This window comes from Pinus tabuliformis, chromosome 3_2 (genome assembly GCF_031772625.1).
Source record: "Pinus tabuliformis cultivar Carrire ecotype Pingquan chromosome 3_2, CPIR1, whole genome shotgun sequence".
Classification (NCBI taxonomy): Eukaryota; Viridiplantae; Streptophyta; class Pinopsida; order Pinales; family Pinaceae; genus Pinus; species Pinus tabuliformis.
This window is the reverse complement of record NC_142302.1, coordinates 801,642,340-801,786,518: the sequence shown is the minus strand read 5'-3', so window position 1 is coordinate 801,786,518 and position 144,179 is coordinate 801,642,340. Positions and strand designations below refer to the sequence as shown.

Here is a 144,179-nt window from a genome sequence, read left to right as displayed (position 1 = left end):
GCAGAAGAAAGGTCAGTCTAGTGAGTAGAGGCCTCCTCACCCTCTTGAAACGAATAATCTTGTGGAGGAGACGCCACCTTATTGTAGAGCCTATGATGAGCTTCATGAAGAAGTCACTTGTCCTACTATCAAGAGAATCATGCATCATCAGATGCTTGGGACAGAAAACCAAATAAATGTGGTTGGTAAAGAATATCGCTTTTCGTAGGAAAATTGGGAAGAGGTCAAGGGAAATAGTCAATCCATTAGACCTTTTACAGCTTCACATAGTATCAATAATTTTGGTCAGGAAATTGACATCTTAGTTAAGCTCTTTGGTGAGAAACCTCCACTTGGGTGAGTCCTTGAAATCGCTAAGGACAAGGGGTTAACTTATCAAAGGAGAAATCAAAATGATAATCTGGTTAATTCTCGAAGTCTTAATTTTGGATCAGCTTCTGGAATGAATATTGATTTAGGAGGTTGGTTTAATAACTCTAAAGTTTTGGTCCCTATCACCGAAATAGTAAAGATCCCCTCCCAAAGGACTAAGTTATTGAATGTTATTAGTAGCACCCAAGTAAATGCTACTTAAGAGGAACCTCCTGAGGCTTTCTATTAGGATGCTCCCACATACTTGCAGATTGTGGATTCTGATAATAAAGAACACTCTTCGTTCTTCATTACTTTTCTTGTGAACAATTATCGCCTATATGATTGCATGCTTGACTCTAGTGCTTCCGCTTGTGTGATGACTAAGAGAGTCATGGAACAACTTAACTTAAGGATATCTAGGTCGTATTATAACATATGTGCCATGGATTCGAAGAAAATTGAAGTTCATGGTTGATTAAGGACCTACAAATCCATCTATCTGTCTACCCTAATATCATGATTGTTATGGGCATTGTTGTGGTCGATGTGCCTGATGCTTGGGGTATGTTGTTGTCTAGGAAATGGGGCTCTGATTTAGGATGAATAATACAAATAAGTTGGTCATATGCTATGATTCCTTCCCCTAATGTTCAAAGATATATTAAGTTAAACAGAGAGCCTAAAAGGAGATTCCATGTGGAAGATCCTAAAAGTCCCCACAATGAAATCATAAGTGAACAACCTAGCCTAGGGAATCATGTTATCCTATCTAATTCTATCATTCCCTTGGAGGCCAAGGTTGAAGAAAAAGTGGGTAATTTAATAGATAAGGTTTGGTATTTATACTTTGATGGTGCAGCATCTAGGCATGGTAAAGGTGCGAGGATTGTCTTAAAATCTCCCCTTGGTCATATCTTCAAATTTTCCTATCGGTTAGAATTTCAAGCGACCAACAATGTGGCTGAATATGAAGCCTTGTTTTTGGGTATTGAATTGGAAAAATAAAAATAAAAGTTAAATTGATAAGTATCAAGGGTGATTCAGATTCGGTTATCATGAAAATTAAAAATAAATTCACATGTAAAAATCAGAGATTAAAAAATTATAGGAATGTTATGTGGGATACCATGGAGTATTTTGATGCCATTAACCTTGAGGCTATCCTAAGGGAGCAAAATAGTTTGGCTAATGAGTTAGTTGTTGTTGCTTCCACCATGCAATTATATGATAATTTAATTGAAGATAAAATTAAAATGGAAATTGTTTTTAGACCTTTTGTCCCAGATAATTATGAACATTGGCAAGTCTTTGATGATGAAAGATAGATTATTCGCTTCTTAGACAATTTGGATGAGTTTCAGAGTTTTCAAGTAAATTATAAGGAGGATGGACCTGATATCGATGAAAATATTTTAAATCCTACTCCTTGGAATGTTGCTTCTCTTGAGAAACACTTTGATCAAAATGATGTTGTTAAGAAGAAAGAAAAAAATAAAATTGATCTTGGAGAGTTTGTTGAAGTAAACATTAGTATGTCTAAAGATCCTATAACTATTAAAATTGGTAAGGGTACTAATGAAGATGAAATAAAGAAATTAATAAACTTACTTCACGAGTATAGGGATGTTTTAGCTTTTTCTTACAATGAATTAAAATGTTATAGGGAAAATGTTATGGAACATACCATTCCCTTAAAGCATGAAAATTCTAAGCCATTTCGTCAAAAACTTAGACAAATAAATCCTAAATTGACCCCCCGTCCAAAAGGATCTCAAAACGATGTTAGTTGTTGGCATTATTGCTCAAGCTAGGCATTCTACATGGTGCTCAAATTTGGTGATCGTTAGGAAAATAACAGTACAATCATATTGTGTGTCGATTTTAGAAACCTTAATTTCGCTTGTAAAAAGGATAATTACCCTTTGCCTAATATGCAGACCATGTTACAAAGAGTAGCAGGATCCAGGATGATGTCATTGTTAGATGGTTTTTCCGGATGTAATCAGGTTTGGGTAAAAAGGGAGGATCGACATAAAACGAATTTCACCACACCATGGGGAACATTTGAAAACATAAGAATGCCTTTCGGTTTAACGAATGTTGGGGCTACTTTCCAAAGGGCCGTGGACTATGCTTTTAAAGGTTTAATTGGAAAATTAATTGAAAAATATCAAGATGACTGTATTGTTTTTTCTAAGAATTGTATTGATCATATAAGTCATCTTAGGCAAGTTTTTGACAAATGTAGGGAATTTGGTATTTCTTTAAATCTTGCTAAATCTATCTTTGGGGTAACTGAAGGGAAGTTACTTGGTCACATAAATTCAAAGGATGGGATCAAGATTGATCTTGAAAGGGTTGAGGAAATTCAAAAGATTCCTCTGCCCCATAATCTAAAATCCCTCCAGTCCTTCCTAGGAAAAATAAATTTCCTTAGAAGATTTATTCTGAATTACGCAGAATTAGCAAAACCTATTCAAAGTATTTTGAAAAAATATGCAAATTTTATGTGGAAAGAAGACAGTAGAAAGGATTTTCAATAAATAAAGAATGCTATATCCAAAGCTCATGTTTTAATCAGTCCTCATTATTCCAAGGATTTCATGATTTTCTCTTTTGCTTCTGAGGATACCATTGTTAGTGTCTTACTTCAGAAAAATAAGGATGGGCAAGAATAGCCTATTTCTTTCATGAGTAGAGCACTTCAGAATTATGAGTTCAATTACACTACCATGGAAAAGCAATCTTATGCCTTAGTTAAGTCTCTTAAGCATTTTAAGACATATGTGGGATATTCCAAAGTCATAGCTTACGTCCCACATTCTGTTGTCAAAGATATATTAACTCAAATTGATTGCTTAGGAACCCATGCTAGTTGGGTAATGAAAATTCAAGAATACGATTTGGAAATTAAACCCACGAAGTTGGTCAAGGGTCAAGGTTTATCTGACATGTTAATTGAAAATAACGAGAAAGCTCTTGGTTTGATTTGTCTTAACGATTCATCTTCACCTAAGCTGCAAAGGTTAGGAGAGCATGAATGGTACAAGGATATTGAATCTTACATGTCCTAGCCATTTAGTGATCCTAAGAGAAAATGGCATCAACCCATGGCATTCATCCACCCATGGAATTTACCCATGGTATTGTAAGTGACATCCACCCATGGTATTCATTCACCCATGGTATTTGCCGATGGTATTATGACATCCGCCCATGGAATTCATTCACCCATGGTATTTGCCGATGGTATTATGACATCCGCCCATGGAATTCATTCACCCATGGAATTGACTTGTGGTATTATGACATCCACCCATGGTATTCATTCACCCATGGAATTGACCCGTGGTATTGTAACTGAAAAAGATAAGTAACAAGTCACATTTTGTAAAAGGACAGATTGTCTGTCACAATGTAGCCTTTATAGTTATTATCGGTTTTAATAAAAAGTTTCTTTGTGGTTTTATTTATTGTGTGTTTGGTCATTTTCTTTCTAGCATTGCAATTCTTCAGATCTTGGGGGTCTCCCCACAAAATCCATTTCAAACTTTTAGATCTTGGGTGCCTCCCCCTAAGATCTGGATTAGTGGTATCAGAGCAGGTTATGATTCCATGGGAATGAGGTTTTGATTCATATTTTAGTTTCAAATTTTGCATCAATATTCAACAAACTTCAGGCGTGTGTTACATCCTCCACAGAACATTTTCGTGGGCCAAGCGGGAAGAATTTTTCTTTTTTCATTTTTTTGCAGGAATGTTTTTGGGTGGAGAGTTTGTAGATCAGATCTGAAATTTTTGGTACAAAATTTACAAAAACAAATCACATATCTTGATTCCTTGCGAAAAAATACCCAAATTGAAAAAAACAAATCGACCGAATCAGAGTTCGAATGAGGGAGATATCGTTGATTTAAAATCAGCTATGTTGCAGAAATGTTTCTGACAGAAATTCATGGATGGCAGATCTCTTATCTTTTTTTTGAAATTTTGGTGTATAATTTCATAAATCTGATTATATATCTGAGATCCTCTCGAAAATTTGCTCCATTTCAAAAAAAAATGGGTCGAATCGAAGTTCAGATTGTGGGAGATATCGCTGATTTAAAATCAACTATTTTTTCATAACTTTTGTGATGGCGGAAAAGTTGCAGCATGAATATGAGGTTATAGAGTGTCCAAATAAGGATTTCCAACACATGAGAAGATGCAAAATAGTCCTTATGTTTCCAAAAACATGTTATAATAAATATTCTGAGTTATATTGATTGAGTTATGTCCATTTTAATTCTAGAGCAGCATTTGGAGCGGATTCCCTTTGGAGACGTGCCCTCTCACCCTACTTTAGTAGGCACTTGTTTCGTATTCATCAGTTTCATCATAGCAGCATTCATCTTGAGTTCTTTGGAGACGTTCAATCCCACCCCAGGCTATGTAGGCACCTGCTACTTCATCAACAACCAACATCACGGTTATGGGTCAACCACACAAAATCCTTGTCATCGAATTCCATTTGCTAGGCCGCACACTATTAGCATCACAATTGGTCACAATCATTACATGGTATCTCTATCCTTGGATCTTCATTTGTCATGGTTATGGGTCATCCACAAACCCACACTTCATCGAAGTCCATTTTCTAGGCTGCACACTGTCAGTATCATAATTGGTCGCAAGCATTACAAGGTATCTCTATCCTCGGATCTTCGTTCGTCATGGTTATGAGTCGTCCACAAACCCACACTTCATGATCGAAGTCCATTTGCTAGGCCGCACATTATCAGTATCACAATTGATCACAAGCATTACAAGGTATCTTTATCCTCGGATCTTCGTTCATCATGGTTATGGCTTAACCACATAAAACCCTTCTCTTTGGTGGCTCTTCATATTCAACAAAGCCCTTGCAAGAGGGAACTTCATGCAATGGGGACCATTGCTTCTTAAGGAGGGAGGAATGATCCGAATAGAAAATGGCATCAACCCATGGTATTCATCCACCAATGGAATTTACCCATGGTATTTTAAGTGACATCCACCCATGGTATTCATTCACCCATGGTATTTTCCCATGGTATTGTGACATCCACCCATGGTATTCATTCACCCATGGAATTGACCTATGGTATTATGACATCCACCCATGGAATTGACCCATGGTATTGTACTGAAAAATACTATAAGTAACAAGTCACATTTTGTAAAATGGCAGATTGTCCGCCACAATGTAGCATTTATAGTTATTATCGGTTTTAACAAAAAGTTTCTTTGTGGTTTTATTTACTGTGTGTTTTGTCATTTTATTTCTAGCATTGCATTTCTTTAGATCTTGGGGGCTTCCCCCACAAGATCCATTTCAATATTTTATATCTTGGGGGCCTACCCCCAAGATCCAGATCATTTAGTTTCTCATAAAAGAAGGGCTCTTAGATTAAAGGCTTCTAAGTATTGCCTCATGAAGGATGGCCTTGGGTGGAGAAATCCAAAGGGAATTATACTTAGATGGGTTGATGAAGTTGAGTCTAAAAAGTTGATTTCTGAGTTTCACTCTGGATTTTGTGGAGGGAATTATGCTGCTAGAACTAACGCCCACAAAATCCTTAGAGCTAGATATTACTGACCTTCAATTTTTACTGACGTGCACAAATTTTTTAGATGTTGCCAATCCTGTCAACTATTCACTGGGAAATAGAAGCTAGTTGCCTTGCCCCTTCAACCTATGGTTGTTGAGGCTCCTTTTTAGCATTGGGGTCTGGATTTCATGGGGAAATTTCATGAAAATTCTAGCAACGGCTACTAATGGATTTTGACCGCCACTGATTATTTTACAAAATGGGTAGAATCCATTCCAGCCAAGAATGCCACTGAAAAGGTTATTATGGACTTTCTTGAGAATCAAATAATTACTAAATTTGGTGTCCCTGCCAAGATCACTACTAACAATGCTAAGGCTTTGAGTTCTATAGAAATTTCGTCATTTTGTTTCAAGTACGACATTGTATTTTTTTCCCAGAAAAGAAAAATTGCAATTTCCATTATATCAAAAAATTAAATATTGTAAATGCACATGGCATATGCAGTAAGGTGACCGAGGTCAGCATATAAAAGTTGTAAAACCTATTTGAAATTTTACAAAATAAGTGCACCTTTTCAGGTGTGCTGCTAGTAGCTCAAAATTAATATTTACAAACCATGTATTTGTGCAATTTTAACAAAATAGTGTTGGTCATATTAACAAAATTGCAGTGACTAGAGCTCGTCTGCCCTTTGCAAAATTTGATATATATTGGCATGTGGTAGTACTGATAGACCTGTGCCTATATGTGTTCTCTGATCAACCATTCACCTCGAGGTTGATTCGTTGCCTCTTTCGATAGCTTGTCCGTAGCTACATTGCGTTCCCTATATATATATATGCGAGCAAGAAACAAAATCAAATTGAGATTTTAAAAATATTGCATCATCCAGTATTATTCTGAGTGAGATATCATGGCATGTAGTTGTGCAATTGAACTAGTTTATGACTATATTAGAGTCACCAAAGATCTGTAGGTGGCCACAATTTTTGGATTTTGCAAAATATAGCAAGTGACGGAGTGTCATGAGCTCCACGAAGTTGTTTGTACCATTTCCCAAACCCAGACTGATATGGAAAAAATGATCTACAGATAAATGTAAGATGACCCCCCCCCACACCCCATGTCTTGTGCAGCTCCATTGAAAAAAGCCCAGGGTGTGTATTTATCGATTATTTCAGGGATGATGTGTCTTGTCCTGGTATTTTGCAGATCCTCCAGGATCTCAAGGAAACTTGAACATATCTTTGGGATAATTAGTGCCCTATTCATTTGCTTGCCTTGAAATATATTGTTGTTCCTACTGATCCAGATGTACCAGGAGACGATGAGAGGCAGGTTCCTCACTTTCAGGTTGGTTGTATTATTCCACCAATTATTCCAGGCCGATTTCAAATCCTCCCCTTCCCAGAAATATGATATATTTAGGAGTTGAAGGACTTGTGCCCAGACTGTCTGTGTTTCCGGGCAAGCAAGGAAGAGGTGGTTGGTTGATTCCTCCTCCTATTTACAGAGGACACACCATGTAGGTCCGAGGAAAACCCATTTCCTAAGTTTGGTGCCATTCGGGACTTTATCCTCAAAAATGTTCCACATTAGTAGGCGGAAGCGAGGAGGTCCCCAAAGTTTCCAGATATTCCTCCACAAGTTTTGGCATATTTCAGGTTTGTATCTGGAATGAATTACTAAGTACCCCTCCTTGGGGGAGTATTTTCCATTCTATGCTAGTCTCCATAGCAATTCATCCGACTCTTCCCTTAGTCTAACATGTGATTCTGTTAGGGCTCTTATGTATCTATCCCACTCCCAATGCCATATGTCCAGGATATCTAAGGTGATCCCTGATAGCCAGGCTTGCTGAAAAACATTAGTGTTTTGAGGATCACCAATATGAGCAAGTGAGAAAATGTCTTTTTGATTCAGTATTTCTATCAGAGGTTGTGGGAGGAGGTGAGTGTTCCCACAGCTAATCCATGGGTCTAATCCAATACGGGCTTCCTCTCCATTGCAAATCCACTAGGTTAAACCCTTTCTAATAGTATGGAGAGTATTTAACACAGCCCTCCAAATCACCGAGATATTCTTTCTGTTCCAGGTAGGTAATCTGATCCAGTCTAATAGTGGGATTGGCCAGATGTATTTGTAAGTAATCACTTTAGTCCATTGACTTCTTTGTTTGAGGAGTAGCCACTCCAATTTGCAGTGAGGGCCTGGGCAAAAGTAGCTAAAATTTTTAGCCCCCATCCTCCCCATTTTTTGGGGATGGCTATACTAGTCCATTTGACCCAAGCATCTGGTTTCCCCTCTTTGTTTCCTTTCCATAAGAAATTGCAGCAAATTATTTGTACGACATTGTATTATCTCATTCATCTAACTATTATCCTCAGGGTAATGGCCTGGCTGAATCAAGTAATAAAAATATTATAACCATTATCAAGAAAATAGTGGGAGATAACAAGTGATCTTGGGATAGTAAAATCAAGTATGCTTTGTGGGCAGATAGGATAACAAAAAAGAAAGCTACTGGTAAAATTCTCTTTGAATTAGTTTATGGTCTAGATGCAATTTTGCCAGTGCACCTTAAATTGCCAGCTTATCAACTCCTTCAGCACTTTACTAACGATAAAATTGTTGTCCAGAATAGAATTGATCAGCTTGTAAAGTTGGATGAAACTCGTAGGAAGGATTTTGATCATATGTATAAGAATCAATCTAACATCAAGAAAAGATTTCACAAAAAATCTTGTCCTAGATCTTTGCAGGTTGGAGATATGGTCTTATTGTGGGATTGAAAGAATGAAAAGCTAGGAAAACATAACAAAATTGACAATTTGTGGCTGGGACCATACATCATTCGAGGCATTGTTGGACCCAACTCATTCCATTTAAGCACATTAGAAGGCGAACCACTGGATTTACCTGCAAATGGCCAAATGCTCAAATTGTACTTCAGAGAGGACATTTGATGCCACTGGGCATCCTTTGTATTGTATTCCTAACCCTGCACCCTTTCATTTCAGTATTTCATTTTGTAGTTATGTCAGAGTCATGTTTTTCATGTTATTAGGATAGTTAATAAATGAAGAGCTTATATACTTCATGTGCTTAATGTTATATGATGATTTTTGGATGGACGCTACTTATGTTATCTTTTGTGTTACATGGCTGCAGATTCTAGATTCTCACATTCCTCCAGTGCAGCAACGTGTCCCCAAGTAGAGCTAGGTGTTGGACACTACGTGTCAATGACCCATAGCAGTACACCCTCTTTTTTTCACAAAAGGGATAGTGTCTGATTGATGTGTCTGTGTCGTTTAGCTATCATCATTAGCCTGATCATCATGTTACAATGTAAATCCATTCTGCATATATATGATGTAAATAATCTCAGCAGAATCATGTCATGTATGTAAAGGCCTAGGTAAACCTACTTTTCTAGTGATGATCTATATTCTGGGAGGTTTTTTGTCTCATCAATCCATTCTTGAATGGTCAATAGAGTTTTCCTTCAGTCTCACCCCAAATCCGGAACGTATTTTGTCACTGGGATCTTAGGTGAGTCCTAGTGTTATAGATCGAGTCTATGTAAAAGTGATTTGGGAATAATCCTAACTATTTGGTTAGGTTATTTTATTACAAATTTTTTGGTCTGCTGGAATATATTTGTGTCGCAGAAATGGGTAGTCTGTAAGGGTCTATTACAGATGGGTTTTCCCCCTTATGATATAAAAAATATGAAAATTATAATGTAAAGTGTCTTGAGGGTTAGAAAAATAATTTATACCCTCATAGGTTAATTACTTAATTTTTCTGGCCAAAAATAATTAAAACCCTAAGCCATAAATTTAATTAATTCTAGGTCCTAGGAAAATTTAAATTCTCCAAAGGAAAAATTCGTCAGTCCTTAAAAATCAAATTTTAAAAGGTCTCTAGACTAAGGTAAACTAATTATTTTTCTAAATTTTAAGTCTTTGGCCCCTGGGAGTTAAGTCAAAGTCAATTTTTTGTGGAAATTAACTCAAAAATTTTATTTTTGAATTAATTAAAATGCATTTAATTGAAAAAATCGAATTTCCTCAAAGAATTTAATATTTTGGCAGATGAGATTAAAAGAAATTTTAATCCTCATCAATGGTCGAGATTGTTTTGACAAAGATCACTCGAACTAGCCGTTGGAGGATTTAACTTTATAAAGGAATTCATTCTTCAGTTGATCCATATGATCTTTGATTTGTGTGCTAAGCAAAAATCTCTTGTGTAATCTTTTCTGAATAATAAAGAAAGACTTTGGGGTTAATTTTTGTCGGTGTTACTTTTCATGGAAATACCGTAAGATGTATTGTTTTGATGCGTAAAATTTTTAGCCATTGATGATAGCTTCTGAAAAAGTATTTGAGTATAGGTATCTTGCTCAGTCACTGGGGTTTAAATGATAATTTAAATTTTGAATGTAATAGTAGGTATCTCTATTTATCTGAATTTTATTGTTATTTTCTTGCTCTATTTTGATGGTTGAATCGAGTTTTGAAGGAAAGTCTTAATTTTTAGATCCTCGGGCATTAGGGGAAGTTTTCAGTTGGATCAGCCAACTGCCAATCTGTGTTTTCTGAAGAGCCCAACTAAATTTAATCTCGGTCTTTTCATAAGATTTTTATTGGTGATGCATGAAGGGTTTCAAGTTAAGCATTTCCTTTAAAATTTAAAATTTTCATTTTTGTGTGGAAAATTGATATATCTAGTTGTTGACAGCCTTATATTATCAAATCTGGGAGCGGAGTTGGACTCATACTCCTCAAATCTGATAGATCTACCATTCTTGTGCATAGATCTGTAAAACAAAATTGGTTTTCTGAATTGGGTTTCTTGGGTTTTATTTATTTTTTGTATATCTGGGTTCTTGGTGTTTTTGTTTTCAAATACAGGTTGCAGATCTGAAGGAAAAGTTTGATTTGAAGTCAGATCTAGACCCTCGATGGTAAGATCTGGCCTCAAAACCAATTTTGCAAGGGCATTATTTTTGTAGTCAAAGGGTTTGAATTTTCTTTTTAAATCTGGAGAATTTTTTATAAAGGTTTCACTGATAAATCTTAAGCAGAAGTATAACATTTTAATCTGGGAATTTTTCTTTGGTTCTTTGGCTATCTATTTGTTCCCTGTGGTTTTTACTTTCTTTGGTGCAAAGAAATTTTGAATTTTTTTGGCAAATCTGTGTAATCCCTTACTATTGTCATCATGCTTCTTTTTTCTTGCGATTTTCTCCTCCCTCTCTCACCTTCAACCTTCAACTCTCCGCTCATCCTAGCTCGATCCTCCCCTGCTTGCTTCCCCCATCGACCTATAGCATACTGCCTCCCTATTGTGCCTTTCATTATCCACACGGCTCCCTCCTCTATCGACCTGCTACCCTTGCTACCATCTCCCTTCTTCGTTGAAAGCTCTTGCTTCATTCTGAACCCTCCATACCCATGGTGTCCTTTTCTGCTGCCATCCGCAAGCTCTCGCTGCAAATCGTGACCTCTTCTCTCCATACGTAGCTTCGTCTCTTTGCTTGCAGCCATCGTCAAACTTCCTGCAAGCTCCTTTGAACTTCGTCTCCTTCATCCTTACGCCGCCGTCAAACCATTTCAAACCTACAAACACAAACGAAAAACGTGATTTCCCTTTTATGCTTTAGGTTTAGACTTTTATTTTATTTGTCTTTCTATGTTAGCTTAAGTTTGGGTTTTGTAAATTTTAAATTTTAGTTAGATTCATTTCTTTTTGCTTTTATTTTTAATATTTTATTTTATTTTATTTCATTTTTTTATTTATAAATTTGATCTTGATTTTTTTTATTTACATTCAAAAAATACAAAAAAATTCTAAAACTAGAAAATCGTAAAATTTTCAAAAATTAAAAAATTTTAAAAATTAAAAATCTAAAAATTAAAAATTAAATAAATTAAATGGATTTGCCCTTTCACATTAAAATTTTAATGTTGCCTATGACCCATTAAAATTTTAATTTATTAACCGTTTAATTCATTTTACTTCTGTCACATCAAAAGATTTTGATTTCTTCATTTACCGTTAAAGCAATTTCCTAAGTAATAATTAAAATGCTAATTTAAATTTCCTTGGTTTTTTTGTGTTAAGCGCAAAATCTTAATTTTTTGTGATTTCTCTATTGTCAATGTGCGATAAATGTTTAAAAATTCATATTGGCTGTTGGAGAAAGATTATTTTGCTAGATTATCGTGTATGCTAAAGTTTTGGGCATTTTACAATTGATTGTTCATGATCGTCGCTTTGCCACATTATAAATTGCTCTAGGTGACTTGTTATTATTTAGTCTTTGGTTAATTAAAGGCACTGGTCTATAGTCATTTTCATCTTGTCATTGTGTTTTATTTTAATCTATCTATCTCAATTGATCGAGACTCGCTTTAAATTCATCAAGTTGTTCATCTTTAAAATCTCCTAGAGCCTGTGTTCCACAGGTTATCCTCATCCGTTCACCTTAGGGACTACCCCCTTGACTTGTCTAAGAGAAATTCTAAACGGAGTGAGTAAGGATTAGAGTGACAGCCCTTACTTTGAGCATTGTTGCAGTGCCTAGATACTTTGTGTGACAACAAAACTCTTTCTAAGATGATTTCAAGGAATAGTATTACACTATAGGAGATATGAGTACAAGTACATAAAATGGACCACACTATGGCATCAAAGGGACCAAGATGTGCATGAGCTCACAAATATTTTTCATACTCTGTGCACAAAGTTGGGTATCAAAGACTCTAAGTGACATCTAGTTCTCAAGTACCGCGGAAGTCTGCAAAAATACATTCAGGAGGAAATGGAGTTCCTAGAAATCCCCTCGCTAAGTGCAGCATACCAATATGTTGTCACAATTGAACAAAAATTTAAACAAAAGAAGCGCAATTTTGAATCTATGAATCAAAAGTAGGGCAAGAGTGCCCCTAAACCAAAAAACAAAGGACATAGTCAAGGTGTAGCCACCTAGGAAAACCCATCGAAGCCACAAGCAAATAATGGCACCACGAAGATGAAGAAGGAAATAGGAAAGTGGTGTGAGTTCCACAAGAGCCTTAGTCACAACACAAATGAGTGTCGTGTCAAGCAGTCATTGGTGGCTGAGATGAAAGCTTCAAAGTATGATGCATGTTTTGATTCTAAGCCAGAACCTGACAAGGGGAATGAAAAGGGGAATTAAATCATTAACATAGAACCCAGTGCCACCATAGCCACCACCAACATCCAGAATATTGAGCCTGAAGATCCATAGGAGGGGGAGCGCCTCTTCCACTTACAAATGTGGATGAAGGGTTCTCTTTTGTAGTTCATTGTCGATAGCAGGAGCCAGAAGAACTTCATTTTAGTAGAGGTCATGAAGCAGTTGGGCCTACCATCCACACCACACGCATAACCATACACCATCAGGTGACCTCACCAAGGACGGGATCTCTATGTCAGCTAGCATTATCACTTTCCCTACAGCATCAAGCCTTTCATGGATGAGATATTGTGTGATGTTTCTCCTCTTAAAGTTTGTGATGTTTTATTAGTTCAACCATACTTATGGAAGCATCATGTTTTGTATGAGTCCAGGACTCGCACTGTTATTATTAATTTGGGAATTAAGTTATACAGGATACTGAAAGTAGCCCTGCCCATTACCATCTCTTTGATCTTTACTAAGCAATGTAGTAAGATCATCTCTGGGGTGTTGCCGTTTTTTATCAGAGGCTCGTGTTGGGATTCTCTCATATCACTTGGCCTCTGAGTTAGATTACCAAGGCAGAGAAAAAAAAAATCTGGTCTAAGTCCCAATAGAAGGCATTCGTCGAGCTAAAGAACCACCTATGTTATGCACTCGTACCCACAATTCCAGGCCTACAACAACCATTTGAAATTGAGACAGACACCTCCGACTACGTTATTGATGTAGTTCTCACCCAACAGGGACACCCGGTGGCCTATCATAATGAGACACTTTTTGACACATTTTGGAAATACCCCACCTATGATAAAGATATGTATTCCATCGTGTAAGCATGTCAATAATGGAAGCATTAAATTATGGGGAAGGAGACGGTCATCCACATAGACTACTGACCTCTTTATTTTATCTAGACACAAGGGAAGCTGCAGAATGACTGACATCAGAAATGGTCAACATATCTGCAAAAATTCCACTTGAATGATTAAATAAAAGAGGGTCATGTTGCAGATTTCCTCAGTCAGCCCCTTGTTGCAGAATTGACTATTGTTCTAAACTCTTGTGGCCACGAGACCTCTAGATGCCCACAATTGTACAAAAATGATCCAAAGTTTACCACCACATACCAAATGCTAGTGGATGGCAAGAAAGTTCCATATTTCCACCTCCAAGACACATTATTATGCTACCTGGGCCACCTTTTTGTTCCTTCAAGCGAGTGTTAAAATATGATTTGGGAGGCACACTATAGTAGGGTCGTAAGACACTTCGATGTGGATAAAATTGTGGTTGTACTAGAATTATTTTTATTGGCCAAAACTTTGACAGGACATTGGAAAATATATAAGATCTTGCACTGTCTTTGTCATCGCCAAGCCAATGATCAAGAAACAAGGCATTTACACTCCTCTTCCTACTCCCAGCCAGCCCTGGGAATCCATCTCCATGGACTATCTGTCGGGCCTCCCTTCTACTAAACATGGTAATGACTTATATTTGTGTTGGTGGATAGATTTTATAATATGGATATATTAGCGACTTGCAAGAAGCGTATCACAACAGAGGGCACTGCCAAACTCTTCTTTGAATGAGTATGGGTACATTTTGGAATCTCGCAAACCATTATATCAAATCGGGATAGAAGGTTCCTAAGCGCATAATCTTCGAGCCTCTGGACATTATTGGACACTAATATCACCAATTCGAATGTATTCCATCCTCAGACTAATGGTCAAACAAAGGTCGTCAACAGGATGATAGTTCACATACTACACATGTACAACTCCAAGCATCTATAAACTTAGGATGAGATTCTTCCTTATGTGCATCACAGTTATAACAGAGCTCTCCATAGCTCAACTAACAGCAATCCTTTTAAAGTGGGTCTAGGTTTTCAACCATTATGCCTGATTGATGTTTTCATGCCTCATGTGACTACACAGACAGAATCCACACATGTACATTCTGAGGTTGATAAAGAAACACGGTTTATTGAATGCATCCAACACATCTATCAGTAGGTGCATGACATCTTGGATAAGTCCAATGCCAAGTACAAGCAGCAACATTATCAACATTGGGTGCCACACAAATTTCAGGTGGGTGAAAAAGTTTGGTTGCATTTGTAGAAAAAAATGCCTAACCATAGCCCATCAGAAGCTCAGAACTCTCTGATATGGGCCTTACACCATCACCAAGGTTTTGGGATATAATTATTTTGAACTTAACATTTCCACATCATTGGATTGCACCCAATGTTTAATGTGGATGGCCTTTGCCCATCCTTTCCACCATTACTGGACACATCAGACATTGCAAAATAGATCACACTAACAGAGTTAAACCCAGAATGCATGGAACATACCACAATTGATCAGATCATGGACACATGGATCAAGAAAACTCACCAACAGAATATATAATTGTATTGGTTTGTCAAAGTTGGTCAACTCTTGCACCAAGGCAAGTGGCTCACCATGGACCAAGTTCAGCATAAGTTTACCCATCTCATGTAGGCACTCAACGCAATGGGAACCATTTATTCCTAAGGGGGGAGGACTAATCCAAGTGGATATTGGTCGCCACCCACCTATTATGTTTCAACCCCCACCATTTTTTTTTTTCAGTTTCCTTAATTATAGCATAGTTTACTATTTTTGGCAGTTTTTTAAGCCCTGAACTTCCAGAGCCATTTTGAGCCCCTAAACAATGTTTTTTTTTTTTTGTTAATGACAAACCAAAAGCGTGTGGAAAGGGTTTTTAGTTGAAGTTTTTAATCCTCAGATAGATATTTCTAATGAGATATCATATGCATCAAACAGAGATCGTATGCCAAAGTTACAACCATAGGAAGTTGATGTACTAATTTACCCCAATGGGGGCCCATGGACTTTTGGCACTTCATCTCCTAGAGTTAGATTTTTGGATATTTAGGGTTTTCCATTGTTTCTCACTAAGGAAAAGACCTTTAAGCATCATTGTAACACAATTTAGAAGGCATGTAGCCACCACATCTCTTCTCATATATAAGCTACCATCATTTGAGCCTGTTTATTTCCATTTTGCATATAAATAGTTTTCAGTGCTTTGTTATTGATGAATTGAAGTTATGTTTTCATTGTATATCTATGTTTTTGTTTAAGTTTGAATTTATTTTTGTTCCTTCATAAGTTTGGATCATTCTTTCCCTTGGATTTCTTCCCTTTTCTAGCAAAAGCAAAGTTCGCTTTATCATTTATCCTAGTTGAGACTCCATCCCTTATGCTCCTCCTTATCTCTTCCTACACAAGATCTGACCATAGTCTATCCCAATTAGGGAGCTTATATTTTCCATTCATGGCATCCTGGAAACTCTACCAAGATTTGGGAAGGCCAAGAAGAGAAAGGCTCATGTGATCTGTTGGTGGAACTATCTCTCCAACACCTCTAAGTTCATGCCTCACTTGAGAACACTTTGATAGATATGTAACAATTGGCTCATTCTTTCCCATTCGAATGTTCCTCAATTTGTCCTTCAAAGCAAGTTTTCTGGCATCACTACTACTTTCAAACAGATCAGTAAGGGCCTTCCACATCTGGAATGGTGTCTCCTTCCCATGCAAATTTGGAACAATATGGTCTTAAACTCCTTCTAGGATCATCCTCCTAGCTTTGGCAATGTCCTTCTTCCATTAAGTCAGCTATTATGCATCTGATGCAGGGAGTTTAGGAATATCAGTCTTGATGTATTCCAAAACCCCATTATCATCTAATATGGCCTCCATTATGTCCTTTCATGCATAGAAGTTCGAGGTCCCTTCTAGGGCATGCTCTGTCATCAAACCATAGACTGACATGATTCTTGTGCTTGTAGAATTTTTTCACTAATTGACCTCATCTTCAATACGTTTTGAATTTGATCAAGGAACTCGGACTCTATCTTGTTTTCAGATTTGATATGATGTAAAAAATCCTTGAAACCTTGCAACTACTAATGAGAGTAATTTGATCATGAAAGACACAAGATTTCTCTACCAAAAATCTGTAGATAGAAAATAATGAATAAAAACACAATCACAAATAGAACAAAAAAATTATCTAGGGAACCCAACTGGGAAAAACCCCTTTGATTGTATTAAATCAACTGAGCAATCTAATCTATTACACAGAATTTTCTTCAAGCCTTAAGCTCACTGTAATATTGATCAACTCTCCACAAGAATTTCCCAACACTTAGGAAAATAAGGCTTGCTAAGAAGCTCATATTTCCTAGCGAAATCTACCCCTAAAAAATAAAAAATTCTTCTATTTCCTTACATAATTCCCAAGAAAATTAGCTCAACTTGATCCACAAGCCTGTACACAAAACTTATTTTACAATAATGATTACAATAGTTCCTTCATTCAATCTCAATAGGAAATTGTAATTGCATGACCTACTAGGGCTAAATTTAGTAGTTGCTACTATTAACTGAGAGTAGGTTGAGTTAACACAAACCCAACTACTCAACTAAACTCATGTCTATCTCTATTCTAGAACTAGAGATCAGTTAGCTAACAAACACTACAGTAACTCCACTAGATAGCTAAGTTTTAGCCATCAACTAGTCCACAACTCACTGCATGCCATCAAACTCAATTTAACTAACTATAACTCAGTGATTGGCCACATCACACATGTAACTGAAAGCTAACTCAAGCAACTATGAGACTGAATTTGAATTGGCATCTTTGATTAAGGCTCAAGTCAAAGAAGTCATTCCTTGCTACATTTTCAGCAAAATGGGTAGTGTTTATGTTGTATTAGGGGCTCAATTGTTACAATTACTGGGAAAATTGGCCCTTAATTTACAAGATCTTTTCATAATATTTTTCTTAGAAGGAAAGGAAAATGAACTTAAAGGTATCCAAGGGAAACCAAGAAAAATGATAAGCTCTAATAGCATGACAAAATTGTTAAAAGAGGGACACCAATTCAAGAATCTATATCCTTCACTCTAATGGATCTTCAAAAAGTTATCAATAATCAAGCTAAGGTATTTGGAGAAATTCCTAAGGGTCTTCCACCTATCCAAAATCATTACCATGCTATTCATTTGCAACCTCGAAGTGTACCACCTAACATTAGTCCTTACAAATATCTACATGCACAAAAGAATGAGATTGAGTGTATGGTTCAATGAATGTTAGAGGTGGACATCATTCAACCTAGCCAGAGTGCTTTCTCTTAAGCAGTCGTGATGGTTATCAAAAAGAATGGTTCATGGTGTATGTTACCAAACTACAAACACCTCAACAAAATGACAATAAAAGATAAGTTTCCTATTCTTGTCATTGATCAATTGTTAGATGAAATGCATGGAGAAATTTTCTTTACTAAGTTGAATCTTTGTTCTAGATATCCTCAAATTAGAATGGGGAAAGAAAACATTCCCAAAACGAACTTTAGAACACGTGAAGGTCATTATGATTTTTTTGTTATGTCATTTAGACTTACAAATGCACCTTCAACATTTCAAAACTTGATGAGTTATATTACCAAACCCTTCTTTAGAAAATTTGTGCTAGTCTTTTTTTATGACATACTAATTTATAGAAGATCTTGGGAAGAGCATGTACAACATGTTGAAAGGAAATTGACACTATTGGAAGAGAAACAACTATATGTAAATCTTTCGAAGTACACCTTTGGGATTCAAGAAGTGGAATATTTGGGTCATATTGTACCATGGGATGGGGTAAAGGTGGATCCTAACAAAACCAAAGCTATGAGGGCATGGCCAATCCCAAAGACCTTGAAAAACTCGGAGGATTCTTAGGATTGACTGGAAATTACCACAAATTTGTCAAGAATCATGGTCAAATAGCAGCACCTATAACAAAATTATTGGAGGAATAATTTTCTTGGACTAAAGAAGCAATCAAAGCATTTAAAGAACTTAAATAGGCTATGTGTACAACTATCATCTTGGCGACACCTGACTTCAAAAAAATATTCGTTGTGGAGTGTGATGCCTCGAGCCATGGCATTGGTGCAATTTTTATGCAAAAAGGAATGCCCCTTTCCTTTGAAAGTAGTGAACTCAAAGGAAAGAACTTACTCAAATCCATATATCAAAAACAATTGTTGTCCATACTACATGTAGTTAAAAAATTGTGTACATATCTAATAAGAAGACATTTCAAAGTAAAATCAAATCATGATAGTCTGAATTACTTCTTAGAGAAAAGACTATCTTTAGAAGAGAAACAAAAATGGGTCACAATGATGTAGGGTTATGACTTTGAAATTATCTACAAAAAGGGGAAAGAAAATATTGTGGTAGATGCAATCTCAAGGAAAGAGGAAAACACAAATGATTTATTGTGTTATTTCCATTCCACAATTTGACTAAGTGGAAGAAGTAAGGATAGAATGGCGGCAAGACAAGATATGCAAGATCATTCAATAGCTACAAGAGGACCCTAATGCAATAGAAAAATTTACATGGAAAAATGATTTGTTATGGTATCAATATCGCTTATAATTTGTAAGAATTCTCAACTCAAACAGAAGGTCATATTGGAATTACATACTTCTCCTATAGGGGGGCATTCAAGGTTCTTGAAGACATACCACAAGATCAAGAAAGATTTTTTTTTTAAGTTCTTAAAGCAGGTGTGCAAAAATTTGTGGTGGAATGTGTGGTATGCCAAAAAAAATAAAGTAGAGACTATCAAGACCCCAAGGCCCTTTTAGCCATTCACCATACCAAGCTAGCATTGGGAAGAAGCTTCAACAAAATTTATTACAAACTTACCCAAATCTTAAGGAAAGAGTGTCATTATGGTGGTTGCAAATCGAATGAAAAAATATGCCCACTTTTTCTCCCTTTCTAATCCTCTTAAAACAAGTATTATGGAAAAAGCATTCATGGAAACAATCTAAAAGCTACATGGAATACCAATGATTATTGTAAAGTGATAGAGATTCAATTTTCACTATAAATTTTTGGACTGGATTATTTTGTTGTTTGGGTACTCAATTGGCTCACAACTCATGTTACAATCCTCAATCTAATGGCCAAACTAAGATTATGAATAAATGTTTAGAAGGATATTTACATCAAATGGTTTCCCTTGGCAGAATGGTGGTACAACACATCCTCCCATACTTAATCAAAAATGTCACCATTTATGGAACTTTATGGATATCATCCTCCATCCATCTCATCACCCTTGAAAGGGACTATAAAGGCTCAAGTGATAGACCACATCCAACACCAACAAGAGGTTCTCGAACTATTGAAGGGAAATTTGGTTATGGCACAAAATAGGATGAAACAACAAGCAGATCAACATTGCAGTGAAAGGGAATTTGAAGTGGGGGATTATATATATGTGAAACTTCAACCATATAAACAAACGTCTCTCAAGAAACAAAAGTACAAGAAATTAACTCTGAGGTATTATGGCCCCTATAAGGTGTTACAAATGATTGGAAGTATGGCCTATGAATTAGAGTTGCCTCCATCTTCACTTGTACATCTAGTGTTCCATGTTTCTTACTTAAAAAAGGTCATTGATGATAAGATCCCAGTCCAAACTATTCTATCAAAGATTAATGAAGTAGGGAAAATAGTACTTGAACCAAAAACAATTTTGGAAACAAGGACTACGCAGATGGGAGATTGAGCAATTGCAGAGTACCTCATCAAATGGAAGAACCTACCAGTGGAAGAAGTGGCATGGGAAGACGAGTGTTTCATGCAAAAACACCCACAAATAGTCAAGTGTTGAGGAAAACACTTCTTGAAGAGAAGGGGCACGTTAAGCCCTATATAAACCCAAAAACTCCTTATTAAGCCCTAGATATTGAGTGAGTACATTTCTATTGTTATATTGTTATGTAGGCTAGAAACCCTCATGGTCTCATTTTATTAATGGTGTATCTTGTCTCATATATATATATCTTCTCTCATATATATATACATACATATATATATATACACTAAGGAGACCTAATCTTAAGATCATCAAATATTGTCTTGTTCATTGTATTTATTGTGGAAAGAGGTTTCCCCCTTGAAGTGGACTATAACTATTGGTTTGTTATCATTTTTAAATCATAACGATCATAACAAATAACATTTGATTTCCCTATCATTGGTTCATTAACCTATCGAGAATTTGTGATGTCGGGATATTGGAAGATCAATCCACTACATTATCGGGATTATTAGAGCATCAAGACATTGATACATTGGGATGTTGGGATAGCAATGCATTGGGACATTGATATGTTGGAATGTTCTAATGCACTTCGTTATTTTCTTATCGATCTATCAACCTATCAAGTTATCATTTTCTTAGGTTTTCATTTTTTATAAAGTACTTATGCCATATAATATTACTCAATAATTGAGCCATCAAACCATCAGCCCAATAGGCTCTTAGAACATTAGAATATCAGGGTGTCTGGATATCTAAACATTGCTTTATCAACTTACTCATTGTTTAAATTGTTTCCCAATATTGATGGAATTTGATAACTTCATGAACTAATGAACATTATCACTTTTTCATGCTATAAAATCTTTCTATTACTAAGACTTAGGGACATTACAACTTTGAAATATTGAGACTTTAGGAGATAAGTGCTTGTGAGATCGAGAGTTCTCATATTTTTAGGGTTAAAAAAAGGCAGTTTTTTGTATTAATTTATTTGAAATTAAAAATATATAAATTCAAAACATAAACAATTAAATTAAATTAAAAATTCGAAAAAATAAACAATAATTTATTAGAAATCAAATAATAAAAGTTTGAAAAATAAATACCTATCAACAAATAAATTAAGAAACTTGTAAAAGGAAAATTTATATCAAACGCCATTATATTATTGAAGAAAAAGTGATAATGGGGTTGTTTTACAAGCCGCGACACCACCTTAATCACATAGGAACTTCGGCCTCATAACATATTTAACCATAGGCACACAAGCCCAAAAACAACTATCTACACATGGGATATTAAGTCAATATAAGCACCTGTTAGCCTTAAAAACCCTTATTAAGCTCTAAATATAGAGTGACTACATTTCTATTTTTATATTTTTATGTAGGTTAGAACCCTTCATGGAACCATTTCTATTGTTGTATCATTTGTCTCCTATACATATACTAAGGAAACCTACTCTTAGGATCATCAAATATTATATTAATACACATTGTATTCATTGTAAAATGGGGTTTTACCCTCAAAGAGGACTGTAGTTATTGTTTTATTATCATTTCTAAGGTGCACAGTTCATAATATTTGCTATTAGAGCTCATGATCCTAGGGTATTGTTGCTTCAAACATGTCATCGTGGTATTTTGCTATAACTTTTTTTCTAAGAGGTTTTAGTTGGTGAAAGTTGAAAAATGTTCAAGATAGATCTCAAGTAGCATCTTTTTCAAATTTTAGATATTGGTTCACTACATTTTTTGAGATATTCTCTAAGGAAGTTAAGCTTCCTAAATGCTACTGAAATCGGTTTTAAACATATTAGTTCATAATTTTTGCTATAACTTCTTTTCTAGGAGGTTTTAGAAAGTGAAACTTGGAAGATATTGAGGATAAATCTTGTCATCTGATTGAATTTTCAAATCTTCATTTTTTATAATTTTGGATATATGCTCAAAGGAATTTAAGGTTCCTGAATGCTCCTAAACTTTAAATTCAATTTCAAACAAGTTTGTTTGGAATTTTCACATTAGTTTTTTTGGGTCGGTTAGACAGTAAAACTTCAATGATATTAAGGAAAAATCACAGGGAACATTTGGTTCAAATTTTAGAATTTGGTTTGCTATACTTTCAAAGTTTTACCCTATGGAAGTTAGGGTTTCTGAATAATCTTTAAATAAATGATAAACATGTTAGCTTTGTATTTTTTATATCTTCTTTTTCGGACATTTCATACTATAAAATATTCAAGGATTTTAGGAGACATACAAAAGTACCTCAAGTGCAAATTTCATAACCATATTTGAAGAATTGGATATGTGATAGGCTATACAAATTTGTTCATGAGAAAAGGCCAAAAATCAAAAAGTTTTTGGAAAGTTACCATAACTTTCACTTGGCACATTAAATTCTAGCCACACCTATGGAATTGAAGAAAAGACATATTAGAGTATTACAAACCAAAGTTTCAAATTCACAAGGACTCAAATCTCAAAGATATATCAAGAAAATTTTCAGCCATTAATATATTCTCCAAATTAAGATTTTAAAGGTATGTAACTTACAAGTGACTTAATTGTTTATTACAACATCCCATTTTGCTTTGGTGATTGGAAGTTATGATAAAGAGGGTTACTATTATTATTTTCCAACACGCCTCCGCAAAAAGTTACTACACCAATTAAAACTATTGAAGGCATTAAAACTTTTGAAGGCTATCATTGACTCGTGAAGAAAGAGAAGACTTAGAATTTAGGTTATCTCAATTAGACAAGAAACTTAATCAAATAGATGGTAGTAAGTTGAGAAAAGTGGATTTATTAAGTTTAGAAGAAAGAGAAATGGAAAAGAAGAAGAGAGAAAATAAGGAAGAAATACATAATGTCATCAAGGAAGAAATTAAAGAATTGCAAAACATTCTATTAAAAGATCTCCCTAAAAGGTGTGGAGATCCAAGAAAATCATGAACATAAGGAGAAGCCTAGTGTTGAAAATCAATCTCTTATGAGTATGTTATCACAATTAAAGCACAAAAATTAAATCGCAGAACCATAATCATGGATTTTCAATCTAAGATTCACATCATCAACACTTCAAGTTAGCATCAAGGAATTACTACATTATAAAGTCCAATATGAGGAAGTTTGATGTTAGTGATCTTCTAACATGGATATTTCAGAGGGAGAAATTCTTTGATCTACACCAAGTGGTATCCTTACAAAAGTTAAATTTTGCATACATGTGTTTATGACAAAACCAAAATGCTTGGTATCGATGGCTTTGTGAAAGGAAAAAATATTATATTATATTTTGGTCCATTTTTACAAAGAAATTGATAACACAATATGGGGATATTAAGAGCAATACATTTTTTAGTCAATTGATAAATCTCTGACAAAAAAGTCTTGTTACATAGGACATTTAACAATTCCAAAAGTTGAGTCAGGTAAAAAATATTTCATAGGATAATTTATTACCTTTTTATGGTAACTTTAAAGGAAAGCATCCAACCCCAGGTGTATCTCTTTGAACCTAAATCTCTAGAGCATGCTTTCAATCTGACAACGAAACTTGAAAGTAAAAATATGGCCACTAGAAAATTGGTCACTAATAACTATAGAGAAAATCATGCTCTCTCCCTAAACCAACAAGGTTGAGTCCTCAACAAATAGATGAAAAAAAAAACAAAGGGACTATGTCTCAACTGTGACAAGTTAGTAAGAAGCATAAATGTAGTGAGAAGAAATTATTCTACATAGACTATGAAGATGAAGAAGATCAAGCAGTGGAAACTTCATAAGACCTGGAGCTAGTAGAGAGAACAATTTCTTGTCATGCATTGGCCGACACCAGTGTTATACAACCCCTCAAAATAGAAAGATATAACAAAAGACAAAAGGTAACAGTTTTAATTGATTTAGGTAGTACCCATAACTTCATCGATTACAAATTGGAAAAACTTCTTAATTGCTTTGTATATCTAACACTAGAATTTCCAATAATGATTGTAGATGGAGGTACCATAAATTGTTCAGGGAAGTGTCATAACATGAAGTTGAATATGCGGGATTATTTGTTCGTTAGTCCCATAATTGCAATCCAAATGGGTGATGTTGATGTTGTATTAGGGGTCCAATGTTAAAATTATTTGGAATAGTGACTTTTAATTTTCAAGATCTTTTCATAAGATTTTTCTTAGAAGAAAATTGAGCTTAGAGGTATCCAAGGGAAACTCGGTGAAGTGATAAGCTCTAATAGCATGATAATTGCTAAAAAGAGACACTAAAGTGTAATTGTACAATTTTATTCATGTTAGTTTTTCTAACCCCAACAAATCAATTTAAAGTGCCAATAAATTTTATACCCATAATTTAATTTTAACAAAACCAAATCTGAAATTCATGCACAAGAAATATTGTTGAGCTTTTGACAAATTTTACACAACAGAAACAAAAATAAGCACATAAATGTTTACACAGTGATTTTACCCTTAAAACCCAACTCAAGAAAACCTATCCTAACACCTAGCAAATTGTGCCAAACATATTTATCTCAATATGTATGCCAAGCAATAGTTTTATGCTTAAATCTACATGCCAACAGTTGCCTCGATTTTTATGCCTACAAATTTCTATGCAGTCTTCTCACACATGTGACCTGCCTCGATTTGTATGTTGCTCCTTTTTCCTCGCTCGCTGCTCCTTAGCATGTGTGCCAACTTCTCTTGAAGCGTTTATTGCCATCTCTCCACGCAGTTACTTTTATCACTTTTCATCAACCTCATAATTCATGACGAGATCTGTGGATGAAATCAAATCTCATCATCCCCTTAGATCTTAAGATCATGATTTAAACATAAGGTCACTTACAGGTACTTTATAACAAATCATTACTTTAGCCAGCATTAATTAATGTTCCTTTACCTAGGAAAAAATAAAAGTCACTTTGTTAGAAAAAATTGTTGAACATATTACGCATGCTCGACACTAAGTCTATGCAAAATCACTTGTCCAAGTTACCAAAATTCAACACCCCCTCTTAGCAAAGAAAGTGTTCTACACTACCCCCAATTTATCTCAAAAGAAGACAAATTTGCCTTTCATCAAGGCCTTCGTGAAAATCTCTACCACCTGCTTATTTGTAGGTACATACTATACCTTCATTGTCCCCTTCTACAAACAGTGTCGAATGAAGTGATACCTGACCTTTATGTATTTCAACTTGTCGTGAAACAGTGGATTTTCTGAGAGCCTGATGTAGCGTTGATTGTCACAATGTATCATAAACGGCTCTAATTCCTAATCAAACAGCCCCAAGAGTAACTTCCAAAAGCCAAATGGCCTCACATGATGCCAAGTTGGTTTTCATATACTCAACCTCAGTAGAATTCAATGCAACTAAATTATATTTTTCTACTAAACCAAGAAACAAATCCAAACCCCAAGTTGAAATAACCTGAAGTACTTTTCCTATCAACTATGTTGTCTGCCTAGTTAGCGTCCAAATAAACCATTAACTTCACTCCACCTCCCTAGATATAACTCAATTCATACTTCATTGTTCCACACAAATATCTTAGAACAGTTTCGCTACCACATATTGCACTCACTTTGGCTCAACCATAAACTGACTAAGCGTATTAACAACAAAACATATGTAATCTAGTATTGACCAGATGCATCTAAGAGTCAATCAATTGCAAGTATAAAGTAGGGGGGTCCACTACCTCTAACTTGGAAGTAACAATTTTCTTTCAATTGCTAATGATTCACTTTGAATCTTTTCAAGATCTCCACAAAGTACTTCCCTTGTCAAACAATATTTTACCGTCTCTCTACCACACTTCCAACCCTAGAAATTTTTTTAGGAAGTTAACACATTAGCCAACAAAAATAAAAGCATTTTTTTTATTAAAAAAAATTACACTATATAATCAAAATAAAGCAACTATAGAAATTAAAAGACCAAGCATCAAAACAATTCCCTCTTTATACATCTCAATTGCAAAAATTAAAAACAATTACAAAAATTAACTAAATTATAACTTTATTTTAGTTATTATTATTAATATTCATTATACAAAGAATTGATATATGAGTTAAACATGTATACATATGAAAAAACATGTAACATTCTTTACTCTGAAGACTTTGTCTTACTCTACCATCGAGATTTTTAACCTATAATTAGACTTTGTTACAATATTATGGGCCAATACCATGGCATATACCACATGCCCAAAAGATCATAATTCATGTTCATATAGCATTTTTTAACTAATTAACAGGGTATAAAGAGCATTACTACTTTAAAAATAGATCTCAACCTTCGATTTGTGACACTATAAAAAAACATTCTAAAATATTTTGGAAAAGATCTCTCAACCTTCGATTTATGACACTATAAAAAAACATTCTAAAATATTTTGGAAAAGATCTCTCAACCTTCGATTTGTGACACTATAAAAAAACATTCTAAAATATTTTGGAAAAGATCTCTACAATCCATATAATAATTATTGATAATTAAATTAATATTTTAAAAACCTTGTTCAAAAATATTTATCCCTGTAAACCTATGATAAATTTACATTAATATTTAAAAAGAAAAAAAAAAAATTTTCATAAATTCAAAACAAGCTTCATAAATGTAATCATATAAATGGGAGAGAGCACTCCATATGATATATAATGTGAAATTTTCACACTTGATTTATTCTACATAAATATTTAAAAAAATAAAAATTCAAAAGAAACCTAACATGACAATACACAAAGAGGTATGAACAACGTAAAGAGGGGAGTTTTGATTGGAACTTGTGGGAGAGGGGAGGCTCTGAAGAACAGCTCGCGCCCTACAGCATGGTTGATCTCAGCTCTGCCCTGCATACTAGTTCTGTAGCTAGTGTTGAGGACCGTGTTGGTTTGGTCAATGCTTTGAAGGATAAGTTACAACATCTTGTTGGACAAGAGTCTGGTTTTCTTGATTCTCTTTCACCCGCTGTAAAAAACAGTGTCAGCTTTGCAAGAGATTCAATTCAACAGAGAAAACTGAAGAAATTGATGGCTTCATCTCGATTTCCCTACGTGCGACAAACTTTAGGTGGTTCCACAAACCTAAACCCTATTTTTGCATGGCTTTTGATGACCTCCATGATCCATGTAGATGTTGGCCACCCGCTTATCCCACTTGGACCCGCACAACTCTCTTTCAATTTTTCAGTTTCCTTAATTATAGCACAGTTTACTATTTTTAGCGTTTTTCGGGTCCTAAACTTCTGAAGCCGTTTTGAGGCCCTAAACGACGTTTTTTTGGCAATTTACTACCAACGATTTTTAAATAATATCATCTTTTCCGCCGTAGTCCTCAAAGAGATATTTCCAACGGGTATCATGCGCGACAAACGGAGATAATATGACCAAGTCACGACCCCGTGAAGTTGGCTGTCCAACTAACCCCAACAGGGCCCATAAACTCTTGGTGTTACATCTCCTCGGGTTAGGGTTTTGGTTGTTTAGGGTTTGCTTTTATTGTTCAATAATAAAAAGGCCCTTGAACCTCATTGTAACGAAGTTCAAAGGCATTTAGTCATCACATCTCTTCTCAGGGATAAGCTCACATTGCCCTAGCTAGTTTATTTCCATTTCTGTTTGTAAGCATATTTTCAGTATTTGATTAATAAACTGGACTATTATTTCTGCTGCATCTTTGTATTTATGGTTATCTCTGTAATTTGTTGCGTTCCTGTTTAAATTCGGATCACTTCGCTACGCAATCGAGAGTGGGGGTTCCTTTTTCTTTGTCAGATTTGGGGTTTTTAAAAAGATTGGATCTGGAAACCCAGTCAACTCTGCTGCATGCAGTGGTTCCTCAGTCGGATTTATTCACCGAAAAATCTTCGATCGGATTAAATGGGTCAACTCTGCCATTGAGAAGCTGGCGAATCAATCCCTCGACCCTTTGCTTTGCGGCAACAGCGGATGGAGACAAAAAAGCTATCCCTTCGGCATTAGAGAAGTTGTCACAAAGTTTTGCAAACAAATATTCTGCTTTGATCAGCGATTTTTTATTTTTTATGTGGTATCTATTGAAGTTTATTTTCAATATTTTGAACAAAACAATAAAAAACAAGGGACAAAAGTCCAATGGGGTAGGAGAGGGGCAAACCCAGATCTAGAGGATTTGTATCAAATATTTATCAAAACTATCTCTGGGAAATCGATAACGTTATGGTTCTAGAGTACAGATCAAGTGACAAATTTGAAGCAAAATGCGCAAAAAATCACAGGTATTTCTGCTTCATTGCAAACTTTAATTTTTTCTAGAGAAGTGTTACAAAAGAGATCCCTTTGAAAGACTATGGTATTCAAAGGAACTCTATCATTATCCAGAATCTACGGCTAAAAGGAGGAGCCCCAAAAGCAAGCACTTATGCCATATCAGTACCGATAGACAAGGGTCAAGCCTCTTTTAAAGATGTATTAAGAGGGAAAGTTGGTACTCAGGACAAACAAACCCCAAATCTGATAATTCCAGGTCTGTACATAGTAGAAAAGATGGATCAAGCTCCAGATTTGTCCATAGAATTCTCAGAAGTAAGTGGTCTCTTTGATAATTTACAAGCAAAAGCTATCATTTGTCGTTTTAATGGTTTCTGGCCCAAATATGAAGATCTAAGTGAGTGGATCTATCTCAACTGGACCAGAGACTACAATATTTATATGTGTGCAAAAGGTTTTTTTGTGGTTTAGTTTGATAGTAAAAAATATTACAATCATGTCATAAATGACAGACCATGGTTCTGGGGAAGGGCGGGGCTCTTCATAACCCCATGGTTCCCTGGTTTTGATGCAAACTCAATGGTGGTCTCAAAAATGTTGGTGTGGGTAAGGCTTCACAACCTCCCACTACCTTTTTGGCACCATCTGGTCTTAGAAGGCATCGGAAACTCTTTGGGAAGGTTTCTAAAGCTGGATCGAGAAAGAATGGAAAAAGGGATCTTCACATTTGCTCGTATTTGTGTGGAGATGGACTTAAGCAAAGGCTTTCCAGATTGTGTTCATCTGACACACAAAGATTTCAAGTGGACTCATTGGTTAGATTTTGAAAACACTGCATTCAGAAGCAAGGTTTTCTACCAAACATGGCACTTGCAAATCACATGCAAACAAGCCAAGAAAAAACAAAAAAAAAAAAATCTGCAAAAACCAAAAGGATGGCAATTTCCAAAACCCTCATCGTCAGATGAAAATGATGAAACTCAGCAACAGTGAGAGACAAAAAAACAACAAGGCTCTCAAGAGGAGGGAAAAGGAAAGGAGGAAGACCAGAACCAAGCAGAGAATCCAAATAGATCTACCGTTGATAACCCTTGGAAACCCATTAAGTGAAAAAACAATAATCAAGGCACAGGGGTAGTTAAGCGAACTCATGTATCCCAAAGTTCTGATTCAGATAACAAAGTTCCAAACATATCCAGAAATAATGAACTAGCAATTGTCTCTACTACTCCATCACATGGGGTCTCTAGGAAAACAAATTCAAAAAAAAAGAGAAAAAAGAATTTTATTTTTTATTTTTTAGTAGCTCTTGCTACTATATTTGTGTCTTGTTTACACCCAAAGACAATGTGTGTCTTGTTTACACCCAGAGACACACGAGTCCCTTTGGACAAATTCTAAATGCTTTATGCATATACACAATGTAACTTTTCATTTTTTCTAAACGCTTTATGCATATACACAATGTAACTTTTATTTTTTTCATTTTTATTAATAGAAAGTCACTAATCTTTTCTTGGAAAAAAAAAAAAGACCATATGCAAAACCATGTAAATTTATGAAATCATACTCTATATTCTCAAAGAGACGATGGAGAAGTATGCAAATTAAGAAAGGCATATAAATCTTAAACTTGTACAGCGACAACAAACTTAACTAAACACAATTTCTTGAATACAAAATGCTGGAAATCGGTGTAAAACCTGAAAGAAATTGGAAACCTGTGTACAACCTTCAGAGCATACATGTTTAAAGCCCGGCAACAAAAACTACCGGCAGAAGCTTTTAGCGACAAAACTGTCCTGACAATATTCAAATAACATACATGAAAATTCCTTCAATAAGCCGTTCTTCAGCGGGCATAACTTGACGTGATGTTGGGCCGGGGATCCGACGAATTGGGGTTGCAGACGCGAAGATCAGGGATTTCCACAGGTTTTCTGCTCTACTTACTTTCACCGGATTAGGGGCGAAACCTCCCATTCTTTGTATCTGTGGTCTTACTGTACCGCTTCCCTGTCACATTTCATAGGCCCCACTTCTTCCTCCTGCAATCGCACCACCTCAATCTGTACTTCTTCCATCTCTGCAACTACTTTGATGCTTTGATTCCGACCGCTTTGCCGAACCCTAAACCCTAATTTCTGATCTTCTCTGTCGCTCGGATTTTTACAGCATTGCCCAACAATTATCGCAAATAACTGCGGATTTTCTCTGTTGTTGGGATTCCGACCGCTTTGCCGAGCCCTAAACCCTAATTTCTGATCTTCTCTGTTGTTGGGATTTCGACAGCATTGCCCAACAATTATCGCAAATAACTTCTGATTTTTTCTGTTGTTGAGATTCCGACCGCTTCGCCCAGCTCTCATTCCTAGAAAAATCTGATCTCCACTGTTGTCGGGATTCCAACAGCTTCGCCCAGCTCTCATTCCCAGCACCTTCTGGGCCTCTCTTAATCTTCCCATTGCCAATAAGTTCGTAGCCTCCCTCGGCCTTTCACCCTGATCTCTTGGTCCACCTCTTATCTTTGATGACTTACCCCTTGATCCAGTTCTCATTCCTAATAAATTACGATCTTCTATGTTGCGCCGATTTGAAACCCCGCAGAGACGTTTCGGCCCCGACATTCTTGTTTGAGTTCGGACCTTCTTCACTGTTTGACCAGCGAGCGAGTGTGGAGTCGGTATGGCAGTCACCTGAACAATTGCTCAGACCTTGCTCAGACCTCTTATCCCGATTTTATATGTGCCGCTATCTCAGTATAGCTTTATTATTTTAAATTATTATTTCTAATAGTTAAATTTAATGCCACTTCCTATCTCATTATAACTTTATTTTAAATTATTGTATAAAATAAAATAAATTTACTTCTATATTTAAAATAGATTTAATTCTATTTTTGAAATTTAAATAATAATAATAATAAATATTTAAATTTATTAAATTATAATTTTATTTTTAAATTATTGTTATTATTAAAAAATTTAAAATTATTATATAAATTAAATATAAACCATATATTAAAAAAAAAAAAAAAAAAAAACATATAATAAATTCTTAATCATAAAATATCATCTTATAATTTTTTATTTTGAAGCTCAAGTCTCGGAGAAATGGTTTGAAGTTACCTTGGTTACTAACTATTTGAATAATAACTCCATGAAATTTCTTAAATTGTTGCCACAGCCTTAGTAACTTTGGTTCACTTGCTGATCTCCAAATGCATTTACCAGGTGCTAAAGGTTTTGTTCGTGAAGTTTGATCCAGACTCATCCTTGTTTTCTTACCTTCAACTCACTTAAAAAGGTTGGCAATTATTTATAGTCAAAACAGAGCTAAGGTTACTTTAGTAGTTTTGTAGTATTTGCAATTTCAAATAACTATTTTTTCAAATTCTTAAACCTGTGTGTCAAACTTGTCTTGGAGTAATTGTCATTTATTTTTTTGTTCGACTTTGGACCTGCATCGTGGCCTCTTCTTCATTGCTGTTAGTACAATGATCTCAAAGCATGCCTGCAAAATCTCGTATTTTGTTTTGTATACTTAAAAACATGTCTTTCACTCTGAACTAAAAGAAATCTGTTTCTATAGATGTAGTATTTTACTGCATCTTGTAGTTTTAGAAATATTGTTTACAGCATTATGTTTAAGATTTATATAATCTATGGTTGGATGAGTAGGTTTTTTTAACCTTTTTTAAACTCAATCTGAAAAGGGTCTGTAACAGATGAAATGGAGTCATTTCAGTTTGTCTGAAGCATCTATTGGCACTTTAATTATCACATCATTTGATACCTTTTATGATTGATGTTCAGCTTATAACAATAGTTTAATCTGAAAAGGGTCTGTAACAGATGAAATGTAGTCATTTCAGTTTGTCTGAAGCATCTATTGGCACTTTAATTATCACATGATTTGCTACCTTTTATGATTGATGTTCGGCTTATAACAATAACAAAGTAAATATGAACAAAGTAAGACTCAACCAACAATTTGAAATAGTACTTCTTTTGTACTGGTCCTCTCTAAACCATACTGCAAGAGTGCTCCATAGGGAACAGACAAACATTTATTGGCACTTTAATTATCACATGATTTGCTACATTTTATGATTGATTTTCGGCTTATAACAATAACAAAGTAAATATGAACAAAATAAGACTCCACCAACAATTTGAAATAGTATTTCTTTTGAACTGATCCTCTATAGACCACACTGCAAGAGTGCTCCATAGGGAAGTGCCTCTAGCAGTGATTGAATTCACCCTAAACAATGTCACATGGTTCAGGTTCGAGTTTGGCTATGATTAGGTTTGGTCTGAGTTCGAAATTTTTGATGAGGTTCAGATGAGGTTCGCCATTAGGTTCTGCTATATATATATAGTAAGAAATCAATATCAGTAAACATCAAAAATGCTATCACGGACATGAAAACTGCAAGGATAATTAAAAGCTGGAGTTGTGACATGAAGTTATTGGACTTGGTCAATGGCTATGAGGTTCAATGAGGTTCGCGCAACCTAAAAAAAAAATTTAAGGTTTGCCAAAATTCAAACCGCAAGATTAAAATTCAATAAACCCTGTAACATAGACCCTAAAGAATAGGAAGACAGATCAAAGTGATGGTAGTTTGTCTTCCCAGTTGCCCTTGATTTGCCTAAAAAGGGCCTTGCATATCCAGCAAGACAAATCGAGTGGTAAAATGTCCTATGACTATGATAACATTACTTTTGAGTTTAGCAACAAGAATCTATATCAAATTATGTAAAAGTACATGTCTTTCGCTCTTGTTTTCAAGACATTACAAGGTATAGCTAGGAAGTTAATCAAGTTCAAATTCACCAGAGAATTTTATAACAAATCATATATTTTCGTAGCGTTCTTTTACGAAGTCATGTTGGAAGTGTGTCCATGACAAATTTAGTTTTTCAGAATCACCCTTCTTGGAGATAGCAAGGCATTAATCTTGACCAAATCCATTGATCTCTAATAATGTATCAGTGCCAAACCATTATAATTTGTGATGTACTCGTTGTAAATGTGTATTTGAAAATGAGATTGGTTCCCTTGATTCATTTCAAAACATTACTTTTGATTATTTGTTTAAATAAATTAGAACCTATAAATTTGCTTCCAAAAAGAAATAAATGATTATTTGTTTAAATAAATTAGGACAGATACATTTGCTCCCAAAAAAAATAATTAAGGAATAGTTTGGAAAAATGTGATTGAGTGATATTTAGCTTCGGTTGTTTATAATAATCTGAGATATATTTTCAAAAATGCAAAAGAAATGGACGACGGAATCAATGATAATCAATAAAAAGCAGTCCCCTTGTGGAATCCAAAAAGGTAGCAGGCAAGCTCTATTGTCATGTTGAAGTTAAAAGAATTCAAGTATGATGTGACATTGAGTGACATTTATCTTCGGTTGTTTATAATAATCTGAGATGTATTTTCAAAAATGCAAAAGAAATGGACGACGGAATCAATAATAATCAATAAAAAGCAGTCCCCTTGTGCAATCCAAAGAAGTAGCAAGCAAGCTCTATTGTTATGTTGAGGTTAAAAGAATTTAAGTATGATGTGACGAGGCAAAAGAAGAAAAAAAATTATATGAAACATGTTCTCTTTGCAAGGGAAAACCGAAGCACAAAGGAGGAAAATAAAAAGCACGGAACATCAGTGAACATGTGTGAAGAATGAGAAAAACTCGGGCTAACTTTTTCTGGGACTCATATCCAATCCCCAAGCAGGACATGTCTAAGTTATTGCCGAGCTATGTTGCGGGGGAGCGCTCCCCGCCCCCCTCGATCCCACTCCCAATCCGCGCTCCAGGCGGGAGCGGGTTGGGACCGCGCTCCCCACCTTTTCGGGAGCAATTTCGGGAGCGTTTTGTCTTTTTTGCAATTTTTTTGTAGTAATGTTTGAAATGCAATTTTTTTTTAAAGAAACAAATAATTTTTGAAGGGGGCAGCTTAATGATTAAGTCTAGGCCCCAGTATTGATATGCTATTCATGGTAATGTTAAATTCTTAAAGTAAAAGTGACATTCTCCTTAATATTCATTTTCATCATTTTACTTAAATTTTTAACATTACCATTAAATGACTCTGGATGTTTGAGAGTGGTTCCGTTCTCAATGGATTTCATATGGAGAAAGTAGAATTTTAGATTTCATTCAAAATCCAGCAGACTTATCAGTTTTTCAAGATTTCAAGATTGGGGGATTGCAATGTTTCCATTGACTTTTGTCATGTATTACGGTATGGAACTCGTATTTAATCAAGAACACCAATCCCTCTATGTACCTTGATATTAGTGACATTGTTTGTCGAACTCCTCTCTCATGACCCTCCTAAAAATGCACGCATCACTCAAACAAAATCTTGACTTGACATGCTATGCTTGTTCTATCTTATGTTAATGCTTAGAGGGTGATATTAATGACAAAGATCCCTACAAATACAGAGGTAATGACAAAGATACCTCTAGATATTAATGCTTAGAGGGTGATATTAATGACAAAGATCTTGATTTTCCAACAAGACTAAAAAATTAGACATTTCTCGTGGTGGCAAGAGGCCCAAGCATAAGAAATAGACAATAGATTTACTTCTCTTTTCTAGTTTCTAGTAGTTTTTATAACTATTGACTCTTTCATATTTATTATGATATTTTTTTAAACAATATATGACAATTTAAGTTTGAAGTTGGCAATTATAAATCATTAGTAATGAATTATGAATATGATGCTTCATGAAAGTTGAAAGTTGTTTCATTTCATTTCATTTTATAACATTTCATTTCATATTAGATATTATTTGTTGTAATAGTTACACTTAGCTTACAAGTACAACTTTGGTGATCAATGATGATAAATGTTATATATTGAATTTTGAAAGCTTGAAACTTTAAGATTGATGAATCATGAGACTCAATATGTTGTATGTTACTATGTTACTAACTTGTGGACGTGGTTGATCAAGATTATAACTTCTAAATGATTGTTGTTGTATGGTTCAATCTACGTTTTTTTATGTTTTTTATATCTAATTCATTATTCTACATGTTTTTGTTCACATATATGTATCAAAATATATATATATATATATATATATATATATATATATATATATAACGCTCCGGGATTCGCTCCCAAACCGGGAGCTTCTGAAAATGTCGCTCCCGCTCCCAAGTAACATTGTTGCCGAGAAAATGTTGTAAGTTCGTGTTAGAAGTGGCATGGGTTCATATCTCACAGAAATACAAAATAATTTATTCTCCATAAAGGTAATTATAACCAAACTTCAAAATGGAACTTCAAAAATGTATCACAACTTCCAAATATCTAAATATTTCATTGACGCCTACAAATGTAGAAATGGGTAAACATAGCATTTTGACTTGAAAAGTCGCATGATTTGGTTAGGCTTACAATGCTATCAGAACTACTGTGTAAACTTACCTATAAATAAATTATCTCTAAATTAAAAAGGGAAGGTGATCTGGCTTGTATTAACTAGAAAAACATCGAGGGGATATGGATTAGGCCAGGTCCTAGGTGATTTTAATTTACTTTTCATAGCACAGCAGCTTATTCAAAAAGATTCCATTTCTCAAAATAAGGGATGGGTGAGGCTACCTAGCCACTCCATTGTATAAATTACTTTTAAGTCCAAGGAGTTAGCTCAACCAGTGTTATCAATGTTGTTGGGCATTTCACTGGAATGCTAGCAAATCCGTTGTATAAATTACTTTGAGTCAAAGGAGTTAGCTCAACCAGTGTTATCAGTGTTGTTGGGCATTTCACAAATTCCATGTCGCCAGATGCAAAGTTCAAATACCCCTGGGTAAGGAGTACTAGTCTACGACAAAGGATTTACTAGAGATGCTATAGATATATGTGAAAATACACTAGAGTTTCTCAACAAGGTTTTCATTTGGAAAAAGGAATCAATCCAAAACCATATTGCAACTGAATACTACCTAGCATGTGAGTTGATGAATTTTATCTGGGCCAAAAAAAATGTTAACAAAGTACAGGAGTAATCTGCCTGCCAACCCTCACTACGAGCAAAATCAAAATAAGCATAACACAGACACTGGAAATTTTCAAAGATACTTTCTCACAACATCATCTTATTGTAGGAGAAAATCAAGAAAAGATTAACCAGATTAATAATCTGTTAACACCCCAGAGGGGCATTCTCATTCTTAGATACAAGCAAAATGATGCTGAACATGCGTTCAGATTAATTCGGTAGTGTAAAATGTGTAATCTAAATCACCATGGTGATCAGAAGTGGACTAGAAAAATCTTGACAAAGCTGTTTTTGGACGATTATTTTAAGCTCGGGTTGGGATGAACAAAGTTCACCTCGGTAAATTATCTCCAACACATTTTTCAAACACATATATTACATTCATCATATTGGATCCTAACTATGCCTTGATAAAAGGCTAAGAAAACAACATGAAATTGGATGTGCTCACCAAATATAACAAAATAGCAAAGTGGTGATAAAGCTGTTTTTGGACAATTATTTTCAGCTCGAGTTAGCATGAACGAAGTTCATCTCGGTAAAATGGTCTCCAAGGCATTTTCAAACACGTAGCACATTCATCATATTGGATCCTAACTATATCTTGACAAAAGGTTAAGAAAACAACATGAAATTGGATGCCCACCAAATATAAGAAAATTAAGTTAAACTCAACGCATCCTTTGCTCGTTAGACAGATCTATTATTTTCAGGAACAATAAGAACCATCAAAAGATAGAACTAGCGGTAAAGGAACCACTTCAACAAATTTGGGCACAAAGTTTCAGTGTGGATGACTACTAATTTCACAGTTTCATGGTTCAAAAACCATATTCTCAGCTTCCAACTTGATTGATTGGAAAAGTACAGAAGAAAGATACCGCTCTCCAAAGCTTGGGAGTATCACCTGCAAATAAGAGACAGATCCATTCAAACATCATGGGAGATCCACAAATTTTTTGTTTACATTGAGAAGACCAAACACTGACCAACTGAACCAACTTGATAGAATACACAACAATGAATGTCCCTCAGAGATTCTCTGCAAAAGAGATACTCACAACAATCAACTTCCCAGCATTTTCAGGCCTCTTTGCAACTCTAATTGCCGCTGCAGTCGCGGCACCTGATGATATACCCACCTGTTGCCATCATAACCACCCAGTTTAGAGTCAATAGATACTGGAGATCTCAAGCTAGAAGCTGAAATGAACATTCCTCAAATACAGAATGGGAAATCCACAAGTGATGAGAACCAGTTTACCAAATTCTCGTGTAACTTTTAACTGCTATTAGGCCAATAATATGTCATATAGAGAACCATCTATCTTGTAAAAATAAACATATATAGCAAACTAAACAGAATTACTACATAAATAATGCACTGCTTGAACATGAGCATGTCCATTGCACTACTGCACGACACAAAACAAGATCGATAAATGATTATAAATGAATGGCATAACACAAATACTCATTGAATTGAATGAGAACTAAAACAAAATATGAAATATGAAACCAGGAAAACTTGTAAGAATACATAGACAGGAAATGTATTCCTACTCAAAATTGATAACTTCCTGAACACTGGTCATTTCCCAATCTGGTCATCATTAATTAGAAACAGACACCATTTTCTGAAAACTAACACACATATACGATATGACAGCAGAAACAATAGCCAAAAGGGTTAGCACCATCAATTCAATCCATTCCACTAAGGCATAACATTCCCACTGAGTCTTGCATGGTTACCAACCACTATTGTTGCTGGCAGTCGATGCCACTGTCAATTGGGAAACCCAAGAAGAGGGGAGAAATTCATGGAATGGAACTTCCAAGGTACCAGCTTCCTCATTCTTTGATTGTAGGAGGGTGAAGGAATTATTTCTCCAAAGAAATAAAATGATATGACAGCAATAAGAAAAGTGTTTGATTGATTAGAACTGTTTATCCTTCAGGTCTAAGTTAGTGTTAAAGGTCTCATCCCACTGACAAACTCTGTTATAAAAACCAACCATTGAAATAAGAAGCCAAGAGGCTAGATCATGCTAAACATGTCAAAAGGTTTATTTCTTGTCACTCGCTATTTCATGAGACTTGTTTGCATTCTTAAAGAATATATTCAAGATACAAGCAGATTCAGCTTGCCTATACCAGTACATCCAACAGTAGACAGAGTCCCCACCACACTGGAGATAGTATCCAACATACTATCATCCAGAATTCGAGCAGGTTGAAATCATTATACAGGATTTATACCTTCCTTGAGTACACAGCAGCCCTAGGCTATACTTTCATAGTTTGCATAATGTGAACAAGAGTGAATCATTTAATGTGCATATTAGAGGTTGGCAAATAATACATCCACTGGGAAAAGAGCACATATGGTCATTAGTTCAAAACATTAATTCCACAATCCAGGATAAATGAAACGGACTTCCGTGCCCTACATTAAATGGTCGAGGTTTAGGTTAAAAGTCAAGTCATATTGGTGGCTCCTTGTTGAGCACCAGGAAATGCAAGTTCCGTCATCCTTGGACACATCATCTGTAGGCTATCTTCTATTTTTGTTTTGGCATCTTTCAAAATCTTCCATTATGGTTAACAATAGAAGTCATGCTCTCCTTGCACAGGAAGCGTAAACTGTGTTCCATGGGAACAAAGAACTGGTATGACCCTTCATAAGCTATAATAATATTCTCAGCCAAACTTTTCAAGTGATTAAAAAACAATCCAATAGAAGATGAAAAAGTTGCTGGTGCTAAAGGCACCAAAGCCCTTTATGCTCACAGGAACACCACCATAGAAGTTGAACAAAGTTGTATAATCTATTCGTTGCTTATCTCAGACCTGGATCATTAAACTACAACACCCTGACATTTGCCAGCATCTCAAAAGATTGTAACAAGTTATCAGTTTTGAATCTTTAAAGATCCTTTAAAGACTGTTTAACCTGTCAAAGAAGGGTTGAAAATCTTTTACCCTCAAAGAACAATGCATGTTAAATTTTACTTGCCTAGAGTATTTTCTGAGAAGAGAAGCATGTTAATTTTTCTTATGCTAGCAAGCCAGCAATCAGTTCCAATCAGCTAGTGTATTAACAAAATAAATTCAACGGAAAGCAAATTTACCAATCTCAATCACAAAAATGGCACAGGAGATTCTGCCCAATCACAGTTCATCATTAAGTTATGAACTTACTTGGGCTCTCTTCCTAGGAAAATAGCCCAAGTGAGGAATTACATACAACATTGGATCTGATCCAGCTGATCAAGCCCTCCTTGGCTGATCTAAATTCCCTGGCTTCCCCCTTCCTCAAACCAAATGCACTTAGAATATCACACACCTCACTGAGATGCCTCTCACAGTCTTGTGTTGCTGCATGGTGTCTTCTCCTTCTCCATAGCCTTTGTTTTATAACTCTACATTGTAAATTCCTACCCCTAATCTCCAAAGTGATTGATGGCCAAGATTGTATCTCGCCTCACTTGAGATCAAGGGTTGAGATTAAAACATATTCACTAAAGTAATTTACTTTACTTTTCCCAGTTTACTTTAGTTCAATAAGTCAACATAGACTTAGGAAAAGCTCCTCAGTCTAACTTAGGTTAAGTTACATTAACAGCTTGCTCACACTAGAGAAAGTTTCCAAGGAGCCCGTGGGCAACTTCTACATGCCTAGACACTAGGCCTTTGCAAAAGTACCTACCCTAGCTACAAACATCAACACTCCCTCTTAACGAGGGAGGTACTTTTGCCACTTGGAACTGACTTCAGCTCAGGAACTGAATCTGTTGCCTTGGTTGCTCACTCTGAACTAGAAGCCTTTCCTTGCCATCTAGTCTAGAAACATTCTTGAAATATAATTGTCCTTGGCTTCATTCTTAAAAGCCTCCTGCTCCTAAATATCTTGTAAGGTCATCTCGTACCAAGAGAACCTCTTAACAAATTTGAAGGAATCTGTTCACTGCTCCTTCCCTCCTATATCTGAAGGTTGACTCCCTCTGAGCCATTCAACCTTTAGAGCTTGCTACTCCTTGTTCGTTGTCACTACTCTACTTTGTGCATTTGCTCAAATAAGTTGTCCTTTAGCCTCTACATGTTTCTCTCCCTAATTCCTATGACATGTCCCTCATCAAAGCTAGATCTGCTAGGTCTGATCAATGCCTTCCCATCCTCGAAAGCAACATGAAAGTCGACAGAACCCCTTCTTCTCCATCATTGAGATTGAGAGAAAACTCCACTTGAGTTCCAGCACCCAAAACACATCCTTCACTTCCATCCTACCCCCTAACTCGAGTTGGTATATCATTGTTCCAACTCTCATAATTGCATCTGTGGCATCATCACCAAACTCCAAATGCTTTTGAGTACACCCTATGGTTGCTCAACGCTCCAAGAAGTACCCCAAGCCCCCCGGAGCTCCCAGAGCTCAATGTCCATCTCATACAGGACCCTCATAAGAGGGTCTCTCCACGACTCCAAGTCGTTCTCGGAAGGCCAAGAACTTGACCTTCCCCAGGGGCTTTGTCAAAATATCGACGCCCTGCTCATCAGTCCCAATGTGATGGAGCCTTATTGCTCCTCATTATACCATGTCCGGATAAAGTGGTATTTGATATCTATATGCTTGGAGTGATCATGAAACACGGGATTCTTTGATAATCGGATCCCACTCTGGTTGTTGCAGAGGATCACGGTCGTATCCAACACATGACCAAACACTGAAGAGCTTCCTCAACCAGACAGCTTCACAGGAGGCCATACTAGCAGCTATGTATTCAGCCTTAGCGGTGCTCAAGGCCACCGATTTCTACTTCCTGCTCATCCAGGATATCGAAGCAAAACCCAAAGAAAAACAGCATCCAGAAGTGCTCTTGCGATCCACTACATTGCCAACCCAATCAGCATCAGAATAACCATGCAACCTCACATCTCCGACAGTGTATCTCAGTCCATGAGTGATTATGCCCCAAAGATATCTCAAAAGATTCTTAGCACCAATCCAATGTATATGATGAGGCTCAACCATATATTCGCTCAACGTGTTAACTGCAAAACATATGTCCGGACGGGAATTCACCAAGAACATCAGTGCTCCTATGAGTTGATGATACTCAGAATCATTTACCAATTCAGGTCCAGCAGCACTACCACATAACTTCTTAAAGTTAACTTCCATCAGATTAGTCACAAGCTTGCAGTCCACCATCCCAAATCTTTCCAATATCTTCACAACATATTTTCCTTGGGAGAGGAAAATTTCACCTGGCTTCTGCCAAACCTCCAACCCTAGGAAATAATGCATTGGTCCTAAGTCCTTCATCTCAAATTCAGAAGCCAACTCCCTCTTACATTTGTGAATGAGAGGGTCTGCACCTGTCAGAAAGAGGTCGTCCACATAAAGTACCAAAATGAGAGGTTTATCATTTTCAACCTTAAAGTAAAGGTTTGGATCGGCTTCACTTCTAGTGAATCCCAGCTTCATCAAATAGTTATCGATCCTCTCATACCAAGCCTGGGGTGCTTGCTTCAATCCATAGAGAGCTTTCTTCAACCTGCATACATGAGATTCTTGATCATGTACTTCAAACCCCTCGGGTTGTTCCACATAGACTTCCTCTTTGATTGAACCATGCAAGAAGGGGGTCTTGATATCCATCTAATGTAGATTCCATCCTTGCGAGGTCGCAAGCGCTATGATCGAGTGGATGGTGGTGTATCGGGAAACAAGTGCAAATATCTCATTGTAATCTACACTTTCCTTTTGAGAGAAGCCTCTAGCAACAAAGCGAGCCTTGAACTTTTCTGCACTTCCGTCAACTCCATGCTTGATTTTGTAGAGCCACTTAGAGGTGACAACTGATTTGTCCTAGGGTCTAGGGACCACATCCCAGACATCATTCTTTTTCATAATTGACTCGTATTCTTCATTCATAACATCCTTCCATATTTGATGTTTCACAGCTTCTTCGAATGATGAAGGCTCATTTCGAATGATAGTGCTCATGATGGTCAAGTATCTTTGATACATGTTCCGCTTATTGCTTTCATGGAAAGTCCCCCTTGGTGCAATATGTCTCTCGGCATCTTCGAGAGTCTCCCTAAGCCATGAGGGTCTCCTCTTGGAGGAGGAGGGCTTATGAGGAAGAGGATCAATAGGATCCATAGGTTCATCAACATCAGGCATTGTTTCGTCCTCTTTTTCACCCTGATTTCCAGTGTTAGCTTCTTTGTCCTTCCTTAGGATAGGAAGGTCGTTGATCTTCCTGAGGGCCATATCTTCGTCGAAGGTGACATCATGACTTATCTCAACTTCCTTTTGACCAACCAAATAAATTCTATATCCCTTAGAATGTTCGTTGTAGCCCACAAAGATTCCTTTCTTCCCAGATGCACCCAATTTGCTTCTTTTCTCTTGTGGCACATGAAAATATACGGGGCTTCCAAAAATTCTAAAATGAGAGACATTGGGTTTCTTATCAGTGAACATTTCTTCGAGAGCCTTGGAGTCTAATGCTTGATGAGGGCATCGGTTTTGAACATACACAGCGATATTTGCAGCTTCAGCCCATAGAAACTTCGGAAGGCCTTGATCATGAAGCATGGCACGAACAACTTCTACAATAGAGTGATTCTTCCTTTCAACCACACCATTCTGCTCGGAAGTGTATGGCGTTGTAGTCTCCCTCTTAATGCCAGCTTCTCTGCAATAATCTTGGAATTCATTGGATTCGTAATCAATCCCATTATCAGTCCGCAATATCTTGATTTTTTTCTCGGATTGGTTTTCAATAAAGGCTTTGAAGTGTCGAAACTAGGTGAACACTTCATCCTTCTTCTTCAAGAAGTAGATCCAGGTTTTGCGAGAATAATCATCCATAAAGGTGAGATAATATAAGTATCCTCCCAAAGAGTTTACGGGCATCATACCAGATATGTCGGAGTGGATCAATTGCAATATGTCTATGGTCTTGCTATTACTTGAGGGGAATGGTCCCCTTTAAGTTTTCCTTCGGCACATCCTGACATACACCTTCATGCCCTACTTTGAATTTGGGCATACCCATCACCATTTGTCCCACATTAGGTAGGGCCTTATAATGAAGATGGGTGAACCTCTGGTGCCATAGTTCAGATTGTAGAGATGTGTCGCAAGACATGGCTCCCAATGTACTTCCTCCAACTTGATATAAAGTGTCAACCCTAAACCCAAGAGTAAAAGCATCTTTAAAATTTCTTTTCCAAACACGAACCTTTCCGTCAATAAAAGCCACCTTGAATCTTTTTCTTCCATTCTCGAAATGGACACTCGGTTCTTCTTGAGATGGGGTACATATAGTACTTCTTGCAAACGAATAGTGTTACCTTGATTCAATTGAAGGGTAACATTCCCTACTCCCTTCACGAGATAGGTGGCGTCATCTCCAAGGATGATCTCCAAGTTTGTCTCCTTTTCTATAAGATTAGAGAGAGCTTCCTTATACCCGGTGAAGTGCCTTGAGGCACCACTATCAATTAGCCAATTTCCTAAAGTGTCCGGAGGAGAGGCAGTGGAGAGGGCCGATATAAGATAGTACTCTTTTTGCTTATTGTTAACAACAATGGATTCTTCATACCTGGAGTTCCTTGATTTCTTGGAGGGTCGACCATTTCCGTGATGTCTCGCATTCCTTTTTCCCTTGCCATTGGACCTGCCATTTCTTTGATCATTGTTGTTGAAGTTGCCCCTGGAGTTGTTATGATAGTCATCATCTCGAGGTGTATCCCTTGTATTAGGACACTCCCTTGCATAGTGGCCAAACTTATTGCAAACAAAGCATCTTCCCTTGCTTCCAGTTTTCAATCCCGGTCTTCCTTGACTTTGTTTCTTTGAACCTGCATTGTTCTTCCTCTTGGCATGAACAGAGAATGCAATGGAGTAGCTTCTATTAGAAGGCATTTCTTGCTCCACCATTCTTGTTTCTTCTTCAATGCATCTCGACATTAATTCTTCAAACCCTGGAATTCGATCCTTGTTGAATATAGTGGTTCTAAATACATACCACTAAGGTGGGAGTCCTCCAAGGGTGGTAAGAGTAAGTTCCATGTCATGAATGACTTCTCCAATCGAGAGTAGATCATTCTTGAACTCAGTAATCCTCAAGAAATAGGATTGAATGTCCTCATCCTTGCCCTTCTTAATATCCTTCAACTTATTCTTGAGAAATAGAATTTGATTAGCATTGCTAACCTTGAACATGTCGACCAACCTGTCGTATATCTCCTTGGAGGTCTTCAATTTGGAGATGTAGGCCACCAGATGCTTGTCAATGGAATCCATAATAATCTTCTTTGCTTTGACTTCAACCCTATTGTACTTGGTCTTTGCAGCAACTGATGCATTTGAAGGAGGCTCAGGTATTTTACCCTGCACATAATCCATCACTTCTTGTTCTTCCAAGGTCAAATCAAGAGACATCTTCCATCCATGATAGTAAGATTTACTATGGAGCTTGTCATCAGCCAGGAAGTAGGATGAGGAACCCATTGAGCCTTTTGTCCTTGTCCAACTGTCTTTGGTGATTTCTCTTTCACTCTTGCTTGGGCTTTGCCTTCACCTCAACTCTGATGCCATGTTAATTTTAGCCAACAATGGTATGTTCTATGCTTTAGAACAATTTTACTTCAATTTCTTTGCAAGCCCAATATCAATATTCAGATTAGCAATCACATCAACATGATAGTAAAATGCAGATAGAACATAAACATAAACAGTAGAAGACAAGCCAAGACAAGAGGACACAAGATGTGGCACCAGCCAGGGACAAACCCCAATATGGGGAAACCCTTGATCAAATCTTCTTTTAGTCTTCAATGGTTCAGCAGAGAGAGATAGTACAATTTACAAATCTGATAATTTATAACAGCAGCAAAAGAGCCCTAACCAGAAAAGTCAACAAGGCAGATTTGACCCTCAACAAATTGGTCAACTTCAGTCAACTTCGGCCTCCAAACAGCAAGATGAATCAACCTTCAAAATAGCCCAATCAAATCTGGTCAAATAGCCAACCCTGCGATCAGCCCTAGTTGTAGTCAACGCTGGTCAACTATATAGAAATTCGATCTCCTGGAATTTCGACCTCCTGAAATTTTGCTCTCCTGAAATTTCGAACGAGTGGAGAGGGAGAGGCCTAGAAATCCGTACCTAATCAATGAGGAGAGAGAGAGAGAGAAGTGTGAAAATGAGTATCCAAATGAGGCTAAGTCACCTTCTATTTATATGAAACGTTGAGAATGAATAGACGTGACTGTTGGACTTCTGAAACTACATAAGTTTGTTGGCCAACCTTGACAATTTGTCCATAATCAAAATAAATTCATAACTTCATTTGTACATGTCGGAATTGGATGATCTTTAGATCAATCCTACACCTCTTAGAGAGAGGAATCCAAGAAAAATATTAGTTGTCATAAATAAGATGACCCATGTGGAGTTGGTCCCTAGTTGCCAATTTTAACATATTCACTTGCCCAATCACAATGAAATATGATCATTCAAACAGCAAAAATAGAAAACCCTAACTTGAAAGTCAATGTTGGTCAATAGGGCAAATTCTAACCTCCAAAACAGCCCGGTCAAACTCGGCCAACTCGACCTCCAACAGTAAGTCAAATCAGCCCAATAATAGTCTGAAAAAGTCTAGTCAAATCTGGTCAACAAAAGTCAACGCTGCAGCAAACCCTAGCACAGTGAACGTTGGTCAAACGACCTCAGATTTCATGCCTAAAACTACAGCCTACCCAAACAGAAATACCCCACACAAAACTACAACCAAAGATGGTCAACGTTGGTCAAAACAACCTTCTGCAATTTTTGGTCAACTCTAGTAAACGCAAGGACAGCAAAAGAACAATCCCTTCTTCGCATGTGTGGAGAGAGAGAAGCCTCAGAAATTTGCACCCAATCAAGAAGAGAAAGATGTGTGAGTGAATGAAATGTCCAAATGAGGAGGAGGCACCTTGTATTTATATGCAAACGCTGAGGATGAATAGACGTGACTGTTGAGCTCTTGAGCCTACATTAGATTGTTGGCCGACCTTGACAATTTGTCCATAATCAAAATAAATTCATAATTCCATTTGTACATGTTAGAATGGGATGATCTTTAGATCAATCCTACACCTCTCGGAGAGAGGAATCCAATAAAAATATGAGCTGCCTAATATGAGCTGTCTTAGGTGAAGTTTGGCCCTAGTTGCCAAAATTAACAATTTGGTATCAAAGCAGTTCGGTCCTCTAGGCTACTTAACTGTTACACAGAGCCACCTTCTCCAATCAAGGTCTTTGACTATCAAATTCATCTACATCGTTGTCGTTAAAGTGTTACGCTACCAGTTTCTTGAGATTCTCCATACTACTGAGTCCTGACAGGCCTTTGGCTATTAGAAAAGTTTTAAAATAATGATAATAATAAAAGAGTATTTAAAAATAAAGAAGATTATATTAAAATATATATATATATATACAAAAAAAAATATGAAATATAAAAAATATATATATAAATATAAATATATAAAAAAAAAAAAAAAACAAAAAAAAAAGAAGGGCAGTCGAGTCGCACCCCATCTTGTGAGAGCCAAACGTATATCGTTGCCACCACCAGTCTACCCCCCATCCCAACGTCCTTCCTGCACACACTACAAACATTGGCGCTGCACACCTAGACTGCGCAACTCCAACGCCACCACCACTGGAGCCACTGACCAACTAGCACTCTTGCCTGACGGGCCACCTCCACTTTTGAATACCGCAGCAATCCACATGCAGCTTGACTCTGGAATTACCCAGTCGATCGTCGACCCTTCCATCACAGCCATCAATCGATTTTCATAGCCACAAACTTCCTTCAGTGGCCCCACAGAATTCGGTTGTCTTCAACACCGCCACTAGGTCGTATAACCACAACCATCGATCGATCCCACACCACCGTTGGTCCACCGTTTTTTCACAATGCAGCTTCAGTCTACCCTCTCAGCAGTGATCGGATCTTCACTCCCTCGTTGTCAACCGAAACACCGCTCGGCCGCTTTCCCAACAAGTCACCGATCCACCGCCACTCACGCTGCCAAAGCTCATACACAGTCGTTTCCAATTACCACTTGTTTAAGGCCTCCATGTAATATCAACTTATATGGAAAAATTAATCACTCAACCAATTTACCCATACCAAATTAAAATCCGGGTGTATTATTTCACTGTGTGGTCCCACCTACAATCTGCACAGTCAAGTGGAACGAACACGCCCAATAGTGAACTCATCGTGACCAATCGACATAAATTTAATTAACCAAATAAAGGATTATCACAATTGAGCATAATTGGGTACGTATTATAAAAGGTAAAAAATTGAAAAGGTTAGTCGAAGAATATCTTATTTAAAGAGACAATCTAGTAAGAGGTTATATATATTAAAAAGACATTCAAGTATCAAAGAATAAAATAAAATCAAGACTCATATATATGAATAGTGCAAAGATATTCAAAGGTAGCATTGTTAAAAGGGGAAAATAAATATTCATCAAGTCATATAACATAAACTTAATTACAGTCGAAAGGTTCATAATTATAATAAAAATATAAATAATAAATAAAAAAGAGTGGAAGGTATTTAAAAAAAAAAAGAATAAGATATATTTATATAAGATTTATTTTTAAAAGAGAAAGGATTATTAAGTTATTAACCATTCCATATTGAAGTTGAAGGAGTGAAGATAAATCAAGAAAAAAAATGGCATCTACTTTAGAATATAAGGAAGGGAGATTTCTAGGAGCCTCATGTTGCGTTGCTCCAGTGCTATTCAGAATTAAAGGGACTCTTGCAGGAAAAGATGTTATTATTTCTATCTCTCCCACTAAAGGGAAAAATTATATAAACTGTAACCTTGCTAACCAATTGATGATTCCAGAGTTGTTGAAATTTGGTACCAGAGGAGAGGTGGTTCCCTAAGGCTTTGATCTTTGGCCTAGGGAAAAGTGTCCAAAAGAATTTAATTTTTCTCCTAAAGTGACTTTATAATTTTTATAAAGTCAAATCTAATTTAAAAGTGACTTTAAGTGATAAAGTTACTAAAGTCTAATTTTAAAGTGACTTTAATAAAATCAATGTAAAATTAGAAAGGAAAAGTGACTTTGGAAATAAATGACTAAGTGGGTCTTTATTAAAGTGGGGTGAATTAAAAAATAGAAAGTAAAATTTAAATGAGCATTTAATCTCATCCCTAGATCTCAATCTATTTCAGCCATTAGATTTAGAGATCACCCAAAAGTCACTTAGGGTTAGATTAAAGAAGGAAAATGAGGAAAAGGTCATTCATTCTTTCATGAGTAGATTGGGAGAAGGAGAGCAAGAGAGCAAGGGAGATTTCTAGACAAGGAGGAGAAGGAGGCAGCAGCTTGGCACACATTCCAAGACAGCATTCCAACAAGTCCATACAGTGGAGTTAGCATACAGTGAAAGGCAGATTTTTGGGCACGATTTTCAAGGAGGCCATGCAGCAGTTTGCACAGAAATCGAGGAGCAGAAATCTGAGTTTGCTGGCACGATTTTCAAGGAGGCCGTACAACAGTTTTCGGCACAAAAATCGAGGAAATTGTACAGCATAATTTCGGGCAGCTTGCACGATTTTCTAGGCAAGTCGTACAACATAATTTAAGGCTGAAAATTGGCATAGAAATCGAGGACTGTTGTTCAGATTTTGTTGTTTGCAAGTTTTTTCCAATTCGCTGTGAGGCACGGAAAACGAGATAAGCTGTAAAAGTTTACTTGCTGATTTTTGCTTAATATTTCTCACCGTAAAAATCATTTTTTCCAAAATAAAGAGCTTTCGAACTGGTTTTCCCCAAGAGTTGTAGGAGGTTTTTCCAGGGTCACCTTGACCAAAAATTATTGTGTTTAAATGTGTTAAATGGTTGTTTGTACCTGCTGATTTTTTTATTTCTGCATTTTCCAGCATTCTGTAAAATTTCCAGAATTTCTGTTTTCAGCAAAATTTATTTTTCAATTGTTGAATGTATGGATATGGAAAAGGGCATTTAACTATTTTGGAGAAATAAGGTGAAACTGAAAACCGGGGTGGGAAATGAGAAATTTTTACATGGTATCGGAGCTTGAGTGTTGAAGTGCAGTTTGGGACAGCATGGAGGAAAATTACAGCCTGCTGATTTTTCACTCAGAAAATTCTAGCAAGCTGATTTTTCACAAACAGCAGTTTTATCTTTACTACAGCAGTGCTATTTTTCAGTTTTAGGACAGCAAGATGTCATTGGGATTGAGGGTGGAGGATAGGCTGAATGGGCATACAAATTACAGCGTTTGGAAGGAGTGAATGCAAAGTATCTTTGAGGAGGCAAAAGTCTGGGACATCATGGTGCATACCACACAGAACCCTGTTGTTGTGCCTACTGATGCTACTCAGTTGGCTGAGTATAATAAAAAGAACAACAAGGGTAAGAGACTGATTCTAGACGGAGTCAAAGACCATTGCATTCCTCATGTGAGAGGAAAGAGGAATGCCCATGAGAGATGTGGACAGCATTGTCCAATCTCTACCAGAGTACCAATGAGAACCGGAAAATGGTCCTGAAGGAGAAGTCGAAGACCATTAAGATGGGCAATGATAGTGCAACTGAATATCTCACAAAGATTACTAATGTGAGAAATGAGTTGGCAGCAGTTGGAGAGGACATTCCACCAACTGAGTTGGTGCAGATTGCAGTGAATGGCCTCCCCCGTTCATGGATGAACTTTGCTGGTGGGGTTTGTGCACGTGAGACCCTTCCCACATGGGAGAGGTTCTAGGATGATTGCATTCAGACAGAGATCAGGAAAGGTCAGCTTGGAGCAGCCAAGCTAGTTGAGCAGGATGAGGATGTAGCATTGTTGGCAGGACGCAAGAAAGCCAAAGGGAAGAAGCAGGCTTCCACAAGCAATGGTGGGAGCAAAGGCCAAGGTAAAGGTAAAAAGGGTAACACACAGAAGGACTATTCCAAGGTGAAGTGTTGGAATTGTCAAAAGATGGGACACTATGCAGTGGTGTGTCCGAAGAAGAAGAAGAAGAAGGGGAAGAACCAGAGCGTGGCAACTTCAGCAGAGGTTGAGGACTTTGCAGTTCGTTTTGACCGGGAGTTTGGGTTCACTGCGTATGAGTCCTCTAGTGCAGGATCACATGCCACACAGGTTTAGAGGGAGCATGCTTTTCCTCGATTAGCGGAGCATCTCCGGGTATTTGGTATGTGGACAGTGGGGCTTCACGTCACATGACAGGAGTCTGTGAGTACTTCTCAGAGCTTTCAGAGAGTGGCATTGATATAGAGGTAGTACTCGGTGATGACAGAGTTGTTAGAGCAGTCGGTGTGGGAACACTGACATTTCAAAGGGAGTACAAACCTCTCTTGAAGGTGTCAGATGTTCTTTATGTGCCAGGGATGAGGAAGAACCTCATATCCGTCTCAGCTTTGGAGGACAGAGGATATGAGGTACTGTTCAAGGGATGACAGGTGTTGATGTATCCCAGGGGCACTCCAGCTGATTCAGCTAGAGTGATAGGTGTACGCCATGCAAAGGTGTACAAGTTTGCATTCCAGTCCCTTTTGGCATTGAGCAGTAGTACCGACAACAGAGCTAGCAGTTCTGAGTTGTGTGAGATTTGGCATCGCAGGATGGGGCATATGTATCATGGAGCCTTGAGGACATTGCGGGAGATCACTACAGGTGTGCCAGATTTCAGTACTGATCACTTTGATACTTGCAGAGGATGTGCGATGGGCAAGTTTGCCAAATCCCCTTTTCCCAGCAGTGACAGCAGAGCAACTGGGATTCTTGATTTGATTCATTCCGATGTGAGCGGTCGGATGTCTCATGTTTCCTCGAGTGGATATGAGTACTATGTTTTATTCATTGATGATCACTCCAGGAGGACCTGGATTTATTTCTTGAAGACCAAGAGTGAGGTCTTTAAGCGGTTTCAGGAGTTTAGAGCTCTTGTGGAGACACAAACAGGTCGGAAGATCAAGTCCCTGAGGTCGGACAATGGGGGAGAGTACACCCTTGGAGAGTTTGTTGACTATTGTGCGGAGGCAGGCATTAGGAGGGAGTTCACTATTCCTTACAACCCCCAGCAGAATGGGGTTGCAGAGAGGAAGAACAAATCCATCGTAGGGGCTGCCAAAGCCATGTTACATGATCAGGGGTTGCCATTGTTCTTGTGGGCAGAGGCTTGCAACACAGCTGTTTATTTGCAGAACAGGAGTCTGCATCGTACCTTGGGGCACATGACTCCGGAGGAGGCTTTTTCTAGGAAGAAGCCTGATATTGGTCATCTTCATATCTTTGGATGCATTACATACTCCTACATACCCAAGGAGAAGAGGACCAAACTAGAGCCCACCGCAGAGAAGGGTATCTTTGTGGGCTACAGTGAGACTTCAAAGGCCTTTCGGATTTACATTCCTGCACAGACGAAAGTTGTTGTCAGGTGGGATGTGAAGTTCGAGGAGGACAGGGCCTTTAGGATGTCACGGGAGTTAGAGTATCTAGATCATCCAGACCCTCAGCAGCAGTCAGTGTTTTTAAAACCGTTTTTAAAAACCGGTTACCAGTCTAACCGGCCGGTTAGCAAGGCCGCCGGTCTAAACCAGCCAAAAAACCCGGTTTGAAAGGCAGTTTCTCCAATTTTTGGCCCAAACCGGTGAAAATCGGCCGGTTCCATCCTAAACCGGTCGATTTTAGGCATGCCCACCATAACTTGCAAAAAGCGGATTTCTAACTGTGGTTTTGGGGTTTTGGGGGGGAACTAAGGGTGTTTTCCCTCCAAAAACACCCTCTCCAAGCTATAAGAGGCCCCTCTCACTCTCATTTGTCTCACACAACTGATTTGGAGTGTTTGTGAGTTTGTTTGTGAGCTTGGAGAGTGTTGAGTTTTTGCTGAAGTAGTCATCTTGGAGTTGGAGTTGGAGCTATTTTGGAGATAGTGTGTAGCTGTCAGTGGAGTTGCCATCTTCAAGAGGAGGCTAAGGAAGCTAGTTTGCATTTCCAGGTAAGGATTTGCACTTACCGTTTTTAAAATTCCTTACTTGACTGTTGTCCATGAATTAATTTCTTTTATGTGTTATAAACTTCTCACTTCTATGATCTGCCATCCAGGGAGTCATCATGCCTCCAAAAGCCAGAGATATTGCATGGGCTCATTGTGATATGATTGATGGCAAAATGATCTGCAAATATTGCCAAAAATCCATTCAAGGTGGGGGTATTAACAGGTTCAAGCAACACTTGGCTGGGATAGGAGGCCATGTAAAGCCATGTGGAGCACCAAATGAAATAATAGGGCAGAATACCTTCAGAAGTTTGAGACTCAAGTCACTGAACCAATAGAGAAGTTTGTGACTGCAAAGTTTGGGAGTCGAGACTCAACCAACTGAGTTTGATCATGATGACTGAAACTCATGAGAAGTTTCAACTTCAAGTGATAATGTTGATCACTATTATAGTATTTACTATTATCATATATGTAGAGTCTAGACTGAAGTCTTCTAGTAGGCCACTGGCCCCATAGTTTGTAGGCTTTGTTTTTGCACTCTAGAGGCCATTTAGAGCCTCATTGCTTATGTATTTTGTCGTGATATGTATTGCACTCGATGCCATTTTGATATATTCACCTTTACATGGTATATACATGAGCAATCTTTGCATATTTTGTCTCTATTGGCTTGGAATCATGGTTTTAAATCTTAAAAATAGTTTTTTTCATTAAAAAATAATTATTTAATGTATTTTTCTAAAACCGGTTCGTTTAGACCAAACCAGTCCCGGTTAGACCGGTTCCGGTCGATAAACCGGTTTATTAGGTGGACCGGTCCGGTCACTGGTTCCGGTTTTAAAAACATTGGCAGCAGTTGAGTCAGTCGTAGGGATCCAATGGGCAGGGATCAAGAGGATCCAAAGGTACATCTATGAGGATGTCAGGTCCGTCAGTGAGTAGTGGCTCGCCAAGCCAGAGGGGTGGTGCTCCGGGCAGCATGCAGAGCAGTCCACAGAGCAGTTCACTAGGGAGTCCACTGATGGACAATTCACACGGTACCTCAGCTTCTACAGGTTCAGGTGCAGGCAGGAGGACAGCAGATAGACAGTCAGGAGTTCAGGCTCCTGATGATGGGGAGGAGAAGTTTCATTCTCCTATGAGAGAAGTGCACTCAGGGAAGAGGAAGCCCAAGTGGCTTCAGGACACCTTGAGAGATGCCACATCTGTTGCTGAGCCTAAGAGGCCGGTCAGAGAGAGTAGACCACCTGAGAGGTTTTGTAGCTATATGGCAATGGCTACTAGCATCCTTGACTCTGAGCCTTTTAGCTATGAGGAGGCAACTGGCCAGCAGGTCTGGAGAGAGGCCATGCAGGAGGAGTATTCTTCTATCATGAAGAATGATGTTTGGGAGGTGGTGTCGAGGCCTGAGGGCAAATCTGTGGTTACTTCCAGATGGCTTTACAAGGTAAAGCATGCTGCAGATGTCAGCATTGAGAAATTCAAAGCGAGGTTTGTGGCCAGAGGGTTCTCCCAGGTAGAGGGAGTTGATTATGAGGAGACCTTCTCCAGGTAGAGGGAGTTGATTATGAGGAGACCTTCGCTCTCGTGGCTCGATATACTTCGATCCGCTCCATTATATTGATAGCAGTAGAGATGGGTTGGAAGATCCACCAGATGGATGTGAAGATTGCATTTCTCAATGGCTTCATACAGAAGGAGGTGTACATTGAGCAGCCACAGGGCTTTGAGGTGCATGGGAAGGAGTCCCATGCGTGCAGACTAAAGAAGGCCCTTTATGGCCTGAAGCAAGCTCCTAGAGCTTGGTACTCCAGGATAGATACATACTTGCAGGGGATGGGTTTCACAAAGAGTGAGGCAGATCCGAACCTTTACTATATTGTGATAGGTGAGGAGCCTCTCATTCTGGTGCTGTATGTGGATGACTTGGTCATTACAGGTGCAGAGAGACTCATAGAGCACTGCAAGAGAAATCTTGCGGCGGAGTTTGAGATGAAGGACATCGGCTTGATGCATTACTTTTTGGGTTTGGAGGTGTGGTAGGAGGAGGAGCATTTCTTCCTGGGGCAAGGGAAGTATATTGTCGACATCCTTGGCAGATTCCACATGGAGGATTGTAGACCCATGTCGACACCGATGATCACCAACTGGAAGAAGCTTCATGCTTCAGATTCCGAGTTGGTGGATCCCACATTGTACAGGCAGCTGATTGGTTCCTTGATGTATTTGGTCAACATTAGACCAGATATTTGTTTTGCAGTCAACACGATGAGTCAGTTTATGTGTGAGCCTAGGAAGGTTCACTAGGTGGCTGCAAAACACATTTTGCGGTACTTGCAGGGGACAGTGGATTATGGTCTGGACTAAAGGCAGGGGGATGGAGTGAGATCGGCAGATTATACTGATTTTGATTGGGCAAGTTGTGCTTCTGATAGGAAGAGCACTTCTGGGTGCTGCTTTGGGTTGGGTTCAGCAGTAGTGTCATGGTTCAGCCGGAAGCAGCAGTCAATAGCATTGAGTTCAGCGGAAGCAAAGTATATGGCAGCCAGTCTAGCTAGTTGTGAGGCCATCTGGCTTCACAAGATGTTGTTTGGCTTATTTGGTCAGCCGTTGAAACCTTCAAAGATTCACTATGATAATCAGAGCTGCATTAAACTCACGGAGAATCCAGTATTTCATGACAGGTCAAAGCATATCGGGATCAAATATCATTTCATCAGAGACTGTGTTCAAAAGAGCGTTGTGAAGCTTGAGTATATTCCCACTAATGAGCAGATTGCAAATATTCTTACCAAAGCCTTGCCACGGGGCAAGCATGACTACTTCAAAGACAAGATGGATGTGGTGAGGAACACCTTCCTCGGTAAGAGGGAGTGTTGAAATTTGGTACCGGAGGACAGGTGGTTCCCTAAGGCTTTGATCTTTGGCCTAGGGAAAAGTGTCCAAAAGAATTTAATTTTTCTCCTAAAGTAACTTTATAATTTTTATAAAGTCAAATCTAATTTAAAAGTGACTTTAAGTGATAAAGTTACTAAAGTCTAATTTTAAAGTGACTTTAATAAAGTCAATGTAAAATTAGAAAGGAAAAGTGACTTTGGAAATAAATGACTAAGTGGGTCTTTATTAAAGTGGAGTGAATTAAAAAATAGAAAGTGAGATTTAAATGAGCATTTAATCTCAGCCCTAGATCTCAATCTATTTCAGCCATTGGATTTAGGAATCACCCAAAAGTCACTTAGGGTTAGATTAAAGGAGGAAAAGGAGGAAAAGGTCATTCATTCTTTCATGAGCAAATTGGGAGAAGGAGAGCAAGAGAGCAAGGGAGATTTCTGGACAGGGAGGAGAAGGAGGCAGCAGCTTGGCACACATTCCAAGGCAGCATTCCAGCAAGTCCGTACAGCTGAGTTAGCATACAGTGAAAGGCAGATTTTTGGGCACGATTTTCAAAGAGGTTGTACAGCAGTTTGCACAGAAATCGAGGAGCAGAAATCTGAGTTTGCTGGCATGATTTTCAAGGAGGCCGTACAGCAAATTTTCAAGGAGGCCATAGAGCAGTTTTCGGCACAGAAATCGAGGAAATCATACAACAAAATTTTTGGCAGCTTGCACGATTTTCTAGGCAAGCCATACAGCAGAATTTAAGGCTGAAAATTGGCACAGAAATCGAGGAGGACGTACAGCATTTATTTCTGTTTAGATTTTGTTGTTTGCAAGTTTTTTCCAGTTGGCTGTAAGGCACGGAAAACGAGATAAGTTGTGAAAGTTTACTTGCTGATTTTTGCCGAATATTTCTCACTGTAGAAATCATTTTTTCAGAAATAAGGAGCTCTCGAACTGGTTTTCCCCAAGAGTTGTAGGGGGTTTTTCTAGGGTCACCTTGACCAAAAATTACTGTGTTTAAATGTGTTAAATGGTTGTTTGTACCTGCTGATTTTTTTATTTCTGCATTTTCCAGCATTCTGTAAAATTTCCAGAATTTGTGTTTTCAGCAAAATTTATTTTTCAGTTGTTGAATGTATGGATATGGGAAAGGGCATTTAACTATTTTGGAGAAATAAGGTGAAACTGAAAACCGGGGTGGGAAATGAGAAATTTTACAGGAGTCAAATATAATTGACAGCTTAGAGTCTAGACTGCTTGGGTAGAAAATAATATGACATAACCGAATTACAATTAAACATTGGCGATTATACTTTTATATCGCAATTCTTTGTTCGATCTCTATGGAATGATCTAGGTGACATTATTTTGGGATCGCCATGGATGGAAACCCTAGGTTCCTTCATCTTGAATACGAAGAAGTTTTTGACGTTTTCTTACAAAAAGAAAAAAATAACGCTACAAGATCTTATGGTGAAGCCGAATTTAGTAATCCCAGAAGATAGAAGATATTTCAAAAATAATTTTTCAAGAACATAAAAAAGTACTACAAAATATGCAAAGTTGATAAGATCACCACTGACAAAAATGAAGAAGTTTCTCAGTTGAAAGACCATAGTGAAAAATTATTAACACAAACTAAGAAACTTAAAAAGGACAAAAATTCATTAACAGACAAGTTAGAACAACTTGCTCAAGAAGTATCAAAGTCTCCAGTCGTAACAATCCAAGTTGAAGATAAGGGAGCATAAACCAATCTAGTGAATGTCACAACTCAAGAAACTCAATAAGAAGACAAGCAAGTTGAAGAAAATACAAACTTAGATATTGCAGTTCAGACGATGAACATCCCAAGAGAAGTTTTTGTAACCAACTCAACAACATCTTCACAAGAAGAAAATCAAAAAGTTCCACACACCTAATAAGGGCAAGTCAAACCAAAAAAGTTCCCTATCGACAACTGAATCACGAGAGTAGACAACTCAACCAAGCCACGTATCAGGACCATTCAAAGCAGAAACAACAAGTTGATGTTCCGAAGAATATTGATGTAACCTCAATCCACTCCTATGATGACAATTCGTTACAAAATTCCAGTGATCAGAATATTCCACAAAAGATTAATCTAGGATGGTATGATCCCTTCTCAATGCGACAATTTTGTTTGCCACTTAGAAGAATTTATCAACGAAGATGACAGTGCCGAGACGAGAAGACATTCAAAACCGAAAAAAAAAAAAAAGATCAAGCCTGTTGCATCAACAAGCTTTGAGGACAAAGCTTTTTTGAAGAGGAAGGCAATGTTACAAATAAAATATATATAAATAATATAAATATAAATAATGAAGATAATTGTAATAATGATTAGTTAATTAATAATTAGTATGAAGAGGCATGTCTAAATGGGGCATGACCTTCCATGAAGAGGCACTGCCTAGTATATAAGCAGGCCCCTCATTCTCATTTCTATCATCATAATTCTTCATGCATATTATATATAATAATATTTGTATCCTCAATGGATATTTTCATATTCCAAGTTTTTTGGAGTAGTTAACAGGAAGTACGAACTTTGTTTGCTTCATCTGGTTGGCAAGGTTTAGTGTTAGTAGCATGGAAAGAGGGTTGGTGGCAGGAGCAATGGAAGTGGGTCAACTGAGTAGCAAACAAAAAAGTGTGGAGAAGATTCTAAGTCAACAGCTCCGAGGTTAGCCCAAAAAAAGTTATAATTTATTTTAAAAAAACAATAAAAAAACCAAATTGCCTGCAAATTCAAATTTGATTTAAGTTTCATCCTTCGAATTCAAATTTGACTTGAGGTTCAGCCATGAGGTTCAACAAACCGAATTGAATTTAAGAAAAAAAATAGGTTCTTCGAATTCCAAACCTCAAGGTTGAAGTTCAAATAACCTTGTGACATAGTTTGAAGGCATCCTGTCACTCAATTTTTTTATTTTGTTTACTAGAAATTCTATGTTCATGCCAATGTAAATCATGTTGAACAAGCAGAAAAATCATCCATTTACACATGATTGAACAAATAAAATTTAAATCCTAATTGTTTGTATCCAGAAGTATGTAGAATGTCTTGCATCGCCATACATTGTTTTATAATGGGAATGAGTTCCATTGATGTTTAGTCAAATGGGGTTTGATGATCCAGATTCCATATATGAAACGCACGTTAAGACCCTAAGACCCTATGAAATCAACAAGCATTTGTGGCTTACAGTAGAACCATGAATGAAATTGGCAAATGGCCTTAATAAGGTGATAAGTTGAGTCAAAAATTGTCATGTCCAAGATTGTAGATGGACAGAAGCTAAATATCCTTCCATGGAGGTAGAATCAAGACATGCCTATGCAACCAAGATAACTTTGGGTGAAGCCATGTTCTTTGACAAGGATTCAAGGACCTTATTAATCACAAACAAGACAAAAGAGCACCCAAAGAACAAGAGTAGAGAGTGGAACCAAATTAACTGTTTTATTTCAAATCCACATAATAGTCCAAATACAATAATATTAACCTTGCTATAAATATGGGACTATAAGAGTATTGAGTAGATGTACAATATACTCTGTGAACTAAGATGGGCATACAATGTTGAAGATGCATCAAAGGGAAAAGAGAGATGGATCAGCGACATTTAGAACAATAGTCTAAGTATAAAAGCTAACTAACAAGAAAACAAGATTAATTTTTTTTTTGACAGGAATGACCCAATGACTAAGCAAGAACCCAGACATCCCATATTAACCACAAATGGAGTGAAAACTCCCTGGGACTGCCTACTCCTTGAGCATAATCAATACAGGCTAAAGCATGCCTCTGGAGACTTGAACTTGGGTAGATGAGATGCAAAGCCTAAAAAATTTGACCAAGGTTTAAAATCTACCATGAGCATACCAAAGGAGAAACCCCAAAAAATGACATAATAAGGACCACTGATTGTTACACAAAATATATAAACCTGAAATTATGCAAACAGTTACAAGAGGAAAGTAGTATAACACTTAGTTAAACAATGCATAATACAAAAGAGCAATTAGCACTTCAATGGTGAGCTAATTTTTGCACTATCAATTGTATAAGAAATGTTGACTCTGAAATCATGTAATCTTGCATTCTATTGTATTTGCATGTCATGAACCCTATGTATCAAAGGATATCTTGGACCTTAAGCTGGGATAACCTCAATAAGGTTTAGAATCACTGTAAAAGCTAATCTGATGAGAAACTATGAAAAAAAGGTTTAAACTTTAGAATCACTGTAAAAGCTAAACTGATGAGAAACTACGAAAAAGCATTGCATTCAAGCCTAGAGTTGTGAACCCAACTCATAACACCCACTGATTTTCATCTATGCCCATTGTCACTATAAATGCACCTGTGGATAGTAAATGAGTATTTACTTGTGCAAATTCATAAGTTGGATACTTCTGCTTAACGTAATTATTTTAAAAGTCCATTGTTTGACTTGCACATTGGCAAAGCTTCTAGAGATGGAGGCAGGTGCTTATACCACATTGTAACACAAATCCTTATGTCATCATGTTTCTTAAACAAATGAAAAGATCCTTAAGAAAGCTTTGGATACTACTCTGTTTGTGCCTCCTTTTGACCTTTTCACCCTCTTACTCAAAATATTGGTATTATCATACAAACACTCATCAATTATGCAATTCCTCCATTCAAATTTTAATGGTGATTAGAACATTTTCAATCCTGGACATCATCAAAAATACCTCAAATAGACCAAAATACCTCAAAAAAAATACAGCAACAATATTCTATCCTGTAGTGTCAACTAAGATTTGGCATCACTCAAACTGCATCAACTACTGTCAATATTGAGCCTGCCATTCTAGTGAAAAACGATAGAATTCATCTATAACTGATTATTAGTGCTAATATCAAGATCAAACATATAAAACTTTACCAAACACCCAAAAACTTACCTCGTAAAGAGGGTAACCCCATCAATGATCTTCCTAAATGCTAGCTTAGGAATTTACATCTCTCTTAAAATCAAGTCGAAGAAAGCTATTCCCTCTTTAATATTTAACAAAACATTTTCGGATCATTAATAGAAATGAGTTTTTGCTACAAAGGCATTTGCTTCTATACCTATTGAAGAAGGCTACCCTTTTTCCTTTGCAAGGGTTAACTGTGATAATCAGTTACTTCTCTGAGCTGGCTTTATGCAAATTATATCTTGTCTACAACTATACATATAAGGGGCACTTATAATAGAGGGTTTGCAAAACCAAAAACTTTACCGAACAGCGAAAACTTACCCTGTAAAGGGAGAAAGCCCATCAATGATCTTCCTAAATGCAAGCTTAGGAATTTACATCTCCTAAAATCAAGTCAAAGAAAGTTATTCCCTCTCTAATATTTGATAAAACATTTCCAATTCATTAATACAAAAGATTTTTTGCTAGTCTTTTCCTTCTATACCTGTTGAAAAAGGCTACCCTTTTTCCTTCACAGGGATTAACTGTGATAATCAGTCACTCCTCTTAGCTGACTTTATGCAGATTATATCTCGACTGCAATTATGCATATAAGGGGCACATATAATAGAGGGTTGACTAAACCAAAAAGATAAAATTACCAAGAAGTTAAATTTTAGAAGATTTACATATTTGTTTAAACTTATCACGAAATCATTTTTTCTGTTCAGTTTCCGCTTGCGACATGCTCACCCTCATGGGTTGATCTGCCTCCACCAAGAGCCATTTAGATGGGACCCGGTGAGATCATTGGGTGACTTGGACCAATTAGATCCCCCTAATTACGGCTGCTTTGGCAAAAATTGAGTCCACAGGTGAAATTCCTGCTTGTGACCATAAGTATTCAAAGTTCAAACAAAAAGAAAAATCATTTTTTCATTGGCAATGTACCTGCCTGTAAAGGCCTATGTTGGAATCTATCCCTTATTAGTTGATAACATGAGTAATCAAATATATGGGACACAATACAAGCATTCTCTACAATCTCCTACTATAACATGGTAACTTTCTTGGCTGAAATATCAATATATTTTCGACAAATATTGATCAACTACTCCCAATCAGGAAACATAAGAAGGCTCTTATATATTATATTACTTTGCACAGTATGTCATTTCTGAATTTAAACCAAGGCTGCCAATTTCAAATCAATATCCCAATTTACGCTAATCATAAATTTGTTATTGAATGCATGTAATTTGAAATGCTGACGCCAATAGGAAAGACATGTTTTACAAAAATACAGCTGGTTTGCTCAGAGAGAATAATTCCACTCACCAGCAAACCTTCCTTTAATGCTAGCTGCTTGGCCATGTCAACAGCTTCATCACTTGAAATCTAAACAATTAGACATTGTTAGAATAGAACCATATAAAAGAAATATGCACTGAGGTTATGAAACTGGTTACTAGTCTAACATAACTTTCAAGAATTATAGTCTGAAAAGAATATTGTTTTGACATAAGATTTTATATTGATGGTAGACGATTCTCAACATGCCTAACTGGATCATCACTCAATCCATCATCTCTCAGTGCACACAGTTGCACTAATATAGCCCCAACTGAAAAAGTTCAAACGTCTGCTACAATGTAATATAATACTGTTAGCAAAATGTTTTGATACATGTGCTATTATAGAGAACACACCTGTATGACCTCATCAAGAATATTCACATCCAGATTCCCAGGTATAAAACCAGCACCAATTCCTTGAATTTTGTGAGGGCCTGTGACGAAAGCAAAGTAAAATCTCAAGAACTGTAAAACGTCTGGCAATCTAAAACAGCTACAATATCAATCTCACCAACCATTAAAATAAGAATTTCTAAAGTGTGTTTGGAACGGAACACATGGACCCTCAACAATTACTTCTCAATTGTTTATTGTACTAGCAATATAGAATAGCACAAGTATTAAGATGTTAAGTTATGGTATGTTCTATGCTTAGAGCAGTTCACTTATTTTTCTTATTATTATCCACAGATTACCAATCACATGTACATTAAGTAAAGTGCAGATAGAACATTTAAATGATCAACAGAAAACAAGCCAAAACAAGAGACACAAGATGTGGCAGCTAGCCAGGGACAAACCCCAATATGGGGAACCCTTTGATCAAATCTTCTTTTATCTTCAATAATTCAGCAGAGAGAAATAGTACAAAGATCTGATTTATATCAGTAGCAGTAAACCCTAGATCGAACTCGTCAAGTCTCCACCAGTGAGTCGTTCACCATGCACCAGTCCAAGACTTCACCATGCACTAGTCCAGGACTTCACCGTGCATCAGTGATAGACTTCATCATGCATCAGTCTGTGACTTCGCTACACATCAGTCCGAGACTTCGTCGCGCACCAATCCAAGACTTCGTCGTGCACCAGTCCAAGACTTCGCCACACATCAGTCCAAGACTTTGTCGTGCACCAGTCCAAGACTTCGAAGGACCTGTTTCGGCTCGGGTGAGAGGGAGAGCCTTTTTGTGCAGGAGAAAGAAGAGACTCTTTTTCTGCACAGGAGAGAGAGAGATATGATGAGAAGCGAGTGACCAAATGAGGAGTCATCCTGTATTTATATCCAAACATTGAAGGTGAATAGATGTGTCTGTTGGGAGTCTGAGCCTACATCAGTTGCTAGCCGACTTTGATAATTTGTCAATAATCAAAATAAATTCATATCTGGATGATATTTAGATCAATCCTACACCTCTCGACGAGAGGAGTCTAGGAAAAATATTATCAGCCATGAATAAGGTGACCCACATGGAGTTTGGCCCTAGTTGCCAATTTTAACACTCCCTCTCAACTAGGGAGAATTCCATCTGCAATTCGTCTGACTGTCGCTACTATTCATCCATCAAATGCACTGCGTTGTACAGCTTGACCCCTGCTTTGCTCTGCTCTGCTTTGTTCTGTTTTACTCTACTCGAACTATGAAGAGGAAGAAGTGATCGAGGATGTCTCATACCATCCTCCACTGACCCGAAGTCAGTCTGGAGTGTGTACAACTTTCACTGGTCCCAAACCAGTCCTCCACTAACCCGAAGTCAATTTCAGAGGGTGTACACTCTCACTGGTCCCAGACCAATATCATTGATCCCAAATCAATGGAGATCATCCTAGCATAGGGAGTACGATAGATACAACGATGCATCCATCGATAGAACTACTATGGTCCCTATCCTCATTTCCCTGCTCATTGATCAAATGAGAGGTACTTCCCATAAGTCCCAGACTGCATGGGTAGGATGCCTCGACAGGAGAACTAATCATCCTGTCCAGTGGATGCCATGGAGAACTAATCATCCTGGCCTACAGGAGAACGAATCATCATGTTCCACAATCGCCATGGAGAACAAATCATCCTGGCCCACAAGAGAACTAATCATCATGTTCCATAGTCACCACGGGGTGTCAGGGGAAGGTTGAACCTTTTAACCTGTACAAAGTGCACCAACAGGGGATGGTGAGTTACCCTGTGGTCATATGTTGCTCCAAGAAGTACCCCACGCCCCCCTGGAGCTCCCAGAGCTCAGTACATCATACTTGACCCTCAAAAGAGGGTCTCTGAACAACTCAAAGTCATTCTCGGAAAGTCAGAAATTTGACCTTTTGTAGGGGCTTTGTCAAAATGTCGGCGACCTGTTCATCTGTACTGGATATGTTGGAGCCTTATAGCTCCCCGCTACACCATGTCACGAATATAGTGGTACCTGATATCGCTGCTTGGAGCGATCATGGAATACAAGATTCTCTGATAAACGAATCCTGCTCTGGTTGTCACAGAGGATCACGGTAGTATCCAATGTAAATCCAAACATCTCACTGAAGAGCTTTCGTAACCAGACTGCCTCACAGGAGGCCATGCCAGCAGCAATGTGCTCTGCCTCGGCGGTGCTCAAAGCCATAGACTTTTGCTTCCTGCTCATCCAGGATATCAAAGCAGATCCCAAGGAGAAACAGCACCCGGAAGTGCTCTTACGGTCCACCACATTGCCTGCCCAATCAGCGTCATTATATCCAAGTAGTCTCACATTTCCGGCAGTGTATCTTAACCCATAATAAGTAATTGTGCCACGAAGATATCTCGACAGATTCTTGGCACCAATACAATGTATGTGGTGAGGTTCAACCATGTGTTGACTGAACATGTTGACTGCAAAGCATATATCTGGACGGGAGTTCACTAGGAACATCAATGCTCCGACGAGTTGACGATACTAGGTGGTATTTCGTAAAACAGGTCCAGCAACACTACCGCTTATCTTCTTGAAGTCAAGCTCCATCGGGGTGGTTACGGGCTTGCAATCCACCATACCGAATCTCTCCAATATCTTCACCACATATTTTCCTTGAGATAGGGAAATCTCCCCTGGTTTCTGCCACACTTCTAGTCCTAGTAAATAGTGCATAAGTCCTAGGTCTTTCATCTCAAACTCAGAAGCCATCTCCCTCTTACATTCATGAATGACAGGGTCTGCACCTGTTAGAAAGAGGTCGTCAACATATAGCACCAGTATGAGAGGCTTGTCATCTATAACCTTAAAGTAAAGGTTGGGGTCAGCTTCACTCCTAGTGAATCCCAGCTTCATCAAGTAGCTATCGATCCTCTCATACCATGCTTGGGGTGCTTGCTTTAGCCCATAGAGGGCCTTCTTCAACTTGCACACATGAGATTCTCGATCATGAATCTCAAATCCTTCAGGTTGCTCCACATAGACCTCTTCTTTGATCAAACCATGTAAGAACGCAGTCTTGACATCCATCTGATGTAGGTTCCATCCTTGCGAAGCAGCAAGGGCTATGATCGAGCGGATGGTGGTATATCGGGCAACAGGTGCAAATATCTCATCATAGTCTATACCTTCCTTCTGGGAGAAGCCACGAGCAACAAAACGAGCCTTGTACTTTTCCGCACTTCCATCAACTGCATGCTTTATCTTGTAAAGCCATTTTGAAGTGACAACTGCCTTGTCCTAGGGTCTAGGGACCACAGCCCAGACATCGTTCTTCATAATAGACTCATATTTTCGATCATAGCATCCTTCCATACTTGATGCTTGACGGCATCTATGAATGATGAAGGCTCATTTTGAATGATCGTGCCCATGATGGTCAGGTATCCCTGATACCTGTTCGGTTTCTTACTTTCACGAAAGGTTCCTCGAGGTGTTGTGTGTCCTTCAGCATCATCAAGTGTCCCCCTAAGCCATGAAGGCCTCTTCCTTGAAGAGGAGGGCTCAGGCAAAGGAGGATCAATAGGATCCAGGGGTTCTTCCACATCGAGCATTGTCTCCTCTTCCTTTTCTTTCGGTTCCCTGGTGTCAGCGTCTTGAGTGTTCCTCAAAGTAGGAAGATCCACCTTGCCAAGGGCCATATCTTCATCAAAGGTGACATCATGACTAATCTCGACTTCCCTTTGACCAGCTTCATAAATTATATAGCCCTTAGTATTTTCACTATAACCCACAAAGATTCCTTTCTTTCCAGATGCAACCAATTTATTCCTTTTCTCTTTCAGCACATGAAAATATACCAGGCTTCCAAAAATTCTAAGATGAGATATGTCAGGTTTCTTACCGGTGAACACTTCTTCAAGAGTTTTGGAACGCAATGCTTGATAAGGGCATCGGTTTTGCACATATACAGCGGTGTTCACACATTCGGCCTATAGAAACTTCAGAAGTCCTTGATCACGGACAGCTTCCACAATCGTACGGTTCTTCCTTTCCGCCACACCATTCTGCTCAAGAGTATAGGGTGTAGTGGTCTCCCTCTTAATGCCAGCCTCTTTGCAAAAGTCATGAAACTCATTGGATTCATATTCAGTCCCATTATCAGTCCTTAGGATCTTGATCTTCTTTTCGGTTTGATTCTCGATCAAGGCTTTGAAGTGTCAAAACCAGGAGAACACTTCATCCTTCTTTTTCAAGAAATATATCCAAGTCTTGCGAGAATAATCATCTGTAAAAGTGAGGTAATATAAATATCCTCCCAAAGAGTTCATAGGCATCATACCGGATATGTCTGAGTGAACCAATTGCAATATATCGGAGGTCTTGCTTTGGCTTGAGGGGAATGGTCCCCTTTTGAGCTTCCCTTTGGTACATCCTAGACATACACCTTCTTGCTCTAATCTGAACTTGGGCATCCCAGTTACCATTTCTCCTACATCATATAGAGCTTTATAATGAAGGTGAGCAAACCTCTGATGCCATAATTCAAACTGAAGAGATGTGTCACAAGTCATGACACCCAACGGACTTCCTCCGACCTGATATAATGAATCAACTTGAAACCCAAGAGTAAAAGCATCTTTAAAGTTCTTTTTCCATACACATACCTTGCCATCGCTGAAAGCCACCTTGTAGCCTTTGTCTTCCATTGCCGAAATGGACACCAAGTTCTTTTTGAGATCAGGTACATATAATACATCTTGTAAGTGGATGGTATTACCCTGATTTAGTTGAAGAGTGACATTTCCTACGCCTTTCATGGGATATTTTGAATTGTCTCCAAGAACAATTTCCAGGTTGGTTTCTTTCTCTACCAGATTATAGAGAGCTTCTTTGTAACCAGTGAAGTGCCTTGAGGCACCACTATCAATAAGCCAATTTCCCAGCGAGTCCAGGGGAGCAGTAGTAGATAGAGCAGCTAGTAGATAATATTCATCTTGCTTATTGTCAACAATGTTAGATTCATACCTGGAATTTCTTGCCTTCTTGAATGGTTGTCCTCTTCCTTGATTTCCGACACATTTGACTTTCCATTCCTTTGATTGCTTTGAGAGGGATTTTGATCATCATCCCGGTGTGAGTCCCTTTTATCAAGGCACTCCCTTGGTCCATTTGTTCCTAGCAGCAGCGGATGCATTTGATGGAGGTTCAACAATTCCGCCTCTCACATGGTCCAACACTTCCTGTTCTTCTAATGTTAGATCGAGAGACATCTTCCATCCGTGATAGTCAGACTTCTCACAGAGTTTGTCTTCAACAGGGAAGTGTGTTGAGGACCCCATGATTTCTTTCAGATAGCCTTGCCAACCTTCTCTTCGGTGATTGCTCTTGCTCTTGCTTGGGCTTTGTCTTCACCTTAGCTCTGATACCATGTTAAGTTATGGTATGTTCTATGCTTAGAGCAGTTTACTTATCTTTCTTATTATTATCCACAAATTAGCAATCACATGTACATTAAGTAAAGTGCAAATAGAACATTTAAATGATCAACAGAAAACAAGCCAAGACAAGAGACACAAGATGTGGTGGCTAGCCAGGGACAAACCCCAATATGGGGAAACCCTTTGATCAAATCTTCTTTTATCTTCAATAATTCAGCAGAGAGAAATAGTACAAAGATCTGATTTATATCAGCAGCAGCAAACCCTATATCAGCCCTAAACTAGGGCATCAAACCCTAGATCAAACTCGTCAAGTCTCCATCGGTGAGTCGTCCACCGTGCACCAGTCTGAGACTTCACCGCGCACCAATCCGAGACTTCACCGCGCACCAGTCCAAGACTTCACCGTGCACCAATCCAAGACTTCAAACGATCTGTTTCAGCTCGGGTGAGAGAGAGAGCCTTTCTACGCGGGAGAGAGAAAAGACTCTTTTTCTGCGCAGGAGAGAGAGATATGATGAGAAGTGAGTGACCAAATGAGGAGTCATCCTATATTTATATCCAAACGTTGAAGGTGAATAGATGTGTCTGTTAGGCGTCTGAGCCTACATAAGTTGTTGGCCGACTTTGATAATTTGTCAATAATCAAAATAAATTCATATCTCAATAAATACTTATCGGAATTGGATGATCTTTAGATCAATCCTACACCTATCGACGAGACGAATCTAGGAAAAATATTATCAGCCATGAATAAAGTGACCCACATGGAGTTTGGCCCTAGTTGCCAATTTTAACATAAGAATTATATGTTGTTGCTGAGTATATTTCCTCTTAATCTGTCTTTGTACAATCCAACCATTAAAATATACACAGAAGAGTGGTGCCAAAACTGAACATTAAGGAGCTGGCCCAGTTCAAATAGGACAAAAGTCCAATTACTGTTATTTAAAATGGAAACCCCAGACTCTGCTCAAAATACTAATTGCCAGTGTAGAATTTGTTTTGATGTGTAAATATTATAGTAAATACCTATGATTTAGCATTTGCATAAGGACTTCTGAAAGCTCATGGCAATGTATTTTAATATTAAGCTAATTTTGACTAATTGTTAGCAGCATTTATGTCTACCCTAATATATCATATCTAATTGTCAATTTGTCATAAATTACTTCTATCTGCTGTGAACCACCAGTCTGCCAAATTAGTGATTTTCTCAAAGATGTGATTTGATTCTGAATTCAGAGCATGAAATGAGATAAAGACATTTTTGGTTAGCCCAGTGGGTTAGTTCAATTGGTTTGAACGAACCAAGCTTCAAGGTGGAGATTGTCGGGAGGTCAGTGGTTCAAGTCCAGTAGAGTCACTCCGGATTAAGAGTACATGTTGCGCCCCTGTGGCATTCACCAGAGGCACCATTCAAAAAATGTGAGGATGGGCCTAGAGGGTTTCCTGAAAGATATTTTCCATGGAAAAAATGAAGTAGTTGTCTATTTTAACTAAATACAAAAATGGGTTATTTTTCACTAAAATAAGTCATTGCAAAACTTTAGGACAGTCAATATAGTGTTTGCTTTAAGGCAAATTTTAAAAATACATACATCATAAAAGTAATAACTTTACATACATCATGGACGAGATTTACTTTATATACAGGAATTTATGGTTGCCTGCAACTATTTTGTATCATTCAATTCTGAGCTTGTGAACAAATTTCCACTCATCAATAACTAAAAAAATCATCTGGGTTTAACATCAATATTGCAAGTACTTTGGTCCAAGATAACGTAGTCTTCTTCTTCTGAAACATAAGCAGCCTCTGCCTGATCTACCCTGCAGCTTGGCTTAGTCCAAGTAACACACTTTTTATCACTAGCTCTTGATTTTTTAAATTCTCCATGTGACTTTATAATAAAATCTTAAAACATTTATAATGAATAAATTCTTCATGTGAAACTTTGTAATGAATAGTTAAACATTTTGATCTACTTATTGTAGGAAGGAATCAGTTCCAAGCTACTTGTATCTCAATAAAAAAGGAGATGGATAATTTTTACTCATAAATTTGTTAATCATACTAGCAAAGCAATCATAATCTATTCAGATGAAATTCAGAATGAGATTTTAGGTCAACAAAATTATCAAGAAGAGGAAAAAAGTATTCAAGTTTCTACTTAACCAAACAAAAAATTTCAAAATTGGGATTATCTTAACCAGTTGAAAGAACGTTGATTACTTAATAGCCTTGAAAGTAAAGTTCAGTAATGTTTAACTTGTTGACATTATTAGCTGGGACAGGTGCTTCTGCATGGGCTTGGTGTCTTAGCATGCAGAAGATGTCAGGTTGTCTCTTTAGGTGCTTGCTTCAGAGCAGTAAGTGTTGTTATGACTTCTTTCCTAATGTTAAATTCAGAAAAACACATTAATTAATTTAATTGATTAATGTTGGCTATTGGGCTAAGTTTCTATGGATAAATAATTCAATTATTTAAGTGACTTAAATCTAATCCCTACCATAGACCTAAATCGGTTAGGAATTACTCCTAGCCATCTATCATTTTGGAGATTGAGGGTTAGGGATTTAGCTCAAGAAGAAATTATAAAATAAACATAAGGAAGAGATGAAAACACAACGTGAATGAGGAAGATATTTTCTCAAGGAGTGAGAGACTAGGTGACTGAAGACAAGAAGAAAGTGTGCAGCAATGGTTTTCCATAGATCTAAATCGGTTAGGAATTACTCCTAGCCATCTATGATTTTGGAGATTGAGGGTTAGGGATTTAGCTCAAGAAGAAATTATAAAATAAACACAAGGAAGAGATGAAAACACAACGTGAATGAGGAAGATATTTTCTCAAGGAGTGAGAGACTCGGTGACTGAAGACAAGAAGAAAGTGTGCAGAAATCGTTTTCCAGAAGGAGAATTTGTGAGGGTCAAGTTTGAAGAGAGGTTGAGATTTGGAGGAAAGTAGAGGTCGAGATTTTGTGCAGGCTGAAACTTGGACAAAGAGGCCAAGATTTCCAGCTGGCCACATCGAGCAGAGGCGGCCAAGACTTCAAATAGGAGGATTCTAGAGCACATCCATACAATGGAGGCCAAATTATTTCATGTGGAGGGCTGAGATTTTCCAAGGCCAAGTCATCTTCCAAAGTAGCCTTTTTCCTTAGGCTGAAAATCCAATGGGCCATTTCCAAGTTCGAATATTTGGTTGTAAGTTTTGTGTATTTCTCCGTGGGTCAAGCCCCTAAATTTTCTAGATTAATAAGAGTGAAGAGGGGATTTTTGGGCAAAAAATTTTGCAGTTCTTGCAGAGATTTTCCTATTAATTTCCATTGCATAATTTTTATGGAGAAATTAAAAATACCAGTGAATTTATTTTCCAACGATTTTCAAATTTACTGAGTAAATAATTTTTGGAGTATAAAAGAATTGTTGAGGTAACAATAAATCAGACCTGATATTAAAAGTTAAAATGGTATCAAATCACTAGAAACTCTGTGGGGAAGATCAAGCAATCATAAGGGTTTACAACAGGAAACATTATTGTCTAACAGTATATTTTTTGGGGTTTCTAGATATTTGATTTAGGGTTTGCAAAGGATGGCCACAACACATTTCAGATATGAAGACAGGTTGGAGGAGGCATCCAACTACAACCCCTAGAAGGAGAGAATAGCATTAGTACTGATGGAGAACTGGATCTAGGAGTTGCAAATAGTACTCCTACTCCTACTGATGCTTCACAATTGGTTGTCTTTCAACTAAAAGATGTAAAGACTAGGAGGATTATTCTTGATGAAGTGAATAATCATGGTAATGTGGGAGGCTTTGACCAAACTTTATCAGAGAAGCTATGCAAATAAAAAACCGTTGTTGAGGGAGAAGTTGAGAAACGTCAAGATGACCATGTCAAATAGTGTTACTTCATATCTCACCAAGATCACACAGGTCCAAAATGAGTTGGATCTAGTTGGGCAGAAAGTGACAAATGAGGATATGGTGAGGGCAGCCCTAAATGGATTTTCCTAGCCATGGGCATGCTTTGTCACGTTAGGATTCGCACCCCCAAGTCTTATCTATGCCTTAGCTAGGAAACATAAACACACTGAAGATACCTAACTTTAAACAGTTTTTGTATTGATTTTCTAGTGCAGTTAGGGTTAGCACGGTATTTCTAAAATTTTGATAAATACTTTTAATGTAGATCTTCTTTTAACTTATTCCAATATATTATTCAGCAATTATACTTCAAAAATTCAACAATAAAGAACAGTAGAGATCACAATGCACAAAAAGGAGAGACAAGATTTACCCTGGTAAAACCCACAACATTTTAAATAGAGAAATTCTTCTTGTTCAATGAGAACACATCTAGAACTACGGTCAAACCTAATCTTCTCCGCCAAGTCAAGTCACCCAAACTAATCCTGCACTTTGCTCTTAATCCTGCACTTCCAAAATTTTGGCCCTCCCAGAATAGCCATTTACCCAGAATTTCAACCTTGTAGCAGTTGCCCCAATAACCTAGAAAACTTCGGCACCCCTACAACAGTTGCCCCAAAATCTGTGAATCACAAAGAGAGACTCCTTCACACGTGCAAGTTTCTAGAGAGAGGTAGGAGAGAGAAAATTCGGCCTTCTTCTTTGCCTTTATTTGTCCTTCTTGTCCTTCACTCACTTGCCAAGAAATTGTTTGAGAGAGGAATGCAAATTGCCCAAATGAGGAGATCGAGTTGCCTTCATATAGCAGTCTGTCTAGGGTGAATGGACATGTCTCTTGGCCAAGGCCAACTTGTTGAGAAATCTAGGGCATTAGCATTAGCTGAGTTCTCTTCTATTAGTCACTGCTTGCAAATGATTTTTACTTATTTTTTATTAGAATCTTCTTCATGTTAGATTATTAGTATTCTTCTTCATCAAACAATAACCAATGCATGAACATAAATAGACAAGAGACACAGTATGTAGGATATGAGCCAGGGCCAAAACCTCTCCCTCTTGAAAGGAAAACCCACACAAATTCTTCTTATAGAGATTCCAATTGACAAATACCAAGACCAAGACTCTTAACCTATTTAGCCACTCCAAGACCAAGATACAAGTCCTCTTCCACCTTCTTGTGTACTTTTTCTCAGTTACTTCAGATCTTGTACCATATAGACTAAGATCATTGAGTTTATCAAGGAGGACAAGCCTTTCCTTCTCCAGTAGCATCGAAAATCTGAAGCCATATCCATAGTTATTATTAATAGCACCAAAACCTTATCTCTTGCACTAATATTGTGATCTTGTCACATACTTGTGACTTTCTTGCACTAATATTGTGATCTTGTCACATACTTGTGACTTACTTTCTGTGGTAACATCGAGTATTGTGAAACCAAGAGATTATACCGAGGCTCTATCTGCACTATAATTTCTATGTATACACTTTGTTGTCCCTTGAGAGATCCTCACTGTTTCTTCGTGTCCCTTCCGAAGTCCATCCAAATCCTTTGACTGTGATGATGTCTGAATTAGTCTCTTATTCTTTCAGTTATCACTGTGACCCGAATTACAAAGGGATTTGAATTCCCTAGACTGAGAGATGGCAACCAATTCAATCTTGTACCTTTATCAAGCTTTTGTACCGAACTTACTTTTGTGCTAGATCATCCGAATAGAGATCTGAATTGTTCACTGTCTTCCCACCCGAAATCTCAAAGGTATGTGAAGTCTGCACTGTGTAATGTGAGGATCCTTCCATTCCTATTTATAGTTGTCGGTGCATATTAATAAGCCGACATGATACTTCGAATAGGTATGTCTTCTTGAGTGAGCCGACATGAGCCATTATTTCATCTTGTAGGCCGGCATAGGAAGAGGATTGTATGCTTATCGTTGGAGGGCTATTTACTAGGTTACATTTGACATCTTTTTACCCATGACATTGACTCTTTGACAAATCGTAAGGCTCTCAATGGGAGCCATGTAAAATAAAATCACTTGCTCATGAAATCCATGAAGCAAGGCTTACAATAATAATTTTATTTTCTTCATTACATCATTTACAAAAGTCACAATTACATGCCATTATGAAAACTGAACCTAGTTACACTTTTCAACGCTCCCTCTTAACTAGGGAGGTATTCATAATGGTACTTGGTCATTCTCAATCTGAAGAATTTCTCATAAGAAGAATCAGATTGGTAACCCATCTGTCTAGCATCATATCAACCAGCATTGTCACATAGCAAGACATTGACTAACAGCTCTATCCGCGTGATCAGAGCACAATGTTGGCGAGACCAATGATTCATAGACACCAAAATCATTGTCTCTCAATGTACATAGTCCACCCGGGTGTTCACACAGTATGACATTATTTGGACTATTCTTATCTTGGATAGCCAGTCCTCAAAGAATATCAGTCCATGACTACTCTTATCTTGGATGCCTTATCTCATCCTCAAAGAGTATCAGATGCCAAATGATTACCCAATCCTCCATTCTATTTTCCCAGGTGAAGACCAGAATGATGTGTCTATCTCTCCCTCTCAATTAGGGAGGACATATCTATTACAATAAAGGAATGTACTCCTTCCTACACAAGGAATGTACCTAAGCTCCCTCTTGGCTTAGGAATTTCCAAGTTTCTCCCAAGTAAGAAACTTGCTTCCATGCTCCCTCTTAATTAGGGACCTACAACATCGAGAATGTTGGATTGTGTTATCTTCTTTCCGACTAGCCCACGTAGTTAACCGTGGAGTTAGAGGTGCTTTGAAGGGTACCCGTAATCCCACTTTATGGGGTTCGGGGCAGCGCACCGAAAAATTTTGGTTTTGGACCCTATGTTAGGTTGGGCGGACCCACCTATGGTTTTGTGCATGATTTTCGCACATGTTTTTTGGACACGATGGTTTTCGGTCCATGGTATTGGATGCTTCGGCATGTATAAATATGTATTGTAACATTGAAAGGAAAATAATGAAAAATCAAGCTGGTAGTCCCGGTTTTGGAATCCAGAGGAAAATCTTTGTGTATATGCGTTTTATGTGTTATGCTCTCGCATTGTTTATTTTCTGTGTTTTATAATCCGTATGCAGGTAATTTATGTACGAGGTTAAAACCTACATTTGGTATCAAAGTTGTTTTGGCTTCAAAGGGACATCTTTGTTGCTGAAGGGTTTCGCTCAAGGCTGTGGTAGACCCTGTTCAATGGGAGATTTGCGAAATCGATTTTGGTGGTGAAAGAAGATGGTGAGCAGTCGAAAGATAGAGATCGAGAAATTTAATGGTCAGAGTTTTGAGTTGTGGAAACTCAAGATGGAGGATCTATTGGTGGATAAAGATCAGTGGATCACGGTAGATCCGGGTACTAAACCAACGGGAGTGTCCGATGAAGAATGGAAGAAGTTGGATCAGAAGGCAAAGAGCACAATATCATTGTGTGTCTCAGATTCAGTATTGTTGAATGTATCAGGGGAAGCTACGGCGAAGGCTTTGTGGGACAAGTTAGGGACTTTGTACCAATCTAAGTCTCTGGTGAATAAACGATTCCTGCAGAAAAAGCTGTATAACCTGAGGATGAAAGATGGAGACTCGGCGATAGAGCATTTGAACGCATTTAATACTGTGGTAAGTCAGTTAGCATCTGTTGATATTAAAATTTCAAATGAAGATAAGTGCATCAGTTTGTTGTGTTCTCTATCAGATTCGTGGGATAGTCTGGTTATTGCAATAGGTAGCAATGCAACTGCCTTGCATTTTGATGAAATAGTCTATCCTTGCTGATGGAGCAGATGATACGAAAAAATATGGAGAGTCAGAATGGTGATGCCTTATCTGTACGAGGACAGTCCCAGAACAGAAACAGAAATAAGTCATCGAGTGGGAGATCTAAATCTCTAGGAAAACCTGTAAAGGTGGTGTGCTGGAAATGCGGAAAGGAAGGGCACTACAAAAGGGACTGTAAATCTAAAGCTCTTGATAAACGAAAGGGATCTGATGATGCTCCTTCTGCAAAGGCGAAAACCACCTCAAATGAAGGTGGGGATATGTACTTGGCTTCTTCAAGTACATATGTAGATCATGAAGCATGGTTGATTGATTCAAGTGCATCCTTTCACTTCACTCCCCATAGGGAGTGGTTTTGCTAGTATGAGAAATATGATGGTGGTGATATCTACTTGGGGGATGACTAGAAGGCTAGAATCATTGGTCGCGGAAAAGTAAAGTTGAAGTTGCAAGGTGGAAGGGTTAGAACACTTCCGAGTGTTCTGCATATTCCTGCATTGGCCAGAAATCTGATTTCTGTAAGCAAGTTGGATGATGCAGGTGTAAAAACAGTGTTCGGGAAAGATACCTGCAAGATGGTTCGGGGAGCACTGGTATGGATGCGAGGAGTTCGAATTGGAACTCTGTACAAGCTGCAAGGTAGCACTGTTGTTGATGGGTGCAATAGTTCTGTGGTTCCTGAAAGTGGAGTAGAAAATCTAATGGTCTCTGGAGAGAAGACCATGTTGTGGCATCAAAGGCTTGGACATATTGGAGAGAAGGACCTTCGAATACTTCATGGTAAAGGTATGGTAGAAGGTATGAGTAATAACTCTCTTGATTTTGATTTCTGTGAAAATTGTGTATATGAAAGCAGATTCATGTGAGTTTCCCCTCTGGTGGTAAGAGGGCGAAACAGATATTAGAGCCTATGCATAGTGATGTGTTTGGACCTGTGAAGGTTCCATCACTGGGTAAGTCTGTGTACTATGCATCATTTATAGATGATTTCTCAAGGAGTACATGGATATATTTCCTTAAGAAGAAATCTGAAGTCTTTGACAGGTTTAAAGAATTTAAGGCTCTGGTGGAAAACCAGACAGACAATAAGATAAAGGTTCTGAGGACAGATAACGGTGGAGAGTTTTGTAGTAAGGAATTTGAAGAATTCTGTAAGAAGTGTGGTATAGCACGGCAGAAGACTACTCCATATACACCTCAGCAAAATGGAGTTGCAAAAAGAATGAACAAGACGTTGATGGAAAGGGCAAGAAGCATGCTCAGTGGTGTCGGGTTAGGACAGGAATTCTAGGCAGAGGCGATGGAGACAGCATGTTACTTGGTCAACAAATCACCTTCATCAGTGTTGGAAGATAAAACTCCACAAGAGGTATGGACTGGTAAGAAACCCTCTCTTTCACATCTGAGGGTGTTTGGATGTGATGCATATGTACATGTTGCAAAGGAGAAACGAATGGATAGTAAATCTGAAAAGTGCATCTTTATTGGGTATAAGGATGGTTTAAAGGGTTATAAGCTTTGGAACCCAGTAACAAGGAAGGTTGTGTACAACTGAGATGTGGTGTTCAGAGAGGTGAAAGATGTTATTAAACATGAAGTCCAACCAAAGGAACCTGAGAAGATAGAGTTTGAGTTAAAGGAGGAAGAATCAGACTCTACAGCAGAGCAGGAATCAGAAGATGAAGAGCCACAAACTCCAAATGTGAGAAAGATCAGTTCGAGAAAAAAGGTAGCAAGAAAGGTATAGTCCATCTGCTTTTTGTTCAAATTTTGCTTTATCTATCACTGATGATGATCCCAAAACTGTGAAGGAAGCAGTAGATTCAGAGGATGGAAAACTCTGGAAAGAGGCCATGGTTGATGAGATGGCATCTTTGCACAAAAATGAGGCTTGGGATTTGGTGGAGTTGCCGGCTGGAAGGAAACCCATTGGAAGCAAATGGGTGTTCAAGAAGAAGACAAATGCAGAAGGAAAGATGGAGAAATACAAAGCTCGGTTGGTAGCAAAAGATTATTCTCAGGTGGCGGGAATTGATTTTTCTGATATTTTTTCTCATGTTGCCAAGGTGACTTCTATTAGATTACTTTTATCTGTTGTTGCTGCTTTTGATTTTGAGGTAGAACAGATGGATGTGAAGACAGCTTTTCTTCACAGGGATCTGGAAGAGGAAATCTACATGAAGCAACCTGAAGGATTTGTGGTGAAGGGTAAGAAAGAACTGGTATGCAAGTTAAAGAAGTCTCTGTATGCGTTAAAACAATCACCAAGGATGTGGTATCAGAAATTTGATACGTTTATACGGGGACTTCGCTTCACCAGAAGCAAAGCAAACCACTATGTGTATTTCAAATTAATTGGTGACCGTGTTATTTTTTTGGTCTTGTATGTGGATGATTTGTTGCTGGTTGGAAATGACAAAGAAATTATCCAAGATTTGAAGACCCAATTGTCCTCCAAATTTGACATGGAAGACTTGGTGTTGCAAACTATATTTTGGGTATGGAAATAAAAAGAGATCGGACAAAGAGGAAGCTCTGGTTAAACCAGAGGAAGTATGTCGAAACAATACTGCAGAGGTTTAATATGCAAGATAGTAAACCGGTGAAGGTTCCTATTCCTGTAGGTGTGAGGTTATCTGCTGAACAGTGTCCCAAGACATAAGAAGAGGAAGAGGACATGTCCCCATGTTCCATATGCAAGGCAGTTGATAGCCTAATGTATGCAATGGTCTATACTAGACCAGACATTGCACATGCGGGGGGAGTATTGAGCAGGTTTATGTCAAAACCAGGGAAGGAGCACTGGACAGCAGTGAAGCGGCTTTTCAGGTATTTGTGTGGCACTAGTGATTATGGTTTGTGCTACCAAGGAAGACCAGGATTGGACAGAATGTTGGATATTCGTGGCTTTGTTGATGCAGATTGGGCTGGTGGGTATGTGTTTAACCTATTTGGAGGTGCAGTCAGTTGGATGAGTAAGAAACAATCTATAGTGGCACTATCCACTACAAAGGCAGAATACATGGCAGCCACTCACACAAGCAAGGAAGCAGTTTGGTTGCAGAGATTGTGTTCAAGTATGGGGTTAGTACAGGGAGCTATAGGGATAGACTGTGACAGCCAAAGTGCAATTTTCTTGGCAAAGAACCCCGCATATCATTCAAAGACAAAGCACATCGATGTTCAGTATCACTTTGTGAGGGATATGATAGAAGACAAAAAGGTGTTGCCGGTAAAGGTGGACACTTTGAAGAATACAGCAGATGCATTGACAAAATCTGTGAGCTCTGAGAAGTTCTCTTGGTGTAAAGAAACAAAGGGTGTTTCAGCGCTAGAAAAATGACTAAGCTCTCTTGTGGCTCCTTGTGGAAAGAAAACAACAAGTGGGAGAATGTTGGGTTGTGTTATATTCTTTCCACGACTAGCCCACGTAGTTAACCGGGGGGTTGGAGGGGGGTGCAGAGCCCCCCCTTCGTTGCGTTGATTGTGTAGCGAGGGGTCACAGGGGGTTGAGGGGTACCCGTAACCCCACTTTATGGGGTACCCTATGTTAGGTTGGGCGGACCCACCTATGGTTTTGTGCATGATTTTCGCACATGTTTTTTGGACGCGATGGTTTTCGGTCCATGGTATTGGATGCTTCGGCATGTATAAATATGTATTGTAACATTGAAAGGAAAATAATGAAAAATCAAGCTGGTAGTCCCGGTTTTGGAATCGAGGGGAAAATCTCTGTGTATATGTGTTTTATGTGTTATGCTCTTGCATTGTTTATTTTCTGTGTTTTAGAATTCGTATGCAGGTAATTTCTATATGGGGTTAAAACCTAAATCCTCGATCAGCTGCTTGAAGAGCTCCTTCCTTCGATGTCAAGAATTTCTTTGTCCAGGAGTCTTCATCTTTTGTGCCTTCTTCATAGGGCACAAACCATCCATCACTTTCATCCACAAGTCAGTCATGTCATCATTCCTTTCATCAAAAAGTGATCTATCAGTTTGTATCTGGCCTTACTTCATGTCATGCTGCTCTCTGCATGCCATATCTTCCGGAAGGATCTTACATCCTTCTATATGGTCCCTTGGAAGTCATAAACAATTCTTCCCTTTGGCAATCCTGCATAAGCCCATCCAAATATTTGTTCAAAACTAAGAAATGAACACTTAAATCAAAATTACCTTTGTGATGGTCTTTCATCATGACATCTTCCTGTAGGTATCAGCATCCTGCATACATGTTGACACATCTCCCAAAGATATCCATTGTCAAGGGTCTCCTTCTTTTTTAGACTTCCATCAGAGTCTTCATATCTTTTCGGGAGATTTCCTAGTCAAATCTTCTTGGTCTTTGGATGTTGATTGCCTTTATCGTGTTTGCATATCTCATGATCTCTTCCTTCCTTTCTTCACACATTCCATTCCTAGGAGCTTCCAATCAAAGTTCCTTAATTGTAGTCAACCACCTCATACTTCATATGAGGACATATTATGTTGATTTCATCTAGTGTGACTTATGCCTTCCTGCATTCTTTCAGAGAGGAGATCGTTTTCCCTTGATCATGCTTCTCAAGATAGAAGTAGTGATACATGTTACATACAACCATATGACATGACATTATAATATTAAAATACAAGCATACATACCTCATTTACCTTTAGGTCATCTAGGCTTCTTTCAGCAGCTTCCTTGATTGAAAAGATCTTCAACCCCTTTATCTGCTACATCTCTTATGTCATCATATCATCATTCCATGAACTCCACAAGTTGGAGTCTCTAATGAAACACTAGCTTCCTCTCAAGATCAGTGAACCCTCCAATGAGGATTCCATTAGACAATTTTGTGGATCTTGTATATCCCTATCCCGCAAATGTTTCCTTTTTTCACTTGATGTATAATAAGCCTTGTCCTGGATGACTTCTTCCTTTCCTTAAGTTTGCAATGAAGTTCCCAAGAGATATATCCTTCATATTTTACTGCCATGGATTTTGTTCTAGACATCCTTCATGTTTCCTATGGTGATGTCACGATCTCTTGTTTCTAATGTTTCCATGATGCCAAGATGCATCTTATTATTTATTATAGCCATATCCTATAACATAAGATTTAGAAGCTATGTCAAGACCTTTTGTAAGGGAGAATAACACAACATAGTAAAGATCTCTTACTTCCTCTTTTCTTGGACTTCTTCTCTTCAGATTTCTCCGCATCTTCAGTGATATGGGCTTCTTCTCTTCCTCTTTTGATATTGTCCCTTTAAAACAATATTTCCTGTAATGTCCATAATTTTTCCATCCATAGCATAATCTCAGCTATGCTCTTCTTTCTTTTTTGAGGAACAAATTTTCCAAACTTCCCTTTCCTTCTTGCAAATGTTTGAGTCCTTTAGCCTTCAACACTTTTCGATGACCCAAACAGCTTATAGATCTCCTTGCAAATACGAAATCATTTTACCAAATTTGATTAAAGAATGAAAGATACTTACTTGACAAGTGAAGATGAAATCTTCAACTTGATCACTTTGATGATGGTTGAAGAAGATGTATTAGTGCTCCCGTTTGGATGATCTTCTGCCAAATGAAAAAAAGGCCTTTCTTCAGTAAAGGAGATTGCTCCTTTTATGATGTCAACACCTTTAGATTTAGCTTTCTTTGTTGACAGTGATTTTTGTTGCTTCCTCGGATGATCTTCTTCAAGGATAAGAAGAGGATCCTAGATTCAATGAGAGGGAACTTGCTTCGTAGCTTTTGAGATGATGGCAATGCCTTCTAGCCTTCTATGCCTTCAAAATACTTCACCTTATTTGGTAGTGAATGAGTGCAGATCAGAATTGCTTCTAGGGTTTCGGCTTTCTTCAAGATGATGTGATCTTCGTCTTTAAAGTCCTTCGAGCTACCTTGCTTTGTAGATAACTTGATGAGGGTCTTTGTGGTCTAGAGGATCCGTAACTTTTGATATTGTAGGTTGCTTCTTCGATGTAGATCTTGATCTTTTGCTTTGATAACCTTCGACTTGCTTAGATACCTTCCTTCAAACTCAGTCCTTGAGTGTCTCTATGATCAAATACCCTTCCTTTGACTTTTGCACCTTAGCTTGATACCATGTTGAGAAATCTAGGGCATTAACATTAGATGATTTCTCTTCTATTAGTGACTGCTTGTGAATGCTTTTTACTTATTTTGATTAGAATCTTCTTCATGTTAGATTATTAGTATTCTTCTTCATCAAAGAGTAACCAATGCATGAACATAAATAGACAAGAGACACAATATGTAGGCTATGAGCAAGGGCCAAAAGCTCTCCCTCTTGAGAGAAAAACCCACACAAATTCTTCTTATAGAGATTCCAATTGACAAATACCAAGACCAAGACCCTTGACCTATTCAGCCAGACCAAGATACAAGTCCTCTTCCACCTTCTCATTTACTCTTTCTTGGTTACTTCGGATCTTGTACCATATAGACTAAGATCACTTAGTTTATCAAGGAGGACAAGCCTTTCCTTCTCCAGTAGCATCGAAAATCTGAAGTCATATCCATAGTCATTATTAATAACACCAAAACCTTATCTCTTGCACTAGTACTGTGATCTTGTCACATACTTGTGACTTACTTTTTGTGGTGACATCAAGTACTGTGAAACCAAGAGATTATACTGAGGCTCTGTCTGCACTATAATTTTTGTGTATACACTTCATTGTCCCTTGAGAGATCCTCATTGTTTCTTTGTGTCCCTTCTGAAGTCCATCCAAATCCTTTGACTATGATGATGTTTGAATTAGTCTCTTATTCTTTCAGTTGTCACTGTGACCTGAATTACAAAGGGATCTGAATTCCCTAGACTGAGAGATGGCACCTGATTCAATCTTGTACCTTTATCAAGCTTTTGTACCAAACTTACTTCTGTGCTAGATCATCCGAAAAGAGATCTGAAATGTTCACTGTCTTCCCACCCGAAATCTCAGAGGTATGCAAAGTCTGAACTGTGTAATACGAGGACCCTTCCACACCTATTTATAGTTGTTGGTGCCTATTTAATAAGCCGACATGATACTTCGAATAGGTGTGTCTTCTTGAGTACGCTGACATGAGCCATTATTTCATCTTGTAGGCCAACATAGGAAGAGGACTCTATGCTTGTCGTTGGGGGGTTATTTGCTAGGTTACATTTGACATCTTTTTACACACGACATTGACTCTTTGACAAATCTTAAGGCTCTCAATGGGAGCCATCTAAAACAAAATCACTTGCTCATGAAACCCATGAAGCAAGGCTTGCAATAAAAATTTTATTTTCTTCGTTACATCATTTACAAAAGTCACAATTACATGTCATTATGAAGACCAAACCTAGTTACACTTTTCAACACGACTTGACTTGGAGGGAAGCCGACTTGTCACTTTTGGACACAAACTTTTCATTTCAAAAATTCAAATTTACATCTTTTAAAAGTCACAATGGGACTTTGACTCAAAATAATTTATCAATGACTCAAGCATTTATAAATATGTTTTACAAAGATAAATATAATTACATCAAGTGAACAAAAGTACATTATGAAGCATGACCAAGATAAAAATCAGACTTGAATTGAAAAAGGAGGAGTTGCAGCTCACAGGTGAGTACCGCACCTGGAGACTGCACTCAAACAAAGAGAACTCTCTCCGTACACTCTACATTCATCAAATGAGCAATTACATCATTACGTACATTACTAGAGATCAGGAAGTTGCAACCAAACTCCTAAACTCTAGGAACAAATCATAAATTAAGGAGATACGTTACAACTTGTGTAACCATTTCTCCATTAATACAAAATAATATTAATTATTTTCAACTCCCCCCTTAATGGAGAAAGGATTATCCTGAACTCCTAGCATCCCTCTAAACAATTCAAACTTTACACGCCCAAGAGGCTTAGTAAAAATATCAGCCATGTTATCACAAGTTTTACAATATTCAACACATATATATTTTGACTGTTGTTTCTCTCGAACAAAATGAACTTGAGTATCGATATGCTTGGTATTTTTATGAAAGACTGGATTGTATGCAAGCTTGATGGTACTTTGGTTGTCGGTTTTGATAATAGTTGATTCTTTCTGCTCTTCTCCTACATCGTTGAGAAGTCTTCTCAACCAGATAGCTTCACATGTGGCTGCACACAATGCTTGGTACTCAGCTTCACATGAAGATAGAGCTACAGTGTGCTGCTTTTTGCTGCTCCATGCTATGACCCCGGATCCAATGCTGAATGCGTAACCTGTGATAGATCTTCGATCATCCAAGTTACCTGCCCAATCGGAATCTGAAAAACATGCTAGAATAACATCAGAAGTGTCAGTGTACAAAATGCCATAATTACTAGTACCACTAAGATACCTCAACACACTTTTTGCTGCGACCCAGTGACTTTCGAGTGGTTTTGACATGAACTGGCTCAACACACTAACAGAATATGCCAAATCTGGTCTAGTTGTAGTCAGATATATCAAACTGCCAACTAGTTGTCTATACATGGTAGCATCCACCTCTTTAGTACCGTCGTCACTACTCAACTTTAAGTTCTGCTATAATGGTGTTGCTGCTGATCTGCACTGCTCCATTCTGAATCTTTCCAGCAAGCTTCTGGCATACTTCCCTTGAGTAAGAAAAGTTTGTCCAGAGTCTTTCCATACCTCCAATCCCAAGCAATAATGAAGGTTTCCGAGATCTTTCATCTCAAACACTTGTGACATCTGTTGTTTGATTTCTTTGATCAGATTGTTAGCATTCCCTGTTATGATCATATCATCTACATACAAAGAAATCAAAATAATTTGCCTCTGTTTATTAAACTTGGTATACAGATTTGGATCATTCAAGCTCCTATGAAAGCCATGCTGAACAAAAAATGAGTCAATTTTCTCATACCACGACCTGGGTGCCTGTTTTAAACCATAAAGTGCCTTTTTCAATTTACACACAAGATGTTCCTGCCCCTTTTTCACAAAACCTTTAGGTTGTACTAAATAAATTTCTTCCTTCAAGTCACCATTCAGAAATGCAGACTTGACATCTAGCTGGTGTAGCTGCCATTTGTGTTTTGTTGCTAAGGAAATTAGCATTCTAATGGTGTTTAATTTGGCTACAGGAGCAAAGGTGTCATCGAAATCTATTCCCTCTTTCTGTGAGTAACCCTTTGCTACCAGTCTAGCTTTAAGTTTCTCTATACTCCCATCTGCATTTATTTTTGGTTTATACAGCCATTTGTATCCTATGGGGGTTTTACCTTCAGGCAATTCAATCAAATCCCAAGTATGGTTTGTTTATTGATTCTATTTCCTCATATATTGCAGCCCTCCATGCATCAGATTTACTTGCTTCCTCATAATTTGCAGGTTCTACAATGTTTAAAATCTTTGACATTAATGCATAGTCTTTCAATTTAGAAGATAATCGAGTCTTCCTACCTGATCTCCTTGGTAGGGGACTTACCTCAAATCTGTCTATTTCAGCCTTTTCTGGGCTTGCATCATCATTGATTACATTGTCTGTTACTTCTTCTTCTTGTTTCTCCTCCTGCTCTTCATCTTCCTCACTGTTTTCTTCCAATAGCAATGGAATGTGCCAATCACTGTTAGAGTCATTCTTTCCTTCTTCAACCTGTTCATGAAATATGACATCTCTGCTTGCAAAAACCTTGTGAGTCACAGGATTAAATAACTTATATGCCTTGAACTCAGTGCCATATCCAACAAATATACATTTCAGGGCTTTAGGATCTAACTTCTTCCTATCTGCCTTAGGTATATGAGCATAAGCTTTTGACCCAAATATTCTTAAGTGACTCACTGCTGGTTTGAATCCAAACAATGCTTCAAAAGGGGTTTTGAAGCCTAGACATCTAGTAGGACTCCTATTCTTTAAATACACAACAGTGTTAATAGCTTCTGCCCAAAGACCATTTGATAGACCCTTACCTTGAAGCATGCTCCTTGCGCACTCCACAAGAGTTCTGTTCTTCCGTTCTGCCACTCCATTCTGCTGTGGAGTGTGGGGCACTGTAAACTGTTGCACAATCCCATGATGCTTGCAGAAATCCATGAACTCTCCCAACCTGTATTCTCCCCCTTGATCTGAGCGGAGAATTTTTATCCTTTTTCCTATCTGGTTTTCTACCATGGATTTAAACTCTTTAAAATACTGAAAAGCTTGACTCTTTTTACTCAGAAAGTATATCCATGAAAATCTAGTGCAATCATCTGTAAATAAGAGAAAGTAATATGCTCCTCCTAATGACCTGGTTTGCATAGGTCCACAGATGTTTGTATGCACCAGTTCTAAAATGTCTCTTTCCTTTCTATTAACTTGCAAAGGGAACTCTTCTCTATGCATTTTCCCTAATGCACATCCATCACAATCCAGCTTAACATTACGAAAAACAGGGAGTCCATCAACCATACATTTTCTCTGAAGTAGGATGAGGTCTTGCAAATTAAGATGGCCAAATCTCTGATGCTAAAGATTTTCGTCTATCGATCCAGCTGCAACCATTGCTCGTTGTGGCATACTCTTCACATCTAGTCTGTACAGGTTCCCCACGCGCACTCCTGTTGCAACTGTTTCCATCTAGCTATCCTTAGTGACACAGTTAGTCTTAAAGAATTGAACTTGCATGTCCTGATCAGTAATCATTGTTGGAGACCAAATTTTTCTTAATTCCTAGAACATACAATACATTTTTAAGATGTCTAATGTCACCGCTAGGTAATTTTACAGGAATGTCACCATATCCTTTGATCTCATGTCCACTATCATCTTCTAAATAGATTTTCGACCCACATGAAGTTTCTTCAAGGAATTCAAACCAATCCTTCTTACCAGTCATATGTGAGGATGCGCCCGAGTCAACATACCATATGTCGTCCTCATCTCCCTTTGAAGCTGAAAGGGCACAATCGACTATAAATAGTTGAAGTTCGTGGCTATGATCCTCTTCTTCCTTAACAAAGTAACCCTTATGTTTTCTCTGTTTGTTTCTTCCTTCATCTGCCTGCCTCTTATAACAATCTTTAATCTGATGTCCAAGTTTTCCACAGTAAAAACATTTTTTGCTGGGAAAATTATTAGCAGACATACCTTTAAACGGTCTCTTCTGAAATGTGTTGGCTCCTTTCTGCTACTGCTACTGCAGTTGCTGATGCTGCTTCCCTCTATATTGTCTCCTTTTTGCCATCAGAGCAAGGTCATTGCTCTGTGATTTCAAATTTTGTCGTCGCTCTTCTTCCTGTATCAGAATCCCTGTCAGCTCTTCAAATGAAGGGGCTTTCTCCCTTGCTGACAGCCCTGTGATAAACATCTGGTATTCATCAGTCATTCCGTTCAACGTGATCGTGACCAGATCTGAATCGGAAACTTTCTCTCCGATATCTCCCAATCTGTCCTTCAGGTCTTTGACTCTAGCAATGAATCCAGCAGCGGACTCATTCTCCTCCATCTTCAATGCAAACAGCTTGCCTTTGAGTGACAAGACACGGTTTGTATTCTGCGTCTGGTATAGGTTTTTGATCGTCGTCCAAATGTCAGTGGCCAATTTACAGTCTCTAATATGTGGGATAACATTGTCCTTGACGGACATCTTCAATATGACCTTTGCTTTTGTCTCCCTTTTATCCCAATCTTGTTCTTGTGTTGCTGATCCTAATCTCAGCTCATTTCCTATAACGATCGACCACGCATTTGCACTTTCAAGTAAAGTCTGCATCTTGAATTTCCAGTTGGAGAAATTCGATCCATCGAGTTTGCTAGACTCGTGGAGATATGATTCTATACTGTTATTCATATTGGATTGATAAAATGTCTGATCCTCTGATGAATAAGTCTATCCAACTGCACACACTAAAAAAAAATCACCACATACCAGATCCGAACCTCTGTTTTGCTGAGAAAAAAAATTTGTATCTTCAATGAACCACCACCGTGCAAGTCCGATCTGCTACCACCAAACAGATCCTGAACTCCAATGCGCCACCACCGGGCAAATCCAATCTGCTGCCACCGGGTAGATCAGGAACTCCAATGCGCCACCATCGGGCAAATCCGATCTGCTGCCACCGAGTAGATCAGGAACTCCAATGCGCCACCACCGGGCAAATCCGATCTGCTGCCACCGAGTAGATCAGGAACTTCAATGTGCCACCACCGGGCAAATCCGATCTGCTACCACTGAGTAGATCAGGAACTTCAATGCGCCACCACCGGGCAACTCCGATCTGCTGCCACCGAACAGATCTGAAATTTCAAAGTGCCACCACCGGGCAAATCCGATCTACTGCCACTGAGTAGATCAGGAACTTCAAAGCGCCACCACCGGGCAACTCCGATCTGCTGCCACCGAACAGATCTGAAATTTCAAAGTGCCACCACCGGGCAACTCCGATCTGCAAAAAATTGCAGATTTTCCAAAGAGAAAGAGGCTGGCGCTTTTCGACAACGAAATACCCGCGCCGAAAACAAAATCGATGCGTCTTACGAAATTGGCGCGATTAAGGCTTGATTTTCAGCGCCAATAGCACTTTATGGCACGCTGGCGCGACTATCTCTAGCAAAACCGCGCTAAATGGCACAACTGTTCCTTAATAAATCGCGCCAACCCTTCGTTCCCCTCAAAAATGGTGCGATTGTTCACGACGAAACCGCGCCAACCCTTTCTTCTGCTCAGAGATGATCAGTCATCTGAGACCTATACTTCAGGTGTTACTGCAGTCCACCTGATTCTACAAATGCTTCTATATACACCACCACCACTACAGTTCTGTAATCAATGATGCATCCAAAAAAAAAATTAAGGTTGTCCCTACTCTGTGCTCTGATACCAAGATAAAAATCAGACTTGAATTGAAAAAGAAGAGTTGCAGCTCATAGGTGAGTACCGCACCTGGAGACTGCACTCGAACAAAGATAACTCTCTCCGTACACTCTACATTCATCAAATGAGCAATTACATCATTAAGTACATTACTAGAGATCAGGAAGTTGCAACCAAACTCCTAAACTCTAGGAACAAATCCTAAATTAAGGAGATACGTTACAATTTGTGTAACCATTTCTCCATTAATACAAAATAATATTAATTATTTTCAACTGACCATAGTTACAAATTCAACACTCCCTCTTAACTTAGGAGGTATTCATAATCATTGTCATAGATGTTCTCAAATTGAACAAATTTCTCTTAAAAAAAGGTTATGCATTATTACCAACATCATCATCTATCATCAGCATCCGCTAGCGGCCATATCCGGAGCGGTACCAAACCCATGGCAATGTCATCAGCATATCAAGACTCACTCCTCCAGAGTGATTAGGCCTTGAATCCCATGGCCACCACCTAGGCCAAAATGTTGGGACCCTCAACTAGCAAGCACTCACTCACCCTTCCTGGTGAGCACTCTTGGCCAAGACCTTTACTCAAACCCTTCCCGATTGGTGATCGAGGCGATGTTGAACCGAACCTCACTCCACCATACCCGGTGTGTGATCAAGGTCCAAGACCTCACTCCACCCTTCTGGTGTGTGATCAAGGTCCAGATGTTGAAGGACCTCACTCCATGCCCGGTGTGTGATTATGGTCCAGGACCTCACTCCATCGTTTCTGGTGTGTGATCAAGGTACTCTGCCAAGAGACACTCGCTCAACACTGCCTGTTGAGCCCTCTAGATATCTTGGACGAATGTCCATCTGTGTTGCAGACAAATCAACACTCCCTCTCAACAAGAGGGGTGATCTCCACGAATCCCAGCTTGTCTATGAAGTACACAAACTTGTCCCTCTGGAACAGTATCATTAGAACATCAGTTGTCTACTCATCGGTGGAGATGTACTCGAGCCTTATTGCTCTCCTCTGCACCATGCCACAGATGCAGTGGCACTTGATCTCAATATGCTTCAACCTATTATGGAAAGCTTCACACAATTTTTATTATTGCAATGTCTCATTGTCAGTTTCAGCACTTGGCCAAACAATCCTGCAAACAACTTTCGAATCCATACTGCTTCGATACAATCCTCATTGGCTACAATGTACTCTACTTCAACAATGATGAGTGTGATCGACCTCTGCTTCCTGCTCATCCACAATATCATAGCAGATCCCAAACTGAAGCATACCCCCAAGGTACTCTTCATCTCTTCAGTACTTCCTTCTGAATCAGCGTTTGTATATCCCTAAAGTTATACATCCTTGTTTGCAACATACCCTGAGCCATAGTTCACTGTACCATGCAAATATCTGAAGATGTGCTTTAGTGCAATCCAATGCTCGTGTCTCGGTTCTACCTGGAACTGACTCAAGGTGTTCACACCAAAGCAAATGTCTAGCCTGGTGTTAACCAAATACATCAACATCCTAATTAGTCACCGGTAAAATGTACCAATCTGGAGTCGAAGCTTCTTAACTTCTTCAAGTTAGTCACCATGGGAGTTGTTGCCCGAATTGCACAAGCACCGCGACCACTACTCAGGGGGGGGTTGTCACTATGATCCCCACCCACTCCATTCTAGTTGTCTCCCAACAACAGGCTATGGCGAGTAGTCCCTGTGGAATGAAGTGGAGGAAAAAAAGTTGGGAACCAACTTGTTTGGGAGACACAAATGAGTGGCCTAACTACTCGGTAGAGTTTAGCAAGATTAATGATTAGATTATATTTTAAGATGAGACCAGTGCCTTGTGGAGTCAAAATTCTTGCTTATTATTAATTGAAACCAAGTAACCGGATGGACACCCACTACTTCATATGATAAACTATCCTATATGTTATGCAATTTCTAAAAGCTAGATGTGATGCAAGGATGTTGGTTATTTTTAGCTTAAATGCCTAGTCTAAGTTGAACCTCTCCCTTAACTATTTTGAGAAACAGTCTTCAGAGTAGGTTGTGAAATGGAAGCCAACGGGAAGCAGGCAATGGCTTGATTAACGATACCTCCCCCTGTGTTCCACCCACCCAGTGCCTCCGGCGCTGTAGAGACTGTGGCTCTGACGACTGCAAGGTCACTGTGTTAACCACTAAGAAGAGTTGAATCCCTCAAGCTAATTGGAAAAGGGTTGCCCTAGGAGTCTATCAACCAAGCTTATGCTTGGAGGTAAATTATTAATGCAAACTAAGTCCTAGGATGCTTATGCAAGATAGATTGAATGAAGTCTTCTTTAGTTAAGATTGTTTAAGTTATTTAAGAATTTAATGTGAATTATCTCATAGCCAGCGTACTTAACAATGATTAGATAACAATCTTCAAATAAGTCAAGTGCTTGAAAGATACAAGTGCCAATTTGCAACAATATTCCATGGGGTGTTTAACCAGTGAAATTTAAGATGCCAAGAGTTTAAGATCGACATCCAAGATATTTAAAATCTCTTAAGATTATGATCTCTAACTTAGAGCAATTACCCAATGATTTCTTAATAATGTCTCAATTAGATGTCAAACACAATGATGCCAATTAGATTCCAAGTGTTAAAGCAACTTATACCAATCACAAGATCAGAGATTTAGAGCTTAAGTGTAGGAGTGCTTTTAGTGCAAGATTCATAAATATTTTGTAAACTTAGAATGACACAAGCATGTGTTAGATCCGAAAAATCAAATCAGCGATAATACTTCAGAAAATTTCATCATTTTATTAGACTTGTGACAGCAGCAAGAAAGTCACTTTAGATCATAACATTTACCCAACATATAAAGCATAAAATTTTCCAATGGCTAGCAAATGTAAATTTATCTATTTAGCCCACTTTATGATGATGTATTCAATAATATATCAGATCTGAAACAACTTATTACAGTAGTAAACAAACCAACAGATCAGCAAGCTAATGATGTTAAAACCAATGCCAAATATGTCCAAAAATAGGAAAATTTTATCGAAACTGCAAAAATCAAATGTTGAGCGCTTTTTAGATGTATGATTCAGAAACTTGCAGACTTGATTTAGTAATTTATGCAGTAAATTCTAGCAAGTAAATTTTTAGATTTAGGCTAGATCTAAGATGCCCAAGAGGCCAAAATTTAAAAAAATTTAAAATTTGCAATTTTAAGAGATTTTGACCAATTCAAATGTGATTTTAGGGCTATTATATCACTGTTATTACTTCTATAATAAAACAGAGGCAAAATGGAGGTTTAGAGATCAAACCCTAGGCCCAAGGTTTTGAAGATAAACATGTCCAAGTAGCCCAAAATTTCTCCAATGATTTTGCACCTAAAAACAATTTTTTGAGCAAATTTCTCCTACAAAACTACCAAGGAACCAGTGTTGAAAATTTCAAATATGGAACTAGGGAAAAATAGGCCAAGGAGGGCCAAGGAGGCTAGGATGACAGATTAGGGGTCAAAGGAGGCAGAGGTACCAAAAAGGGGCAACACTGAAGGAGGAGAGCCTCAAAGGGCTGGACACCAGCCAAAAAGGGGCAACACTGAAGGAGGAGAGCCTCAAAGGGCTGGACACTGGCCAAAAAGGGGCAAACGGCTAGGGTTTAGGGGCTAAAAAGCCCACGGGTAGCCCTAAGGCAGTCGTTTAGGGTCCCAAAGGGGGTTGAGGCTCCTTAAGCCCATGACTAGGCCACTTAAGGCCTCAAACCCCCAACGCAAGGGCTTGAAGGAAGGGTCGAGGCCCTTGGAGGCTATGATCTACCTCTAAGAGGCCGGAAAGGCTGACGCAGGGCTAGAGGAGGCTGGATCTAGGCCCGGGAGACCTGAAAATTGAAACCCTCGCTTTAGATTTATAAAAAAAAATTAAAAAAATTATCCTCTAGATCTGAATTTTGCTGCAAAATCTTCAGTCGGTAGCCTTGCAAAATTTTCTAGAGACTAGATCTTACCCTCAAGGACCTAGAACTGGCTCTATTTCAGCTTGATCTCTTGATTCAACCTGCAAAAATGAAAATAAACACCCAAACCCCTATATATACAAAAATTCTTAAAACCCCAAAACTCAAGTTAGCAAAAATAATTTACAAATTATATTTACAAAATTATTTACAAAATCTACAAATATACAAGGGTTATTAAAATTTAAATTTTTGAGAAAATATTTTTATGGCTACTTTCTTTGATAAATGGCTAAAAATGCTTCAGAAACCCCATGCACACTATAGCCTTAGCGAAGATTTAATCCACCACATAAATATTTAGGATCCAAGCAAAGTTGATCACTGCCCAAGTTTGGAACTTGGAGACCAAAGGCTGAAGTACTTGCAAACACTATGTATATATCTTGAAATAATCATATATTAACACAACATAGGAAACCCATAGTCAATACATACCACAAATCAATGAACATGGACACCTCATGTTGCACCGCAAAATCTTTATTATGATAGAAAAAATAGTCCCCAATGGGACAATATTTTACACAAATGCTTCAGCAGCAATTTCTTAGCCAAAAATCAAGTGACTAGAGACTCAAATGGCTCTCTAACTTATAGATATATCCTCCAAGTGAAAAATAACGGCTAGTTTACTTGATCCTTGTCAAAATAATTGTGGCCGTCTAAAAATACTTGATCATCTTTTAATTTTAGCCATTGAATTTTTATTTTTGAGGAATTTTCGAATTTATCATTTAATTTCAATTTAATTAGCTCAAAAATAATTATTTTTAGCTAATTTCCTCAAAAAATTGACTTTGACTTAACCACCAAGACCCAAAGGTCCAAGTTTTCTTAAAATATCCAATATTCCTTTGGTGGAGGACCTCCAAAAATTAATTATTTTAAGACCCAAGAATTTTTCACTTGAAGAATTTAATTTTCCGAAGATATTTTAATTTTGACTCTAATTAATTAAATTTCTGGTTTGAGATTTAATTTAATTTTTCCAGAAATTTTAATTAATTGACATGAGGGGATTAATTATTTTTTCTACCCTCTAATATTTTAACCATGGTGTCTAAGTATGAGGGACCATGCATTATAATATCTTTTACATAAGATTTACAATTTCAACCCTCAAAGGGGGAATACCTGTTCGGCTTAGACCCTCAAAAAACATACCCAATCTGTAACACAATATGAGCTAGTAGACTAAGTGATTTGTAATAAAATAATTTAGCCAAATAGCTTAAATTATTCCCAAATCACTTTTACATAAGATTCGACTAAAACACTAGGACTCACCAAAAACTTTAACGAAGAATTCCACCCTAGCTTTGGGGTGACGCTGGAGGGAAAAACTTTGTCGATCATCCGTGTTTAGAAACACAAATGAATCAGTGAGACGAAAAACCTGTTGAAAAGTGTAACTAGGTTCGGTCTTCATAATGACATGTAATTGTGACTTTTGTAAATGACATAATATAATTATTTTTGTAAGTCTTGCTTCATGGGTTTCATGAGCAAGTAATTTTATTTTAGGTGGCTCCCATTGAGAGCGTTAGGATTTGTTATTAAGGTCAATGAATTAACGTCATGTATGAAGAGCTCTTCTTGAGTATATGTAAAATATATGTAAGTCAATCTAGTGTCTAGGAAGCCCCCCAAAAGACAAGCACAATCCTCTTGATGCCGGCCTGCAAGATTAATTAAACAACACATGTCAGCGCACCTAGTGAGACACATCTCTTTGCTATATGACATGTCAGTTTATATATATCACAACTACTATATATAGACATGCTAGGATCCGCATTTCAAAAGCATAGAAGTTCAGAATATACTCTGAATTTGGAATGGGAGTTGCAATATACAGTTCGGATAAGGAGATCGAACTAAGGTACAGGAGTATGAAGATAAGCTCGGTGCAGTCAAGGAAAAATCTCGGTACAACAAGGAGAAATATTGAAGAAATAACAATGAACAAGTTTCAGTACTAGCATAAAGAAGATCTCCATTTCTCGGTTCAAAAACACAACCTTAGTATTACTACAGTATGTTGCTATCACAGTTTGGTGATCATCACAGACTGGTCTATCCACCATGTGTTATGAAGCTATCTTTGTACCATTTGTTTCAGTGTCTCTACAGTGAGCAAGGCTCAGTACTATCACAATTAACGATATCAATGAAGACTCAAATGCCATCACAGAAATAAGATCTCTTTGACAAGGTATTGGTGGAAGCTACGTCTCGATGCTAAGAAGAGCGAAGTGGAAGAGGAGTCAAGAAGAGTGATGACAGTCAAGAGAGCTTGTATCTTGGTCTTGGAGAGGCTAATAGGTCAAGGGTCTTGGTCTTGGTATTTGTTAATTGGAATCTCTATAAGAAAAATTTGTGCGGGTTTTCCTCTCAAAGAGTGAGAGATTTTGGCCCTGGCTCATAGCCTACAAGTTGTGTCTCTTGTCTATTTATGTTCATGCATTGGTTACTATTTGATGAAGAAGAACCTAATAATCTAACGTGAAGAAGATCCTAATCTAAAGAAGTAAAAAGAATTCACAAGCAATCACTAACGAAAGAAAAATCCCCTAATGCTAGTGCCCTAGATTTCCCAACAAAACGTCCTAAGATGAAACTCTTGCCAAAATAATAGGCTTACCTAGATTGTTACATACATTCACAGTCTTACTAGCATCATTTACATTACATAACTTGCAGAATGGGTTTATAATGACATATGAATTGTTGATAGATGATCTAATTTTGTCGAAAAAAATTGGTACTTCTGCTTCCTTGAAACTTTAACAAAATGTGTGCAACAGGAGTTGCCATGGATTTGCAATCCATCATACCGAATCTTTGAAGGATCTCTAATACGTATTTTCCTTAACCAAGGAAGACTTCACCGGTTTTTGCCATACTTCTAATCCCAAGTAATAGTGCATCAACCCAAGATCCTTCATGTTGAACTTAGAAGCTAACTACTTCTTGCATTGAATGATAAGAGGCTCAACACTTATCAAAAACAAGTCATCAACATATAATAGTAAGATCATAGGTGCATTCCTCACAACATTAAAGTAAAGGTTTGGATCATCTTTGCTTTTGGTAAATCCCAGTGTTTTCATATAATTGTCGATACAAGAATATCAAGCCCTTGGAGTTTGCTTGAGTCCATAGAAGGCCTTTTTCAATCTACAAACATGAGCCTCCTTTCCATATACCTCAACTCCTTGAGGTGCTTTATGTACACCTCTTACTCAATCACACCATTGAGGAAAATAGTCTTCACATCCATCTAGTGCAAATTCCATCCCAACACAGCAACAAGAGAAATGATGGATCTAATGGAGGTGTACCTGGCAACTGGAGCAAAAGTCTCATCATAATCTTCTCCCTCTTTCTAGGAGAATCCTCTAGCCACAAACCTCGCCTTGTATTTGTCAATACTACCATCTGTAGCATGCTTTATCTTGTAGATCCACTTGGAAGTCACAATTAACTTTCCTTCAGGCCTTGGCACAATTTCCCAAACGTCATTCTTCATGATCGATTGGTACTCCTCATTCATTGCTTCCTTCCATACCTGTTGATTAGTTGCTTCTTCATATGTGGAAGGTTCTTCATCAATGATTTTTGTCATGAGAGATGCATAGTTGGAGAACCTCTTAGGTTTCTTCACTTCTCTAGATGTGCCATCAAGATTTGCATGCCCTTCCGCCTCTTCTAATGTGGACCTAAGCCATGTTGGTCTCTTCTTGATATTTATAACTATAACTGGTTCTACTGGATCTTGAGGCTCTTATGCATTTTGGAGAACTTGAATGCTCCTCTCTTGAGGCCTCCTGCTTTACTTCATCCAAGGAATCTATGGAGACTTCCTTAGACCTCCAATATGCCACTTTCTCATCGAAGATGACATCTTAACTAACCTCAATTCGTTGTTGTTTTGGAATGTAAATTTTGTAGGCTTTTGAAGATTCACTATATCCAACAAATATTCCTTTCTTTCCTGAAGGCTCAAGCTTGTTCCTCTTATCCTTGGGAACATGAATATATACAAGACAACCAAAGATTCTCATATGCCCAACCTTTGGCTTCCTTTTGGAGAAGGCTTCTTTAGGAGTCATACCTTCCAGAACTCTATGAGGACTTCAATTTTGAATGTACACAGTTGTCTATGATGCTTTGCCCCATAAGAACAACGACAAGTCCAAATCATGCATCATGGCCTTGATAGATTCTTCAATGGATCTATTCTTTCATTCTGCTACACCATTTTGTTGTGGATTATAGGGAACAATTAGCTCCCTCTTAATCCCAGCCTGCTTGCAGAAATCAACAAGCTCCTTTGAGGTGTATTCTCCTCCATTATCAGATCTCAATATCTTGATCTTTTTACCTATCAAGTTTTCCACTTCAGCTTTGAATTCCTAGAACTTGTCGAATACTTATCCATGTCTTACGAGAGAATTCATCATAGTACATTAAGCATTAGACCACATACATCAAAATGAATCAAATTCAAAGCTTCCTTAGATATGTTGTCACTATATGGAAATGATTTCTTGATGTTCTTCCCAAGAGCACAACCTTTACGTACACCATCATTCTTTATCTGTAGTTCAAGAACCCCTGACACTATTTCACTTAATTCAAGCAATGCTTGAAAATGAAGATGTCCATACCTTCGATGCCATAACTCACTTGGATCTATTTCGTCATGTAGCAATGCTTGATCTGGTTGACCCACAAATCTATACAACCTTCCATCATGAATCCCTAGCATCATCTATACTAGAGCCCTTTGACCACACAAGTACTTTTCCATCCACAAAAGCAACCCTATCTCCTTTATCTTCTAATCAAGAAATAGAGACAAGATTATTCTTCAAACATGGTACATAAAGGACATTCCTGAGATGAACGTTGCTCCTAGATTCTAGCTCTATGGATGTCTTTCCAACTTCTTTAACTACATAGCTAGTACTGTCTCCCAATTCAACCCTTTGAGATAACTTCTTCTATGTCATGCTTGAAAGATCCCATGCTCTCCAGTCATCTGTCTTGATGCTCCACTATCTACCAGCAACATGTCATCATCATCTGCAAAGGAACCTGTCAAAGCAGAATAGTAGAATAAACCTTTTTCACCTTTGGACTTCTTTGGTTTTTCATCTTCTTCAACTTTTGTTGTGGAAGCATGTTGTTTCCCTTTTCTTTTCTTGTTAGCCATGTTTAGGACAATCTCTCTTGAAATGTCCATATTCTGGACAACCATAGCATTGTATCTTTGATAAGTCTTTTTTCTTCTTATCGATAAGAAGATCCCTTTTCTGACTTCTTATGTTGAGGTCCAAAATTCTTCTTTCCCTTGTTCTTGAAGTGAGTTGCAAGGGCTTGAACTTCATCTTGATGCTCTCTAGTCATCAATCTTGTTTTTTCTTGAGCACATGATGTCCATAATTGCTCAAATGAAGGAGATGCTTTCCAATTGCTTATGCCTACAGCAAATGCATCCCATGATCTAGGTAGACCATTGAGTGTTGTAGTCACAAGCTCTTTATCGAAGGTAGTTTCTCCAATAGCTGAAATTTGATCTCTTATTTGCGAAATCCTCGCAAAGTATGAAACCACAGTGTCGTCATTAGTCATTCTCATATTTCGGACCTCATTCTTCAAACTCATGGACTGACCAACATTCTTGGTAGTGTAGAGATTTATAAGGGCATCATACATCTCCTTGGAGGTATCATGCTATGCAATGTAGGGAATGAGATGATCTCCAATGGAGCCCATTATTAGACTCATGGCAGTAATGTCATCCTCTTTGAACTTCTCTATTCCAGTTGCATCAGTTGGATCAATAGTCTTTCCTATCACAATATCCAACAATTTGTTTTTGGCAAAAATAAGATCTATTCTGACTTTCCAAGCTCTGAAGTTTGATGCTCCCTCTAGCTAATTTTCAGATTTCATGGGGGAAGCCATAGATGTCAATATACAAGGACTTTAATAAAATGCTCTCTCTAGGGTTTCAACAAAAGTTATATCAATGTACCTTCCTTTCGTCACCAAAGCTTTGATCCCATGTTGATTTTCTAGTGCAATTAGGGTTAGCACAGTATTTCTAAAATTATGATAATTAACTTTGATGTAGATCTTTTAACTTATTCCAATATATCATTCAACAATTATACTTCAGAAATTCAACAATAAAGAACAGTAGAGATCACAATGCACAAAAGAGAGACAATATTTACCCTAAGAAAACCCACTACGAGGAAAAAACCAACAACTTTTTCAATAGAGAAATTCTTCTTGTTCAATGAGAGACACACCTAGACCTATGGTCAAACCTGGTCTTCTCCTCCAAGTCAAGTCACCCAAACTAATCCTTCATTTTGCTCTTGATCCTCCACTTCCAGAATTTCGGCCTTTCCAAAATAGCGAGTTGCCCAAAATTTCGGCCATGCAACAGTTGCCCCAGTAACCTAGAAAATTTCGGCCCCCCTGCGACAGTTGCCCCAGAAACTGCGAATCACATAGAGAGAGAGAGAGAGGGGACTCCACACGTGTGAGTTGTTAAATAGAGATAAGAGAGAGAAAATTTGGCCTTCTTCTTCATCCTTCTTTGTCCTTCACTCACTTGCCCAAAAATTGGTTGACAAAGGAATGCAAATTGCCCAAATAGGAGCTCGAGTTGTCTTTATATAGTAGAATGGACATGTCTCTTGGCCAAGGCCGAATTAACATGGAGGGAAGCTTACTTGTCACTTTTGAAGCCAAAAAATTCATTTCCAAAATTCAAATTTACATCTTTTAAAAGTTGCAATGGGACTTTGACTCGAAATAATTTTTTCTTTGACTCAAGAATTTATAAATATGTTTTACAATGATAAATATAATTACATCAAGTGACCAAAAGTACATTATGAAGACCAACCATAGTTACAAATTCAACATTTTGCACTGCGGAATATATCAGCAATTAGATCAATGCACAAGACACAAGAGTTATGGCCTAAAATTGATCTCTTATTAGTCCTTCATTAAGAAAATCCTCAAGGTTCCCATAGCAGGGATCATGGCCCTTTAAAATCCTTGTAGAATCCCAATATCAACTCTCTCCTTTGAACAATACACCTAGGGCTGAGGCCAAGTCCCTCAGGCTCTCATCTTCCCAAAATACAATACCTACAACACTCAATTTCATTGTTGTAGCAAACTAGGATTTTTATCAGCCCTCCCTAAATTACCAAAAGCAAATCAGCTTACCTAAGCATGATCCTTTAGCCCATGGTCTTCTATTATCCTTGTTGTTAGCCCTCTAACAGCCTTGTTGTACCTTTTTTTATCTTTTTCCTTACCTGCAACAAGCACTAACAAACTTCATGCCTCCCTTCTTTATTGCTATAGACCCTTGGTTGTCCATATCTTGTTGTGGTAGACCTTACCAACCCTCCTACCTTATTGTTTTAGGCCTCAACCAAGCCTCCCTTGCCACACCAACCCTCACCAAACCTACGGCCCTCTTTCCTCCTAGTTGTAGCCTCCTATTAGCAGTTGCAACTTGCTTTCTCTTGGCAGCAGCCTTTGCCAGCCCTCAAACCAACCTACTCAACTTCCAAAACAAAAGATACTCTTCTCCTCATTGTTGTTGCAACTATACTCTTCTCCAAGGCTTTTTTCCTACGACTAGGTCCTTTAGCCTCCTTGCACAAAAGAAAAATGTCCTTATCCTTCTTGTCCACTAGCCTCTCCTTTGGCCTTATTTATACTTGTCCAAGGGGTGTGAAACCACAAGCAATGTGTCCCTTGGCCTTGTTGGCCAACCTGAGTCGAATTGACCCTTAAGCCGACTTAATAATTAAATTAGAGTTATAAATGTTTTTCCTTGAGTTCCAAGCCCACTCCTTTGGGTTCAATACCCCAAACTTGGGTGCAAATATCCTTAACCAAACCAATCGAAAATACCTTCTGAAGTATTGAATTTCAAGACTCCCTCTTAGTGAGGTAGGTATTTCCTGTCTTCGAATCTGATTCGCAACCACATCCTTCTGGAAAACCTGGATCTTCAAAGACACCATGCTTCTAGAAGCATCCCACTTCAAAGCATCCTACATGGCCCGCAAAACCATGACATTTCCTTGCGTGCACCATGACTTACATTGTCTATGACTTTCCTTGCATGCACCACGACTTTCCTTGCATGCACCATGACTTACATTGTCTACAACTTTCCTTGCATGCACCACGACTTTCCTTGCATGGCCTAGAAGACTCCATTCTCTCGCTTGAACCTGAAGGTTGGGTAGTTGAGTCTCCCTTTGAGCCTACAATCCCCTCTGAAGACAAACTCCCTTTGAGCCTACACAACATTCCCTCAACTCATTATACTTTCCCTCTCGAAAAGTGTTGCAATTGAATTTGTATCCTTTCAAGATCAGTCCCAAGCTACAATTGAACACTTGACCTAGTCCACTCTAGACCACTGCAACTCAACTTTGCAAGTGTCCTCGTCCTCATGGGTCAAACACTTCATATGCACATGGCTCCACTACCAGATGTGAAACTTTGCAATCTAATGAAGATACTATCTCATGAAACTCATGAAATTGCAATCCATATGAAGCTACCTCATCCATGCCAAAGCACTCCCTACCAAGGCACTTGAATTGTTGCAACATACTTTGACAAGTCAATGGAAGTCCATGAACAGTATCAGAAACCTGCCACTCAACATATTGCTATGCACTAAATTCTTCGCCAATCCACCAAAAGTCCCATTCTACGACCCCAAGTTACAATAATCCACAACTCCATGTCTAGCCAACTCACTTGGCAACATTGTTGCTTTCGGCAACAGTCCCACAGCTCCCTCTCAGAGCCAACTCATTTGCACATCTAGATCCAACTGCCCTTCAAAGTAGCTCTAATACTATGTTAGAACTCCATGCGCCCTAGGTCTAGTCTATGCCTTAGCTAGTAAACATTAACACACTGAAGACACCTAACTTTAAACAATTTTTACACAGCGGAATATATCATCAATTAAATCAATGCACAAGACAGAAGAGTTATGGACCAAAATTGACCTCTTATTAATCCTTCAATAAGAAAATCCTCAGGATTCCCATACTAGGGATCATGGCCCTGTACAATCCCTATACAATGCCAATATTAGGTCTATCCTTTGATCAATACACCTAAGGCTTCCTTAGACTCACATCTACCCAAAATCCAATGCCTACGGACTCAATTCACTATTGTAGTAGACTAAGATTTTATCAACCCTCCTTAAATTACCAAAAGCAAATCAACTTACCTAGGCATGATCCCTTTACCCCAAGGTCTTATGTTGTCCTTGTTGTCAGAGCTCTGACAGCCATGTTGTACCTTGTTGTTAGCTTTTTCCTTATCTTTGTCGGGCCTTGATAGACTTCCTACCTCCCATAGACACTTGGTTGTCCTTATCTTGTCGTGGCAAACCTTACAAGCCCTCCTGCCTTGTGGTTATAAGCCTCCCTCGCGACACCAGCCTTATAGCCATCCTTAACTAGGCTTGTGGCTACCCTGCAACCCTACAATCTATGGCGTGCGACCTTCTTTCCTCCTGGCTACAGCCTCCTATTGGTAATTGTCGCCTGCTTTCTCCTAGCAACAGCCTTTACCAGCCCTCAAACTAGGCCTACTAGGCTTCCAAAACAAAAGATACTCCTGTCCTCACTACTATTGTGGATATACTCTTCTCCAAGGCTTGTTGCCTATGGTTACATCCTTTAGCCTCCTTACACAAGAAGAATGTCCTTGTCCTTCTTGTCCACTAGACTCTCCTTTGGCTTTCTCCAAGGGGTGTGAAACTGCAAGTGTTGTGTCCCTTGGCCTTGCTAGCCGACCTGAGTTGACTTGACCCTTAAGCCGAATTATCAATTAAATTAGAGTTATAAGTGTTTTTCCTTGGGTTCCAAGACCACTCCTTTGGGTTCAAAACCCCAAACTTGGGTGCAAATTCCATTAACCAAACCAATCTTCTAAACTATTGAATTTCAACACGCCAAAGGGATCATAGCAAAAAATAATCTTCCTAACTAGGGGAGGTTATGGGATGACTTCATAGAGGAGGAAACTCGAGAAAAGTCACTTAAGGGAGGCAATTGAGGGGTGATGATGAAAACCTTGCCCAAAAGAACATACCAAGAAAGAGTACCTCAAGAACTGGAGAGAAGGGCATAGCAAATTCCAATGCTTTGCATGTCACAAATTTGCTGCTATGCAAGTTAATGTCCAAACAAGAAGAAGGGCAAAGGGAAAACTCAGGTAGCAGGTTCAACAGATACGCAAGTGATCAAGTTTGTTGTAATGTCCTCTATGGAATAATAGTCTATCCAACCCTATAGGCTATAGTTTTAATAAAGGGGGAAAACCCAAATTATCCAATGTTTCGGGCAACATTGGGTAGATTTTAGGTCAATTGGGGCAAAAAGCCCAAATCTGGGGGGTTACACTTGCAACACCTCACATTAGATGAAACATATAGTGAAATATATAAATAAAGCAGAATTGAAGTCATTTAATATTAGCAATTTGGATGGGATATCTCTATTTTCTTAAACCGAGGGTTTGAGGGTTTAGACCCCTTATTCTTCACATCTACCCAAAATTCAATGCCTACGAACTCAATTCACTATTGTAGTAGACTAAGGATTTTATCAACCCTCCTTAAATTACCAAAAGAAAATCAACTTACCTAGGCATGATCCCTTTAGCCCATGGTCTTATGTTGTCCTTGTTGTCAGAGCTCTGACAGCCATGTTGTACCTTGTTGTTAGCTTTTTCCTTATCTTTGTCGGGCCTTGACAGACTTCCTACCTCCCATAGACCCTTGGTTGTCCTTATCTTGTCGTGGCAGACCTTACAAGCCCTCCTGCCTTGTGGTTATAAGCCTCAGCCAAGCCTCCCTCGCGACACCAGCCTTATAGCCATCCTTAACTAGGCTTGTGGCTACCCTGCAACCCTACAATCTATGGCGTGCGACCTTCTTTCCTCCTGGCTACAGCCTCCTATTGGTAATTGTCGCCTGCTTTCTCCTAGCAACAGCCTTTACCAGCCCTCAAACTAGGCCTACTAGGCTTCCAAAACAAAAGATACTCCTGTCCTCACTACTATTGTGGATATACTCTTCTCCAAGGCTTGTTGCCTATGGTTACGTCCTTTAGCCTCCTTACACAAGAAGAATGTCCTTGTCCTTCTTGTCCACTAGCCTCTCCTTTGGCTTTCTCCAAGGGGTGTGAAACTGCAAGTGTTGTGTCCCTTGGCCTTGCTAGCCGACATGAGTTGACTTGACCCTTAAGCCAACTTATCAATTAAATTAGAGTTATAAGTGTTTTTCCTTGGGTTCCAAGACCACTCCTTTGGGTTCAAAACCCCAAACTTGGGTGCAAATTCCATTAACCAAACCAATCTTCTAAACTATTGAATTTTAACACGCCAAAGGGATCATAGCAAAAAATAATCTTCCTAACTAGGGGAGGTTATGGGATGACTTCATAGAGGAGGAAACTCGAGAAAAGTCACTTAAGGGAGGCAATTGAGGGGTGATGATGAAAACCTTGCCCAAAAGAACATACCAAGAAAGAGTACCTCAAGAACTGGAGAGAAGGGCATAGCAAATTCCAATGCTTTGCATGTCACAAATTTGCCTACTATGCAAGTTAATGTCCAAACAAGAAGAAGGGCAAAGGGAAAACTCAGGTAGCAGGTTCAACAGATACGCAAGTGATCAAGTTTGTTGTAATGTCCTCTATGGAATAATAGTCTATCCAACCCTAGAGGCTATAGTTTTAATAAAGGGGGAAAACCCAAATTATCCAATGTTTCGGGCAACATAGGGTAGATTTTAGGTCAATTGGGGCAAAAAGCCCAAATTTGGGGGGTTACACTTGCAACGCCTCACATTAGATGAAACATATAGTGAAATATATAAATAAAGCAGAATTGAAGTCATTTCATATTAGCAATTTGGATGGGATATCTCTATTTTCTTAAACCGAGGGTTTGAGGGTTTAGACCCCTTATTCTTGATTAGCTTTGGTGGAGGTCACCCCACCCTATATAATTCCTTCATCTGGTTTCATTGGAGCTAATCCCACCCTACCTAGACACAAACTTCCCTTGTTTTGGCACAACATATCTCTTAGAGTAGTTCTAGTCTATTTTTGGCATATTGAGACATTGTTCGTTCAGTTGAAGGATTTAGCTTGCAAGTGTTAAGGACACTGAAGGCAAAGATTGTTCTTCCAAGCACAGTAAAACATCGAGTCCTTTGGACTTGTTGAAGGCTCGTTTAGAGACCGCAGGACGCAGTCGTAGACCGCAGCCGCAAACCACAATTGCAAGGCCACGTCTGGCTGCAGGAACCACGAGATCACGTTGGAAGTTTTTAGGAGCTGACCTAGAGTAGTTGTTAAGCTCAGAAGATGTAGCGAAAGGTATGAGGTGGTAAGAAATGTCTAGGGCACAAGTACACCAAATAGACCTTTGTAGCTATGAAAACTAACAATTGTCAAACCCCTTCAACAACCAACGTGCTCAGGAACAGCAAGTAGATAGTGAATTATTAAGTACAATAGAATTAGGTGTTGTTAATGTGAACTACAGTACTAGTTTTTGGCATTGTAAATCAAAAGTGTATTTGTGAAATATTTTTCTTTGGGTAGTTAGCCCTAACCTATGGAGTCATATTACTGTTGAAGATATTACTTGCCGTTGGAAATCGTTATGTACTCATTAATGCCTACTGTTAAATGTATGAGTGTGCATGTGTGTGATTCATGGACAGTGGTGCTTCTCGATCACATGATTTGTTCAACAATATGTCGGAGACAGACTAAAAGCTACAGCCTACATGTGGAGCTTGGCAACAATGCCAAGTGTGCAAGGGGGGGGGGAATTGGTAGCACCCAATTTCAGTTAGAGATTTGATAGAAATTTTATTTGTACCAAGGTTGACCAAGAATCTTCTAGTAGTCTCAACCATGGAAGACAAGGGGCACAATGTGTGCTTCCATGATGGAAAGGTACTTGTCAGGTTGAGGGATTCCAATTCGAGCATGAGCCAAGTGATTGGAAGAAGAGAAGGGTCCTAGCATTAGTGCAATGCAATGACAACTTGTAAGTTGTGGCACAAGAGGCTGGCATGTTTGCATCACGGGCTCTACCTATATTACGAGAGATCGTCACTGGTCTTCTGAAGTTTAGTGTGGTGCAACAAGGTGTTTAAAAAGGGTGAGCTTTGGGGAAGTATTGCCAAGACAACTTTCCCAAGGAAAGATTTTAGGTCCAAGTGACTATTGGATCTAGTGCATTCAAACATATGTGGTACTATGTTAATGGGGTCCTTGAATGGTTAAAACTATTATGTAAACTTTATGGATGATTGTTCTAGGAGGACATAGATCTAGTTCATGAAGACCAAATATGAGGTCTTCAGCAAGTTTTAGGAGTTCAAATCTCTCACGGAAAACCGAAAAAGGAGGAAGGTCAAAGTCCTCAGATCGAAAAGTAAGGGTGAGTATACCTCTAATGCGTTCAAGGACTTTTGTAGAGAGGCAGTATAAGGGAGGAGTTGACAATTCCTTACAACCTACAACAGAAGGGAGTAGTTGAGAGGAAAATTAGGGCCATCATCAGGGCTACCAAAGCCATGATTCATGATCAGGATCTCCCTACATTCCTATGAGAAAAAGCATGTGACATGACAATCTACATTCAAAACAAGAGTCCTCACAAGTTCTTAGGGACAAGACTCCTAAGAAGGTGTCCACGAGAGTGAAACTGAAGGTGGGGCATTTCGACGTCCCAGGTGTAGTGTATATCCATGTACCATCTGAGAAGAGGACCAAGTTAGAGCCCTTAAAATTGAAGGACATTTTTGTAGGGTACAATGAGACTTCGAAGGCATACAAGGTGTACATCCCATCGGAAGGGAAGACTACAATGAGCAGGGACGTGAGGTTTGAGGTGCACAAGGCCTTGAGAAAGTTACATGATTCAACACCAGTGAAGGCAGATGATTGGTAGCAAGAGGCTTCGAAGGTTGAGAGACCAGCAACAACAACAATGAGTACTCAGCCATCAAATCAGGAGCAAGAGGCAACTTCTACTTCTATTAGGAGGAAGCCAAGATGGCTAGAGCAGACTCTTAGGGATGCTCAGGAGAATGTGGAAGCTCCTAAGAGGATGTCAAGGAAAGCACGTCACCGAAACAATTTTCTAGTTACATGGCACTCATGAGTAACGTTGTTGGCTCTGAGCCTAACAGTTATAAGGAGGCAACAAGCCAGCAGGTTTGGAGAGATGCCATGGTGGAGGAGTATGCCTCCATCATGAAGAATAATGTGTGGGACATCATTTTGAGGCCAAAGGAAAAATCAGTGGTCAGTTCCAAGTGGATATACAAGATCAAACATGTTGTAGATGGAAGCATCGAGAAGTATGAGGCTAGGTTCATGGTGAGAGAGATTTCCCAAAAGGAGGGAGAGGACTATGAGGAGACATTTGCTCCAATCGTCAAATACACTTTTATCAAGGTCATGATATTTATTACTTCAGAAATGGGATGGAGGATTACATCAGAAGATTTTAAGGTACTTGGAAGAGATTCTCATGTATGCAAGTTAAAGAAAGCATTATATGGTTTCAAACAGGAACCTAGAGCATTGTACTCAAGGATTGTTGGGTATCTACTAAGCATGGGCTTCACCAAGAGTGAGGTGGATGTGAAAATCCAGAAATTCCAAAATCCTACAGCAGCAACTGATAATATTTCTTCAGATAATGTTAATACATAGGGCTAAAAGGGGGTCGAAGGAGCCATAGAACGAAGGTACAGGAAGTGATGGCAGCACGAAATGCTTCGAGTAGGGTTTCTGGTGCTCGGGTTCTGGGAATGGGGCGTCTGAAGCCGAGCCCCCGCTCCCTCCAATGGCGCCGCAACAGGAAAGGCCGCAGGAATGGCCCCGGTATTGCTCGCCCTGCAAAGATTCAGCAACAGGGGAAATCGAGAGCCACAGGAAAGGCCGAGGCTGTGGTGGTCGTCGGACGCAGATGCCGAAGATTATCCAGCATTTCGCACCGGATCCGCTCAGAAGAAGAAGTAAACCCAGCCAGGGTTAACAAAAGCCGTGCTCTGCCTCCCCGGAATGGTCGATACTCCGCATCTCATTTTCAGAACTTTCCAAGCTTCCTGGATCTGCCTAGAAGGAGCATCTGGGATCTGAATGTTTCAACCTCGATTCCTCTTTCAGGCAGCCGAGATCTTACTCATTTCCAGCAAGCGAGTTTCCAGATTCAGATAATTCTTCTGACTGGCAAAACCCTGCTCCTAGAAGTCCAGCCGTCTTTCACAGTGCGCCATCTCTCAAAGATTCTCGAACTGAGGTTGGGGATCCCTTCCTCCCTTCTGCGGCTCCTCTTTGTTGGTAAGCAGCTTGATAACAATCTGCCTTTCATAATATTGAAAGAAATGCCACACTGATCCTATCCCTTCGACTAAGGGGAGGGGCAGTCGGGCAATCCTCTGCCTCCAAAGGTTTCTCATACAAAGATGCAGTACATACACAGCCTGCCAAGAACCCTGCCCAATCCGCCGAGGCTCCCAAACCCTTCTTGGTGGACAAAATGGAGGAAACCCTTGCCATTGAAATCACTCGTCCATCTTTGGATGATCAATACCAGACATTTGCAGAAAAAGCCCTCATCTGCAGATTTAATGGCCTATGGCCCCGCACTGCTGATCTATACCAGTGGATCCATTCTAATTGGACCACCAACTGCAAAGTCGTCTTCTACTCGAAAGGCTTCTTTATTGTAGTCATTGCGTTCAACGAAGATTACCAAAAAGACTTAACGGGTGGCCCCTGGTTCTGGGGATCAGTTGGACTTTTCCTCTCCCCCTGGTTCCCAGACTTTGACCCCTCCACTGCAGTCATCTCCAAGCTTCCTATCTGGGTCAGGCTTCCAAATCTCCCTGCGCATCTATGGCATTTTGTTGTCTTTCAGGGAATCGGAGACACCCTTGGCCGCTTCCTGGCAACAGATACCTCAAGGGGGGAGAAAGGAATATACACCTATGGCAGAATTTGTGCAGAAATAGACATCAGTAAAGGGCTGCCAGATCAGATCATCCTCAAAGTCGGGGACTTCCATTGGACGCAAACTTTGGACTATGAGAATACAACCTTCAGGTGTCGCCATTGCCATCAGACAGGGCATCTCCAGAACACATGTGTAGCGTTCCTCGACAAAAAGAAGAATTTCACTCGCAAATCCAAATCCAAGAGTTGGAAACCTTGTGACAGACCCCCTATGGATGACATAGAGTCCTCTAGCTCTGATGAGGAGGACTTGGAAGTGGACGAGGAGAATTTGGAGCAACCGAAGGACCCGCCCTCAGCCAGCGCCATGGATCCTTCTGCGCCTCTGTTCTTGCAAAAACGTCCTCATGAGTCTTCGCCTTCTGATTCAGACAAGGAGTCTCCTCCTTTAGCTCAGATCAGTCTGCAAGTAGTTCCGGTCCAGCCAGATCCATTTGGTTGGGTCAAAGTCAGCAAAAAGAAAGGAAAAAAATGTAGATTGGAAGATTCTGCCCATGCTGGGTAGACTCCCTAGACCAGCTCGTTCTTTTTGTTCCTCTCTGTTATCTTCTGCTTGTGCCGTGGTTGTTTTTGGGACCGAGGTTGATATCATATCATTTCCGGCTCCCTTGCTCCTTAGCTTCGCTTCTTTGTAAGCTCTGTTTGTACCATATTTCTTTTCTTAATAGATTTAGTCTTAATTCAGACCAAAAAAAAAAACTGATAATATTTCTTCTATTTGTTAATTTACTGAAACAAATTATTTGCAATAGTCTACGGCAAATATCGAAATACATACATTGCAATCTTCACAAATTAATTACTGTAGAAAATAAATGTAAGGAAAATACTAGCACAACAATAACACATTAACACAGTTATTTTTGGACAATTGTCCCTGGAAAAATCCAATGTGGGAAAATCAGTGCAGCAGATGAGGGTTTCTTTTATTATTCTTCAGTAAAATCTCATGTACAATCTATGGATAGCAAAATAGAAAAAGAATCACTGAGAGAAATTTTACAAACAAATTTCTCCACTCCACAGTGAATTTTTGACACCTGAGAGGACCTGTTGCCCTCACGCTAGCCACACTGCATCATCCTCTGCGCAGTGACTAAGTTGTCCCTACGTCACTCCCTCTGCGTTGGTGATCTACGTCCCTCTTCTACATTGCCTCTTCATGTCGTTTTCTGCACTCTCGACTATTGTTGATACCCTCTCTCTCTCACCTCCAACTCACCCTTTGATTCGATTTCCTCTTGCCAAACTTCAGCTAGTGAGAAAATTGATTTACTTGGGCCTGGTGCGTTTTCCAAATGCCCATCGAAGTCCTTATAATCTTTTCGTTGAATAATCAACGGCCCAGATTAAATTCTAATCAATGGCTCAAATCATATTAACTCGACCTCCATCTTTTTCTAGAAGATTCACACCAATTTTATTAATACCCTTTAATTATTTTAATTTCCTAAGTCTAGACTTAGGCATCCATTAAAAATAACTAATTATTTTAATAAAATTGTCTCCGAGTGGAATTTCCCAAAATGATTTCTGGGTATTCTAGAACACATGTGTCATAGCCTTCCTACAAATTTTTAGGCTTAGAGCACATCCGATGCTACCAGAAACCAACACTTCCTCTTAGCGAGAAATGTGCTCTAGTAATGCAACACCCTGCTGAAGCATCACCCTAACTTTGTATCATCTCCCTCTGTGTTGTTGATGTCTGATATCATTATCCACCAACTACTGCACAAATGTTGCATCTCTGATGTTGTTTTCCCTGCATATTACTGCCAACTACTGCATCTACATTGCAACTCCCTCTCATCTGTTGTTGTTGCAATTGAGAAACCATTTGTTTCTACTATTGAAATGGGTTCTCTACCATACCCATCTTCTCCCTGAACTAGATGAACTTAGCTCTTCCTAGAGCCTTTGTAAGTACATCTGCTACCAATTCTCCTGTGGAGACATACTGCAGTTGTACTGCCCCACGCTGAACACAATCTCTGATAAAGTGACATCTGATATTAATGTGTTTCGACCGATCATGAAATACTGGATTCTCAGAGAGTTTGATACAACTCTGGTTATCGTAGTAAACATTGGTCGCTTCCATCCTCTTCCTAAACAAACTCACAAGCAGTTTTCTAAGCTATATAGCTTCGCACATAGCTGTGTTGGCTGCAATATATTCCACTTCTACTGAGCTCAGAGCTACTGACTTTTGCTTCTTGCTACACGAAGACATCATTCTTGATCCAACGCTGAAGCAATATCCAGAGGTACTTTTCTAGTCTACTGAACTACCTGCCCAATCTACATCTGTGAATCCATTCAATTTGACGTCATCTCCTCAGGTGTATTTCAACCCATATCCAACTGCTCCACGCACGTATCTAAGAATGTGCCTAACTGCTGCCCAATGTACCCTTTCGGTTCCACCATGAACTGAGTAAGGGTGTTGACAGCAAAACAAATGTCTGGCCTAGTGTTGACCAAATACATGAGCAACCCAATGAGCTGTCTATACAAGGTGGGGTCCACTTCCTTGTCTCCTAATGCATCTATTTTCTTCCAGTTGGTGATCATAGGCGTAGCCATGGGCCGACAATCCTGCATTCTGAATCTCTTCAAAATCTCTGTAGCATATCTTCCTTGTCCAAGGAAGATCTCCCCATTCTTTTGCCAAACTTCCAAGCCTAGAAAATAATGCATCAACCCCATATCCTTCATGTCGAATTCTACTTCAAGATTCTTCTTGCAGTCCTTTATGAGCCCAGATGACCCTATTAGAAATAAGTCATCTACATATAATACCAGAATAAGTGGCTCATTCTCCAGCATTAGATAGTAGAGATTGGGATCAACATCACTCTTGATGAACCCCAACTGCTGCAAGTAACTATCAATCTGATCATACCATGCTCTGGGTTCCTACTTGAGCCCATACAGGGGGCTTTTCTTTAACCTGCATATATGAGTTCTCTTTTCATGAGTCTTGAAGCCTTCAGGCTATTCTATATACACCTCTTATTCTATCACCCCGTTCAAGAATGTTATCCTAACATCCATCTGGTGAATCTCCCATCCCATTTGAGCTGTTAGGGATATAACAGATCTGATAGAGTTATATCTAGCGACTAGGGTGAAGGTCTCCTCATACTCTATTCCTTCCTTTTGTGCATACCCCTTTGCCACAAACCTAGCCTTATACTTCTCTATACTACCATCTACAGTGTACTTGATCTTGTAGATCCACCTTGATCCTACAACTGATCTATCCTCTGGTCTAGGTACCACTTCCCAGACATCATTCGTCATGATAGAATTGTACTCTTCTACCATGGCATCCACCCAAACTTGGTGTTGTATGACTTCCTGAAAACTGGAGGGTTCTTCAACCTGTGCTACCAAGGCTTGGTACCTGTCAAGTTGTCTACGCTGCCTCTTGTCGGTTCTAGGAGCTCTGACAAACTCCTCTGTGTCCCTCAGCGTCTGTCGTACTTCCCTGCTAGTTCTACCACTAGTGGTGGGAGGCTCAATCAAATCCTCCTCCTGTTCCTGTTGTTCCATCTGCTAAGAACTACCTGGATCTCCTACTCCTGAGGAAATACTGGTGCTGGTTACAGTACTCGATCCTGATATTTGTCCTCCTGCTTGTCCTTCCTGCTGCCCCTACTGTTGTTGGACTAATGGAACATTTGTTGACTGATCTTCTGCTGGCATCTCTCAAGATTTCCTAAAAGCTCTATCTTCCATGAACTTTGCATCTCATCTTACTACAATTTTCCTACTACTTGGAATGTAGATTTGTATGCTTTTGAGGTCTCGCTATACCCTACGAGGTACCCCTTTTTTACAATTTGATCCAACGTACTACGCTTCTCGTCTGGAATGTGACAATATGCCACACTTCCGAATATCCTGAGATGACTCACCTCTGGCTTTTTCCCTGTGAAGACTCCTTCAGGCATTTTCTTCCCCAATGCTCTGTGAGGAGTTCTATTCTAGATATACACCGTTGTGTTGCATGCCTCTGCCCATAAGAATCTAGCCAAGTCCTGGTCATATAACATAGGATAGTTCTATTCTTCTGCTCCGCTATTCCATTCTGTTGTGGATTTTATGGAGTTGTCCACTCTTTTGATGCCCTCCTTTGCACAAAAATCTGTGAAATTTTTATCTGTATATTTTCCACCATTATCTGAACAAAATACCTTTATCTTTTTCCCTGTCATGTTTTGTACGAGAGCCTTCAACGCTCTAAACCGATCAAATACCTCATCCTTGGTCTTTAAAAATAGATCCAGGATTTTCTGAGTGATCATTCAATAAAGGTGACAAAGTACTCGCCACTGCTAAGAGATTTCGTGGACATCGGACCACAAATATCTGAGTGTATCAATCCCAACACACCTCTTGCTCTATTGTCACTTCTGGGAAAAGTTGCTTTAGTGTATTTCTCTAGTACGCATCCTTTGCATACATCATCATGCTCAGTACTGAGGACTGGAACTCCTGTAACAATCTCTCTGAGCATCCTCAGTGCTCCATGGTGTAAGTGTCCCATTCACCTGTGCCATAGTTCATTCAGTTCCTTTTCACCATTATGATTATTGCCTATCAGTGCCATTGGAGATTTGAGCTGCAATCTATACAATTTGTTGCTTCGAGCTCCAATTTGTCTCATCTTCTTCCAGCTAGGATGTTTGACATACACCTTCCTTCCAATGAAGTATACATCATAACCCTTGTCTTGTAATTGGGACACTGAAATAAGATTCATTCCTAACCTTGGCACATGTAGTACATTAGTGGCTTTTATGTTGGTTCCTGCTTACGTCTAAAACACTATGGTGCCTCTCCCTACTAGAATACACTTCGTTTTGTTTCCCATAGTGATTTGGAAGTCCATCTGCTCTTCTTGATAGCTAGAGAAGTACTCTTGTACTCCAGTCATGTGAGTTGAAGCCCCGCTATCAATATACCAAACACCTGTTGATGTTGAACTTGACAAACATGTGAATTCTTCTTCCAATCTGGAAGATAATACATCTTGACTATCCATGTTGTTTTGTGTTATTCTCCTTCTCAACGTTGTACTTACTACTGCAAGACACTGTGTTTTAGTTGGAGATTTGCTCTACAAAAGAACCACAACTGCTCCCTCTGCCTCTGACAACCCTTCGATTTGGAGATTGATTCTCTGCCGACTCACTCAGAGAATTAACTCTCCCTTGAAATCTTACCTGCCTAGCCCAAGGACTGCGCAGCCTTCTGGGGACTTCAAGCAACTGCTTACGCAGTGCTACGTTGCTCCCTTTTCTTCTACACTAGATCTCTCCTGCCTCCTGTCTATGCTTCGATACCATGTGAAAATCCAAAAATTCCAAATCCTACTGCAACAACTGATAATATTTCTTCTATTTGTTAATTTACTGAAACAAATTATTTGCAGTTGTCTACGACAAATATCGAAATACATACACTGCAATCTTCACAAATTAATTACTGTGGAAAATAAATGTAAGGAAAATACTAGCACAACAATAACACATTAACACAATTATTTTTGGAAAACTGTCCTCGAAAAAACCCAATGTGGGAAAATCGGTGCAGCAGATGAGGGTTTCTTTTATTATTCTTCAACAAAATCTCATGTACAATCTACAGATAGCAGAATAGAAGAAGAATCACTGAGAGAAATTTTACAAACAAATTTCTCCACTCCATAGTGAATTTCTGACACCTGAGAGGACCTGCTGCCCTCACGCTAGCCACACTGCGTCACCCTCTGTGTTGTCCCTACATCACTGCTTTTGCACTGGTGATCTACGTCCCTCTTCTATGCTGCCTCTTCCTATCACTTCTTGCACTCTCGACTATTGTTGATACCCTGTCATTTCCTGCACTCTTGACTATTGTTGATACCCTCTCACCTGCAACTCACCCTCTAATTCAAATTCCTCTTGCCGAACTTCAACCAATGAGAAAATCAATTTACTTGGGCAACTGAATATCTGCCTGGTGTGTTTTCCAAATGCCCATCGAATTCCTTATAATCTTCTCGTTGAATAAGCAACGGCCCAAATTAAATTCTAATCAACGGCTCAGATCATATTGACTCGTTCTCCGTCTTTTTCTAGAAGATTCACACCCAGTTTTATTAATACCCTTTAATTATTTTAATTTCCTAAGATTAGACTTAAGCATCCATTACAAATAATTAATTATTTTAATAAAATTGTCTCCAGGTGGAATTTCCCAAAATGATTTGTGGGTATTCTGGAATACATGTGTCCTAGCCTCCCTGCAAATTTTGAGGCTTAGACCACATCCGATGCTGCCAGAAATCAATAGTGAATCCCAACTTGTACTACATAGTTGTTGGAGATGATCCACTCATTATAGTGTTGCATATTGATGACCTCTTTCTCACAAGGTAAGAGAAGCTCATAGAGATGTGCAAGTGGGATCTTGTAACAAAGTTTGAAATAAAGGACGTCAACATGATGCATTACTTATTGGGATTGGAGGTGTGACAACACACAAGAGAGATCTTCCTTGGACAAGAAAAGAACGCAGTTGAGATCCTACAAAAGTTCAAGATGGAGGATTGTAGGTTTTTTCCAACACCCATGACTACCAACTCTAGGAAGCTAAGTGCTTCTAAGGGTCAATTGGTGGATCCTACAATGTATAGGTAGTTGATATGTTCCTTAATATATCTAGTCAACACTAGGCCAGATATTACTTAGTTTTGAATAGACTAAGCCAGTTTAGGGTGGAGCCAAGGCAGGTTCAATGAGTGGCAATCAAGCAAGTGTTCAAGTATCTTCGAGGTGTTGAAAAATGTAACTAGGTTCAGTCTTCATAATATGTCATGTACTCTTGATTTTGTATATTTTGTAAAAAGAAAAATCATCATTATTATTATTATTTTAGCATAGATTTCATGATCAAGGTTATTTTTTTTAGGTCAAAGCACCCATTTAGTGCTTCTAGGGTTTTGCCTAAAGGTCAAAGAGTCAATATCTTATGTAAAAGACCCCATTGGGAATTTTATATCAAATCAAAGTATTTAATTTTAAGTCAAAAATGAAGTTTTACCCCTCCAAGGCCAAGTCATTTTGGCAGAGACAACCTCACTAGGGCTATTCGTCCTCCTCAAAAGACTATATATAGAAGACCAATCAACCTCATTTGGAGATCCATTCACCCATCCAATCAAGGAAGCGAAGAGAAGAAGAAATAAGGCGAGCAAAGATCTAGAAGAAATATGGAAAGACAAAATTCTAATTTTTACTCTATCTCTCATACGTGCGAAGGAGACTAGGGTTTTTGCAACTACAAGGACGAAATTTCTGGTCTATCCAAGAAAGTACGAAATCTAAAGTAAATAAGTCAACTTGATCATCTACAAACCTTTGAAGAAGAAGAAGCCCAAGCAAAGGAAGGAGGAAGCCTAAATGAGCCTTAATCTCTCACACATGCGAAGTTGCAGTGGATTGCAAGAGGGTCAAAGTTTGTTGTTGGGGGTTGATCAGCAGACTACCTTGGATATTCCACTAGATAGTTCGTCACAACAGATCTGATAATATTATATTAAAAAAATCTAAGATTCTACACTAATACAGTTTTATTAAACTTTAAGATCTATAGATTTTGTTGTAATTAGTGCATGCATGTAAATATAAATTATGCAGAAAAGTAGAGATCGAAAAACAAGCTCACACACACACACACATAAGACACAAGATATGCTCTCTGGGAAACCCTTTCGGGAGAAAACCCAGCTAGAAGGTGAGGTCGGTTCGCTCTCTTTCTTTGTCTGGAAATATGGCTTCAGGTACAAAAAAAGTAATGCCTATGGCCCGTGGGCTACTACAATGCACAGATCCTCTCTGTGTGCTCTACCTCCTATCTCTCCTAGCTATCTTTGCTCTGCTATGGAACAAAATGCTCTCAAAAAAATGGAATGCCTCTTCCTCCTAGTGGCCCGGTTATAACACAACCCGATAGCCTACTAGTGGTTAATTTTGACTACAACTCTTAACTAGAGTTATAAAATAGACTCTTCTAGAGTTTTTAGCTTTTATTACATCACAAACACATGGCTAGCCCATTTTCCATGAATAATGGGGGTTGACACAGCATCCTCCCAAACTATAGGTGTGAAAACAGGAAGGTCAACTTCTGATTGGCATAACTTTTGCATACGGACTCCGATTGACGTGATTCTTGTGCCGTTGGAAAGCTCTCTGTGTGTAGAATAGCATGAAAAGGTGCTCCGCTGGGGGGCAAACGTTTGAAGCCTCAAAACGCTCCCAAAAGGTTTCAGACCCCGTTTTACCAAACTGGGTCTCGCCAATAAAAATAGTCCCATGTGCTGATTCTTCCACTTTTTCCACTCCAAATGCATCAAGATGGGTGACAAATAATATAATGATCCAATCCAGATCAAGGGTCGAAATTGAGCATTTGGAAGAGATTTGACTTGGATTGACTTGATGAAAAGAATCATATCCTCAAGAAGGTTGACTTCGTCTTGGAATTCGTCATTTGAAGATTCTATAAGAAGGAGATTTTTGTGGGTTTTCCTTTCTACGAGAGGTTTTGGCCTTGGCTAGTAGCCTACGTCTTGTGTCCATTTGTTCTATTGATCTTCATGTTTTGATAGTTGTTTGATGATAAGAACATTATAATAATAAGAGAAGAAGCTAATCATAAAGAAAAGTAAAAGAACATCACAAGCAGTCATCAATTTAAAGAGAAATCACTCCAATTTAAGCCCTATTGATTTCTCAACACAAGGTACAGTGGTGTATGGACTCAGGTATGTCAGAGATGGAGTGCAATTAGTGGGCTATAGAGATTCAAATTGAGCTAGGAGTGCAGCCGATCAGAAAAGCACCTCAAGGTGCTACTTCAATTTGGGATCATCAATTATCTCATGGTTTAGCAAGAAGCAGAGTTTAGCGGCATCCAATTCGACAAAGATCGAATATATGGCTACGAGTTTGGCTAGTTGTGAGGCTATTTGGCTTTGCAAGATGTTCACGGGGTTTTTTGGTCTAGAATTGGATCCGACTGTTATTCGCTACGACAATCAAAGTAACATCAATCTCTTAAAGGATCCAGTGTTGTATGACAAGTCAAAGCATATAGAGATCAAGTATCACTTCACCGAAGACAAAGTCCAGAGAGGAGATGTGAAGCTTCAATACATATCTACAAACGAGCAAGTTGCAAATATTCTCATGAAGCCATTGATGAAAGGGAAGTCTATTTTCTATATGGATAAGTTGGGGGTGGTGTAAAACACCTTTCTCCCTAGGAGGGAGTGTCATTGTTATTAGCTCGGACAGGTGCTTTTGCATAGGACTGGTGTCTTAGGATGCAAAAGATGTCAAATTGCCCCTTTATGTGTTTGCTCGAGAGGAGTAAGTGTTGTTATGATAATTTATTTAATTGATTAATGTTGGCTATTGGGCTAAATTTTTAAGGATAAATAATTTAATTATTTAAGTGACATAAATCCAATCTCTACCACTGATCTAAGTGGGTTAGGAATTAATCCTAGCCATCTATCACTTTGGAGATTGAGGGTTAGGGATTTAGCTCAAGATGAAATTATAAAATAAGCATAAGGGAGAGGTGAAAACACATTGTGTTTGAGGAAGAGATTTTTTCAAGGAGTGAGAGACTCAATGACTGAAGACAAGAAGAAAGTGTGCAGAAGGGTTTTCCAGAAGGAGAATTTGTGAGGGTCAAGTTTGATGAGAGACTCGAGAGGACAAGAATTGGAGAAAACTAAAGGCCGATATTTTGTGCAGGACAAGACTTGGAGAAAGAGTTCAAGATTTCCAACTGGCAAAGAAGGAGGTTGAGACTTCAACCAAGAGACCAAAATTCTTCAGGAGCGCAGCCATACAGTGGAGGCTGAATTATTTTAAGTGGGGGATGAAATTTGCCAAGGCCAAGTCATCTTAAAGAGCAACTGATTACCTCGGGCCAAAAACCCAATAGGCCATTTCCAAGTTCAAATATTTGTTGTAATTTCTGTGTATTTCTCTGTGGCTCAAGGCCCCAAATTTTCCTGATTAATAAAAGTGGAGGGAGACTGTTGGGTAGAAAGATTCTGCCGTTGTTGTGGTCATTTTCCTATTAATTTCTGCTGCATAATTTTTATTGAGAAGTTAAAAATACAGTGAATTTATTTTCCAGCAGTTTTCAGAATTTATTGGAGTAAATAATTTTCTGAGAATAAAATAATTGCTGAGGTAAACCTGATATTAAAAGTTAACATACCTGGCTTGCCTCCAGATATAACAGCACTCTCAATTGGCTCCACACCATAGATCTGCCAAAATACGCAGCAATTATTATACACGACTCAATACATAGTTCAAAACAAACAAGGAGAGAGATGATCTCATGTTTATGATCCCAACATGGAGTTGACAGTGATAAACACATAACACTTTAGGTTAGGCTTTCATTCCAATTTATGTTGGAGTAACTAAGGTACCATGTATTACAGGCATCACCTGATCCATCACTACTGTTATTTTTCATAAACAATTGTAGTTACCCCACCATCATATAAACAAAAAATAGAAAAATGACTAAACTTGTTATTCAGGCAAACTCAACTCCATGTATGTATCAATCAGGAAAACTAACCTTGACCTCTGGCTTCTTCTCCTTCAGATAACGCCCTGCACCAGTAATCGTACCCCCTGTTCCAATACCAGAAACAAAAGCATCTATTTGGCCAGCAGTGTCTTGCCAAATCTCAGGTCCAGTAGTTTCATAGTGAATCTGCAAAGCCACCAAAAAAAATTGAATAAGACATATTTTCTAATTTTAGCAAAGCTCGTAGTTTAGTTTCAAGTGATCAAATTACCTTTGGATTAGAAGGGTTCTCAAACTGCTGAAGCATATAAGCATTAGGAGTTTTTTCTACTATTTCCTCTGCTTTCTGTACAACACCTTTCATACCCCTGGCAGGATCTGTAAGGACCAATTCAGCTCCAAAAGCTCGCAGTAAGACCCTACGCTCTATACTCATAGAAGACGGCATAGTAAGAATAAGTTTATATCCCTTTGCAGCGGCTATAAATGCAAGGCCTATTCCTGTATTGCCACTCGTAGGCTCCACCAAAACACTCTGCATATTACAAGAACAAAAACAATTATTGTATTGCCTATAATATAGTTACCATCCGAAAGAGACATATAAGATGCAGCGGCAAACGAAACAAAGGAGTATACAAGGATTTTCAGATATGAGAATTGCAGCTAAAACTGAAAGGTGAGCACTAAAATCATATAAACGAGCATTAGCAAATACATAGAATTATATTAAATGCAACATAAATAACAATAAATTGTATCAAAGAACAAAGCTCTGCCTCAAACATTAGATTTCGTGGAAAATAGTAAAAATGTTATCTAGGATATCTAGTTATAGATTTCCACAAATAAAACATTAAACCAAAAAAAAGGACTACAAGGTAATAGCCCAATACATCACAACAACTACGTTGAATAAGTATAGGTTTCTAATATATAATCACTCAGGGTCAGACAGATTAGGGACCAAAAAAAGCATCCCAACACACCTATTGGACAAGATAAAGAACTTAAGCAATCACATGGAAATTAAAATAAATAAAAAATTGAGGAGCGCTGACACTATTTCGTGGCTATCTATTGTTTGCTAACCATGACCAAAAAATATGAGAATGCACATCAATATGGGTTGTCAAAAGCTTCAGGAAATATGTGATTACTTCCAGATTACACATATATTTAGTAATCATATCTTTTCTATCCCGTATTGATTGTGAGAATTTTCAAAGGTGACATATAAACCCCAATACCATGATCTTTATGTCAATTGGTGGTATCCATAGACATAGTGGCTCTTCTACTAACATCATGGCAGTTTCCTCTGTGCAAATCCTTGCCTGGCAGTATTCATCCATTGTGTAAATCCTTGACTGGCCGTACTCCTCCTTTGTGAAAACCCTTGGCTGGCAGCACTCTATGGTGCCACTTTTCCCTGCTATCCCCACATGCCCATAAACCTCCCATGTCAGAAATATTTACCAAATTCCCCCGCTATCCCCGTCCCATAAGATCAATGCCATGAATATAACAAAAAGAGAAGATCGTAGTTAGAGACCATATTAGCTAGTAATAAGCATTCCCATTTTCGCACCTGCATGACAAATACAGCCCCAATTTTCCTCCTCCGTGTAAATACTTGACTGGCAGTACTTCTTTGTGAAAATCCTTGGCAAGCAGCACTTTATGTTACCCCTTTCCCTTCTATCTCCACATGCCCATAAAACCTCCTCCTGTGTCATTAATATTTACCAAAATCCTCCGATATCCCCATGCCCATAAAACCTCCTATGTGATGAATATTTAAAGGTAGAGAGCATACGAATTAGTAATAATCATTCCCATTTTCACACATGTATGATATGTACAGCCGCAATTTTCACTGTTGTGGGTTAATCACCTTTCAGAGGAAAGCTTTTTTTTAAAGCTGGATGTTTTTTCTAATTGGTTGTGTGAAAACAAGTGCGTTTCAAAAGGCCTACAACCAAACTGGCGAAAGCCTCGAAAAAATAAATAAAACTTCTTATCGTACAGGAAGTCCCGAAATGGATTTAAACAGACAAACTACTCTAATAGTAATAATAACAATAATTCAAAAATATTTCAATCACAAAAGGCTTACTGCATGACATGAATAACAGAATAGTTAACTAGGCAGTACCCTTCCAGGAATAATAAGCCCTTTCTCCTCTGCATCGCTTATCATGCTTAAACCAATCCTGCATAACAACAGTGCAGATAGAAAAAAGCAGTTAAGGATTTTGAAAACATTAATCCACCAAAACTCTACTGCAGAAATCTCTCAGAAAACCCCCCTTTCTCAGAATTTTACCCTATCATTTCAGGAGAAGATATAAATATCAATTTTAGATGCATACATACCTGTCCTTGACACTGCAACAAGGCTCCATAATCTCAAGCTTTGCTGCGATTTTGGCGACGCAGCCATCTACGACTTTGTTAAGATATACCATTGGGGTTTTCCCGATCAGCTGTATAAATAAGGCCACGTCAGTAAAACTGCTCATATCGAAGATTGCTGAATTCTGAAACTTAAAGCCCAATCCCATTAAACATTTCAAAACTAAATATTTTTCATTTTGGAAGGGTGGAAACTTCAATTATGCCTAGATTTTAGAATGTAACGCCTAATCTCGTTTACTTTTTTCTGTAAAAGCATTCCAAGACAGATATCTATCTCTGTGAAAGGCGGATTTTTCAAGAATTGCTCACATCGGTCACATCTTTAGCGATGTTGATGCCGTCCTTCGCCATTTCTGTGTTCTTTTGCAGCTCTTCAGATCGCCTATCTGAACTTCCTAAATGCTTCCGCTCCTGGTTGCAGGACTGATTTATGCGAGGGTATATATAATATAAATTTTCCAATGTCGGTGTAGGGACGAGAAAAGCATGCGGCGACCTCGTGACTCTCGGCAAACCGAAGGGATCAGAGCCCGATAAGGTGCATAATTTTTTTTATGTATTTGAGTAATTCGAGTGTAGTACGCATTTGGTATGTTCTATGATCTTTAAAGATAGGATGGGTCTATATTCAATTTTGTTCGTTCTTCCTGCTCAAGCGTTGAATTTTGAAATACCGGCACTGTAATTTTGAAATACCGGCTGTTTGATCGCGACTGTCGTTAATAGCTAGCGATTTTTTCCTGAGAATCTTAGCTTTCTATTTCAGATCATGAAAAAACGCACTTTAATAATTAAAATACAGAACCATGTTATGCATGCTCGTTCAAGGCAGGATATATAATTATTGATTTGGTTTTTTCTTTGTTTTGCAATTTGATTTTTTACTTTCACTATATTTCTTTTCTATTTTCAATTTAGTATGGGATAACGATATAATTATTGATTTGTTTTTCTTTGTTTTGCAATTTGATTTTTTACTTTCACTATATTTCTTTTCTATTTTCAATTTAGTATGGGATAACGATGTTAGATGAAATTTTAATATATAAGAAAATATATTTATTTATATAATTTTGTGATTCGGGATGTGTATGAAGTTTTTTTGGATAACTCATATAATTGTTTTTAATATCGGGGTGTTTTAAATCATTTACTTTAGTTAATTATCAAAATAAAGATAATCATTTACCTTAGTTTATTATTAGAGAGATTTTTAAAAATCACATAAATATTTGTATTCCATGTGATTTTCGCCTAAAAATTTCTCTAAATTGATATCATAGACCTGAACTCTATTATTTAGTTTATTATCAAAATAAAGATAATAATTTAATTAAAAAACACATAAATATAATAAGATACTATGGTTAGTTCATGACAAACAGAAAAATAAATAATATAATATTAAATAAATTATAAAAACTATTAAAAAAATATTAAAATGCATGAAAAGAATAATATATATATAATAAAATTCAAGAGAAACATTAAAAATTGCATAAAATCATACCAAATTTATTTTTAAAAATTAATGAAAATAGTAAATAATAAATTTTCAAATAAGAAACTAATTACTACATATTAAAGAGACTACTCAAAAATTGAAACAATGAATTTTCTAAAATAATAATAATATATATATTCTTACTTTATATGAAATTTTATATATAGTATTTTAATTAAAATAATAATCAAAGAATGAAATGATAGGGAATAAAATAGTCCACGGGGTTTTGGATTGACGTTGAATGGGTGCATTGTTAAGACACTTCTTGCGATAGGTCACTAGTTCAAATCCCTTGTGGGTGCTTACCTACCAAAAAAAAATGATAGGTAATAAAACGAAGGGACCTGGATGCCATAAAATTGCTTTTGTTTGGCTAAGAGCTCGTTTTCCTCAGGGGCTTAAGGAAACAAGACCCAGAGGCCTCCAAGACCCAGAGGCATCTCACAAGAGTAAAAGCCTAGCCAAGAGCTTGTCCGAGGACCCAGAGGCATCTCGCAGGAGTAAAAGCCTAGCCAAGAGCTTGTCTTCCTCGGACGTAAGGAAACAAGACCCAGAGGCATCTAGTGAAAGCCTGCCCCCTTACAACCACCACTGGATTATTCCAGGTGGGATCCAGAGGCATCTAGTGAAAGCCTGCCCCCTTACAGACCACCACTGAATTATTCCAGGTGGGATCCAGAGGCATCTAGTGAAAGCCTGCCCCCTTACGGACCACCACTCAATTATTCCAGGTGGGACCCAGAGGCATCTAGTGAAAGCATGCCCCCTTACGGACCACCATTGGGTTATTCTAGGTGGCATGGTTTTTCTTGAATAATGGTGATGAGTCATTTGCATATCGCAGCTAGAAATGGTTGTCCTCAATGTTGGTTTCACAACTAAGTTATGATAGGTTTTCCCATTTGTGAGAAAAAAATAGGTAATAAAATGAAAAATATTATTTAATTAAAATAATAATAATAACATAAAAATAATAAATAGAAATGATATATAATTTCCAAAAGGAAAAATATAATCCAAAGAGGGGATATAAAATAATATTTGATTACAAAAATAATTGGAATAAGGAATAAAGGAAATCAAAGAGTGAATAATAAAGAAAAATATAAAATATATGAAAGAATATATATGTATATAAAAACGTTTGCAATGATTACCAAATTTTATGAAACAAAATGAATATTAATAAAAAACTAAGGCTAAGTTAAATATAATTATAACCTAAGAAATAAGAAGAAGAAGAAAGTCACATACCAACCACTAAAAGAGATCAATAAAATATAATAATAATCAAAGAATAAGGAGAGAAAAACAAGAGAAGGGAAATTAGAATAAAAGAAAGGGAAACACCCAAGAGCAGAGGGAGGGAAATATAAAGGACGACACCTAGGAATAAAGGGATGGGATTCAACAACTACTAATCTTCCATCCATCATACATATTTAGTGTATTATTTATTTTATATTTTATATTAATAAATATTTTCTCCATGGAGTGTGCCTATTATCCATGTGATATGTTGCAAGTGATGAAGGCTATGAAGAGTAATGAGGGGCAGCAGGTTGCCCCCACCTAGGAACCTGCATGGCCACCCCATCGCCATTAGAATCGATACAAGCTTAGTAAGTTTTTATATACATAGACTACAAGCATGCGAGCAGTCGGGAAGGTACACAGGCGTGGTGGATTACACATTAGTAGACCCATTGCTTCAATTATGGTAGCAGGTGGGCAGGGACAATGTTATGATGCTAAGAAGTGGGAGGAAAGTCATAGCGCAGTTGATAGAAGGAAATTGGATACACTTATAATGTATCAACCACGGCAACAGTCCTTCAAGAGTTACAGTTTTGGGTTGTCAATGCAGTCATATGGAGATCATGCAGACATAGGCCATGATTTTTGTAGTGCATCTCAACAATTGGAGACTCTATGCATTTTTTTCTATCACTCCTTTCTAGGGAACATTTTTATTCAAGTTCAGCCTCTTCATACTTTTTCCCTACAACTATTTTCAGGTTTTGCATCATTTTATGTTTTATTTGTCATCCTCTACATATTATTTCAGTTTTTGGTCCTCTATCCCCTTCCTTAGCCTGTGTTCTTAGGGGTTTACCTCTCATTGGCTTCTCTCTAAGATCTCTTCCCTTCCTCACTGGTTGTTGGACCTATTGCCTGCTCTCTTTGTTGTTCGTTCCCATAATTTTTTGTTTTTATCTATTTCTTTGCTATCTCTACCAATATTTCGACCCTCCCCCTATTTCTTCTGTGTGCTCCCTCTCTTCCCTCTTTATCCCTGCCCCGACCCTCCCCCCCCCCTCAGTATCCCCTGTTGTCACTCCCTTCTCCATAATAGTTCGATATGAGCTAGTTGGACCCTCATGTTGTGATTGAAGAGGCAAACCTGGCATTCCCTCTTCTCCCAACTTTAGCCTCCCTACCCTGAGAGGCACACACGCTCAATCCTCTACCAGAGTCGCTATGGAGCGACATAGAGATATGATACCTGAATCCATATAGAGGGTGATCTTAGAGGTAGAAGAGCAAGTCAGGCAAGCTCGCAAGTTTATTCCAAACACTCACTTGGAGTGAGAGACCAAAGGTTGGATCCCTGATATTGGCAATTCCACCAAATCCAGAGCATATACTTATATGCAAGTTGTAACTTGTATTGGCATGTTAAAATGCTCATGGGAAGAGTTCTCATCGACAAATTAGACACTCAACGAGAACTTATCATTTGTGTGGTCAAGCTCCTGGAAAAAATGGATAGCGTAAACGAGAAAGTCACTTTGCTAACCAAACAAATCACTGGCATTGACCCCTCATCATTGGACTCTTATGGTGATCCTTAATCGCTTGATCAGGCACATAATCCAACTGAATGAGAGAATTCATGGCTCAGACTCAAGCCAATATTTTATTTTTTAATGTGGCTATGTTTATCGGTTTATGCAATGTTGTCTATGTAGATTTTTCTTTGTGTTTTATGCTATTAGACCAACAAATTAGGAGCAATCTAAAAAATTTGAGTTTATGTTATTGGTCTGGATTCGCTAGTCGCAGACTAGTAGCAACTATTATTATTGTAAATATGTGTTTTTTGTAGTAATATTAATGTAAATATATATCTATATATATATATATATATATATATATATATATATATATATATATATATATATATATATATATATATATATATATATATATATATATATATATATATATATATATATATATATATATATATATATATAAGTTTAGTTTAATTGTTTTATATTTTTGTCTTTATTTTATATATGTTTTTTAATCAATTTTATTTGAAATTGAAAATGTAAATTTGAATTATATAGTTTGGGTGCACAATATAAAAACATTTTTTCCAACTTCTTATTTCATACTCTTAAAAAAAAAAAAAAATAACAAATGCTTTTGAAAAAACCAGATTTTAGTAGATGCTTTATTATGTCATCATATTTATCCTTAAAACTTTATTCTCCCCAATCGTAGTGGAGACCGAGGATGGGAAAGTTGTTGGGGGTGAACCCGCCACCCAACTGCCTCATGCAGCATTTAAGGGGGGTGGCATGGCCTGCCCCACACATGCAGACGCATGTGAGTCCCTTCCCAATGATTATGAGTATAGCAAGCTTCTCTTACGAACCATAGTATGGTTTTAAATTGTTGTTGCAATAGGTTAAATGGTGTGAATAAACTCCCCCCTTCCACGACACAGGTGGGATTTTGATCGGAGTCTAATTGCATCGAGGGACTTCTAAAGGGTGATTTTCTTGCTTTTCTAGCATTGTTTCCTTAGTTTTCTTTGAACCTAGACTTTTTTTCTTTATGAAAAAGCACAAGTGTCATGTATATTATTTGATCCCATGGTTGTATACTCACAGTGAGAGTGGAGTTGAAAGTTCAAAAGTGATGTTGGTGGTGTGGTTCGACCTCTAGTTGTTGGCTTTGTTTTCATACCTCCAGCTTCTTCCTCCTATTGTAGCAGTTGCATCTTTATCCAGTTGCCTCTTCTCATCCCCTAGGCCTTTGTGCGTTGCTATGTTGATGGTACTTTGTGACTTCTGGTTTTCTTCCTTTTTCATCAGATAGTATAATTATTGGCTTCAGCTCGAGTCAGTGGTTTGTATCTGGTGATTGTAGTTTGAAGGATTTGTGGCATGACGTTTGTGGTTGGAAGTATTGCACTATTATACTCTTCTTTCCCTCCCTCTCGACTCATTGCCTTCATTTTGTGCTCAGGCCTTCCATTTGTTCTCTTCTTTGTTGGGTGTTGGATATTTCTATCTTTGTATCTCTCCCCCAATTTGTTGGTTCTCGACCTCTACTCTAGATGTATCTTTATTTGGTTCTCCATACATCAGTAGCACATTCACAACTACTGAGGGGAGGGGGGTGACCATGGGTCCCGGAGCAGAACTCCTGCCCAAGTACAAGCACAGGAAGCTATAGACATTTATTAGTATGTTGTCTCCTTTGCTATTTGTGCTGAGATCCATCAGCTGGAGTCTCTTTTTGCAAATGAGTATCGTGTTTTCTCTTACTTGTACATTCTGGAAGATGCTTCCTATTGGGTTCCTGACCGTGGCCATACTAGGGGAAGAAGGAAAAAATACCTTAATTCAATTACCCTTTACTAGCAACTAAAAACTCTCCTTGATTGAGTGCTAAAGGAGAAGCAAGAGGATAAATATGACATATCATCTGCCCTGAATGATATCAAGTGTGCCCAAAGGTTTCAGCGCTTATGCTTAGAGAGTTTAGATTGCTGACTAGCTCATTTGGAGAGTCATCTCTAATGCGAGAATAAACCTCCAACTCCTCTGGGTTTTAGTGCAAAATATCTTGCTCCAATGACTTCCTCACACTTTTGATTTTCTATTATGTACTTAAGTGATATTTTCCTTTATAGTTTTGTAGTTGATGGGTTGGTTTAATTTCAGTTGTTTTTGTATTGGCATGACTCTCTCTTCAAAAGGCAATCAATATATCTGGTTTCCCTAGTGGCAAATTGAGACCACCTTCGATGAACTCAAAAAACACATGGGCAACTAGGAGATGTATTTTGATGTTTTGATATTCTAAGGCAATACAAACTTAAATTCACTAAAAAAAAATATACATAAAAATAAATTTGTTACTTTAAATGTTTTAATGAAAAAATAAACATAACAATATATATCACTATTATTTAAAGAAAAAAGCACTCTCACTATTAATCTAGTTTGTAATAGTGGCAATAGATCTTTTGAAGTTACCAATTCTCCATAAATTTTCATTCCTATTACTACAATAACAAAAAAAAAATCTAGAAAAAACACAATTGATTGAAGCATTAATCTTCATTGTTAAATAGTGTTGCATTATTTTTATATATACCTTATTAATGTAGTTTATGGATTTCATATAAACAAAATGTGTATATATATATAGTATTACTCCTCATTTTAAAATATTATTTTACTGTTTGTATCTATATTTTATTATTGATGTAAAAGTTGACTTTTATATGTAATTATGTCAATAGCTGTGTTTACTTTGGAATAGGAGTTTGATACTTTTAATTTAATTATTAATAATTATTAGATGAATAGGGGTGGCAAGAGGGGGAGGAGTTATCTTTAATCTTGATTGAAAACAAGTGCTTAAGTACTCCCAGGGGCTAGACAAGAGGACCAATAATTAAGCTAAAATGTATGGCCTCTTGCTCGGGCTAAACTTGGCAAAAGAAATGGAAATTACTAAGATTGTAATATTGGGAGACTCTCTCCTCAACATCCAATATTTATATAGAGATTTTTTCCTAAGGACAAACAATTTAAAATTCTTCTTCGCATAATTTTGGGCACCCTTGACCATTTTTCATATCCTAAGATCTCAAAATAGGGAAGTGGATAAATAATCAAATCTTGTGTGCCTCTTGAAATTGGGTCAAACCGACATGAATGACTTGTCTGGATGGTGAAACATCCCATGATTAAATTTTATTCATTTTTAGCTTATATGAATTTTTCTAGAGTCGCTTTGCAAGCCTTTATGGAAAATGATACTAATAAGAAGGAAGTCACCTCCCAAATCCCCTCCCTCCCTTACATTCACAACAGTTATATAGTTCCCGACTCATATTTTGATCATTTCATATGGGTTGAGGTGGTTGATGGTGAGCATGTAATCCATGTAGAGCTTTGCCTCCCAATGTATTCACATGTGTCAAGAGTTGTGGTTAGAAGGTACTACAACCAACATTCAGATCTTGCACATAAAACTTTGATGGCTCCAAGGAGATGGATTATTATGGAATTTAATGGTGAAGAGATTATGTTGTGTGTGGGTTCTTCAGCCTTGGGCTTAAATCTATGGGTTGTATTGGATCACGTCGTATTTGGCCTCCAATGGTGGTTGAGTCTACAATGGTGTTTGCTAAACACTTCTCTAAGCCGGGAGACTATTCTCACAACTGATGGGGTCAATTGTTATGAATGGGGAATAATTTGGGTTAAATGTCTAGTTAATTGCACAACTAGTGGAGAGTGGAGCTTATACTTCTAGGGGTGATTCAAGCAGTTCAACCGAATTGGGTGTGTCATGGGTCTCTCTGCTGGTTTGTGAAGCAAGAATCCTCTTCAACCCTATTTTTGATAGTGCAACTACTTTCTCTGGCTCATTTTGGATCTCCCTGCTGGCTTGGGAAGATAAAATTCTCACTAAACTTGTTCATGGTAGTGCAATTGTTTTCTTTGGTGTGTCACAGTCCTCTTAGTTTGTTTGGGAAGCCACAATTATTTTTAGTACTAGTAGAGGTAGTGTTATGCTTCCGTGGGAGTATCCAAGGATAGCTCGACCCTACCCTGTGTGCTTATGTATCTTTCAGTTTTTTAGAAGAAATTTTTATTTTCCACATGTAGTTTTCTTCAATCATGCTCTCAGTATATCTCATAGTATTTTTGGCAAAATTTTCCCTTGCCATATGGGTATTCTCTTCTTTTTTTGTTGTATAACCAGTGCCTTGTGATATTTAGCTCTCCTCCTACTCCTCCCTGTGTTTTTAAGTTGTTTCTATCAGACTCCCTTAGAGTTCCCTCAGACATTGGTCTTTTAGCCTCTCCTTGTTGCCTTTATGTTGGCCCTTGGACTCCTATGCTCCTTGTCCCCACTGGAAATTGGCTCCTTCTTCTCGATAAATGTCCAATGTCATTCCAGAAAGAACCTCCAATATTCATAGGTGGTAGTAGAGTTGGTAATAAGCATCCCCGGTAATTTGAAGATTTGCACCTTGAGAATATGGACCTAAACTGGAAAGCCTATCATCAAATGAACACAAACATCTTTCTAGGAGATGAACTCCAATCACTCAAAGTTAAATTCAACCATTAGGATGACGAAATTAATGCCTTGCGCAAGCAACTAAATGAATTGCAAACGTAGAGGGAGACAAGTGAAAACCAAAGCTCTACAAGAAATGCACTCAATTTATCTCCAGACAATTTGCAGATTGACCTAAATAGGCCCTTGATAGAAGACCCCCTCCTTTTTTATTATGAATTCCTACTGTAAATTTGTCCTTTTGTTTGGCCAATTTTGCAAAATGTATGTATGTCGATCGTTTGCTATAGTAGGCTTATAGTTTGAAATTTTGGAACCACTTAGCAGTCCTCCTATGACGGAACAACAGCATGAAAAAGCAATGTAATCATTTCCCATGTATCTTGTTATGTCCAGGTGCAGACTTGATAGAAATGCTATTCATTTATGTAAAAAAAAAAAATCATTAGTTGAATGGTAGTAATTTAGCTAAATATCCATATAACTTATTTTTATTTTTAAATCACGTCCACAAGTGTCACTAAAATCTTGTGACTTATTATTGCTTTACTGCATTTTTCTTATTAAATGTTTATTAAATGTATATATGTTTAACTCATATATCAATTATTTCTATAATTAATAATAATAATTTAAAATAAAGTTATAATTTAGTTAATTTTTATGATTATTTTTAATTTTGGCAATGCGAGAGAGATAAGTATATTGATGTTTATTATGGATTGATGTTTATTGACATTGACGAGCCATTTAATTTATATGGTTGTGCTAGTATACACTGAATATAGATAATATCATGAAATTTGTCATCTTTCATTTTTTAATATTTTTGCATTGTTTGCATATATACCTTATCATTAACATAAAAATTGACTTCTACAACTAATATGTTAGTATAAATCCATCTTAACCGCGGATGTTGCAAGGGTGTAGAGGGATCAAATTTTGTCAGGTGCAAATCTCTTCTAAAGTGCAAACCTTGAAAAAATGTTAATCATCATCATTATGAGATGAGCGGACGTTAATCATCATCATCATCATCATTATAAGTAATAAATTTTAATTTGACTTTTCCTTATATATTTTTTAAACAAAAATGAGTATCATTTTATTAAATTTGCGCTTGGTTGCAGCAAATACATGGGTGATTACATCTCCAATTTCAAAATTGACTTCGGCACAAAATGACCAAGAAAACCAAAATACACTACTGGCCTATAGCAGGTTGATGACCCATTACATTTTTGAATTTACAATAAAAGGACTAGATCAGACTAAAGGATTGCAACACTGTAGGAGACCAAAATACCAAAAGCAAACCTTATTCGTGCCGATTAGTCACTTGCATAAGTTGTCTTGTTAAGGTTGATTTCACGTTATAAGGAGCATCCAAAGCAAAATCATGATCTGGGGAAGCATTTTCCCTGAGTGATAATTCTGTAATAATAGCCCTGAGGGCATCCATCTCATCTTCCAATCTTATGAAACCCATCTCATATTCCAATCTTATGATTTTATGTTGGAGAGATGGGATTTAATCAACCTAATCAGTTTGAACATGATACATCTGGCATAATTTAACTTGTAGGTCATAGTCAACTTTGTGCAGAGCTTCATGAGTAGAGACACAATGGGAGTAGGGGCTTTCCACAGAAGAGGAGTCAGAATTCAAATAAAAACTCATGTTGACACTCCAGCTAGGAGTCTGCATGCAGTAATCTTCAGAAAGGTTTGGCCACCAAAGAGGGACAATAGTCTGATTCCACAAACACAGGGGATGAAACTGTAGTTCAAAAACCATAGATAAAGTGTTCTTAATGAATAATGATAATTTCCAAACTAAATAAGCTCCTCTCGGAACCTCAACCTTGCAGTGGAGAATCTAACATCCTAGATAATTCAATTTAGCATTCTTATGGCATGCCCAAAAAGACAAAACTTCTTTGTCAAATGAAAGATTGTAACTAATAGCTCTCACAACTACTTCAAGAGCATTATAGCTAGGATTGAGGGTCAAAGTACCGGAACTAAAGCCAATTTTGCAGAAATTACCAAGTTGGTCCCTTCTTCTACAAATCACTAAATAAAACCAAAGGAGTCAGATGTTACCTTCTTTATGAGGAGTGCTCAATATGGTGAAGTTAAAGATTTTGGGTGTTGCCATAGTTATTTGGGAGCCAGTGAGACCCTTGCACAAGACCTCCCACAAACTTGAGTGTCGAGCCCAAAGATTCACAAACCAGGAAATGAGATACTGATAGTGGGACCATAGCTCTTCACAGAGCTTCTCCCAGAGAGCACACTGAGACACCACAATAAAATTCCAAGGGAAAGCATTTGACAAAGAGGTGAGCCATAGAGGTGGCAAAATGATATGCAAAACCTCGACAGGAAGGAATGGGAATGGAGTCTAGATGGAGGCAAATTTAACAATATTCGAGCTACCCATCCACACAAATTTAATCATTTTGCTATTAATGTTACACCTTGTACTTTCAGAAGGACTTATCATGAATTTGTGTGAAATATGAATTTAAGATATTGGCTTGAGAGACCCGTAAATTTGAGCATGTGAAGGGAAGGTACTTACAGGTGCATGGCGGCAAAACTTGAATGATTCCATGTCGAGGAGTTCAATGACCTCAGCTAGATGACGAATACCAAGAAAATCAAGATTATGGGAGGGGATATAAACTATGGAATAATGAAGGGAAGTGGGAATTAACGGGGAAAAGAGTAGATAGAGAAGAAAGGGATCAAATAGAGGGAGAATATCATAGGAACATAAAAACTGATGGCAGGGCCAAGAGTAAGATTTACATAACATAGTCAAGTCAATTAGGCAATGGGGAAAGAGAGTTTCGAATCATTGATTTCAAGGAATCATTATTCCATGGAACATGTTCGATTTGCTTGGGAATCGATGGATTTGTTATGGTTCCTGAAAATATGAAAGAATTTAGGAGAATGAAATGGTGCAATCAGATCCTTGATTATGTGGAGAATCTGGGCAAGGGAGTCATCTTTCGGGGAGCCACCTTTGACGAGATATTGGATTGTAACAAGCAAATCATCTAAAATAACAATCTCTCTAGAACCTTTGTCGACTGCAATGTGAAGGCCTTGAAAAAGAACATACATTTCAACATGGTTGTTAGTCTTCTTTCTCAGGCCCCAAACACATTTAATTTCAGTTGATTCCTCGAGAGTGAGTAAATCCCTCCCCCTTCTGCCATTGACTTTTCCTTATATTAATCATTACTAACCCTATTAATGTCATTATCTTTATATTTTTAGTTAGGGATATGAATAATATATTCATATAATTAACTATATTAATATAATTTTAACCTTTGTTATATATATTTTCAGTTATTTTCTTATTTTTAGGATTATTTACTCTTCTCCTTTATGTTGATGATATTGTTCTTTTAGCCAAGAGTCATGAAGATCTAGAAGCAACTTAGAATCCTCCAGGTTTATTGCTCCAAGATGGATATGACCGTTAACATCGAAAAGACTAAAGTCATGATTATTAAATCTAAAAACATCAACTACGATAATTTCATTTATGATAATATACCTAGACAAAGTTTTTTCATACAAATATTTGGGAATCGACATCCATCATCTGCTCAATTGGAAATACAACATTAAGAAAATGGTAATTGGGGGTTGTAAAGCTTATTACGGGCTTGAAAATAATTGTAAGTCGACAAATATTTGGGTATGGAGTAGAAAAAAGTTCCTCTTTAAGACTCTCGTCACCCTTGTTATTTTATATGGATGTGAGGTTTGGGGTTGCAGTGTATCTAAAGAATCATGGAGGGAAATTGAGTTGATTCAAAAGCAATTTATAACCTCCAACCTCAAGATTAAGGAAATACTCCATACCCTATCCTCTTGATTGAAGCTAGCCTTTACCTCATTGAAAACATGGTTATGGTTAGGTATCTCATGTATAAGAAGAAGCTATACAACATGGAAGCCAAGAGGTTTCCCAAAATTGCTTCTAACTCTAGCCAAAACCCCCACCTTCGGCTCAAGTGAGGTTGGCATAAGGATGCCTAGTCTTGGCTAGACCATTGGGGGGTAAAGGAAGAAATAATCTTGGAGAATAAGGATAATATTAAAAATATTATTATTTCCAAATTTAAGGATAAGTTGTGGGATGATAAGGAGTTAGAGGGAAAAAGGAAGCTAAGGTATTATAAGGAGGTGATCAACCCCAATCTTGATAACCAAAATTATCTTTCTGACTTGACCAGTGCTAAGAATAAAATGAACATTGCCAAGATAAGAACTAACTCTCATGAGCTTCAAAGTGAAGGTGTTGGTCAATTCCCAGAACACCTTGGGACGAAAGAGTTTGTCACCTTTGTGATATTAAGAGGATTGAACATGAAAAGCAATTTATTTTGGATTTCCCAGCTCTCACTCACATCCATTCTAATTTTCAAAATCATTTCCACAATACCAACCTTCTTGACTTGTTAATTCTACAAAGCTATGGCGATCTAGGACTCCTTTTCTCTCTTCTTTTCGATCATAGAAATAAAATATTAAAGAATCTCAATTAATCTCTTACTTTCTTAGGTCCAGTAGACCATATTGGTCTTAGTGTATGTTAATCACCATCATCATCATTATCATTATCCACATTCCAAGTGAGGTTTTGGGTTTATATCTCATGGGGAGGGGTTTGTGGTGGGAGCTAGTTTTGAGGGTTGCATTGTCCCAAAGGGTATCTATGCCAACTGAATTTCACAAAATCCTAATGACAACATCCTACATTTAGATAAATCATTACTCCATTCAACATTAAGGTTAACCTAAACTAATATTAAAAACAAAAAAACAAAACATTACCTCTGTATAGATACACGACAACATCTTTATTATATTAAATTGTAAATTTAATATATTTTAAAACAATGAAACAAAGTTGTTAAACATTTTTTTCTTTAAATTATTTGTCTTTATTTTTTTGTAAATTTTATATTGGTATTATCTCAAAATATCAAAGTATCAAGATACATATGTCATATATTCAATGCGTTTACTAAGCTCACTAGAGGTTGTCTCAAGTTGTCTCAAGGGAAACAAGATTTATTGACCACCCACGGAGGAGAGCGTATAACCAAAATACAACCAAATATTGTATGTTAATAATCCTATCAGCTACTTAATTGCAAGTAAAATTGTTATTGTAATACACAACAGAATATCAGGGCTTCGAAGAAGTCACAAGAGATGGATCTTGGGCATTGGATCCAGGAGGAGTTGGAGGCTTAATGCCGCAATGGATATGAATCTCCAGGTGGGAAATCCTAACATCTAGGCTCTCCATACATAGACCCTGGTAACACTTGGCACACATAATATGATTCAAAATAGATATAATGTTGTTCCACTCTTCATGTTTTTTCTTCACGACCCTGCCCAGGAGGGTTTTCGACAACTAATGTAGGGTAATGGAGTTTAGGTACTATTTTTGTCTTCCCCTTGCATGACCAGGGTCAGGAAACCACTGGGCTACCTCTTCAAGGATTTCAAAATCTAAAAAATCTTAGCGGCCATCAATTGTGAGGGTCTCAAGATGGAAAATATTGTCACAAATATCAAGAGGGGTAGCTGAATGGTGGATGGTTGGAACCTCCCGAGCCTCAGTCTAGGAGCGTGTTTTGCCTTGGGGACCATGACCTCGTCCCCCTCAATGATTGCACATGTGTTGCTAAGACATGATGCACAAAGAAGGTCAACAACAATTTCAAAGATCAAGACTCAATGAACCATAGAAGGAGAAGGAATCACAGAAACAAGGGATATCAAGATGGAATCTAATACAAGGTTTGGGGGGGAGGGGGCGTGGTTAGATTATACTAACACAAGACGTCATAATAGAGAAACATGGTAATAGATGAAATTCCTCGGGTAGGGCAAGGTTTCTAGCAGTTTTTGATGCACCACAAATTAGGATGTTAATTACCAAAACCTACAATATAACAGACTAGAATGAAACCATTAAATGCAATGCCAAATGAAATGCAAACATAGTCGAGAGAATTAGAAGATACCCTGAAGGAACTCTCCCATGCTATCAAAATCTATGAATGTTGTAGAGATGAATATGGGGAAGCGACCTCTATAGTTGAAAGCACCAACTCCAGAAAAAACCACAGTATCCAATGAGAAATCTCATTGGCGCGGTCAACGTTGTCATTTAATTTGTTATCCCACTCTTTTTGTAAGCACCAAGACATCTAGACTCCGTCAATTTGTCTAATGCGTGAATAAAACCTGACCACTTCAACTCCATTGTTTGACATTCATAGGCACATTTTAGCAAAAACAAGGTAGAAATTCTCCAAGATTACATTAGATTCACCATGCACTTTGATTTGTATACCGTCGTGGATATTCCACTGGACAGTTCATCACAACAGATCTGATAAAATTATATTTAAAATTTGAAACTCTACACTATTACAGTTTTATTAGATTTCTAGATCTATAGATTTACTGTTAATAGTGCATGCATGCGAATTAAAATTATGCAGAAAATAAAGAATGACAAAACAAAATCTCACAAACAAATTTGACACAAGATATGCTCTAGGAAACCCTTTTGAGAGAAAAACCCAGTTGGAAGGTGAGGCCACTTTGCTCTCTTTCTCTAAATGGAAATATGGCTGCAAGTACAAAGAACTATGGCCTATGGCCCGTGGGCTGCTACAGTGCACAAAACCTCTTTGTGTGCTCTGTCTCCTGTCGCTCTCAGTTATTCTTGCTAAGCTATGGAAGAAATGCAGTCAAAAGAATGGAACCCATTTTCCTGATAGTGGCTCGGTTATAACACAACCCGATAACCTATTAGTGGTTAGGTTTGATCACCTCAACTCTTAACCAGAGTTACAATATAGACTTTTTTAGAGTCTTCTACACCATAATCACATGGCTACCCTCTTTTCCATGAATAATGGCGGTTGATGTGGCATCCTCTCGAATTATGGTGGTGAAAACAAGAAAAACAACTTATGAGTGGCATAAATTTTGCATACGAAGTCTGATTGATGCGATTCTTGCACTGTTGGAAAGGTTTATGTGTGTAGAATATGAAAAAAAGTGCCACACAATAGCGACAAAGTTTTAACCCCAAAAAAAGTCATTTGATGCCTCAAAATGCTCTCAGAAGGTTTTTAGACCCTGCTTTTTCCAAACTGGGTCTCGCCAATAAAAAGGGTCCTGTGAGATGATTCCTCCACTTTTTCCACTATGAAAGCATTGAGATGGATGATAAACAATATAATGATCCAATCTGAATCACACTTGCCCCTCAATGTTAGAGGACCCCAAAAGAAATCCCACCTATGGCGGGGGAAGGGTTTTAACACAACATAAAATTTGTAGAGGGGAAGCTTTGCATAGAGAGCCAAAATGGAGTTAAAGACTTGCCATGTCCATAAAGTATGAAAATAATGCTAACATGCTTGAAGCATGGGGAGGGCTAGTCATGCCAACCTCCTCTTAAATGTTTTGTGAGGTGATGGGGTGGGAGGCTGGCCCCCGACCTCATGCATGCTCTTGATAATCACCCCAATCAAAGGTAAACCATTTGTCTTTTAACTTATATTGCATTGTTATATTAATTTAGTTATCTTAAAATTTTTAAGTGATCATCTTTAAATCTTTTAGGTTTTTTTTTCCAAATTATTTGTATTGTCATCTTGACTTAATTATCCTTACTACTCTTCTAACCTCTTTCTCTAAATTATTTATCTCTTACCTTATTCTTATTTACCTTCGTTATTATGTGAAGAAACACTACCCAAACTTTCCTACGTAATTTTGTTTTGTTTTGAAATTTGCACTTATTTGAGGGAATCAAATCTTTTACAAATCCAATCTTTGCCTTCTTCATATAGGACCCAACATTTACAATTAATCTATTACCTTATTAACAATCTTCTTATTATGACATCATTGTGTTTTTTTCAAAGGAATGAATAGTAGTGTTTTATTAAAAAAAGAGAAAGTTAGAATCTAACCCAAAACCGTTACATTTTTTCAGAATTGCTAGTATCTCTTGTGGGTTTGAAATTGAGCATGGTGACTCAATCCAAACCCTCAAGCAAGATCTCTGTGATACAATAATTTTATTCCCATTCCAATTGAAAATTTTCCAAAAAACTCCCAGAATCCAAATGTACTTACATTCCATTACAACTTATCGTTTGGATTTTGATTGACTTCTCATTTTCTTTGGCGAGATATTTTTTTCCCTTTTTTCCAACTTGTATCTAATATGTGTTTTATGATGGATCTCGTAGTGTTGCTCTACTGATATTGGTCTTTGTTGTCTTTATTACTTTGTCCATATGCCCGATCAACCCAAGAATTTTTTTTCAAGCTAATTGCTTGAGAATACAATGGGGGATCCCAAATTCACTAGGGTTTGTTGCACATAGTCCTCCAATGTTTCTCAATTCAATGGATCTTCTTTGACTTGTGTGTCTTCCTAATTGACTTTTTCTTCCTCCGGTGAATCTTCTTTATCTTCTTCCTGACTTTCTTTTACTTCCTCCATGCCTTGAGTTTTTTCCTCCTTGTGTACAAAATAATGTTTTATTTGCGCACCTTCCCACCATTTGGGCCTCCAACTATTTTTCTGAACTCTGTTATTTTGCATCCTCTTGGGACAATTCTTGATTACATGTCCTATTTCATAACATGTTCAACATTGAAATGAAACATTTTCATAATTGAGCTTCTAAACCCATACATAATCGGGTATTTTAAATTGATCTCAACAGGAAAACTCTTGTTGAAATCCATCTCCACACATATTCGAGCATAAGTGGATTTAGGGAATACTCAGAGCCGAGGCTACATCTATAATATTTTCTTATTGCATTTTCAATAGTAGCAAATGTAGAGAAAATCCAAAGATGCAGGGGAAGGTTCAGAAGCCTTGCCCATATTGAAGTCGAGGAGATTGTCGTCGTAGCCAAGTCAAAAGAAGGGCACCCATGTTGCATGAAGAGGTCAGTACCACCCCATAACTAGGGTCCAGAAGCCCATATGATATTCTTATCCTTGTGTGTGGCAAAGAGAACAACAAGAAAACCTTGAGCCATGGAGAAAATATTCAAATCTTGAGACAGAAGAGGTTTCCATGTGTCGGAAATCCACTTATTTAAAACACATTAAAATTGCAGACCAAGACTCAAAAACCCTAGCTAGGCCAAAACCCTAGCCGTTGTGAGGGTCTCTACAGCTAGTTTGGTCCTTTTTCCTACTTCTACTTACTGATGTATTATTATGGCATCATCGTGTTACCAAAGGGTTAATATTAAATTTCTAAACTCATTAAGGAATTTGACTAAACTCTAGTTTGAGATTGAGTAGTTGTAACAACATGGTAAAAGGTTCACTTTACAAAATTGATCATGACCCGCTTTCTGTTAAGTAAAGGTAACGACACAATGATAATTAAAATAGATGGGAAACAACATTTAAAGAGACCTGTGGTTGACAATTATGTGATCACGACATCTAATTTTTTGGTTTATGAGTTGTCTTGATATGTTGAGTTATATGATTTTGTAATATTTTTTTGCTAATTTTTTACGTTTTATGAGCTGTTTTGATAATTTTATTTTAGTGGTGGACAATTATGTGATCACGACATCTAATTTTTTGGTTTATGAGTTGTCTTGATAGGTTGAGTTATATGATTTTGTAATATTTTTTTTTTGTTAATTTTTTACGTTTTATGAGCTGTTTTGATAATTTTATTTTAATGGTGTAGAATTATATAATTTTGTAAGATTTTTTTAATTGTTAAAATTTCATACGATGAGTTGCATTGATAATTTATTTTAAGGTCAAGGAGTTATTTAATATTGTAATATTTTTTTATTATTAATTTTTGATAAAATATAAGGTTAAAGTTTTTATTAAATTAAAATTTAAATGAATTTTTAATAATTTTATTTGTAAAGATATTATTCCATCATATATGATTATGATTACCGAATTTGATAAGATAGAAAGTCAAAATGTTTATAAATTAGAATATGGTTGAATTTTTTATAATTTTATTTAAAAAAAAATTAAGGACATTTTTTATTATATATAAAATTTGAATTATTGTGAAAGTCTTTTTATATCTAATTTTGTCATATTTTTATTAAATTTATTCTAAAAAAATTATTAAAATAACACTTGATTGTTTTTAGGTGAGGTTGGGTAATCCCTAATTTGAATTTATGTGAATAGACTCATATAACATTACAAAAATGACCTTTCATCTTCCAAGATTGATTCTTATTCTAATTATTCACATTTCCCCTATTTACATATCTACAAGATATTCACCGAATCTCCAACGATTAGGTGTCTAACATTCCCTCCTTAATCCGAAGGGGTGTTGGTAAGCCCAAGCATCATTTTGAATTTTTCAATCTTTTCTCTTCCAAATGCCACGATGACCTATTTGAAGCAGCAAAACCCTAGGGTCATGAACTCTAATACTAAATCTTATAAACTTAAATTCTTAAAATGGTAAGAGACCAATAATTACAGTCCTCTTCGATGGGAAACCTCTTTTACAATGAATACAATGTACAAGACAATGTTTTATGATTCTAAGACTATGTCTCCTTAGTGTATATATACAAGAGACAAGAGGTACACTTATAGTAAAATGGGACCATCAAGGGTTCTAGCTTACATAACAATTGGATAATAATTATTATTATCCAATTATAAGGTCACGACCAAGCGAGACACCACATTGGTGTATGAGACCCCCTTGCTTGTGGGACAAGGGACCCACCTCCGCGTAGTGATTTGACTGCTAAGTCTACGAAGGCATACATACTCTACCCCCCCTCTGGTTTTGAACCCATGACCTCTTAGGGCTTAATAAAGGGTTTTAGAGTTAACGTGGGACTTATATAGGGATGAACAAGGTGAGTATCCCTATTAAGGGCACAGTTTCAATTTGTTCACATGTGTTTTGTGGTTTCAAATTAGTGGTGGAAGTGTGATTTTTAGTGATGGTCGAGAATTTTAAAAAGATGGTTTGGAATTGGTGGATCATAGGCAATTTTCTTTGAAGCTTGGCATGCATGGAAAATCATAACCATCTAGGGTGATGCCTCTATGTTAGATTAAATACATTCATTGTGTAGTTTAGAAACAGGAGGCTCTTACTGTAGATTATAAGAGTTCCATTTTCACTACTATAGGAAGAATTAATGTTCTAGAGGGATTTCATATCAATGAGTATGCAATTATAATGGTGACCTTGTTGCAACAGAAGAGATAAACTGAGAACATAGAGGTTAAGTGCAATGTACTACATTGTTGGGTTTTAAATTTGTCTACGAGCCCTTAGTTTGTTATCTCCACATTCAAAATTTCTATTAAGTCAATGTTGAAAGAAAACAATGAGGAGGATTCTATTCACCAAATGCTCATAGATGTCAAGGAAAATCATAGTGATGAGTGAGCAAGTATAATGGAGGCTTTATGGCAACAAAAGAGACAAACTAAGAACATAAGGGGTGCAATGCATTGCATTGGCAGGTTTTGAATTTACTTAGGACCTCACAATTAGTTATCTCCAACTTCAAAATTCCTATTGGGTCAGATGTTGAAGAAAGCAACGAGGAGGATTATGCTCACCAAATGCCCAATCTTCAATTGTGGAATAAGAGGAAACATACACCAAGCATGCCTTTAATTAAATTCAAGTTGTATCATGTTTTAAAAAGTTGGTACAATGTGAGGTATCTTTCTTTTTTCCTTTTTTTCCAGGTTTTATACTTTTGGGCCTCCTTTATGAAGGATAATATTATATCTTTTATAATTAATTTGTAAGGTTTTGGACAATTCATGAACTATAGATTGTGGGACAATCCTATGTTTTTATTATTATTATGTTGTCCAGTGAGGTTGGAAGAAATTTATAATATAAAAATTCATCGTACTTGTTAAAAGGAAATAAAATATTTTCTTTTCTTTTACATTATATGCCTCATTATAGAATATCTATAGTTTCTTAGTTTTTTGATAGTATGCTTAAAGCCAAAGTATGGAAAATACTAGAATAAATTGGTATTCTACTGAGCTCCATAATGCCATTTTTTTCCTTAGAAAAAAACGTAATTTTATTACCATAGATATACAATTACATATTGTATGCATGACCAACATGTATTTAGATATATAGATCACAAGGATTTGTCCACAAAAGGGGTTGTAAAGTTGTCAAAGATGATACAAAAATGATCATTTCTATTTATTGCTACATATCCTGTCATATAGTGAGCAAAAATATAAGCACTGTGATGGGCCCTGCCAATAGGTATATTATAAGGCCCATTTTCCATCCTCCAACCTATAGTTTCCTCTTTTCCTCACATTTATTAACATCTTTTGACTATAATGTGCTTAATAGGGAGACTAAAGGATGTTTGTTATACTTCGTGGCCTAATGTGGTTAATGTGCAGGAAAGAGAGTGATTTTGAGTGCATTTACTATGTAGAGGCATGTTGGAAGCAATTGGAGGAGATGTATGAGGCTTTTCCCTTGCATTTACTCACCTACAACTCGACTTGATCCCTAAAATCACTCACCTACAACTCGAGGATCTACTAGCAGCCGATGCACTCAAGGAATTACGAGGATCTAAGGGAGCTAGATCCACTTTTTTAGAGATTTTGGAGGGAAGCAGTCCTCTTTCCAAGGAGGTTGCCCCTTAGTCATTTTTGTATAAATAAACAAGCTTAAGGGCTCAATAGGATTGGAACTTTTGGAGCATATAGGAGCTACTAAGAGCTAGGATCTTGAGATTTTCATTTTCATTCCCTTTACATGATGTATGTGGACTTATTTTTATGTCTCAGAGGACTAAGTCCCCTTGGGTTAGGGCCTAACCCAGAGGTTGTAGTCTCTATTTGTGTATTTTATCCATGCATTGCCTTTGTTAGCAACCTTTTTTTCGTTCTTGATAGAAATTTTCTTATAAAAGTTGTTACTGCAGGCATATCTACCATCTCTCTTGTGGGAAATGTGGTTGAGGAATATGCATTAGCAAGCCAAAAACATGTGGTTACTTTCCTTTGTAGTTGTTAGATCTTAGATTAATGCTCTTTTCCATGCTTTGTTCTCTGCATACTTAGGGATTAAATCACAATCTTCTTTAAGATTTCATGGATGTAGGTC

General features: G+C 37.9%; 1 protein-coding gene across 1 annotated transcript; it reads right to left on the bottom strand.

Annotated features, from left to right (window-relative positions):
* Positions 1-37,616: 37,616 nt before the first annotated feature.
* Positions 37,617-122,809, bottom strand: LOC149183009 (cysteine synthase-like). Its single transcript, XM_089417027.1, has 10 exons — positions 122,401-122,809; positions 122,050-122,159; positions 121,829-121,886; positions 119,942-120,205; positions 119,719-119,856; positions 119,344-119,395; positions 62,791-62,870; positions 62,420-62,479; positions 38,221-38,301; positions 37,617-38,066 (listed from the first exon to the last, which is right to left on the bottom strand). Exons 1-10 carry the CDS (start codon positions 122,440-122,442, stop codon positions 37,974-37,976), a joined length of 978 nt encoding a protein of 325 aa, XP_089273153.1. The 5' UTR covers positions 122,443-122,809; the 3' UTR covers positions 37,617-37,973.
* Between the last annotated feature and the right edge of the window lie 21,370 nt (positions 122,810-144,179).

Excerpts from the sequence above, each read along its gene's own strand:
- LOC149183009 (XM_089417027.1), bottom strand. The coding sequence starts at position 122,442 with ATGGCGAAGGACGGCATCAACATCGCTAAAGATGTGACCGAT. Across the intron at positions 122,160-122,400 it reads TCGCTAAAGATGTGACCGAT|CTGATCGGGAAAACCCCAAT; the intron begins GTGAGCAATTCT and ends TTATTTATACAG. Across the intron at positions 121,887-122,049 it reads TGTTGCAGTGTCAAGGACAG|GATTGGTTTAAGCATGATAA; the intron begins GTATGTATGCAT and ends GTTGTTATGCAG.